General features: G+C 40.7%; 2 protein-coding genes across 4 annotated transcripts in view; both read right to left on the reverse strand.

The window, feature by feature from the left end:
* PLEKHG1 (pleckstrin homology and RhoGEF domain containing G1) overlaps positions 1-13,188 on the reverse strand; it is a 126,251-nt gene extending 113,063 nt beyond the window's left edge. Inside the window, exons 1-2 of one of the 2 annotated variants that reach the window (XM_039707525.1) lie at positions 12,925-13,188; positions 1,222-1,287 (exon numbers count right to left, since the gene is read on the reverse strand). The gene's annotated coding sequence lies outside the window, so the exon portion shown is untranslated. Of the gene's footprint in view, positions 1-1,221; positions 1,288-12,622; positions 12,870-12,924 lie in introns of those variants that run through there. The other variant, XM_039707526.1, reaches the window with a different exon arrangement.
* Positions 13,189-75,902: 62,714 nt separating this feature from the next.
* IYD (iodotyrosine deiodinase) lies at positions 75,903-121,565 on the reverse strand. Of its 2 annotated transcripts, XM_039707404.1 has the most exons (6): positions 121,481-121,565; positions 88,188-88,340; positions 81,733-81,927; positions 79,494-79,653; positions 78,126-78,282; positions 75,903-76,467 (listed from the first exon to the last, which is right to left on the reverse strand). In XM_039707404.1, exons 2-6 carry the CDS (start codon positions 88,300-88,302, stop codon positions 76,285-76,287), a joined length of 810 nt encoding a protein of 269 aa, XP_039563338.1. In that variant the 5' UTR covers positions 88,303-88,340; positions 121,481-121,565; the 3' UTR covers positions 75,903-76,284. The 2 variants fall into 2 exon arrangements, with proteins under 2 accessions (XP_039563338.1, XP_039563337.1); XM_039707403.1 differs by lacking the exon at positions 121,481-121,565 and having other exon boundaries at positions 88,188-88,415.
* Positions 121,566-121,896: the final 331 nt, after the last annotated feature.

A 121,896-nucleotide genomic window follows, 5' to 3' on the forward strand; every position in this document is an offset into this window, starting at 1 on the left:
CTACACAGTCCTGCAAGGGTCTCTCTATTACAGTTATGCAATCTCAAAGCATTGAAATCAAAATAAAGTTGCTATTCTTCTAAAATTTCATAAATGTTTGAGCACAATTGGACCATAAATACATACGACAAAATTATATTACAAGCCCCACTATCAGTAAGGTAAAAGAATAAATATTATTTATTAGTGGTCTGATATAGCATATTAGTATTCCCTCTGAAGATCACAGAAGCCAGAGGGACAATTAACATAATGCACCTTTCTTTTTTTTTAAATTATAAACTTATCTATGCTACACTGGCTTCAACAAGGGACTGCAAGGAGTGAAGTAGATTACCCATAATGCATCAAGTTTTTCCAAATAGCAGTGTCTGAGTTGTTAGCCACTGAACATCTGCTTTTTTCAGAGAGAAGAAAAGATTCCTTTAGGTTAGCACCAGGAATCTTTCTTGTTGGAGAGGAGGAGAAAAGGATCTTGCCTAAAGCTCTCTTGTTTAATATTTTCTGTAGAGTCTCCTTCCAGCCCTATTGTGAAGCTTTCTGGAATGCCAATTTGTTTCAGATAATCAAAGGAGTGAAATCAGTTATTACAATCAGGTTACATTTCCACGGCATGTAAACCTGCTTTTCCTACGTTCCCAAGTTCCTTAGATGCTCCAAGACTGCCAGGTAGTGAGATTATATAAACAAAATTAAATCACATAAAAATCAGCTAAAATGACATAGACTAACATAGGAAATTTCAGGAGAACAAAGTTGTCCTGGATCTCCCCATCCCCACAGGGAGACCATTGTTTCTCCATGAAAGTGGCACTTTCACTTCCAAGGAGAGAGAATCAAGCAACCGAACAAAATTTCAGCTACAGATCTTTAGCAAAACCTCAGTTTCAGAAACAAACGCTAAAACTGAACAGTCAACCTCCCCCAACTGCTTAGGCGCCCCCCCCAAAAACTGAATTTAATTAGCACAAAACCCCACTAGTGTGCACATGAGGAACGCCCTCTCTCCTGGCTAACTCACGCGCCAGGCCCGCTCAGCACAGTGACCTACTGTGGGCTTGGATACTGAGCAGCCTCATGGTTAACCTGAGGCACATTCACCATACACCAGCGGCAATCCTCTCAGTCAGAGGCACACCAAACATCACCTCACATTTAAAATAAAGTTTAAATTTAGAAGTTAAAATAAGAGTAAAAAAATTTACCTGGTAGAGTACTCACCAAATATCGCTGTTAGGTTGGGCAAAATGGAGTCACTTTTCCTCTCCTACGTTGAGTCTTGGCATTCTGCAGGAAGGAGGGTGGAAATCATGGAATTAGAGAAAGGATAAAAGGGAGCTCAGCTGCACAGCTCAGCAGGGGTCTAGGCACACCTCGGTTTAGTCCCCCTAAGTCACGCTCACCATACGTACACCTCCCATTCTGTCCTAAAGAGCAGCTGAATAAAACATAGCACGGGCTGAATCCAGTTCAGACAAGCTAAGGAATCAGATTTTGAATAGGAATTAGACACTAATGTGATTCTGAAAATCCCATTAAGAGCCTTTACCACCTCTGCCTACCTACATATCTTTAAAAATCTGGATCAGACAGCTTGCCTATGGTTGTGCCGTATGCCTGTGCTGAAGCAAGGAAGTACTGCTGGGTTCCCAAGCTGTAAAGCCCAAGGGCTTCAGGCCACACTCCTTCTGGAAATTGTTAGAGCTGATTTTCAACTTAATTATCTTTAATGGTTGGAAACCTCTATCCAAATGAGCCCTCACTTCCCTGGTAAGCAACATCAGTGGCCTATAAAGTACATCAGAGACATGGGCCACTGTGATCTGCCTGGTACCTCCATCAAATCTAGGTATTTGCACAAGGTCAACAAAGCATGATAAATATCTGAACAAAAATAGTGTTTCTCCTACCAAACCCAGCTATTTAAGTAAAATTGCAGTGCAACTTTTTCTCACAAAATTTATTAGCCTGCTTTGAAGCCTAAAAATGGAGGATTTTTGATTTAACAAGGGAAAGAACTCATTCCCTCTTTAAACTTGTAACCCCTCCCAGCCTCAGCAGAATATCAACTGGAACTGAACAAGGATACCTTTTTTATTCTTTTCATTTCTCTAAGATATTGCTTTACGTTTCCCTTTTCTAGAGTATCCAACATTAATTCATCTCTCCTGTGCTATTTTTGTGCCATGGACTGAGCCAAAGGTGACAGTGAAGAATCTACAGAAACTGAACATCAAATGTTTCTGTTCTGAACTTTCAAGAAACTATTTAATATCTTTCTTCTTTTTTTATATCATCATAAGGCCTGTTTATATACTTGAAGTGGAAACAGTGCACATTCAGCTGCAATTGATTTCCTGTATGGCAAAATACCTCAGGCATTCAGCTGGCTGGGAACACTATGGAGGCCTCTTACCATCATCGGTTTTTTGAGACTGGGAAACTCTGCCCAACGCTTGTTCTTCTGCCAGAATAAATGAGAGACCCTGCTAAGAGTCCAAGTTAATTTGGTCTAGCTGAACCAAATCATAAACAGGCAAAATTTTCTATTTCAAAAACCCATTTCAAAAATACTGGTCTATTTTTGATTTCAAGAGTAATGCCACCAATTCAATCTTGCTAATGGGGCATAATGTTCATCTACAGATGAACAGATTTTTAAATACAAAAAACTAACACATCTGAAATTTTCTTTTAATAAAATATCAATATATTGGCTGTCTTCATGCTATCTTTATAGCAATAAATTAACACTATAGGCAATTTCACAGACTAAAATAATATATTTTTTTTCTTTTGATATCCCTGAGTGACAACCACAGCAATAATTTTATTTACTTCACTTAGTTTTTCTTTTTAATAACTGAAGACACAGAGTAGTCTCCACTAACATTTCTAGGAATCTGAAGAAGGAAATACATGAGTAGTCTCACCAAGTTCCTGTGATTAGACTGTAACAGCTGTAACATTCAAATGCCCAACCACCTGACTGTACTTCAGATTGTAAATTAAGCAAAACAGAAATGCAAAGTGACCTATAATTACCATCCTGCTTTCCACTTATCATGGAAGTTTCCCTAGCCTCAAATCCTCCAGCGTCAAAGGACTCAAATTCAACTGCTTGAGAACCCAGTTTCTTTAAGAACCCTAGAAAAAAACAGACTGATAATACAACCATTTAAATATACACACATTTGTGTGTGTATATCTATATTATATACATTATATATAAATAAATGAAAATCAGGAATCTAGATAACTTTGAAGAAGCCTAAACTTTTTACTGGAGCTCTCTTGTTGGACAGTAATTTCATCAACAACAGTTTCTTAATTCTAGGGTAAAATTATTTGCCAAAAGCTGAGGTATTCTCTAACACCCGGCAGATACAATGGCATTTCAAAACCTTTCAACTGATGATCTGAGACAGGGTCTTACAGTCACATCCAACTTGACTGAAGTACAAGCTCTTGGATGCTACAGAATGTTCTACCAGCCTTCTTTACCTTTTCCAAGAAGGTTTTCTACAGATTTTACTATCCTCATAATATTGAACAGGACAATCTGTAAAGAAAATTAATTTTTCATCCTGTGAATTTTTTTTAATCAATTCAGTGGTTTATTTCTTAACCATCAGTGTAAGAAAATTGAACACTTTTGTACTAGAAAAACTATCATGAAGATGCTGCACGTTTCGTTAAAGAAAGTGATTAACAAAGATACCGTCATTTGCCCTGTAATTTCTATTTCATCTTTGAAAAGTTTGTATGATTTAAAATAGTCTTAGTTAGTCTAGAAATATATCACAGTTATTAACAAAAATCTTTACTTCTTAATCACTTTTAGAAAATACACAGGGTTAAAGCATCGAGCAAATAGCAGCTTAAGAAGCAAAAGCACCAAAGAAACCTGCATTCAGATATTTAAACTGATTTGAACCATAATGTCTGGATGTCTTGTGAAAAACACTTTAGAACTTGGAGTTCACACTCCAATATAATAACGTTAAATTAAAAGCCCTGAAGTTTGAAAACTATCTCTCAAAATGCAGTAAAATTAAGGTGTTCATTTTTGAGGCATACTCTAGCATACCTGGGAGGCAAGCAAAACAATTTTCAGTAAGATGATGGGTGCTTTACTTTATCCCTTAGGAGTCACTGAGGTTATCTTTACCTCAGTTTTCCTAAAAAGTGTAAATGACACATAACCCTTATGTTCTACATACCCTCTCAGTGTGGTGAAAGCTAACATTATCACTTTAGTCCAGTTAACAGGTTCCCTGAAATCATGAGGTCTGAGCTTTGAAATCTCTGCTTTTAAAGAATTTCCTTATCCTGTTTCAGCAAGGTTAGAAGACCACAGCAAGCCAGAGCCACCCAACTACATGCAATTGTGTTCCACAAACTTAGAGGTGGGAATTTGCTTCCATTTCAAGTAGGACATCAAGACATTCATTCCATTCACTTATATTCCTGCTCCCACCTAGTCCCCAACCCCACCTCACATCCATACAACTCCATCCTTACAACTTGGATTATATTGTGTATTGCACATAATAAAATGGTGTCAACACATACTGTAGCATTTTAAAGCAAGTACTCTTGACAAACAATTCCACATACTGACCCTCTAAGAAAAGCTCAGAATAAAATTCTTTGTAGATGTTCACATGTGCTAGACAGCAAACCATTGTGCAAGTTTAATCACCAGAGAGGAGGACTAAAGTAAAAATTTATTTGACATTACTTTTACTGAGCTATGTGCCAGTTCCTAAAGCCTAACTTTTCTGGCTGAGGAATGCAGTTTGCTGTTACAGGAAGGCCACATACTGTAGCACCTTCTCACTGCACGACACAACTGATTAACAGACGGAAAATGCGCCACATCCCAAGCAAACAGATTTATTCCACATGCAATCAGCTGAGAGCTTTTCCAGACACATTAAGCTAATTTCATGGACTAAGTTCATGCAGTGTTCCTGGAGTTTCTTTCACTCTATCCATTCACAACAGTGGTTGTGAGTTGCATGACAAGGCCAACAGTCTTTGCCAGAACTCCTCCAGACCATCCCTGCTGTGACCTCAAACTGTCCCCAGAAAGAAGTCAGCACTGGGCAAGTATGGGCACAGACCAGTAACTGTGATCCAGATACCAGAACTAATCACCCCCGATATGACTCAATATTTATAATTAACAAATAAAAGGAACCAACCCAGTACATTTTCCTGAAATCATCAGAAGATGGGCATCACTGATCCTCTATTAAATACTGAAAGAACCCTTTGTGCAATACTGATGCTGATTTAAAGAGCAAAAGGGAAAAAAACCCCATAACATTTAGTGGGCAGACTCCTTATTGCTACAAGACAGCAGCAACGAAGAAGCATCCAGATGTTCTAGCATCCAGACCCCTGTGGAAGCTCCAGGAGCTGCATGATGCACACAGCCAGGGTGGGCAGGTGCCTCTGTCAGGTGTGTATGTCAGCACTGTCCCCTTGAGATGAAAGAGACTCACAAACAACAGATGTTCAGTGACAAAGGCTGATGACCAGCTTTTCTTCTGAAGAGACCAAATGAGATCATATGGTTTTGTTTTTTCAGAATTCTTCCCTGAAAAGCAGCCACAGCCCCTATCCTATCCAAACAGCATGCAGTGGTGTCTGGGAGACACCACTTTCTCCTCCATACCCTACCTCTGCATGTCACAGGTCCCAGTCACATCAATGCGTCACCAAAACAGGGCAGAATAAAAAAAAATCATCTATTCTCCTTGCTTTGACCTTGTAGAAGTCTGAGTCAGTACCTATTTTGTGCTTTGGATGAATAAACTGCTTTAAAGGGGCCTGCGGAGTGCAAGAGCCAAATTTGTGTTTGAGAACAAAGGTTGTTTATCAGCAGGATCCTTTGCTGCAAGGTTGCACAAAGAACTCTTCAGCGTGGTTCCTTTTGGATCTGCAGTGTGGATGGCAGCAGCAGCACAGCCTAGGTCTAAGATGAAGAACACAAGTGACTGTCAGCATGCACAGCCATGAGTGAGGAAGCACACCTGTGTTGGGAACAGGCCACACTGCCAAGGAGAGAGCTGCTGCAGGTGAAGTGGCAAAGTGCACACTGCAGTGACTGAGATCACCAGGATGAGTCAGCACGCAGGAGATCAGCTCTAAAGTTTGCCCAGCACAGCTTGTGCCTTAGCAAACCACTCTGTCCTTCACGTCAAGAGAAAAGTGGGGTTTTCTTAGTGCTCTGGTCTGCACTTCCCTCTGGCAGGCTCTAAGAAAATGGAAAACAATTCCTGAAGGGAAGGTCTGCAGAAAACCTGTCCTTTTCCCCAGAGAAATCTGCCTAGCACCGACTCTCCTAGCACAGGTATCTCCAACACCAATCTAGGAACCATGCCATCTAAAGCAATGGAGGAGGACAAGCATGTCATTGGAGATTAAATGGTCGTTAATGCCCCCAGAAATCACTTGCTTTCACTTAATAACAGATTGCAGTATTCTAGAGTGGCCTACCACGACATCTGCACTGTGCTTGATGCTTGGTACTGCAGGTAGAGTTTAAGAAAGTCAGCAGCTTTGCCCCAGAAATCTGGGAAAAACTCAGAAGATTAAATGAGTTCAAGCTCAGGAAGGGAAGATGCTGCAGGCAATCTCCTCATACCATAAGGCAGAAGAGCCTTCACAGTACAACCAACCTGATAAGGCAAGGATTCTCAGAGGCTGCATCCAGTGAGGAGTGGGCTAAGTGGTCCTGTCTGCCAGCAGGACACAGACACCAACCACTTCAAGGCAGGAGGAGCACAGAATGACCAAGACAAAGCAAATCAAAGATTTATGACTTCAGATTCATTCAACATGAGAGAGACTGACAATTACCAGAAAAGACTGACAGAAAGATGTTACAAACCTCATGCTGGTAGAGTATGAGGGAAGGCAAACTATCTCTCCAAATTCAATAATGATTTATTGCTAAATACATCTTTGCCTACCATTCAAATAGGCTGACTGCTGATTCTTCAGAGGAATTAGTGCTTCTACAAACAACTGAATGTGTTGTGACACAAGCAAATGAACTATGATGACATCACTCAAACACTGAGGTGTGACAGCTCTCTGAGCAACCTCACGAGGCATGTTATCAGAAGAGTGAGAAAGAACTGGAAACTAAACAGTGAGAAAGCTTCATAAGCACTTGAGTATGAAGCACGCTCATCTTGGCAGCACCAATACTGCTTGGAAGCCAAACCCAAGTTTCTGCTATTAACTTGGTTTCAGTTTAAAACAATAACTGGAAAGATCTGTGCATACTGAAGTGATAAAGATTACAGACGTGCACATAAGTAGTTCTTCACCTCACCCATTTTCAAAATTATTTACAAAGAAGGAACTATCATTTTCCCCCATATCAGACATCAAGGACACAAAGCACTACGTTACTTTATACTGAAGCACCACAGATCAGTGGCAGCAGCAGAAAGGCAGAGACAGAGCAGTTTCCTTTCTGAAACTGTTGGGATGGATCTGGACTCACCGGGGTAGGCAATGCAAATACAGAAAAAGAAACAAAGACAGAAAGAAAACCCCCAAACAACACATTGATTCCAGCATATAGAAATCACAATAAAGCTTCAGCAGACAGTGTATCTAATCTTAGGGGACATACACGAGGGTAAACATTTTCTAAATACTTTAACAAACCAGAGTTTACAGGAGGTTAGGGAGGAAAACTTGTCTGTGTTTACACATAACTTTGCATAACACAAGGGGAAGCATGGGAGAAAGTACAAGCACTAGACCCTATGCACTAAATCAGGAGCTACAGATTCTTTATGTGGGCTAATTAAAAGGCAGAAGCCGACCTTGAAGCCCACACCCATGCTGGAAGATGTCAGCCATGACCATGAAAAGGAACTAGCTGTTACGCTGCTCCTGATACTGCTCCTTATGACAACCCAAACAGCCATCTTCTTCCCAAGGTTTTATCTCCAATGGCTGTGAGCAAGCAAATGAGCAGGTGACTCAATCACTGTACCCATGACACACTTTTTATCTCTGCTCTGTACTTCCAGCGAAAGGAAGCACGCATCTTATCAGCAGAAAACAGTAGCTGAATGATACTAATGCTTGGAGTGTGATCCTGAAACAGCCAAATGGATATGAAGGTTCAAATATTTAAATCTTAGCATTCATTAAGTTAGGTTTTAAAACATCTGGGCAGGGCTCACAAGCCGGTTTCTGCAGAATATATGCTTACAGGAAGAGGCTTGGCACCACTTGCAGTCTGAAACTCTGAGCAGGCAAGCAAGACTTATAGGATTCAAAGTTAATTAGCACTGCTTCAGTCTAAAGTTTACATGGGAAACTGCTGCCAGCCTAATTTATACCTGTTCACTACACTTATAAAAAACACATGCAGCCTCCACTAGCATAATCATCATGGTCAAATAGAACATTAGGAAGCAGACCTAGTGGAGCTCATGTTGAGGAAGGAAGAAAAGAATCAAGTCAAATGCATGAAGTCACTCTTACAGATACATTTTCGAAGTGTCACCTTGCTTTGCATTTTCACAGCAATGCTCTGCATCGTGATTAGTGAAAACACAGGTAGTGACCACTTCCACATGCAGGTACTTCAGCAGGCACCCCAGTCAAGAGATGACAATGGGTTTAATAGTTTGTAACATGGCTTTGACAACTGCTTCTTTCAGGCCTCCTTGATAAGTATAAGTAGTTTTTCCCCTCTATTTCCTTATTTCCTGCCCCAGTCCTCCCTGACTAGGCCCCTTTCTTTTCCTGTATTTGTAATCAAGTTCATGGTTAAACCTATTTTGGGCCAAGTTCATATAAACTCAACTTTTGGTGAATCAGGCTAGAGTAACCTATTTGATACAACCACCATAACAAAAAAAAAAAAAAACAACCAAACCAAACAACTTTCTATTCCTAAAGTGATTTGGGTAACTTTAAGCACTAAGAGATAGTATAGTGCTACTTTTACTTATTATTCAATCTGTTCACATTCATCTTTTGTATTCTTAGCCACATATATAAAACTCCTGTACTCAAGAGCTGTAAATGTTGCCACTGCACTAAGATTGACTTTACTCTTCATTCCCTCTACTCCTGTTCCCAGGCCAGTTTTGTGGTTCAGCCACTCACTGTGGTGTGTGAGGCTTTTCTAAAGTGGAGGGGAAATCTAGGCTCCACATCCTTTGCATTCTAAATTTACAAGAATAACCCTTCCTTCCACTTTTTTTCCTCACTGACAGTCCTACTAACTACAGCTTTCTGTGTGCAGTGACAGTAATGACAGTGACAGTAATGCAGGTTCTGAGAATTAACCATTCAGCAACAGTTCTGCAAGCCTTTTGGTCACTCCAGACTTTGCTGAGGGCTGCAAAAATTATTTTCCCCCACCTCCCCCTCTTAACTCTACAGAAGCTGAACGTCATTTGGACTAAGTAGTGGTAAGACATTCTCATTGTCTCCACCAGAAAAAACTCCAGCTTATTATAAGAGGATCACCATCTCTCCAAATGTCTTCAGTACACATTACATTATTAACTTACATTTTTTCATATTTTATTATTCTGTCTTCTATTGTATATTCTAGCTAAATATCTGTTTACTATATTTGGCAATTAAGAAATTTATGGCAAGGTAACTTAAAGCCATAATTAATTTAACATGTTTCTTTAACACAGCAACCTTCCTTCTCAACACGACTGAATGCAAAAGAGAACACACATCAGATTAATTCCTTTGTTCTAATTTATAACTGCCACAGCTTTATACATGTCTAATCTGAGAAACACTTCTAAATGAAGCCTGCAAATGGCTCCCTTCATCAGCTTGGATATTCCCATTATTTCCTGACCCAGTACATATGACCCTGTGGAGTTGGGGTACATGACAGGGCCATGCTGCCACCCAGAAATGTGGTTCCTCTTCGTCAAAACCCCATGCTCCCAAGACCAAGAGCTGCAGCTCTGGCTTGGCCAGTAGAAACTTAGTGGTGCCCAGCAATTGTTGGAATGGCAACCAAGCATGAAGAAAATGAATAAAAAATAAAAACCAACAGCTGAATGAGTCTTTGGCATACTTTAACAACTTTGCTAAGTATTTGTTAAAATATTGCTGTTTTGGAATTCTTATAAAAAAATAAGAGATAAAATAAAAAAGTTCCATCCATTCTGTAGTATCCTTCCCTAAGAACTGCTTTGGTTTAGGATTGGTCTTTTTTAGTGACAGTTTTAGAGATGACACCTCTGTCCATAAACCTTTTTTCAATAGCAGTATCTCAGGCTAATCTGTGGATCTACTCTTCAAAATTAGTAACAGCAGATTTTGTAACTGTTTTCTTGATTTCCCCATTTTTGGGTTGATCTCAAAAGTACTCACCAGAGCCTAAAAGTTGTATGGGTGATGCTACCACAAAGGAAGATAAAATAGCAGAACCCAATGTCAAATTACAGTTCTGTTAGTGTTCTATGGTTAGAGAAACAGACCAGCTTTGCACTGCTGAGTTTGCATTCAAGGACAATAAAGAACTACTTCAAGTAAATACTTTTGTCAGTTGCTACAGCCCTATCTGGTTAGCAGGGCTTTAAAAAGCCTTTCCTGAACAGGAGCCAAGAAATCACAAGCATATGAAAGGCAGAGGACAACAGGTATACAACAACCCAATCCAAATAAATGCACATAAGGAGGCTTTCAAACATGCACACTGCTCCAAATGACCTCACAAAAATACTATCACTGGTGCCACATCAAAGACTGTGTCAGTGAAAGGTTCAAACAAACCAACCTACACAAATAACATTAGCAAAAAGTACCCAAACTCACTACGTGCCACTTATTAGAAAAGTAAGCAGGTATTTTCACTTCCCTTCTAGGTAACAACAAAGGTTTAAAATAAAATAGCAAAACAAAACTACAAAGAAACCCAAAACACGACCCCATAAAAAAACCTACCTAGACAAAAACACCCCACTTCCACACAGGAAGGTACCAAGTGCTCAGTTAGTTAGCTCCAAACCCTTTCTACCTTTTTCCATGGCCTCACAATCAAACACTTTAGTCTCAAAGTATTCCTCTAGACAGTTAATTTGTAGTCTCACATCCTGCCCAAGGAAGAAGAACACATTAGCAGATGTCCTGAAATTATGAAAGCTGCCAATAAACTAGGTTCACTACTGGAAGATTTCCACTTAAGAATCAAGTCAATGCTGTCTTTGCAAGATGTTATCAAGTAAGACTATAAATTACAAACTGATTTGGCTACACACCTATTTTTTCCCTCTTTTCCTGGAAAATCAAAAGTAAAACAGCAAGAAAAATGACACCTTAACACCTAGTGTTAGAATCATAGCATGTCTGCAGAGATGCACTAAGTTGCGTGGCCACAGGTCCACATTGTTTGCTTAGGGCTCTCCAGATCTGTGAGAAACAGCCAGCATTCCCGTAAATGAACACATCTAAAACTGAACCTTTTATCAGAGTGTTTTGAACTATTTCTAGTTTGCCAACTGAGAACACAGACCAGAAGTAGAGTCCAAGTTTAATAGCCAAGCATCTGCATGGACCCGAGAACAATACCAATATTCATTAAGAGGCCAGTCTCAAACTGCCTTCTCATATTTTCGAGACAAGTACTCTATTAATACATTTCCTAACCTTAGCATAACTCTTATGTTTTCATCCCAAAGCACACACACACTGGTGAAGAGTTCCCAAAATTATGACAACTACGCGCCCTACACGTACCAGGGGGGAAAACCCCCTAAAAATAAATCTCAAGGAAGCTATATATTGTGCCTTGCCAACCACAGTGAATTGTACAGCCAGGAGTTGCTACAGCCAGATTTAGCTTCACACAAGCTAACAGGATTCCTTTATAAATTTAGCTAGAGGCACGGGCAACAAACGCTTGTGGAAATTCGAACCGCAACTCTCCAGCAGCAAAGGCTGCTCCCTCCAAGAATGAAACAGTAGCAAAAGATGACTATTAGTAGGCTCTTATTACACAGCTTTCAAAACACCTATAAGTCATCAGGTTCTCTAGGCAGAGTTATACGCTGAAGTACCAGCGAACATTAAAAGAAAAAAGCAAGGCCACAGCTCTTTCTGTGCCTGCCCATTAATAATCAAAGGGGGAAAAAAGCCAACTAAAGAGAGACCGTATTGGAAACAGCTGAACGTTTGTCTAAGTTTATTTCAGGTCCTTTTCCCTCATACTTGGAGCAGCGTGGCTTGTGAAGAAAGAAGGAAAGGCGTGCCTCAGGTCTCTCAGTGCTAACTGAAGGATGAGATCTGAAGGGCTTCTCCAGCAAGAGGGACTGGGACACACGACCCGCAAAGCAAGGAAAAGATGAGCGCAGGAAATGGGGAAATGCATACAGGGTGCTATAGGACAGCTCTGCCCCACTGCCGCGCCACAGAATCAAAGCTCCTGCTACTTAACAATAGATCAATCATATCTTTAAACCTCTTTAGGCCATACTTATCATAATCCCGCTAACTTTAAAACATTTTTAAAAACAGAGGATGGGTTTTGGTGGTTTGTTAAAGCATCCCCATAAAACCTGAAGCCCTACAGAATTTTATAATATTTTAAAAGAAGTACCTTCTCCCTCGCCGAAGAAACTGGAGGCAGCCCCCAGGCTCGGGCTGAGCCGGTGCAGCTCGGCCAGGCTACCCCGGGCTCCGGCGGGGCACAAAGCGGCGCGGCAGCGGGAGCCCGGCGCACGGTGCCCGCGGCGGGCAGCGCACAAAGGCTGCGCTCCCGGATCGCCCGCTCCGCGGCCTCGGGGGCTGCGGGACACCGGGTACCTCCCCGCCCGCCCCGCTCCGCCCCGAGCCGCTCCGGGAGCCGCCGCCGCCCCCTCCCCGGCGCGCCCACCGAACAAAGCCGCCGGCAGCGCTCACCGGCAGCCTCTCGCCGTCTTCTGCCCTGGCCCAGCGCTCCTCCTCCCACTGGAAGTGCAGGCGCAGGGGTGCGGGCCGGAGCGCGGAGCTCACCCCGCTCCGCAGCCCATTCAGCGGCGCCGGGCGGGTGTTCCCCTCGCAGCGCCCGTGGCCGCGCCCCGGCTCCCTCCGTGCGCTGCAGCTCCGGGCAGCGGCTTAATCTCCAAACTTCCTCCTCCTCCTCCCGGCCGGGCAGAGGAGTCTGTGCAACCCCTCCTCCATGCAGCTCCCGCAGCCCAGCCGCTGGCTCAGCCCCTCCCCGGGGAGGCCTGGCCCGGCTCTGGGCCGGGGCTTGCTCTGCTCTCCCTCCCCTCCCTGCTCCGCCGCCCCCAGCCCCCGAGGCTGGGAAAGGGGGGAAGAGAGATTAACCACTCGGATTTGTCTCTGGAACGGAGCCAAAGAGAGCAGTCGGATTACAGCCCCGGGAAGAAGAAGGGAGGAAAAGAGAACGGGGGACTAAAAAAAAAAAAAAATTAAAATGAGGAAAAAAAAAATATCCGCTACTGTTTTCACGGAGGGGAAAAGCGCTGCCCTCCCCCGTGTGTCAGGTCACAGCCTCTCCGCACGGTTGCGAGCTCCATCCCCGCCTCGCCGAGCTGCCCAGAGGCTCCTCTCCGCCACCACAGGTCTGAAATTCAATTCACAGGTCTGAGAGGGCTTAATGAGTAAATGAGTTGCCAAATTGTCAAAATGCTAAGGGGGCAAGTCCACCACTAAATATAGACCCGTAAAAAGCAAATTCCAAGATGTTGTAGATAGAGACTACACCTGCCTCGTGGCAGGCTGCTGGGTCATCTTCTTTGGAAAGGTGTGTTAAAATTTACACAACATTAAAAAGACACACATAAAAGAGAAAAAAATGGCTTAAATAAAGCCTGAATTCTTCATACATGTTCAGTGCTGTTTATTCCTTTGAGCCCTAACAAAATCCTTGGTTTCCTGTAAAACCTCATTCCATATTTTACATTTAGTAAAGCTGTATTGCTTTTGTTCTATAAGTTTCTCCCTCTTCTCATGCTAATACACAGCATGTGGAATGCTGTGGAAAATTGAGAGGTTAGAACAGCTCATACTTTTCAGATGTCACAAGGAGTAATTACAGCAGTAATTCAGAAAAGCAGGAAGTTTCAGTGTTTGCCCTCATCTTACCTGTTCTCATTGGAATCCTAAAAAAAACAAACCAAAAAAAAAACAAAACAAACCCCAAAACACCTTGGTCAGGGTCTGTTTCTCTGTCATTGATTCAGAAGCCCAGAGCTCTTTCCCAACATACACACTGAATATTCTTCAGACCGGTGCTGAATTTTAAAAGATTACCCCATTTATTGATTAATTTTGGCCACATTTCTAAACAAAAGTTTGTGTCTAATAAGTGAGACTGTATTACCTTTTCAAGAAAAAAAATACCTAAAATGTTTTAGTTACAGCTGTTCTTGCACATAACATTTATTGACATTGCAGAATTACAGCACAGTTATCATGGAATCGCAGAGTATTCTGAGTTGGAAGGGACCCTCAAGGATCATCAAGTCCAAGTCCTGGTCCTGCAGAGTACAGCCCCAGGAATCCCACCCTGTGCCTAAAAGGGTTCTCCAAATGCTCCTTGAACTCTGTCAGGCTGCTGCTGTAACCACTTCCCTGGGGAGCCTGTTCCAGAGCCCAGCCACCCTCTGGCTGAAGAACCTTATCACCATGGGGGAAATCTCACTCCACTCCTATTTCCTTGGGAGCCATCACTGTCCTGCCAGGCAAGAAAGGCAGATCACAGAAGGCTGGACTCCACATTTAATACTCTGGAACAGCATTCTACAAAGTTGCTTGACAGGGGGGCAAGTGGGAAAAGAGCAATTTCAGATGAGATTTAGTAGCTTCATTAAAATCAGCCTACTGGTTGTGATCTCCTGCACTACATACCTGCTCCATGTCTGAATTCAGCATCCAGCTGAGCATACATCCTTGCCTCAGCACACTACACTCTGACCTTGTGCTGGGAACAAAAAGTTAGCAGTCATTTGCAAGTCAATAGAAAAAAAAAGAAAAAAAAAAGAAAAAAAGCAAGAAAAAAAGCAGTAAAACTTCTCTGATGAAACTGCTGGGAGAGAAGCATTTGTAACTCTTTCCCATTTGGGGAATCAGGGAATGTTTTTCCTTTATGAATAGATCTTTGAAAGATGGTAATAAAACAAACTACTGCTTGATGCATTTAACTTGGTCCAAATTAAAACAAATGAAAATGCACACACATCCCCAAATGGGAAATACAGCAAAAGCCCCAAACCACAGACTATTCCAAGTTCCTTTAAGAAACTGTACAGTCTCTCCAAATATGTTTTAAAGGCCTTACATGATCTGTTCCATATGGAGTTTGTTTTTCCTCAGTGCTGTGACTAACAGGAAAAATCTTCAAGAGGAGAAGTCTCTTCCTCTCTCTTCATCCTTCTACCTCCGTTTCCCCAAAGGACTGATCATGAGTCTGTCTGGTTTCTGTTTGCTTGTGCTAAAAATAACGTTACAGTGGACTGACAAAACACCCTGAGTTTTAAGGCAACTGACTGATAATGTAGGATTATTGTTGCACAAGAAGTGAGGAAAGTTTAAAGGCCGAGCTTTACAACAGTGTAACACAAAATAGTGTATCTGAAGAATCACCCGTTTTTGGAGGAATTAGATACGTGGACAAATTGTGGGAACTCCTGTCTTTGAAGGTAATTCACGTGACTGTTGGTAAAAGAGCACAAGTGACAAGGAAGCTGCAGGCAGGTGAACCTTTCTCCTGGGTTTTGCTGTGCACCAGAAGATCAGTGGCAGACGGGGGAGCACCAGTTGTTGTCAGTCACCCTCAGCAGCACTCCTGTGCACAGGCAAGAAGCAAGCCCTTGTTCCCCCCAGCTCCACCTTTTCTGACACACATCTTTTTCTGCTCACTCTCACAGCATCTCTCATACTCTCACACTGCAGGATCCCTGCCTTCCCCCTTAAATAAGGTGGGATCCAGCTCCATCTGCCAGCTCTTCACCTCTATTTTTCCTGCTGTGCTGGCAGTCAGAAATTTGCACCGCTAATGAGTTGGTGTCTTTCACAATGGTGGCCAGGACTTCCCTTCACCTACTACTTGAAAGTGATTTGCTTACTATGTTGGGCATCTATAGCCTAAAATTATTTTCCTTCCAGGTCTGCTTACATCAACTGGTCTATCAATAAGTTTGTACATATGTTCTCAAATGTCACAGCATATCTTTACACCACCAGCTCTGAACTGCACCAGTCATTGTGTCAATGTTTTCCTCATTCTGGCTGTGACTCAGCAAAACTATAACCAGTGCCTTTAAATGTACAGAAATCACTGTCACTTCAGTTTTGCTGACTGGTGATGAATTTCAGCATTCACTTGAGGAGAAGCACAAGTTTATCTCTTCTGAGTTAGAATCTGGGGGGAAAAAAAGCTTGTCTGTACAATAACAGAAAAGTGCTACTTGTAAAGACACTCCCCACACACACTTAAAAGAAAAAGACACATCCCAGAATTGATTGCTTGGTGAGGGGGAGGTTCTGTAGAAGAAAACTGCTGCATCCATGCCATGCACAAGGGTGTAAAGCAGGGAAAACAGATATAATGTTAACCTGGGCACTCCCCAGTCAGCAATAAAAATAGAAATAGAAATAGAAATAGAAATAAAAATAAAAATAAAAATAAAAATAAAAATAAAAATAAAAATAAAAATAAAAAATGCAATGTTCTCCTTGTCTTGTGTCCAAATTAATTATTCCACCCACAATACAATTTAATTGGCAGGCACAGGTACACTCATTTGCTTTGCAAAGCAATATTATTAAGTGTAGGGGGGTTTTTAGAGCTGTGCTCCTGTTTCACAGAACACACTTGTGTACACTAATGCCAAGGAGTACACAACCATTCCAGTAATTATATGTTCCAGTAAAATAATTAATATCAAATAAAATGCTATCATACCTACTTTTTGCCTGTATCCTGCAGGTATTCAATTACCTCCAAGCTGATGAGATTCCTGTGTGAAGAAAAAAAAAAAAGGAAGCATATTTAAGTCTTTACAGCAACAGCTGCTAAAACATTTAATAACAAAGTTGAAAATATCTTACTCCCAATCTTACTGTAAAGTTTAAGTGGAAGTACTTTAAATACAAGATGACTTTGCATGCCACTTGCCTTGGGAAACAAACAGTGTGCATAAAGAATGGGAGAAAGAGGATAAAGTTTAGTGGTTACAAGTATGAAGACTGTCAACATCAGAAAAGAGCAAAATATTGTACAGAAGAAAAGGGCTGAATTTAGTCTTTCTAGGGAGAGGGTTTGACTCCTTTGTCTGGGAATATTTCCATGCAGAAGTAAACATCTTTGAGATTATTTGCTTTTCCACATAGCAGTGCTGCTTGGATCTTCCACAAATGCAACTGTATTTCATAAAAAATGCAGTTTTCATGAAATAGGTAAATTCAAAAGCTAGTTTTTAGTGCAATTATGTTGTGAGTTCAGGTCTCAAATTCCTTACAAGTCTTGGGTCTTAAGCACAACCTCCACCATGATGCTTTTTTCATTGTGTTAAATAATAGTTGTCTACATTTCCCATCTGTTCTCCAGAAATTTTTTCCTCTGTATTATTCCTGAAAACATTTGCATCTACACTCTTGCAAATGAAAACCATGTTTCAGTCTCACGAGGGCTCATCCTCTTCCCAACTGAATGTTCTTTGGAGCATTTTAGGTTATAAGGCTGGAATTGAGCTGTTAATTTCAAACTTTGGCCTTCAGCCATCTTGCTCTAGAAGAAAGTGCCCACTAGTTCCATGCTCCTCATAACAAAGCCACCAGTTAAGGATGACCCATTGCAACCCCTCCAGGATAGAAGATGCTTACCCCATTTTCTCTGGACAGAACAGTCAAAAGCTCAAAATAAAGCTGGAGCAGGATCCCAGCCACTTCCTCTTCTCTGTTTAGCTGCTTGCACAGCAAACAGCCTTAGTGGGCACACAGGAGGTGCTTGTTTTTCAAAATACAGCTGCCTCTTTTTGGCTTAAATTAATTATTCACACGAAGAGTATTAAAATGTCACAAGGAGGCCTCCATCTTGTGTGTTTTATTTAGGGGCTGCAAGACCATGCTCTTTAAAAGGGTTTTTTCTTGCTGCATGCTTTTTGGTGAGTCTACGTGTACAAAAAAGCAGGATCAAGTCCAAGGTCTTCAGAGCACAACAAGGAGTATATTAGACTTGTTTTAAGCAACAGCTAATACAGGTGCTCAGATGGCAGATGAACTCATCTGATTACAGGACTCCAAGGAAACTCCTTCAAATATAAGAAACCGCTGGTTTCTTCTGACTCATCTAGGTTATTAAAAGAAACTTTTACTACTTACATGGAAATCTTGTGGTTCCCTACTTTCTGCTGTAACATTTAAAGCACAATGCTCCACAATAATTAGACTAATTGTTTTAAACTACCCTCTGAGTAATAAGTAATAACCTACTTTTTTTTTTCTCAGACAATAAACTAAATTCAGCCCCTAACTTCTTCAAGATCACCATCCAGTCCCTGGGGTATTTTCCTCAAGCACAACTAGCCCTGGATTCTTCCTTGCATTTAGTCTGGTTTGCTGCTCATCAGAGAATCAGATGGGCAAACCCCAGAGCAAGAAGAGTGCAAGGGCAGTTCTCTGGGCATGCATCAGAGAGGATGCCAAGGGGCAAACTTCCAAGAAGGAGCTAAGAGGACTGTAATCTCCTTTGCTGTATCGCTGTCTAATGCAACTCATAGTCCAAACCACCTATCAGATAACTGTTGGGCCACTGTTCAGCCATCCCAATCCTCATCAAAGCTGCGTCCCGTGCTGTCCTAACCTACTACCACAGCAAAAGATTTTCCTCTCTCTGAGTAAATTTACTATGAGTGGCAAAAGCCAACAGGACCATGGGCAGTGGGCATAATTCATCACAACCCTCAGGAAGTTTGAGTAACACTCAATAATTCACTCTCAGCCACTGCAGACTCGTCGAGGGAAGGTGATATTTCAGATCCTATCAAAACGGAACAAAGATGGAACAAACTCACTGTAGTTTCTTTCTGCACCTATCTACATGAGTGCAGACAGGACAGTGGAAGAGGAAGTTTAAAGCTTTATCAGGACTTGTAACAATGAAGGCTGTTAACTTCCAAATGGGAACTTGCATTGAGCTCTGTCAGTGCGTGTCCAGAAGAAGGATGCAAGCCCTAAAATGGAGATCTGTCATTGACAAAAAGACAGAGAACCTCTTACAGTTTTTACAAATGCTGCTACCTACAGTAGGGATAGATGCTTTCCATTTTTAATGGTTGTATATAGCAGTATAAAAATACAAAATACTTTAAACATAAGCAAGAAGAAAGATGGTACCTTTGATGGAGGAGATTAAGCAATACAAAATACTTTAAACATAAGCAAGAAAAAAGATGGTACCTCAACCTTTGACAAAGGAGATTGAGAGCAGAAGAGACACCTAAGTGAACTAATGAAATAAGGAATAAAACCAGAAGAAAATGAAAAAGTAAAAAAGGAAACCTAAAAATCCTAAGGTGTTATGGTCAGAGTTGTTAGTTCCTGTCACTTAATGTAGAAGTCTAGTACAGGAGAACAACCCCAAATTAGAATCAGAAACAATATAATTTAGAAAAGACAATGTGTCGCAGCATTTTGTAAATACTTGTTTATATTACATGACATGGCCTATGCTTACTGGTTATTCTATCTCTGTTCACAAAGCAATTCTCTCACAAAGCAATTCTCATATAAAAAGTATGAAATTTGAATGTTAATGTAACCAAAACAGTTCCAAATTATTCTGACACATGACTGAATGTCAATTATCACTTTTTTGAAAAAAATCCATCAGTCAAGCAGCCAGCACACTGTAATATTATTACAGATGCAAGAGTTACCAAGTAAAGTCACATCAAAATTGGAGTATTTGGATCAGAGAATCCCAGAATTTTCAGAGCATCTCAGAGACAATAGTGCCCAGCTTTCACTGAATACTGTTACTAGATTACTCTGGTATCTCAAGATATGACAGATAAAATCACTTCCATAGTATCTTTCTCACAGCCATTGACAAAGCAGCTGATGTAAGAAAGAGACGAAAGTCTGTTCTGTTTCCTCAAGCTTTCAACTTTGTGGTACATCTGTCCCAGGACAGTGTCCCACTACATCACTTTGAACAAAAAAGCCAACAAACACTTAAGTCTGTTAACTGCCTGTAAATCTGAGCAGCTGTGTTGTGAGTCATTTCAGGACTGGCTAATAATTGAATAAACAACTGTAATTGTGCTCCATGAAACTCCCATGTTTCCTTTCAGTCTTGCCTTCTCTCATGAAAGCTGTACAAGTTAGGGTGCAACCACAAAAACTCAGTCAGCTATGACAATATTTACCTCATACCTCTAGTCTATCAACCATCATGAAACACATCCTGCTTCTGAGAATGTAACAGTAATCATTTCCAAATATTCCAAATCCTGTGGGGAGAAGTTTTCTTACAGAATGATAGTTTTGAGGACCCTCAGATAAAACTGCCATTTATTATTTATACTGCAATAATGCTCACAAAGCACAGTGACCAAAGAACCGAATCCACTGTTTGTAAAAAAGAAGGAAAGGGTCCCTATAACAGGGAATTTACACTCTAAGTCATGGTGAGAGTGTTCTGAACCTTTGAGTAAATGTAGCTTCAATTTCAGCTGAAAGACAGGTCTCTTTTTCTAGATTAGTGGTCTTTAACATGTGGTCTACTACTAGGACACCTGGAAAGATAACTGAGAAAAGAAAGTTTTCTTCAGTGGACTTAGATTCACTTTGCAGGGGTCCACAAATTTGAGACACATTGAAAATACCAATCTTCCTAAAGATTTGTAAACTATACCACGGAATTGCATTCTTGCTCAATTATTTGATGGGATCATAACCACACTACTGGCTAAACAAGAGAAGTAGTCACTCTGGGAAGTTCACTGAGACAGTGAAAGGCAGCAATATTCCTGAGCCCCAGACTTCTTTACCTTCCAGCCAAGTTTCCAGACTCATCCATGCATGCTGAACATTTAGCAGCAGCATCTGGGAGAGAGCTAAGAGAGTGGAGCCTAGGAGCCATAGGAACTCACCTTAGGTTTTCAAAGTGTTGGAAAGCGTAAAAACAAGTTCTAAAGTCTGTAAAAATCTATAAATTTTACTAGTATATAAAGTAATTCTTATTAAACCTCATGAGGTTTATGCAAAAACTCTGTAATAAGAAGATTCCCTACTGGCGAGCAGATCGCTTCACTGCTGTGACTAATTCAGCCTATGACAGCTTTGCCAAGGCTATAAACAAAGTTTCAGGCTGTTTTATTGACAAGGATACTGCTGGAAAAACCTCTGACACCCTCCAGCTGCATTTCTTTTCACCTACAAGACATTGCTATAGCTTGCACAGTATCAGGGCATAAAAAAAAAAGCAAGAAGCACTTGTGTCTGAAGCCTGAATTTGCTTTGATGGCAACTATCTGTTTTGCCATTCCTAGAGGAATTCCTTTAATAAGAGCCTATGTTAATAAGGTTAAGAGATATCCTGGTAGAGCAAGAAGTTCAGAAATGCAGAGTAATCTGGGGCAGAACTGAGTAGCAAAAATAAAGAAGCAAAAAGCTAAAAATGCTCTCAAGCCTAAATATTTGGTTTCGACCTGCAGAGTGAAGATCTGTTTTAATCACAACGTTATTATGGCCAACAATCGTACAATTCTTTTTCTGAATCTTATGGACTGGTATGACATAAAACTGTTTCACTGGAAAACAATACCTATGGACACAATGTTTTTTGCTTTTGTGTATAAAAACAAGAGAGACACAAAGAATCTTTCTTTGTCTACTAGGCAGCTGATATGCATGGTATACAAAGAAAAACTTTTTTCAGCATGTTTCCCAGAATGAGGTCCCTTTTGACAGTAGTTACAAGCAAAGAAACATCTTTATTTAAATACATGTTAGAGGCAGAATATTTTTTTGTTCTACCTTAATCACTTGAACTATGTGAAGTAGTCCTTTTTACTGCCTTCTTTCTTTTAATTGAAAAAAACCCCACAGTTTTGTGCTACCTTTCTTTAGGTCCAAGACCAAGAGTTTTTACTGGCTGAGTGCATGGTATGGGTCTATTATGTGCTTCCAAAAAAAAAAAGCCAAATGCTTATTTATTAAAATCAGTTGTTCCTTTCTGGGGCAAAAGATTTAGCAAGTGGGGAAAAAAGATAATTTTCTCACAATATCAAATATCTTGATCAATCTCTTTCACCCTACAACCTACCCTTTTGCCACTTTTCTCATTTTGGAAGTTCTTTGTGGGGATCTTGGACTAATCATATCTATCCTATCACTGCATTCATTGATGCTCAAAGCCATTTTTTTTCATAGAAGGAGAACACAATTTCATAACCATGAAAATGGAATAAATATCCCTAGAAAGAAAGAGACCTCTGATTTTATCTTATATTGCTCATCTTGTTTCTTTTGCATATTAACAAACATATAATGCCATATATTGTAATGATAAAATGCTGAGTTAAGAAAATACTGTGCTGCAAGCAGGTTTTCTGTGTAGAATACAATGCATGAAGACAATTAAGTGTTATAACAGGAGGGTAGTGATGGAAGAGGAATTTCATAAGAAAAAGGAGGAAAAACAGCATCATTTCTGACCTGTCCCCTCTCCCTTTAGGGAAAGCTGGGAAGGCTGGCCTCTCCACCTGGGAAGATACTCCAAAACAGAAAAAGTAGTGGAAAAAAATTATTCTTGGAAGGGCAGTCAGAGAGCTAACACATACACACATCCTTCCTTTTCAATGGACTTTTCTGAAAATTGCCTCAGATGTCTGCTGAGCTCTCATGAAAACATTTTTCCCTTTTATTAAAAAAAAAGCAATCAAAACCTTCCTCTTCATATTTTGGAGCCAGCAACTCTCCTCATTGGCAGCAGTTTCCAAATGTTATTGAACAAACCTAAAAAAGGTTTACACTGAAGGCAAAGCACCTGCCTTGGCTGGGACCTTGGAGACAACAGCTTAGGCAGCACTATTCTACCTAAAGCCCATCAGAAATTAATATACAGTCACTCATCACATCAATCTCTGCCCAAAGACAGTTCTCAGCAACTTCAGGTTAAAGGAAAATATATACTTATTGTAGATGTCCCGCTTGGGTTTGCTGTAGTAGACTAGTGCTGAGCTGTAGACGTACTTAGAATGAGGAAAATCAGAGGAAAATTTGTATTCTTCCATTTGAAGAACGGTATGGACAAGGCTGTTAAAACAAGTAGTAAAAGGGAATTAAAATTAGCACTGGTTATTTCTCTCAAGAAGTTCCCTTCCAAAATTCCAGTGAAAATTGGCTTTGACCTGGCAGATTTATGAGGCTTTGAAACTTTCAGTTGGAGCCCAAGCAATAGTTTGTTTTGTGTTTAGAATAATAATGCTCCTTAACTGAGGCAAAGACTGGCGGTGACACCACTATTTATGGCTTGTTGTCCCTCTCAGTTTCTACACAGGGAATGCAGCTGGACTGGTTATTGCCTTTACAATTACCACATGCTTTTTGTATTGGCAACCCTCATGTATTGAAAAACTACAAAACTGCTCCTCCAGAACAGAGAGTTAATTAAAAAGAAGAGGTTTAGGAAAGTGATGTTTTCAGTTGTTGTTGCTTGTCCTCTTCTTTAAGCTATTTTTGTGTGTTTGTTTCAAGTTTCCAAGTTTTTCCCCCAAAGCATGAATACTAGAAGCTGACATCTTCATACATTTTAAGGTTCTGTCATCTGAAGCCAGATGGAAAGCACCAAATATCATAGTATTAGCAATAAATTTGACAGTCACCAGCACAAAAACTTGAAAGAGCTGTTTTGTCTTCGTAAATTGCATTCTTGATGAAAGATAAAAATACCTTAATGTCCGCATTTTTGACAGGCGGACATATAAATCTAATTTAAAATTTAGTGTTCTTGCCTTTCTTCTAGAGTTTGTATAACTCTAAGCTGAAGTTTTCTTAATGTGCTGGAAGTACTTCTTTATGTACAACCTTCTAAAAATTGGCTCGGTAATGTAGTTTGCCTTTTCTAAGTGGAGGTATTGAATAAAAAGGGATTTTTTTTTTCTCTCCCTATTGAAAAGGCAAATAGCATTGTTTTTACTCTTGTACAAGAATTCGAGAGCTGCAGAATCAATAGGCTGTTTCATATCCCATCATCAGCAGATACTGGGCTGAAAGCCAGTTTCTTCACGATGGCTTTGTTTAGCATAGAGTTTTGTAATTCTAGTTAATTGATTGCTGGTTTGTTTGAGTTAGCACAATTGAAAATGGTAATGTAGACATCGAAGAAATATTTGGGGCAGAACAGTTCATTAATCAAAGTTAGAACATGGCCAAAAATTTGTAACAGACTAGGTTAGTTTGGGTATAACCTTTCTGACCTCTCTCCCATCTGACACTCAGGAACTCCATCCACACCTCCCTGGGGTCTGCTGCACTGAAGGAAGACAGCTCTCATAAGGGCCTGGGTGTGGTACATCAGTCTTTTGATTACAGGTGAAAGCAGACAGATTCCCTGCAGACAAAGCAAACCTTCCACCCAGTCCCCAGCCCCAGAGGGAGACAGGATGGGGCACTATGTTCAAAAGCAAAAGCAGTTGTACTCAAGCATCTTACCCCCATTAGGGCAAACAGCTGAAGCAACAAAGGTTACTGCAACTAAACCTTTCCTTTCACCTCTGCTTTATGTCTGAGTGTGAAAGAAGCTGTTTTCTTCCATTTTCATACATAATAACCACAACATAATCCTTTGTGGTTCCTCATGCAGGACCTGTGCAGAGTAAAACCATTATTCTGCAAAGTAACATAAAAATATGAACAGACACCTACAGTTACATTTATGCACCCAAATTCAGAAGGGTGTAGTTCATTCTGATATGAATTGTAAACTGAAGTACTAGATTTTTTAGCACTACCCTATAAAAGATGGCAGTTATGAAAAAGCATAATTGATCTAGACACTCACTATGGCATTTTGGACTAATATAATAAACTAAGTGATAAAATGGTACTATTCTTTAGGATGTGTGTCCCTTGCCCTCAAATAAAAGGACTTTCAATTCAGAATCCCAGGGTGTAGTTGCAGTCCCACTGGTGGACACTGTAACACAGATGGGATTTGGATGTGTTTGCTATTCCATTGTTTGACTTTATCCTGGCGTAGCATGGTTCACTATGTGACACAATGGTTTGAGTCTTCACTGCTGTTCAGTTTTCATCACCCATAGAACTGGTTTAATGACAGAAAATTGTAACTTAGAATTTCATGGTGTAATGAGGCTGGAATTTGAGTGCTGGTCTCAAACCTTAGCTATGTTTTCACACCAGAACTATGCTGTTCCCCACTGCTGAGATTGTTATAAGGCATGAAAATAATTAAAAAGTTGCATATGACTTCAGACACCAGATAAGAGTATACACACCACTCCTAGTGAGTGTACATCATACTTGACCCTCTGTTACTTTTTTCTCTGGAATGGCTGACAGCATTTTGCCATTGGTTCTCCCAGTGGTCTGGGAGAACTTACATTTCTATCTTTCCTCTTATACAGGACAGTGAAAAGCTTTACTGTGCTTATAATAACCTGAAATAGAGCTGGTCCCTGCTGCCTAAGCTGTGCCCTAAGCAGACTCAGAAGCAGTTTCCAAAGTGCAGACTGATTAATGACAGCTCAGCATGGCGATGCTGAGAGACTCAGACTCATGAGTGATGGATGTGAAAAGACTGATTAACAGGGGGTGGTCAGGTCTGAGAAAACAAAACCCATCACTGAAATTGCTGAAAGCTGCTGACAATTGTTTTTGCACACAGAGGCTATTTCTAAACATGAGAAAACTTACTGCTACTAACTGTTCTTCTGTGTTTCCCCTTCCTATTGTCACAATCCCAGTCTTCCTGCCACGGTTAAAAAGGAAATCTGGAAGTAGGAAACAAGTCAAGAGGCAGCCCCACCTTTATATAAGGAGATGTCTATGTTCCATGGAAGCATCATTCTTACAATAAAAAGAGTGATTCTAATTTTAATAATTTTTATTAATTAATTGAACTTTACTAGCCAACCATTATATTGGTCAGTGTATTATAGTTTATATATTTGACCTCCTTCTCCTAGGAGATTAACACCCCAAAACTAGATGACATATATCACCCCGAGAGTTCATCTGACATGTGAGGGGTGAGAGAGTGCAGATAGATAGAGGGGAGGTGAAATAAGCCATGATGTTCTAAAGCCAAAAGTTTTAGACTGTTTATCCATTATTCTGTTGTTCATTTCTGTCATACACATTTCTCTCCTTGGAAAGAATATATGTACCAAAGTCAAAGAGACAAAGTCAATGCTGTAATAGAAGAAGATTGGCTAAATGAAGTTAATACTTCTTCCCTAGAAGTCTCAGTCCCAAAACACTTGATGCATTCCTCTTTCTTTCTTTTTCATAGTCGAACGTTAGAAGGGGTGCCCAGATTGGTACAGCTTTCTTAATAAATCAGAAACTCCAGAATGAGGAAAACCTGAAGGAACAACAGCTCCATTTCAGACACTATCACTCAATACTTTTACTGTATAATGACAAAAATGTGTGCAATATACATTGCCCTAAAGAAAAGACCATGCAGAAAGCCAAGACAGCACTATTTTTTCCCACAGTGGAAAGTAAACTTTACTCTCAGATTCACAGTTCATGTACCTTCAAGAAAGGTTCAGTCCCATTTTCAGTGACTGAGGGGCCTTCAAATGTCTTGGTCCTGGAATATGCCAGGAATTTCCCCTGTATTCACAGAAGCCACAATGAGCCGTTATCCCAGATATTGTGAGAAGAGCTTGTTCAGTAAATGTGACATAGAAAAAAATCACCTTGCGTGGGAGCCAGCACAGCATATCACTTGAAACAATGGTCAGTGGCCCAGCCAAGTGCATGCAGCATGGATGGGAAATCCCAGCCCTGAGACACCGACCTTCCTGACCGTCCCTCACCCACGAGAGCAAATCTTCTATTCCACTGTGCTTGGCAGTGCCTTGCCCTTTGTCATTAAATTACTTCAAGGAAAGCGGATAGTACGAACATATGTCAAGCCTGTTTAAGAAAGACCCTCTCCTAATTACAAGATACTACAGGGAGAGACCCACATGCTATATATTATGGAAATCATGATCATTGCTTTACAGCTTCAGTTAATAGCAGCGTTTCTGTTACATAGTGGGAGAAGAGTTTTTTATGTTGAGAAGAACTCGACAGTGTTTGTCTGAAACATTTACCAAAATGATTTTTGTTCAGTGAAATCCATGAAATTTTGTGTACAAGCCAGGTTGAGTATAAGAATCTATTCTAAGGGAAAACATGCAGGTCCTTCATAGCAAGTAAGTCATTAAACAGCTAGTGTTCAAAACACCATATAACAAGATGGGTGGAGTTTTCCTAGTGGAGGCTCTGAAATTGTTTCCTCCTAACAAAAGTTCAGAATCCATTTGTCAGCACATATAATTTCCTGTGTTCCTTGCTGCATTTCAAAAGCCAAAATATGCATCCTATTGTAATGAAACTCCTAGTTTACCAAGCTAAACAAACAACAAAACAGATCTGCATGGTGTCAGAACTCCAGGCAGCTCTTTGTATTTGTTGGAAGATCTTACTGGGTTAGGAAACAGTAATTATTTCTAGGCAAATTCAAACATTTTCAACAGAGATTGTGATGAAAAAAAAGTAAGACCTTTTCCCCTGTAGTTGAAAAGTTTAAATCCTCAGTAGTAACCTTAAACCTGACCATTAGTTCAACTTTGTCCCATGTTATGCAGCTATGCAAAACAAAGTCTGTTGATAAAATGAAAACAGTTTCCTAGAATGCCAAAACAGAGTGCTCCCTCCCCATGGAAGACAGTCATCGCTCCAACAGTGAAGTATGTTTACTAATCTGTGTCATTGTTAACAAAGATATATAGGGGACACAGCATTTGAATTAAAGCCTCTGGTAAATGAAGTAAGTGATCATACTGCATGAATTCAGAAAGAAATTGGGTCAGCCTAGAGTTGTAGAACCTCCTAGGCCTCCAATACACAACTGGAGACAATTTAATATTTATTAAGCTGTGGCTTCATGAACAACTGAGCAAACCTGGTGCCCTGTGGTGGCCGACAAAGAGGAAGTGTGACCCTTGCCTGTCTCTCTTCTCCCCTGCCCTGCTCCTACACTACACATGTGATGTATGGACTCTTCTGGATGCTGCCCTAACCTAGTAGAAGACTGTCCAGCTCTTCTGCTGAGTAATTTATCCTGCTGAGCCAGTCACTTACACTGCTCTCAGCCTGGAAATGAATCAATAGGAATGGACAGGATGGCACGTGCATGGGCAAGAACAAGACTCTTGTATCTTGGAATCTGTGAGTCAGTAGGTTGGGCAGCTGTGCAAGGAACCACTGCTCAGTAAGTAACAATATGACAACAGCCAAAGAGTAAGGACTCACCTCCTCTGCTAAAAAGACACTGCCTGCTGACTTCAGCTAACTAATTCTTACTAATTTCATGAAATTACAAAGTGCATAAAGATATTCTGCAGGAAAGTTTAGGAAATCCCTGTGTTATTAGGTATGCAGCAGGGAATCTGACTAGCAGACATCCAAGAGAGAAGGAGGATTGCATTGTGTTTGACTGCAAATATGTAGCAAAAATTGTCTTCTGCAAATACATTACAGCTGAGCAAACCAGATAAAATCAAAAGTGAAAAATTACCATGTCTATAATACAGGTCATCAGCAACATCAGAACTCAATCCAGGTCCTTTGAGGTGGTCCTGGATCACTGTCATGTAGATCTCTCTTGTTTTCTCAATGCCTTGAACCGAGTAAGGGCCCCACTACCTTATACTGTAGAGTCTTTAACTGTTATTGGTCAAGAGTCAACTCCATCAAGCTGCATAAAAAACCCATTCAAATTAGCTTAAAATGCATACTAGACATTGGGCTTAAGAAAGAGTTTTGTTTCAATGACAATTTTGATTCCAACTATATAGTGTTTTCTCATAAATATCAATTGCTAGTAGTACCTGTGGGATTTGCCATTTAACGGTTTCATTACAGATTTGTGAAAGGACTGAATGGACAACAGTTGTCTTCTTCTGAGTTAAAACTGTGGACAATATTCATGCTTCAACAGAGTGAGACTAGAAGGCAATTAACTTCTCAGCTCTGTCTAAATAGCACACACAGTAGTTAGTATCAACTTGGGTGCACTACTTGGATGTTTATTGACCTGTGTATCTACTGTGCTAGAGCAGACTGTATTCTACTGAAGCCTTTTGAACTCTTGCTTGTGTCTGTGGCTTGCAGACCACACAAATTTCCCAGAATAAGGAGAACCTCCAACACATTTCAATTTAGAAACATGTGTGGCCCACATGAGAAATGTATCCCAAAGGAATGGGAAATTATAGTTTGCATATGTGTGGATAAGAGTCAACTGGTGTTGAAGGTAATTAAATTTTGTCACTAATTATTTTCAACCAACAGTGTGCATTAATTAATCCACATAGTGCTCCTGTGAAAGAAATGCAGAAAGCTCTGAGACTGAGGGTTTGTTGATGGATGAAAATTGATATATAACAGGATTGGGAGACATTTTTAAATGGATAGCTGCTTCAGATTGCTTCTATGAGTGAACATTCCTATTCTGGAGCAAGTTCTGTCTTGCTTAGTCCAAGTGCAAAGCAGCTTGAACTCATTTAGAAAGAGAAATGAAAAAAATCACCCTTCTATTCAAGATAAAACCAACCAAACTCCCAAACCAGTTACTCATTAAATCTATAGACAAACCACAAATCCTATTATTTTATGTCCTGGACTACTTCCATAGTTGCACATTTTTCACATCTGGCAAGTGTGTTGGTATAACTCTGATGATGCTCCCTCTGAAGGGATACAGTAGAACTTGGAGTAATCTGGAGGGGGACAAGGGTGGCTGCAAGTATGGCTCAACACCTGCTCAAGCAAAGCAGGCCATCTTTCTTCAGCTCAGGATGGCGTGTGTGTGTGGGGAGAGGAGGTTTATAAAACCATAATTGGGACAGAGAAGATGAATAAGGAACAATTGTTCATTATTCCTTGCCATATAAAAACAAAATAATTTATCCAATGACATGTTTAAAAACAGTTTAAAACCAAAGGGAACAATTTTCCACACAACAAGATATTGAGCTGTATGACTCATTTCTAAATTAAGTTTGGATGTGAAAAATATTAGCAGGTTGAAAATGGCATTAGGCAAGTCAATTGGAGAAAGGTCCATCGAGGATAACTAAACAATGGCTCTAATGTGATATCAAGAGGAGGAAATGCCTGCAGCACTGATCACTAGAAGAAAGGAAAGAGGAACCCATCATTGTTGTGTTTCTTAAGCTCTTTCCCCTGAGCAGTTGGTGCTGGCTGTTGTCCGAGACAGGCTAATGGGATGCTCAACCAGCATGGGATTGCTTAAACTGGTGTTTTTATGAGTTTCCAGTCACATCTGAGCTTAAATGGGTTTCAACACTACATTTAAAAGAAGTAAAGGTAACATTACACAGAGAGTGCAGGGCAGCAGAGCTGGGTTTGGATCTTGTTTTGAATCCAACCCTTTTGTGTTTTCTCCTTTTTGGTAGCGATTACAATTACTCAGTCTTTGTCTTTCTTATCTAAGGAGCTCTGCAACTGTATAGGAGGGGTGGCAAGTAATATCACTATGAAATAAGAAGTAACTATAAATAAGTCAATTCCTTCCATGCCCTATATTTATAAGATTTTAAAAAAAAATCTCTTGATATAATAACCCAGATGAGTGAAAGATTTCTTTATGAGGATCTTGACATTTTGGTCACATCAGATTAATTGAATGCTATGGTCATCGTTCCAGAGGCTGTAGATTGAGAATGAATTTGCCTTGTAACTATCTGGCTCTAAAACTTGATTGAAAGACACAATGAAGTCTTTATGGCCTTTCTGGACTATGGCAATTTTCCAGCTACCAACAACTATTGACAAGAAACTCCTCTTGCTTTTCTGTTTATTTCCACGTTTCACTGTCCTTGTTTTACATGGTAATGCAATTTAAGGATTAAAACTCTCTCCAACCTATTTTTCCATCCCAGTGCTATTAGTGCAGATTTTAAAAAGAGGTTTTCAGTTAAGAATAGACAAATTCCTTTTTGCCTAATTTTGACCTCACAAAGAAAACCAAAAAACAAACAGAAAACCAAAACTAAACCCGGATGAGATGAAAAGTTCAGTTTGACCTTTTTATGGTATTAATGAGAGAAAAGCCAATGAAAAATAGATTGCAGTGAAAAATAGAAAAGAATTCAGAAGAGAGAACATGTAATGAGGACATGAACCCTAAGATCTCCCACACATGCTGAGCCAGTTTCTGTGGAATGGTGGACAGTCTCTACTCTAGCACGCAGAGTTCAACCTACCAGGAAACCCTACAACCAACCAATTTAAAAAGAAAAAAACTAACAAAAAACTCCAATCAATATGGCCGGGGGAAATCAAATTTAAAATTGCAGGAAAATGTAATTCATGGTAATTATGAATTAGGGTGATGAGTGAAGTGGAATTATGAATTAGAGTGATAAGGAGTGAAGTGGACTACACATTTTGCCAAACCCCAAGATTTTTTAAAAATCTAGCTTTATATAAAGTAACCACCTGGTGGATGGTTTCTATATCTATTCTGACATCCAGAACAAAATTAGAAAAACAACAATATGAAATTGTAGAGGGATTAAAAATATACTTACCAAATGGACTTCTCAATTAAGAAAGAATGTAAGAACAAAAATATAGTGCACAGAATTATAAGCTCTCAGGTAACATTTTAATTACATTCTATAAGTGCTATGTCATTTAGAATTAATGTTATACATATTATAGGTCTTCCAGCATTCAAATTTTTTAGAAATAAAAAGGCCAGATGCCATTGAAGCAGTCTCCATAAAGCATCTCTATTGAAATTCAAAGGCATTCAACAAAGGGACAGTATTGATGAGTGATTTCTAGTATAGTCTGCCAATCACCTGGGGAGTTTTCATCAACAGAAATGATCTTAGAATTGTACTGTAGTATATCTTGTTTAAGAAAGCAAATTTTTTTGTTCACTAATAATAGACAAGGAAAAAAAAGACTCTACAAAAATACAGTGAGGACATAAATTTCATGAATTACATACCTAAGTGGCATGCATTTGTTGGAAATGTGCCAAAAAAAGAAGATGCAAATAAAGCTGAGGAATTCTATGTTGCACTGAAATAGTAATCTTGTGATGCTATTCATGAGTTCACATACTATATAAGCAACTTGTAAATGTCTTCTAAAAATAAGAAATAAGTTTTTTGAAAAAATTCTGGGTATAGTAGAGCCAAAAGAATACTTTGCCCATGACCACCTCACCCCAAAAGTGCTCAAGGCTTGTTAAAAATACCAAGAGAATTACAGCAACAGAAGTAGAAGAGAAGCAAGGGTTCTTGTTTTTTTCCAGAAAGCCAGGCATGCATAATCATATTTCCCACTCCCAAGTATTTGTGGGGGCTATAGAAACATTTCAGTCCAAGATGAACATAAGCTAAAAGTCTCCAAGATAATCATAAACCCACAAGCTTTATTAAGCTAGAGGTATGATAAGGAATACTTTCTTGCCCATGGTAGAAACGTGGAAAAAAAACTGTTCTAGATTCCCATTCCAGCTCTCCCATTTAATGCTTACATGGTTGCAGAGTAACCAGGGAATATCATAGGACAATATTACTGCATGTAACTTCTTTCTCCCTGCTGACTTGAGGATGCTGCGTACGCACTGGAAACCTCAGTTTGGTTCCTTCCTCTGCTTGAGACAACTTGAATATGTATTTCTAAATTTCAAGGGAGGGCTCACACCACAGATGTACATAGCACAGTTATCTGAATTTTTGGACTATACTCCACACAAAGTAGTAGGTACATGTGCAACATGGAACCTGACAGTCCTGCTTCCCAGGGGGGCAGGCAAAAGCTAAGGTACCCACTTGCTCAGCACTGATGGGGCAATTCCAGTAGGCAGCACCCAGGAATCTGCCACAACCTGAGAAGGACTCTCATCTCTGAAACATGAGGAGGGGATGGCATCTCTGAGGAGAATCGCTTCAGTTGGAGAGGAAACATAAACTCACATCCCAGGACAGTGTTCCAACGGATGAGCTGTAAGATAAACAGGAAATCCTTCTGATAGACTTTTCAAAGTCACACTTTCTATCCCTGCCCTATTTTCCTCGTCTCTCTTCTACCACTTCCAAAACTAAAATGTTCCAAGACATGAATTCATTCTATGTTGAACACAGCAACTTCAGTTCATCATTCCCTTGAAGTCTGTACCATACAGTGCAATCTGAGATGGCTCTGCTGGGTTTTTTTGTGTCTTCTCACCACAATGAACACATTTACATACAAAGCTATATGAATAACAGTGGTCTGAAAGATGCACTATTTCAACTAGAGATGTCAAAATCTTTTTTTTCCACATTGTCTCTTCTGCCAATGACAAAATACAGAGAAAGCAGAAAGAAATAGCATTAGTTTGCCTCTCTGACTGCTTTACATATTCCTTCATATCTCAGTGGGATTTCTGGAAATAATGCAAAGCCTCTCCAGTGCTTGACATGCAGTTCCTCCAAATATGACAGAAAAGCTCTATAGGCAATAAGCAGGAAAATCTGCATAAAAATGGAAACTAATTTCTCTCTCCGTACAGAGAATATTCTGTGTCTGGCAAGCAGTATGAGCCTGAATTTGCACACATTTCTTTGCAAACAGTAATACAGGCACTGTCACATCCATTCTGCTGCTACTATGATAAAAGCAAACAGGATTTAGTGCAACTGTTACATATTGTTCGGTGAACGGGTTGTTTCAGGCCATAACAAAAGACATCTACCTTTTGCAAATGTTTCTAAGGATAAACATGTGCAAATTTTTATAAGAAAAAGCCTTTTTTTTCCCAACATATTTTTCCATTTGCTCATCAGCTTCTTGATTTTTTCCTGTGGAATAGCAAAACAAAGCCATGCTATGTTCTCAGCAGGGCTATTTTCATAGTAGAACAAGTTTCAGAGTTGTGACTTGGTACTCTTCCATCATTAAAAACATAAAAATAAAAAACTTATTCCTTGTCCTTCCTTCAAGGAAGGAACTGGAAGACACAATTTCCAGTGGTATTCCTGGTATCTCTGTAAGCAAAAAACAACAATAGCAAAAGTTTAGCATACATAATAGAGGAAGGAAGAGACAATGAAAGCAATGTTTGTGTTTATTTTCTCCAGTGTATGCACTCAACTATCACTGACTTCAATGCAAATGCCATTTTCCATAACATCTAAAGAATGAGACTGATGCTGTAGGAGTCATACCCTGAAGTAGGAAGCACAGTATAAAATTAGCCAGGCAAACAATCAGCAGTCTGCTCTGAAGCTACCACTGTGTGGGGTGGCAATGTACAGACTCCTTTTGCCAGATGTGCTTTACTAGGAGTTTTCCCATATACTCTTCTGTTCTCATTTTGCTTTTAAACAAATAGAATCCAAACAGAAAAGCAATAGGTCCCCTAGCTACAGTAAACACAACTGGACAAAACAGAGTAAAAGTTAATTTCTTATGATATTACATTCAAAGAAGATAAAAAGCTCATGCTGGGACTTGGTGTGGCCTTTTGGAACACAACTTGCTTTCCCAGCTTACTTGTCTGACCTCTGTACTGAATGACAAAAACCATCAATACAATGTGCAGAAATGATGTCACCCCTTTGGTATGAAGGGTGAGGGATGGCTCATTTGGGATATTTGTTTTAATGATATCACAGTCACACATCGTGTGATTTCAATCAAATAGATGCTTTTGAGCTTAAAAAAACCCTATTGATCTATCTATCAAAATATTTTTTTGGTTTTGGTACTCCAGTATGCTCACTAGCACTGTTACCATTTAAATGACTTCATAGCTGATGCAGTAAACATATTCAAAAATATAAACAGCTCAGTTTAATTTAAAAATTGAAACAAATAAAACGATCTGTCTCAAACAGCAACAAAGAATTAAAAATCACTTCCCAGTAACTGCAATGGAAAGTCACAAGTGGAATCTGCAAATTCTCTGACAGATCATCATCTGAACCAGATCTGTCAATAAAACTCATTTGTTTCACAAAAACTGCACCTCCAAAAAATAATTGCCCAGTTTATACCTGTGACCATAATAATGAAAAAAGGTGATGTAAACATGATTAGCTCAGTTGGTGGGAGCATGGTGCTAGTGACACCAAGGTTTTCAGTTCAATCCCCATATAGACCATTCACGTAAGGGTTGGACTCTATCTATGATCATTGTGGGCCCCTTCCAATTCAGAATATTCCGTGATTCTAGGATGTGTCTGTGATGCTCTAAAAATCCTTTTTGGCATAGTCTGTAGCTTGCATGTGCTGAATTGAACAGCATCAATGCAAATTTCACTTTCCATAGGCTTTACTTTACATCAATTTTACAAGTTCATGGTATTGCTGTAGGATCTCAGTATTATGTATAATTAATAAGAGCTAGACATGACAATAAATCTGAATTAATATAATATCTTGAAATATAATAGTCCAAATGATAGCATTTAATTTAACTTTTTTTCATTTTTTCAAGTTTTCATTATACTTACCTGGTTTATCACCGCTATTTTCAAATTCACAAAGAACTAAAATTCTCATGAAAGGTGTTGCTAGAAATATATCAAAGATATCAGTAGCCCCCAGTTTTTCCCCAGCTTCTTGGCTTTACTCTCAATACCAGCCATCAATGTTTCAAATGAAGACCATAAATTAGTTCAGGTTTATCCTTGTTCTGAAAAGCAGTAAAGAAAAAGATCAACACAGATCACTAGTACTTGTTGAGTCAGCACACAAAGAAATAAGAACTTAGGCTATTCCCCCATAACATGAGGTCAAAACACTTTTCTTTTGCATGCAGTTTCTTCAAGAGGGAAACTACAGGGATATCTGCCGTGGATGATACCTGGCATAGTTTTACAACAAAAGGACTGTTCTAGGAGTGTATTTATTCAGTATTTGCCCTACATATATACTCAGCTGGTATAAGTATGTGAGTTTATACATCCATTTTGCTTCCTCTTAGTGTGCTCACTTAGCTCTATGGACTTAGATGATATAAGTTTCTGAATATAAGTTTCTGATACTTATCTGTATCATATATACTTCTGCTGTATTTACTGTGCCCCGTTACCATTGCAGTGATGCCTGCAGTATCCTGCCAAGTATTTGTCTGCATCTAAAAGGTGTACTGAGAAATATTTTTCATAATACCTGCATTTAACTGTAACTGTCATTTAGTTCCAAAAACTGCACCCTGATAAGGGCAGTTCTTAATTTAAACCAACTGCTCTCTACATGTGTGAAAAAGACTGTCACTATGGTAGCAAAACACCTAGGATAAACTCCTAGGCCATTGAAAAAGCTGGTTTTGCCAATAACTTCAGGAGACCAGCAGTCTTCTGCTTAACAGAATAGCAAATAATCAAGCTTTTGTTGAGTGTTCTGGCCTACCTCTGCTCTCTGGCGGATGTTTTCCTTGGTAAATTTGCCACCTGTATCAGAAAAAAACAACTTATTCTTACCAAAATAAAAGACAAGACCCTATATCTTTACAACACATGTTTCCTTTAATAGAAGATAATGTGTTTACAGTCTCTGTGCTTCCTCATCTTGCTTGGACTTCATCACCTTGGCTTATCTCCCATGCAACTTGTGTTTGCACGTTTGGTAGTTTACACTGGAAACAGTGTAGTAAAAAATAGTCTTCTAAAAAATAGTCTTCATCACACAGGCAGAATTTAATATGTGTTCTGTATTGATGTCTTTTCCTGCACCCAGAAACAAGGACACATAAACCTAAGTATTTTGGCACTCCCATTGGTATAAAACTACAGCATCCCACTTTTGAAAAACAGTTCAGTCACTTTTCTGAATGAGTTCCACACAAAAGAGAGAGCATGTTTCTGATGTAAAACCCAGATGCACAAGCCATCCCTCACTGATGAGAATGCAACACTGGCCAAAGTCTAGTCCTTAGGGAGCAGAACAATGCTGGGTAAAACATGGACAAGTAATACAGGATTACAGTAACAGTATTAATGGCAGAACACTACTTGCTTCTTATGCCAGACAGACACAGAAAACACTTGTAGAGGCTTAGGAGATCCCCAAACATTCAGCCTAAAATCTGAGCAGCTATTAACGGTTTGGACTTATTTCTGCTGTTGGTAAGCACATTGTTTCTAAGTCTGAAATCATTAGAGGAGTGTTTTTAGCAAAGCAGATGCAAAGAAGCAGGACCTTTTCCTATTGCATACCTGCTCTCTGCATCAAGAGCTCCTGTGCCCTCTCTAGGTGACTATTCCAGAAAGATAGACAATAAAGCTAGGTTGCTGTTTCTCACACATCATCAAAACCTCAACCCTGCCTCATGGGTGTCAGAGATAAAACTCCCATTATGCCATGAAGGAATCAAATTTCTCAAGATCACCAAGTTGCTCCTAGGAAAATCCACTACAGGTGGAAGTAGTCAGGCTGTTGTTGAGGAGGTGAGTTAAGGCAGTCATGACATATGGTTAGGTGACCCAATTGACCATTTGAAGGTTATTAGCTACCCAGGTGTCCCCCAGCGGGCATAATGTCCTGGAAAACATGCTCTTCAAGATATGAAGGACCCCTACAGCTTTGGCTCTCTCCTCTCAGGCTCAATAGAGGATTGACAGTTTAAAGGCAATGTTCACAGCAATATTATTAATAAAACAGATGATCAAGGTTAATAAGCACACACAGCTATCTCACCTCATTTGCAAGTGAGTAATGGTTATTTCTACCTTTTGTCATTTTATAAGCAAATGGCACTCTCATTACAGCTATGCCCTGAATTACTACTACTTCCATCACTACCAGGACAACAGCACTGGTTTCACAAAGCTCCTGACTTACACTGCCTCCTGTACAGGAGCAGGCATTTCCCATACCTGTTGCAGAACAAAACCTGAGTTACAGGTTCTCATTACATCTAAAAGTCAGATCCCAGACATTGGTTTACATGGAATAGCAGTAAATCCTACAGAAAGCTACAGGTCTAAATGTTTTCTTTCAAAGAGAGTAAAAGGAGAGAAGGAAGAACAAAATTTTATTTTGATTACACTCTGCTGTTGTGGCTGGGTGGAAGTGCAAATGTTATAGTTGTCCTAACCAAGTTATTCTTACTATTTTTCGTGGGTAGTGATTTTTTTTGATAAAATGTTTATAATTTTATCTCATTTCTGTGAGTTTTACACTAATGGCTGTTCCTCAACACAGCATAGAACCTGAGTGAATCCATCCCACAGATCCACTAACGGTAACTTTTAACTGATGCAAGCATTTGGGATTTGCAATTGCAGAGAATGCACAGAAAGCAGAAAGTACCCAGGTAAGTGTGAGATACCAAGATATCCAGGGAGTACAACACAAATTTTCAGAGCCAAATACTGCAAATTGCAGACTCATTGAGAATCAGAACAAAAAGAATGGCACTGAGATAGAATGACAAGGGAGAGATTCCCATACCAGTCCTTTATGAAGAAAACTGAAATTGTGTATTGCCCTGATGGGAATTTTATTTTAAAATGGCTGTAAATAAGATGCAATTAGCACAGAGATAATAAGATACAAAATACCCCCTTTTATGCTACTACTTTGGAAAAACTCCAGCAACTTCACAATTAAAAAAAAAAAAACAACAAAAAAAAAACCCAGAAAAAAACCCAACCAAACAAACCAAACCATGAAAGTGTATGCTAATCTTCATTTGCAGTTTTGTGAGTTTATGTATTTTGCCTGGAATACTAATCTCTATTTTATTTATTGGTATCAGAGTGATTTCAAAAATTCTTCCTCAGACATGTCTCATCACGTCATAAGTATTCTTCATCGTGAAGGCTTCTAACAGCCTCTAGTTACAATGCATAAAGTTTTCTAATAAATTATAAAGCAAAAGGACAATTTAGTCTCCATAACAAATTAATCTTTGGCTTCTTAGCAAAACTTAGTTCCAGAAAATAATGTGTCCCTTAGTGTCGGGAGAGATAGACTACCACAATCAGTTCACCTCACTCTTTCCCTGGAAATAACCAACATAACCAAATGCTTTCCAGTTCTGACCAAACTGGACAAGCCATAAAGGGCATATGGAGAGCCTGAAGTAGCCTCTTTGAACTCTCTTCTCCAATGGGAGAGCAGACCAATGACTTAGCATCTCAAAATTGAGATAAAGGAAAGGTTGTCATGAACATGCCTCAGCTTGATTTGGAGCAGGACCTCATGCATTTTCTACAGACCTTTGGATAACATTTCCTGAGATCAGTGGAAATAGTCCCTTAATTTCATGGCTACTGATGTGCATACTAGGAGGGGAGAAACAATGTTATTATATAAACAGGGGCAACCAACATAAGCATTTGGACTTACTGCAGTAGGTAATCAAGTTGACAGCTGTTGAATTGTGGGTATATGAGCCCCAGGAGTAAGTATTCTTAAGAAAAACCTAGTTTTGTGAATACTAGTCTAATCTGGATCAACCCCTCCTAAGACTAAATATTGGGGTTTTGTTTGTTTAAACTTAGGTGTCTGCAGTATCTACAAATGTATTCTACTGTATGCAGACAAGGTCAGTGAGATGTTTCAGGTATCAAGGGGGAAGCTCTCACATTTCTGGAATGGCAGAGGAAAGATTTATAAAGTTTTTACTGGCCTGAAGGAAAGAAAGAAAGTAAAAACATCTGCCAGAGTCATGAGTGGATTGTTGGCTAAAATCATTCAGCGGAGGAGTCTGAAATAGATCATCTCTGTCTTAAGAAGTAGGTGTTAGTGGAGTCATCAAAAATAATTACTAGAGAGGAGTCCAGGACATACCTACAGGGAATAAAACTAATCTGAAAATGTAAATTAAATTCACAAAGTATGGATAGAAAAGCCAGGGGTTCTTACACTCCTGGACTCACACAATGTACCAACCTTTCTAAGGTCTTATGAAACAATAACAGAAATATTTTTATTTGAATCTGGAATAGTACTTATGAACATGTCACTAAAAGAGGGAAAGTTGCAGACCATAGAAGTTGCTACAAATATGACTATGATCACACTACCCAGCTCTTCACTGTTATAAAACATCCATCCAAAAATACAAGCATGGATTTCATACAATCACAAAAGGTCCTGAGTTGGAAGGGACCCTCAAGGCTCAGAGAAGCCCAACTCCTGGCCCTGTACAGGACAGCCTGAAGAGTCACACCATGTACCTGAAAGTTTCGTCCAAACACTTTTTGAACTCTGGAAGGCCTGGTGCTGTGGTGACCTCCCTGGGGAGCCTGTTCCAGTGTCTGACCACCCTTTGGGGAAAGATGTTTTTGTAATAACCCATCTAACCCCCCCCAAACAGCTTCATGCCATTCCCTCACGTCCTGTCACTGGTTACCAGAGAGGAGAGATTGGTCTCCACTTTTCCTCATGAGGAAGCTGTAGACCACCATAAGATCTATCAAGTCTCCCCCCTCCAGGCTGAACAAGTGACCTCAGTTGCTCAAACTTTGGCATTGCCTGCAATGTTTCTAATGTGCTCTAGAAACTCACTGGCGCACAGAGAAGTAAACATAAGTGGGTGGAAAAAAGGTTCAAACAGCTGAGCAGCAGTGACAGTAGTACAAATTTAAACAACTCTCTCCCTTTTTAGGTTTTGAAGAAGATCAAAAGGAGGCTCTGCCGTTCCTGAGGTGCTCTGTCATGAGTGTGTTTGTGCTTGCCACCTGGCAGTATTGTATAAACAGCATACAGTACACCACAAGTGATGCGGCCATTTCCCACAGCAGCCCTTTCTCTCTCCTCGTAAACAAACCCAAGGCTGTGCATATCCTTTACAGCCGCCCCGGCCTCTCCTCAGGAGCTCACATGAAAGCTTTGACTGTGTTTTGCATTAGTTTGCTTCCAGTGCCAAACAGCCTGCGGACCAGCCCCTGCTCTGGGCGGGCAGACAGCTGGGCTGCGTGGGGCCCACGGGACTCACCCAGGGCCGGCAGCGCAGCAGCTCGGAGCCCTCTGGCTCTGCAATGGATGGATGGCCAGACCTCCGTGTCCAGGGTTATCTGCAGGATTCGCTCCATGCACCTGCCCTGGAGCAGCCGGAGCTCAGCGGAACGGCAGCGCTTGCAGCCAGAGCCGCTTTTTTCACTCTGGATGTTAACGCCCGGCCTTCCCCCTGCACTGACAAGTTCCTGTGGTTAAACTGGTCAGGCACCATACATGATTTCTTCAGGGCTACTGAAAATTTATTAATCCCATTTTGGCGCTGGTCAAAGTCTTACAAAATGTTGTACAGAAATTGTTTTAGTTCCTTTCTTTCTGAGGGCCTGCTCTTCTCCACTGCCCCTCCACTGTTCTGGCTGCAGGTGCCTGGCCCCAAAATAGTATGAACTGGGTTTGTGCAACAAGAGTGTGGAAGGAGTTCAAAACTATGTTTCTCAGTCTGGGCCTCCAGAGGAGGGCAACTATAAATAGATACAAAGCCAAGGATAATTGGCATGTAAAATGAATAATGCCGCAAGCTCACCCTAGGAATTTTAGCGAAATAAAACTTTTGTGGCAATTCCACCAACTTGTACTCTGGTTTTCCTCGTCTGATTTTTTCCAGATGTCCCACTTTCCCTTTCTTCTTTGAACAGTAGTACCTTTCCCTGGAGTCCCAATACCATATTGTATAAATCACATGTATTCCAGCCTCTAATAACTTGCATAGATTAAGCAAAGAAATGACCACATGAAAGATGGATAATCCTAACAAGCCTGATGCTTGTTTGGGAAAATTAGGCATGTTATTAAGTAAAAAAAGCTTCTAATCTCCTGTTCCATATGGGAACTGCTTTTGGCCTTGGACATGTCATTGTGAAGAGGTGCTTTGAGCCCAGGTAGTTTGGCAGGAAACTAGAGTTGTAAAAGCACACCTTTTTAACCTCATTCTCAGGTAGTAATTTGAAAAAACCTGAACTTATGGGGCAGAGTAACTGCTAACCTCCAGCCCATCCAGACTTTCTCCAGGAAAACAGCCTGAAGAAGAAATATGTGGAACAACAGAATTTTCTGTTGAGAGGAAACTGGAAAGAAAACAGTTAATATGATCTCTGTTTCTAACTCATACCACATTTTGTTTTCTGACTCTTAACAGACACCCACCTCAGAGTTGGATCCACTGGAAATTTCCATGGATTTCATAAAAACAGGATTTGAAACTCTGCTGTGGCAAAAGTATGATATAAAAAAATTTACAAATTTGTTTCTAAGAGCCATCAGATTAATTTCCCTTTTGGCTTATGCTAAATCCTGGGGGTGGAAGAGGAAAAAAAATAACGCCCATAACTGAGCTCTTCAGAGTAGGACTTGAAATCATGTCCTGACAACTCACAGCAACCACACAGGACCAGCTCTCATTGCCCCATAGGAAAAGGAATGAGAAGAGGAGAATGCTCCAGAAGTCAGAAAGCAACCTGAATTATCAAGAAAAGTTTTTTTTGGGTAGGGGCAGGGAAAACAGGGTAAGAAACAAACTGGTCTGTCAGGTCAAGAGAAATTATCTGTATCTGAAGTATGGAAAACCACTGCCTTCTGTCACTAGAATTTTTTTTTTTTCCAAAAGTAAAACCCAAGGATATGAAAAAGGAAAAGAGTTAAACCACAAAGGATAAACTGCTCTGGCAGACAGAAGACCTCAAAGAGAAGTCTCTCCATCAGATTGCTAACAGATACAACCCATGGAGAATGAAGTGCAAGTAGACAGAAGCTGAAAGCAGACTAGATTGTGTAGTGTGTTTCAGAGAGACAGATATCATCTCCAAGGTGGTGATGAAAAAAAAGCTAGTTTAAATTCAGAGAATGGAAAGTAGCCCTTAGATGTCAGGGAAGAAAAGGTCAATTAATTTAGTTTGTCTAAATCTACACCAGTTACAGCTATGAAGTGACAGACCCTCTTCACACTGATGTCACACTCCAGGTCTCAGCCTCCTATCCCTCCTTCCTGGAGATTATCTCCAAACACAAAATGATTACAAAAATAATCTATGTCTGATCAGAGCATCCAGTATAAATGCACAAATCCTTCTGTGTTCATAAACCAGCAAGGTGACATGAAAAGCTTTTCTAATTATGCAGGTCTAATATGTGGAAAAACCACAGATGTTGTTAACTCTTTACATAAAACTGAGAAACCAAACACCCTGTGTCTGACCTGGGTTTCTTCCTGGAAGGGATGGCGGAACAGTTCCTCTGCAAGCTAAAAGTGAAACCCTATGGTTGAACTCAAGAACTGAATTTCTTTGCAGATGCAAGATTCCAGGAGGACTTTCAGTAAATAGTGAGTAAAGGATGCTCTGAGCTCTTGTCCCTGACAAATCAGGGCAGAAAAGTCTGTGAAATGAAGGCGAGGCACAGAGGAGCTCTTCTGCATTACAAAAGGCAACTTCAGAAGGTTAGGTCAATAAACCTGAAGTACATCAATAAGCCAGTATACATTTTAACAGCCCCTACCCAAACAAGACTATTTCATTTGGATATTTTGCTATCAGAAGGTCAACAGTTTAATTGTATCACCTAAACAGCAACCCAATTAAAGTTACCTCAGCAATGCATAGATACAGTTCAAATAACTCTCCCAAACAACATAAATAGTCTTAAAATGGCACTCTTTATAATCACAAAGGAGATCCTTGGGTGACCATCAGAGAGATGAAAGGTGAATGGCACAGCCCTTTACCCACACAGTCTGCTTTTATTGCCTTTCAAAACACAATTGTATTGCTTTTAATGCTTTGGCGGGTTCTCCCTTTTTTTTTTTGCAGCAAGATCAGGCTACAGGAAGAAAAGCACTGTTAACACTGCAGTGTCTTAAGGACTATTTTTACGGTTCCTGATTTATTTCTGACCTCCTGATTTTTTTTTTCTGTTTGACCTTTTACATGAAGACAAGGAAAAGGGTATATTTCATCTGCCAGTTGAGAGCATTTTCTTTTCTTCACTAGCAGAATTATAGGGTTTTAAATGAATGTCAGCTATTCTGCCTGCAGGCTTTTACTTCACAGCAACTGTATACCTGGCCTTTTCTTTCTTCACTAGTAATAGCCTTTGTTGAGTAAGGCAATGTTTACTGAGCAAAACCTGCACAGCCTCTAAGAACTGAGCTGAATGACGATGTTTTCAAATCAGTTTCCCTTGGGAGTCAAAATTGGTGACATGTAGCCAGGTGTTTTCTTAGTGCTATTGGCTTGTTTACCAAACCTGCACATTTCCCGTCAGGGTTCCTCTGAACCACAATGAATGTCACACAAGCCCCTTCCTAATTTTGGGTTGCCTCCTGACCAGAAATTGCTGCTTTAAGCTGTGTCACTTCACCAATTCACTCTACAGCTGAAAGTGTATGGTCCAAGCCAAGGTTAATGCAGATAGCTGTGTGCTCAAACCCACGTACTGAGCTAGAGAAAGACAGAAAAGGTTTGAGAACATCACCATTGCATTACCACCAGGGCTATGTTAGCAACCTTGCATGTAGCAAAGCTGAGAACACCCCCTCCTCCTCCTTTCCCTTGCTGTCACAGTTCCCTGAACTGTCAGCCTTCAACAGTGTCCTCTCCCCAGTTGTTCTGGTTTTTATACTTGCATCCAGAGCTTTGGGAACAACTGTAGGAGAGTCATGGGTAAGACACTAAACAGATGTTGGTGTTGCACAGAAGCAAACAAGTTCAGATCTCAGCCAGACAAGGCTGCTGCCTCTAAGACTTGGGGCTGAACAGACCATGGTGCAGCCTTCACCTTCCTATGGCACTCCCAATCTAATGAGACACTTGAACTCTCGGTGTCAGCTATCACTGCTGCATCTGTGGCCCCCTTCCTGGCAGCTGTGTTTGTCTCTGCTGCCTATGCAGGTAAAAAGGTAGAACTTTATTCTACTATTCTGTTACAATGAGGGACCAACAACAGCACTGGCGTGAGACAGGGAGGCTCTTTCTTGTGGTCAGAAGTTGTTCCCAGGACACCACATTCCAGGCTCTTGGCACTAAGGGGCCTTGAAGCCATTCAGAGAAGCTGTTAAGAGAAAGGAGACCAAGGTACTGGGGAAGGTGCTGGATGCAGGTTTGCTGAATTTCATCCTTAGGACTCCATGTCCTTGTTAGGACACAGGATACACCAGCATGGGCAAGGGGGTTTCTGCAAGTCTTGAACAGAAAGTATGAAGGGCTTCCCTGGCTTCTTTCTCCTAAGCTTATAGCATGGACACAGATATTCAGTAACTTATCTTAGGGATTTACTCTCTGCAGTTTGCACTTGTCCTGCTGACCAGCCTGAAGGCAGATGTGGCCAGCAACTGACTCCATCACATGATCCAAGGCTTACCTGCCATTTTTCTTGCTTGCAGCACAACAGAGTATCCAAGAAAGTTAGTCTGTGCAACTTCATCCTCTCCTTGTGCCCAACAAATGACTTGTAGCCCATTAACTATCAGAGAAAGGATCTTACTTCATCCTAGTTACAGAAATTAAAATAACTGGAAAGCCTCCTCCCTCTGCAAGAACCTTCACCCAAGTTTCTTCCAGGCTGGTGCCTGCAGTGTGCAAACCATTAGGGTGTCCTGCCAAAATTATAAATTTCCAGTCAGTCTTTACAAAAAGCAGCATTAGTTTCCTAATCACACAACTGGGAAAACAGGATATGAAGTCCCAGTTAAATTAACTTAGCAGGTATCCACAGACTAATAAAAATTTCCTTATAACAAATTTGAACGTCTCTGTTTTCCCCTCTGTTTTCAAAATACAAACAGTGTTCTCTTTACTCCAAACAAGCCACTGAACTCTCAAAAAGGCAATTCTTCCTTAAAGGTATTCTTTATCATATGGAATTTAAACATCTGAGTTTTATTTTGTTACAGAGATTGTATTAAAAACACCTTCTACTACATTTCTGTCTTTAGAGCAAAAGATAAATTGTTGGTTCAGCCCAGCTGCTACTGAAGTGCCTTTTGCTGCCTCATCCACACAGAAAGACCAGATCCTTTTGACAGTAGTTAAAGCAGTACAAGATAACACCATCTTCTCCAAGTATAGAAGCAGTAGTACTGGTACAAACGAGCCCTCTAACACTATGGTTAAGAGCAAGAAAAAATTCATGGTGGATCAAAAATGGCATCTAGCGCAATGTACAGTGCTTGACACTGGCCAACAGTGGATATCAGGGAGGAATAAATTAGCATGGAAAGCTCAAACTGACATTCTGCAAGATTTCATACTTTGTTTCCAGGCATTTGGGTATGACAGACACCTTAAGCCATTGTAGGTATATTTGTGCCAGTTAAATCTCAAGCCATCTTTCATCTATGAACCTTCAAAGCCAGTTTCTGAAGCTCTAAGAACTTCTGGACCCCAAGACATGCCGTGCCCAAGGATTGCATAACTTCAACATGCAGTAGCCTGTGAAGCAGCCTGTTATCTCTTGTTTGTTTTGAACCTGACACCTGATGGTTTCATGGCACACTTACCTGCTTTGGCAATGGAAGCAACATGATAAACTCTTTCATAATGACTTTTTCCTTCCTACTCTGAATTTTATTGACATCTAATTTAAGCCTCCTCCCACATCCATCTTTCCCGCTGCAAAACCACACCCTGCTGCTTCTGGTAAAGAAGCCTCATACAGAAGGGAAGAGACTTCTCAACTAGAAGAGTAAGAATATCAAAAGTACAATAAGTCACCTGAAAAGTCACATTTTTCAGGTTGCAAGTAGTAGTGAATTTGTGCCAGCTACTTTGCATTAACTGCTTATTTACATGCCACTACTCTGTAGTAAACACAATGTACATTATCCTTCAGGGAGAGTGAATCATCACTGAAACAGAGATAAAATTTATCAGGTAGTAAGAATGCATACCCAGGCAGCTACCAAGGAGCAGCTGACACCCACACTGTATTTATGTCTCACTTCAGCCGTCAATACTCAGGCCCAGTCCAACTGCAGGGGCCTTGCATGGAGATGCTGTGGTATTGCCTGGTTAAACAGCCCACTGTTAACATCCCAACCACCAAAAATACTCCTCTGCCTCTGCTCCTTGAGCTGTAACACCAACCTCAGACTAGCAGGCAGCCTTTTCCTCCCCTCTGCTCACACTCACACCCCCAACTCACTGCTCTCCTCTGCCAGAGCCTGGTGTCCACACCCTCCCCCCAAAACAGACCATACCCAAAGACCCCCTGCCAGTTGCTATAAACTCCATAGGAATGCCAGGGCCTAAGAAAAAATCTTTATGGACACTGATATTTATAGTTGGTTTGTGATCATATCAACTGTCCTTAACCACTGGTTTATGGGGAGAGACACAAAGAAAATTTCCATAGTTAGGATGGCAGGCTAACATGCTGACAGTGCTCTGGTCAGAAGGAGGAAGGGAATATGGTGAAGGCTGCTTGAGGAGAGGAGAAGCCAGATTTCTAAAATAACCAACATTCCATATGTATCACACAGGCTGTTTAGCCAACAACCACAGCTATATACTGACACCTTCACTGAGACAAGATAAAACCTTTTGTCCTGCAATAGTGGAGTAAAGAGTTGCAAAGCAAGTGCATCAAAACCAAAATTCACTGTTCTTCAAACTGCATATCTTTCTATTGAAATATAGATTTTTATAGAAAGAAATTAATTACCCATAGGGGTTAATTAATTTATAGAAATTTGCTGGATCACTTCTACCATATCCTTTTCAGTTGGTCATGGGCACATCTGTCTAAAATCTGTGCTACATATTTTCTGTTTTCTACACAATTGACCATTCACATTTCCTTTCTACCTTCTCTCCTTCACATGATGCTGAAGCAAACCAATTTTAGAGTAATTTACAACATTACAGAAAAAAGAGCATTACTGAATGAAGGTCAAGGTAAACTAGTGCCATGGAATTCATAGTAGGAGATAAACCCACATGATCTTTAAGTATAATTCCTGCCCATTTCTTCAGAGTAAAGCACACACACACACCTGCCTCTCATCTTCTGTCCTGATGAACAGAAACTTCTGTGTGCTTTCATCAGTTACAGCCTTCAGAAAGCACCTTAAATAAAGTGGACTTTACATGTCATCTCAAAAAGCAGGATTCCTAATGTCACTCTTTTGTTTTTTGAGGTTATAAGGGTTGCAACCAAGAAACTCCTTCCTTCACACCTGCCTTTCTGAAGGCATGATTTACTGCAACTATTAAAAAGTTAAGCTAGATTATCCAGTGGTGTTTAACCATGTTGTCATGAGTCATTAGGTCATGTGGTAAATCAGGCCAAGCACTTCTTGTGGGAGCACACCTGTGTGCTAATTTTAACATGGGTTCTCTGCAGTTCCCACTCTCCTATGAGACTTTTCCCATTAATGCTTCGTTAGCACAGCTTATCCACTGGATGCTCAGTCCAGATCACTGCTGTGTAGCCATAGAAAAATGATGTGCAGAAGGCAATGCAGAATCTTAAATATGATTCTCAGTGCACACCAGCAGCTAGTTGAAGTTCTCCTACCTTTCTAACTCTTAGCATTGATACAGGATATCACCTGCTAAGCAACTTGTGTCATGTAGTTGTCACAGAAGTACAGCAAGTAAGGGACTTGACAGATAGTACAGATCAGGGCCACGCACAGAGAGGATCAATTTTATCTGGGTTGTCCAAATTGATTAAAAAGTCTTCTGACTTTTTAACTCATTCTTGACCCCAAGGGGTCTGGATAAATTATGTCAATCCAATGTTCATCCTCATCTCATTTTAGTATCAACTCAATCATACTTACATTACAGTACTTGAAATACTTGTGTTATTGTTCAAATCCTCTATAATCTATACCAGCTTGAAGAACATTTCAGTTTTTTCTAGGAAATTCAATGCCAGTCTGTTCTATATTTGTTTCATGCAATTCTATCCGCGCTTTGGAAATGCTGACATCACTGCAAATTAGTTGATCAGAGATACTGGAATAAGCAGAGGCACTGAAGGAACTGAATGAGGAATATCCTGCATTTGCCTTTGAGGCCACAAAAACAGCAGCGGGAAGGAAGAATGTCATGTGAAAGCACGTCTCCCCTAGACAGCATCTCCCCAGATGACAAAAGAAATTTAAAATAAATGTTTATGGCACAGGAAACAACAGGAAAACAGGAACTCTCCTGCATAGTGTCAGGGAAACAAATGCATGTTTCAGAAGAAGGCTCTAATTACAGCTTTTTAGCTATTTGAAGTCTCCTTAAGCTTGCAGTGTCTCAAAAGAAGAGGAGAGATTGTTCAGTCCAAAAGATACACTACATTTAGGCTGTTTTCCTTTCTGTGCCTTCTCTGCCTTTTCTTTATAGTCTGACAACAGCTGCCCAGGATGTCTACAAATAAAATAGTGTTTCCTGGCACTCTTATGCAAGTTAGGTCTTTTGAATGGCTTTCAGATGCATAGCTGAGATGTGCATTAAGTGCCAACAACCACAGCTGTACCCCAAACTTTTGCTGCTTCTTTAATGTTATCTTCTTACAGAAGTTTTCACTCCCACCATGGGCGTGACTACAACCATATACATACCTAATGTATGCAACTCCATTTGCTGTATATTACTTTATCAAAGTCTCCCTAGTTTGCTATTTTTTTAATACTGTCTTTGTCAGTATAATATCTGAACAAACTATTTACTTTAATGGCCCCCAAAAGATAATCAGATCACGTTTTTTTATGGCATTTTGGCACTTAGAAAGCATCCTGGGCATAACTCCCATCAAAATTAATTCAAAGTAGGTACCTATGTCTAGACAGCTTAAATACCAGTGTATTACTTCCTATAAATCAAGCTTTCCTAAAGGCCTACAGACAGAAAATGTTTCTGAGAGATCTTTCCCCTTGCCTGTTCACTTCGGCTTTAAGCATTGGTTTCCACCAATAGGTTCATCATTACAACATGCAGCAACTGTTGCAAGTTGTGACAGCTTCTGGTGAGACAATCTTCTAATTGTGACCAATGTTACTGGCTCCAAATTACTGAAAAAACAAAAAATTTTTAATACTAAAAAGTTGGATGATATTTTTAGGACTAGTTGAAACTGTTTGAGTTACAGCAGGGGGAAAAAAAAAGAAAAAATAAATTTTTAGTCATATTATGCTTCCACAGTCAAGGCTTAGATTTTTTTTCTTTTAAAAGGTTTTCATACGGTCTCTCCAAAAAGAAGACCAAAAGGATGGAGACTATTAGCAACAAATGAACAAAAACGCAAAGAAAGTGACAGAAACCATTTTGAACTACTGCTGTTAAAGTTTAGCCACTGAACCACCTCATGCAGACAAAAATGTGCTGAAGCCTGGTAGGAGACAATGCTCCTTCTCCTGCAAGCACACTGGGTGTCACCTTCATACCTTTGCCATCACGAGTCCATGACAGCTTATGTTTTCCTCTTGTAAATCCCCTGGGATGTCAAACAGGATGCAAGAGTCTTGCTCTGTGCAGTCAGGGACATCCCGAGTGTGTACACCTGGAGTGTATAGTGCTCTGAAAGTCAGACTGCTTCTGTCAGCACATATTCAAAATGAACAGATGAATTTGTGTGTGTCAGTATTTTATCCATCAAGGCAGGAAGCAGGAAATTCTGCCTCAGAACTAGATCTGTCAATATTTCCTGAAATCGTTGGCTATAATGAAGTCTTGTACATGTTCTGGTTTTTCAGAGGCTGCTGGTAATTTGTCCCTTTGAACTAGAAAGAAGGCAAGAATTATATTGTTACACTCTAAATAGATTTTATTTTCTGTTTCTTCTTTGAAAGTTTTATTACAGAACCTCTCTCCTCTTTTTATCATCTGACTGATAGGAAATCAAAGGATTCTCAAATGCAAAACATCTGATTGTAGAAATGAAGCAATTAGCTGGCATCAATACCAAGAACTTATCATTACTGACAAAAGCATAGCTGCAACCTAGGATCTTTAAAAAAAAACAACATTAAAGAAACAAAAGTGCAGCAGCCAGAGCTAAGATCCATTCCAGCTTAATGGGAGAAAACAATGGCAAGCTAACTGATACTAGCTTTACTTATTACAATGGCTTAACCCATTTGCTCTTTGCCCTTGGAGTATTTTATTGCATATGATAAACACATAACAAGTAAACACTTCAAAAGCGTTAATAAAAAAATCAGGCAAAGCAACTGCCATGTCTACTGTTTGAGCATTAAAGCTATTAAGCTTAATGTTCCTGTATTCACTTAATGGCACTGCATAACCAAAAGGCTACCCTGTCTTGCACATAAAATACATAAAAATAGCAACTTCATTACTCAGCTTTAGAAGATACTAAATATATTTCAACAAATAAACTATTAGAAGACATAAAGATGGATTCTGAGAAATACTGTTAGTGACACACTCAATAGAACAGTTTAAAATTACATCAGGGAGGTTATCAGAATTAAGGCTGTTTTAAAGACTCCTGTGGCAGGAATCAGTGAGGTGGCTCTGAGCCTCATTTCTCCTCTCTGTATAAGGCTGCCAAACTCCTGTTTCAGAGTCAATGATACAAAACCAAAGTTAAATCTTACCATGCTGACTCTGAATAAGTCTTATGGGATCTTTGACACAGGAATTAGGCTACAAAGCTCTCACACAAAAGCCAATAAGTCAAAATTCTGTTTTGCTTGGAAGTGTTTTTCAGTTCCCAGGAATTTATAAGGGTTTGTACACAACAGTAACAAAACAGCAGTAAGAGCTCTGCAACTAAATCACTTTCCTTAGCAAACCAGGAAGAAATAACAGAATGGCCTTGGTCTTTGATGTTTGACTAAAAACACCAAGAGTGATCCCTGTTGCCATATAAAGTGGCCTTGGTATAATCAAGGCCCAAGCATATCTGTTTGCTTCGCCCACATTATGCAAGATCTCCACGTGACAGGCAAAAATGTGCCAGTCTGCTCAGCTGAATTCATTACTGGGAATAAATGGCAATAGACTCAAGGGGGAATTTTTGAAACATACAGGGAAAGGGTAGGAAAAAAGGAGGAGAAAATTTAATTCTTTACCTTGATACAGCATCACTTACTTTTTTCTCTTCTAAGAGAGTAACATCTCTGTTTTCCTAATGGAATAACTTAAAGCTTTCTCCTGCCCCAAAATAGGTGGTTATGAATTGCTGTTCTATCACCCTAGAATATATAATAATATAACACATACATGTAATTACACATAATAACACAGAGTAGAAAATATCACCCATACAATGAAGTTTTAAGTCCTGTCTCATTATGACTTAATGCAAATTACTTAAATTAGACCATTTCCCCAGGCACCATGGAAATCCCATCCTCTCCCCTGCCTAATAATTCCCTCTCAACTCATCCTTGGTCTGTCTCTTCAAACTTGGCAGAAGTTGGCTGTCTCTTTTCCTTCAGATCAGCTTTCACCCTAGGCTCTCCTGCCCTTGGGAAGAGGAAGGGCTGGGAAGGTGACAGACAAAACTGGGCCAGACCCCTCCCTTTGCCCCTGGTATCTGTAGGAGTGGCAACTGCTGTAGGAGAGGAAAAGGAAGAGAAAAGTGCTGAGGAAAGGGAGAGATAAGGAGAAGCTGCAATGGATCACAATGCATAAACATGCAGGTGTGTAAACTACTAAGACAAAATGCTCAAAGGCAAGAGGATTAATAGGAGGCATCGAGGTAAAATTGGGCCAAGTGGAATGACGTCTCTACACAAAGAGACCTAACTGAACAGCTCTGTATAAAAATAACAACTTGCCTTGCCAGCCACATTCTGCCTTTGGCCCCCAGCTGTTTCCACTTCCTTAACATATGTTGAATCAAATAATTTCCCATACAGCTTTTTCAAAAAAACACAAGGCCGGAAGAAGGTGAAAAAGACCAGGCAAGAAGAACAGTAGAAGATAAAACTAAAGTGTTTAATCAGTGCATTTCTCTGGGGTTTTCTGCAGGTCTCACTTAACAACTTCATTACCAGAGCTACGCCCAAGATCAACAGCCACAGTTAGCAGTTTTATGGAAGCCAAATGGATGTCCAAGGCAAGAGATTTCAGAATGGGATCTGTTCTTTCCCTGACTGACTACTAATGATCACAACAAAAAAATAATACCTACAACACATCTGTCATTCACATTCTAGAGGAGGCGCCTGAAATCAGCCCCGTGCACAGTCCAGATGCAGACAGGAAAAGCAGTTTTTTCCAGTTTTCTCCTTTTAGTAATTCTAATAATAATAAAACAGTCAAAAGCTCATAGTATATTTACTGGTTCTCTATCACTCTTCCATCAGCATAGCTCAAGGATAATTAATGCATGATTCCCTGGCAGCAGTCATTCTGTTTATTCATGAACCCAAGTTAATAACCCAAACCAGTAATTCCAAACTGCTAATTCTCACCCACTTGTATCACATAAACAGGAACAAAGCAGATTTATTCACACAACAGCGAGAGAAGGAAAGAACTGAGACTGAAATGAGAGCCTTGTTCATATTCAAACACTGAATATGGTGCTGAATGTGGTGCAGCTGTGCACAGCTGGTGTGCCTCTCTGCCCTCTCCATATTGATGCAGCTAGCTGCAAGAACATACTGTACCTGTAACTGAACCTCCCTATCTTCATAAAGTTGTTCACAGGCTAATCTATTCAGATGTAACTGTTTCAGTCTCAGTCATGCTTTCACAAGATACTTAAAAGCCAGTGAGAGAGCTCCAGGCAGCGACTGACCACAGAAACAAATTTCCCCTGGTTCCTTTTCCTTGTGAGCACAACTTTGATGGAGCAACAGGTAGCACAAAAGATGAGACAAAAACTGCAATTAAAAAGTAATCCTGGGATTAGCAGGTTTAATGAGTCAAAATCCCTGGAGATTGTATGAAGTAGAAACCCGGACTAGTATCATGCACCTCTAGTCTACAGAGAAGTGTGTGTTGAGTTTGAAGCTTCAGCATTTATTGTAAGTGCTTTGTTACCTAGTATCTCCTGCACCCGAAGTGATTCAGTTAATGAGGCAGAAGAGCCTTATATTGTAAAACTTTTTCTCAGCATGTTTCCAATCAGCATGCAGCAACTACAATGCAGAATAGGGAAGAATTCTTTTTCTGTTGCAAAATCTGTTAAATCTTTGTTGCTCCCACATCTGCTGAGCAAGAGGGGTAAACACCCTCATTTGAAATCTCAGTTGATAGCTCTTCACTATAAATATGCAGCATCTGGGTAAGTAAAATCCATCAACAGAAGTACAAAGAATACAATCACATTTCTTTTCCCATTTCAGAAATCCATATAATGTAATTCTTTGCCCTTTTTTGTTTTTAACATTTCTTTTCTGTCAATTAGGGTGACTGCTGCATGTGAAGAGCCCTGCCTCCCCACCTTGGCATGCTGCTTAAGGTCAGATTCTCTGGAATCAGAGAAAACACCAAGAAAATGCACAGATACAGGACTTTTTCCTTCCTCTTTCCATTTACTGACCATTCCGTTGTCAGTGACTTCAGCACTGCAGCCTAAGTGAAGACATGGGTAAAGGAAGTTTTCAGTGGCCTTATCCTTCTATTTCCTGATATCATTGCGAGCTAACTTGACTTCCAGTGTCTTTCATGGCTGCTCTGATCCATTCTCATGCACCATCATCCAGAACATGATACATTCCAGCTATGACCCTCTTGGCACTGTGGCTCTGCAGGCAGAGCAGAGATTCATTAAGGAGAAGATATCCCCTTGGGCTTTTTCAGTACCTCTTGTTCCTTCTCAAGGGTGGTAAAAGAGTCTGGATAATGAGCCCCAAAGAACTAATTCACAGTAGCTTGCTATGGGAAGCAGAGTGATTAAAAAGGACTGAAAAGCTTACACAGCAGCTGCCAGCCTAGCAAATAGAAGTGTTCTCCATACTGAAAAATGTGGAGCACAGGTTTTAGAGCTCCTTGACAACACAGCCCTCTATGGAATAGAATTAAATAGGAAAAATACAAATACAAGCTAGTTTGCTGCTGTAGTTAAGACACTTCCTGCACCAGATGCAAAGGAGGAAAAAAATCCCAAAAAACAAATGTATGCTATAAAAGAGTGAACTATATTATATCAGCTGCTAGACATCCCATATACATCCCCATTCAGCCCAGATAAGTCCAGTCTTCATCTTTCCTCTGAGGACCACAGCCTATTGTGTTGCATTTTCTTCCATTCTGAATCTGGTCAGAAAAATCTTTCCAAGAAGTGGTGTTAAGGAATACCATATTCCCTACTTTATTTGACTCTGAATGATTAAGGCTCTTACCAGTTGCATTTCTGATGTGGTTTATTCTTAATCGGTCTGGCATTGCTTTGATTTTACTTCCACAACTGCTTGATCTTGCACTGACTTGTCCTCCTGTGGCATTGGTGTTAAAGCTCCAGCCTTCAATCCCTTTTTAATTTATATGCTGTTAACACATTCTTAAAACATTTCCAGCTAAGGAAAGGCGATCTCTCTAAATCACCTCAGCCTACACTGAGGAAATTCTCTTAAGGTCTGTCATGAATCTCAAGGGCTACAGTTTAGAGCCATTTTTAAACTGTCTTGTTTCTACTGTGTAAGTCAGAGAGAGAAAGCAGGATGAGTTTACAGAGGCAGGAAAACATGTGTTATTGCTTACTTCCTCCAGCTTGGTCACGCTGGAACAGATTTGTGTCAAGTTCAGTGTGTTATAGGAGCAGCCCAAGGCTGTAAAACAATTTTCTTATTTCAGGGCACATGAGGCTGCATGTCAGCCACAGAGAACACAAGGGTGCCAGTAGCTGATAAACTTGAAACCTCCTCTCTCTGACAAGGACTGACATCATCTCTGCATTCAGATGCAACTTCACATTTGCATTCCAGCAAGGACAGTACTGCTGGGTGGGCACACCCCTTCTATTTGTACAACCCTCCTTCATTCACTCCCAATTTATTTTTCTCAGGCAGATGCCACTCACCCATTTTTCTCTTTATACCATGCACAATTTTCTCTTCTCTTCATCCATCTCTACCATTATCTTCTGTCTTTGTTTCATCCAACTGCTGACACGAACTCCAATTTCTCTTAGAGACTTCAGTACACTCTCCGAGGAGCTGAATAGATGGTAACAGAACTGTACTAATTCCCAAACAGACATTCATATTTCTACAGTGCCTTCTAGCTGTGCATCATGAAATGCTCTGAAAAGACAAGCTAAATAAATCAGCAACACTGCTTTCTTTCTAAAGACAGGAGTGCTAACCTCCTTCCTAACTAGGTGAAACTGTGCACAGAATGACAAACTGACATCTCCAAGATGCATCATGCAATCTCCAGGCCAGGCTTTCTATGCAACCCACATTGTTTACATTTACCAGCCTTGCTGTGGTCTTGTGCTCTGTTCAGAACTCTCACTTTGCTTCATTCCTCTGGGATTCTGTATTTTATTTTGTTACTAAAAATTCATATAGTTTTAAAGCTATTGACAACTAATGTCTATGCAATTATCAGCCCAGAAGGGTTGCGGTGTTTCAGAAATAAACATAGGGTTCTAGAGAGGTATCTGAAAACATGAAGTTTGTGAGAAAACTTCACTTGGAAAAAAAAACTTGCAGGTAAAAGCTAAAAGAACTCACTAAGACTATAAACCCCCCAACACTGTAGCCACTACAGTGGCTCTTCCAAAGGGAGGAGACAGGTGGAAGCTGTTGGGTTACACAGTGTCCTTGCTGTGCTCTTGCTGTGCTCTTGCTGGGAAGACAGGTGACCTCAGCGTTTCATAGCAGTGACGTGCTAGTGCCCCAAGGGGAAGGAAATTATTAATTCCTCATTTCTCAGCTGATTTATGACTACCTTGGCTGTGACGTAAGTAAGGAAGCTTGTCAAACAGAAGAGGGAGAAAAAGATAAGGGGGTGGGGTGACTAAAGGGGTAAACATGTAAAGAAGAAAGTAGTATTACAAATCCAAGCTGCTATCCAGAGAGCACTTGTTTTCTGCACATTCATGATCACTAAAGACTTTTATTTTCCCATTATACTAATCAAAGCTCCCATTACACCACCAGATTGCTCTTATATCCCCAGAATCTCTTCTGTAGTAATGATCCTAGTTTCTCAGTAACCCATATTCCATGCTCTAGCCCTGATCCTCACAACACTTCTATTCCCCTGCCACACTTTACCTCTTTGACTGGGCAAGAGGCAGCATGAGTCACAGCTGATTTAGAACATTGAGCGCTGACAGCAACACTTGCACATCATAGAAGTCAGATAAGGACTGAACTCAAACTTTTCTTTTGTCTTCTTCCTCACAATGAATTTTCATGATTTTTCTTAGGGACTGATCATCTTAGAAGTTTCCACTTCTGCTGAATTTGTTTGAAATTTAGAATTTATTGGTAAAATTGCAGAGTTTGATGGGTCATACCTAAGCCTCATATTCACTCAAGTTTTCCCATTTCTGGATCTCTTTTGGATCCTACATTGATCCCAGGTAAGTGATTCTTTACCTGTTTATTTCTATAACATAAACATGAAACAGCCAAACAGAAAACAAGAGACAGCAAAAAAAGAAGGTAAAGGGAAAATAACCAGCTCATATATGAGTCTTTAGCAGTTTTGTCAGCCTATTAATTATGGTTTAGTCTCCTTTCCTGGCACTTAGGAATGCTACTGATGTCAACATACAGCATGCAGATTTGGTCAGAGATGGTCAGAGGTAGACACCTCCTAAACAAGAAAACTAAAGCCAATCCTGCAATGAACCTTAAAAGCTGTTAAGTCACCAGTGGTTTTTTGTTCCACAGATTTGAAAAATGATTCAGCCTTGTAGCTAATAACATTTCATAAAGCTGAAAATCTCTAGTCTTGTTGACTTCCAAACATGGAAAAACTCTCAATAATAGGGGAGTCACTGTGAGATTTTATCACTTTTTAATTATTATGGGGACAATAAAAATTGCTGTCACTTGCTTTCTTATTGACTGTCCTAAGCCCAGCAACATAGCCACTGTCAAGGAGAATTTCTAGACTGCTCCTTCAAATAAATCCAAGGCCAGTTACATTGTAACATGGTTTTCATTTTCATTGAGAAGTTTGAAATATTACTTCTCAGATGGTGGAACCATCTTTTCACATAACAAATAATGTTCTGAAAAAAATTACATCTTACCTAAAAATAGTAAGGAAAAGTAATTTCACCTCTAATTCCCTTTTGATCTATCCTGTTGTCTCACTCATTCATGTCATGAAATGCACTGTCCTGAAAGTAGCTATCAGGCCAACAGTATTAAACCCGAGGTTTAATACTTCAAAAGCAAATGCTTTTTGTATACAAAGGATATTTTTTCCTGAAATATGCTAGCATGTGCCATGTATTTTGTTTGTGGGAATATGTAGAAGGTAAAGCACGTGCATCAGTAAATATTGGCTGACATTGCTGGTAGGCAGACACAAAATGGATGCTTCTGTAGAACTGATAACGTAGTTAAAAAAAAAAAAAAAAAGAAAAGAAAAAAATTATGCATTTTTTTTCAATTTTCAGCCTTGTGTTAATAATGTGTCTGGGAAGATATCAAATTGAGGAAGCTGAGCTGTTTTGTCACACTGATCTTGAGGTCTGTGACAGGTTACTAAAGGAAGGTTATTACATGTCAGTGTAAAGGAAATTACTTTTTTAAGAGCTATTTTTATGCTTCGTTCTGTGCACGTGTAAAATGATAATTTGTGATCAGCCTGCTTTGTTTGCTCAGTGCTGCCAAAGAACATCCCATGTAATAAGCTTGGCAAAATCCTCAATTAAATCAGGTCAAAGGAGGTCAGGGCCCAGCAACCTTTCCACAAAGGCATGCCAGAATCTTTTTCCCTACTGACTAGAGATAAATCACGTACTGCTTCTCAAGGAGGCAAGAAGCTCCCACTTTCCATATGCTCAAAGCTGGACATTACCTCTGTGCACAACAGGAACTTCCATCTTTCAGGAGCAGAGTATGCCTGGAAGTCACAGTAATCCCCCTGAAGGCACAGCAGCTCCCATCTTTTATTCCTGCCCAAACCCTGGTGGATGCCATTCAGAAGGAACTTGAGATTTTTGATTTTGGAGTAAAGAATTACTTGGAGGGACAATTCCTCTGGCAAAAAAATACATAGCTTCCACATCTAGCCTGTGGGGTGAGTTCTTTATTTGGCATGTTCTTTAATTTTGATTTCATGACTCTGTGCACCATGGTGAAATCCCATTCAGGTTCATGTGCTTGAGCTTATTTCTAGAAGCTTGAAAGCCTGAGCACAGAGAGAAAGATGTGGAAGCTGGCTCATGAATGGAGTCAAAACAGAGCTTGAACAGAGCTTCTTATGCAAAACTTGGGAATCACTCCCCAGTCTTCCAACTGGTTTATCCCTAGCCTGTAACATCACATAACCATTACTAGTAAAATCCATTTTACCATGCACTGAGCAGAACAGTGATGTGGGAGAAATCCACATTATATAGAATCCTGTGGACTTTGTGACATGAGGTCTATTTTAGCCTTAGCATCTTTTTCAGATGATGCAGCCTCACATGGAAATCCCTCAAATGTCACCACAGGAAACAAAACCCTGCTAAACCTTGGTTTAAAAAACAAGCAGAACAAGTTATTAACAAGTTTGTTAAAGTGGAATATAATAGTAAGATCTAAAGAAAAACCTCTAGATATGGTCTAAACATGATAGAAAACAATATGAGAAGACAGAAACCTAACACTGTTTAAAGCTTGCACAAAAGCTGAATTAAAATCGCATTCAATTTGGTGGCACTGCATAACTCTTGTCCCTTCTCTCCATTAAAAGCTGGACTTCAATCTACTCTGAAAAAGGCAATGTAGGAAAGATGCAGTCACTAGTCAGCAGGCAGACTTTCCTGCCTTGTGCTGGTTATTCAGCAGGGAAGTATACACATGAATCACCAGATCCAAATCGGGTGCACTAAGAATGAATGATGCATTGGAAAAGATAGTGGAAGAGGTAAAAGGACAGCAGATGGGGCTGAAAGAAAAACCTGCACAGAGAAGCAAACAAGCAGAATCATGATTTGCATAGGCTGAAAGAGAATTTGGCCTCTATGGTCCCATGCCAGGAAGGCAAGACTGAGTGGCAGCAATCCCACCTGAAGTGAGACAAATCCATTTCTCTGTAGAGTTCTAAGCAAGAGTAAAAGCAGGGATTCTGGCCAGCTCCCCTGCATCCTCAGCAGCATATCCCCTGTTGACTCAAAGCCCGTGTTCAGAGGCCTCCTTCTGCACATTCCAGGTATGCTCAGATTCACAGAACTCTGCTATCATGTCCCCACACTCAAGTTTAAACCTACAGTGAAGAAGGGTATAACCCCTTAAGGCAAAACTGACAAAGATTAAATTTTAATTAACTGACAAAGCTAAAGAAGATGCTTTCAGGGAAGAAAACTACCTTTCAGTGAACATCTAGGTACAGAGCAAAGCAGTGAACTTCAAGTTCCCTCAAGCAGCTTCTGTCTCAGAAGACAAAACTCTAACTCATTCATCTGCCTGGCACTGTGAAACCAGGTAAACTGATACAGGTATATTGAACATGACAATATTAAAATATTTTTCCAGAGTGATATTACAGTATTTTTCCAGAGTAATGATGGAAAAGGAAGTCAGAGATATTATTCAGATGGTGAAGAAAGCGGTGTAGTACCACTACTTATTAAAATTACACAAAGCAAGAAAAAGAGAATTCTTGCTTGCATTATGTGTAGTACTCAATGCTTTGAAACTGAATGTACCAGCTAAAATATCCATTGCTGGTTAAATTTACAGACTGGAACCACAGAAGAAATTGTACTGTGAATTATTTAAACTACACTATATTGTGCTAGAACAATACACCTTCATTTTCAAGTAAATGTTATCTCCTGACTATACCAACCTTAACCAAAATGTTCTTCCTTTCACTATATTGGAAAAGAAAATTTTATCTCTACCACTGCATGCCAGAAAAGATACAGCTCAGATAGCAAAGGTGATGTCTGGCACCCCAAAATTCTCTGATGTTTGCTGAGATCGAAAGGCTGCTTAAAACAAAGAACCATTTGAACTGCATCCATGGCACACTTCAGAAGCAACAAAACCTCAAAAGATCAAAACCTGACAGCCTTTCTTAGAATGGGACAGTGCAGTTGCTATGGAGGACAAATTTCCAATAATATTATGGGCAATGTGACAGATCCTGGTTATCTCCTAGCTCCTGATCCCCGTCAGCATGGCCTGATGCTGATAGCAGCCATGCCACAATGCACTGAAGCCACAATCACTGGGGCAAGTGAGACAGATTCTTTAAAAAGCATTTTTCTTAAAACTACCACTCAGAATTTCAGAAATGACATCTAATGGTCCCAGCTAATGAAAATGCCTCTAAGTTGCTGCAGTGATTGGATTCAGTAACACAACTGGACAAACACCACAAGGACTATTTCCACCAACACACAGGGCAAATTTGAAGAAGAATGTACTTTCCTGTTTCTACTTTGCTGAAAGTCCAGTCAAATGCTGCCAGACTGATTGCTTGTCAAAGCTTGTCTTGAAGCTACACACGTTATTTGCTGATATCACATTTAAAGTGTACATTAGAAAGCTTATATATACCACCAAACAGGGCTACAACAGCATGGCTTACCTGGTCACTGCTACTGAACTAGAGTTAAGCATTATAGTCACAAAATATTGCTTTAATTCCAAAGGAAGTGTTTACCCTCAAAGAGGACTTCGATTTTTAAAAAAATATATTCCTCTATCAATGCGATTCATGAAAATTAAACTGGTTTGCCAGAGCAGCCTCGTATTCATTGTAGGGTTTATTAAGATGTATTTATACTGTCCTGGTCAGACAGTCAGGATAAATTTTAAATACACAAAAAAATGAAAAAAAAGTTTTATGGAGAGTATACCAAAAAGCTGTGAGGCATTGAAAGAGCACTTAGACTGGTCACAACATAATCCTATGACACATTCCTGCAAGTAACACACCATTACCTGGTTTCATTACAGGGTGTTCTTATGCTTATCAAAAATAAAAATGACAGAGACATGGTTTAAAGGGACTAAAGTTTTAAATGTAATTGTATCCCATGGGATTTGAATTTATTCAACAGCACCATGTGGATAACCATTCTACCTGAAGCAGGCTTTTGGCTCAATGGTAACCAGTGGCCTTATAAATTACATAACACAGAAAGTCTTCTCATCACTTTGTCAGAAACCTAATATGTCTACCCCTCTCCAAGAGGGCCAAATATAAATATAATCCCAGGAAATCCCATTGTTTACAAAAGATGCTGTCATCCCAACTTGCACTTTACAGCTCCCTCCAGGTGTGGCTGGACATTTCCAAATGAAGTCATTGGAAGCCCAGGCATGTGTGCAGTGTTGCGAAGTGCTTTTCTGATCACAAACACCCTAAAATAAAAACAATACCTTGTCTTTGTACTCTCATTTCATAGCAAGCAGGCAGCTATTTGCCTGCCCTGCTGGAATGCCCTTGTCTTGCACCCAACAGAGCATAAAGCACGCAAGGTTGAGAGCTGTGGCGGCTATGTTACACAGACTTGCCAAGTTCTGTGCCCTGAGCATGAGCTTCCCATAATGTGCTGCTTCATGCTGCCAAGGAGGGGTTCAGGTGGCCACACTGCTGGTTTCAGCTCTGAGACCCTCTGTGCCAAAGCAGTGCATCTTTAAACCAGGGGTTACCACTATCTTGTGCCAGTGGGTGGAGGCTGTAGCTCAGCAGCCCATCCCAGAGTACTAGCCTAGATCTGTGATAAAGCCTGGGATTTAGGGACTTGGTTTGCATGAAGACCTGGGAGGGAACTCCTACTGAAACTGCAAATCTTTCCCACACAGCGTCCCAGCTCCTGCCCACACACGGCGTTGATCTCTTGAAGCCTACGACCTGGCGGGATTTGCCTTTCTCTATCTCTTCAGGCCTCCAGAAGTTTTCCTCCCCCACTTTTGGCACTGAGCCCAAAATGCAGCTGTTCCACAGTAAGGCAACAGCTCCTCTTTCCCTGCTCCTCCCTTAGCTCAGACTGCTATCAGACGTCAGTGTGTGGATCCCTTCCCAGGAGGAAGAGCCAGAGTAATTAAGTTCTAGTTCTGCTTGCAGGGATCCCAGCTCCAGAGGGAGACGGTTCAGCTGTGCAGACACCGGGAGCCTACATGGCTGAAGACATGTACTCCACCAGTGTGTGCTGAGTGATAATTAGAGTCCCCTTCTGCACTTGATGTATCCAAGCCAGACTACATGGTCTAAGTCTGGCTCAGACTGATAATTCCCATATTTCTGAAAGCAACTAGCCTCTCCCCTTTCATCTCTCATCTTCTTCCTGTTTCTTCCATCTTTAAAAGCCAAAGCTTTCCCTTGAGCATACAAAACCCCAAGGACATCTGTGACGGATTTGAAGATGCCTGAAATTGTATATCTAATCTTTTAAATGTTTGTTTGATTACTGGAAGGCAGTTTACTGTATAAAAACAGGGAGATTCTCTAAATTGAGAAACAAGCTGCCTACATTATGCAGGGAAAAATATAGTTCAGTTTCATACAACTCAGCCATTTACCTAACATTTCTGGAGAGGGTTGTCACACTTAGGATCACTGGGCCCTTCAGTGGTTATGGAGGGGGTCTCATCCCTCCTTTCACGTTATAAAGTATGGTGAGGGAATACTCAAGGACAAGGCTTAAAATGTTTTCTTATGGTACAAGAGCTTCCCAAAGTCAGATTAACCTGCTACGTAAAAAGAAGTTAGAACTGTAGTGGAGGGATCATCTGACTAGGTTTAGAGGCACATTTCCTGAAGTATTCAGAAAGACTATTAAGAGATTAGACAGCCTTCAGTCCCACCCTCTTTCCACTCAAAGCTGGGAGTCCCAGTAGATTCCAGTTTTTGGTTGATAGGCTTCTAAAGTGAACAGGTCTGCACATGGATTATCTGCTTGTATATTTCTTTGATTCCTCTCCCCCAAAGTTTAGTTATTAGGAAATACATGGTGCTGTTTATGTACAAGCCTCTTCTTCTAGACTCCAACACCCTCAGGCAGAGGATCCGTAGGGCCATACAATACTAGAGAATGGTATCAGGACTAAAGACTCACAGAAGTCTTCTGTGATGGACTGCCACCTAAAGTTGTTCTTCTTTAGAAAGTTGACCTAAACAATTGAATAGGAAGGTAGAAGAGAAGACAGACTCAGATGGGGTTATACCCTAATTCCCAGTCTCGGAATGCATGTCACATATTCACACTCTTGGTCCAGATTAAAAAAAAAAAAGCCAGCTTCTGTTGTCATAACACCTGGCTGAACCTCCAACTGTCCTCCCAAATACCTTCTCTCTCTGGGGCAAACACACTCTCCCAGCCTGTTTTTCCTTCTGTCTGGGAGATAAGCCATGCAGCAGAACTAGGAAATTAGTAAAACCTAGCTGGCAAAGGGCAGCATTGAATAACACCCCACCCTTCCCAGTGCACCCATGCCATCCCACTGTGACCTGGCCCAGCACGGATGAATGCCCAGCAGCTGTGCAGCACCTTCTTTGCTGCAACATGACAGCACTGCTCCTCACAGCTTGGGTGTCTGGGAGAAGCAGGGGGAACTAGAACAATGCTGAGCAAGTCATGGGCCCAGAGAGATTAGAAAAATGAGAAAATATCCTCCCACTCTGTCCTCAGGCTCTTCTGGGTACTTAGGCACATCAGCAACACTGTGTGCAGGAAAAGAGTGGTAAGAGCAGGCTGGAACCATTTTGCCCCAGGATGATAAACAACTCTCAGAGGCTATCCAGGGGATTAACAGAAAGAAATCAGCATAAGAGAAGTTAATAGGGTAAAAGCAGTGACAGCAAATAACAATTCTATCACTAACTGCTACCACTTCAGCTCTCCCAAGTGCAGCTTTTCCCTCATCAACATTCCCCCGGCACCATGCACGCGCTTTTTATTTCACATCAGGATGCAGGTGTGATGGAAAGGAAAGTGCTGCAGGAGAATCCTGCTCTGCTCCTTACAATGGTTAGCCTCTTTGACAAGCCCTCCCCTTAGGCTCACCCCCACTAAAAATAATCAAACCTTCAGACTTGCATAGGAGTTTATCTTTAAAGACTGTGGGATCAGTGCTTTATTTCCTCCTTCAGCCACACACTTCTCTTCCTTCACGTGGGAGAACTTGTTACTTCTGCCTTACACCACCACAGGCTTTGATAGATGCCCAATACCCAGCACATGCAAGCTCAGCAAGAGCCATGCATTAATCTGGGTGAGGTGGTGGTCAGCCCTGCAGCCCTCAGCATCGCTCTGATTCCTGCTCCTTCATTTTAACCACATCAGGCATAACCACACTACCCAAGGCAGGCTTGCTCCTCAGCTCCAGGTGCAGCCAGTAAGGGGATGTACACAGGGAGTCTGCCAAGGCCATGTACAGCTAATAATTTCCTATTGCTGTAATTCATGAAAACACCAAAGAATAGTTGGTGAAATTGCTGTGGAATTGTATCTGTCAAGTAATGCAGTTCTGCAAAATAGTGACCACTCTCTCTCACATATGCCATGAATTCATAAGACACTCTCATTGTTTAGTTCTCAGAGATCCCTCTGCTTTGATTTTTCCCTTTAGCAACCCTTTCAAGGCAAAAAGTAAAGGTATTTTGTCAAAGTCAGTTTCTTCATCAAATGCTTTGTATTGCCTTTAGTGAAAAAGTGCAAAGCAGTGTACATTAGGTTACACAGCAAGGAAGCACAAAATAATCACATTAATTGGAGAAATTTCACTCCTATCTATTTAACCATTATACAAACAACATAGTAAGGAGGGTTTCATTAAACTTGTATGAATCTACCTTTAAAAAATCCAACACTATGTATTTCATCTACTGCCTTGCCTTTGTAAGAAATTGTCTTCTTCTTTGTGAGTACAGCAGCACAGAATACAGATGGAAACCCCTGCCTGGGAATACTTTCTATTTTCAAGTAGACACTTGGAATCCTCCTCAGAAGTAACTGAAATGCTGAAAAAGCAGCATCTGAGACAAATTTTAAGTTCAAGCATAAAATCTTTTCTTCCTCAAGTACACAAAGCTCATTGCGGCAGCCTGTCCAGTGTTAAAATATTTCTGCAGTGTTTATCTATCCTTTCTTGGTCTTCTACTTTTCTGGTACCCTTTTAGCAACCACAACTATTACAGGAAGAATACATTTGTGATTAATGATCAAGTACAGATAAGGTTTAAACACAGATAAGCTGAATATGAAATCTGGAAAACTGATGTGCGCAGCAAGTTTGAGATTATCAGACCAAGATTATCATGGGCTGCTCTAGTAATTTTCCCCCTTCATTTCCTTTGTAGATTATCAGCACAAATCCCACCATTCATGCACTGACAGAAAAAATATGGAAAGTGATTTATCCAGTGTCACATGGAGTTCCAGCCTTGTGTCTTAATCACCTGACTGAATCTTCCATGAGGAGAATGTTCCTTCACTTGATGCTGGCATCTGACTGATTCACTCCTTGGGCACCAAAGTAACTCCTCCACACCTGCAGGCAAGTCCAAGCCTACCTTCCCCTAGTACATAATTTTTGTTGTAACATAACAGACATACCTTCAAACCTGTGTTCCACTCCCAGACCTTTTTGCCCTTCTAAGCTCCCATTAGGCTTCTAAGGTCATCATACATTCTTGTGTTACATAATTCCCTCATGACTTAACCATATCTCAAGGGAAAGAAAGAAGGAACTATCTCCTTTTTCTCTCAGTCAAACAGCAAAAACTAAAAAAGTCTACACTTTTTGCTCAGAGGAGAGCCATGCCTTGTGTTTCTCATGAGCCTTTGAGCAGACCGGAGTTGGATCTGCTTCTGGAGAGACGAGTGTCTGCGTGTCATGCCTTAGCTGCTGGCCAGCCAGGATTGCAGAGGTCTGGAGAAGAGTACAAAGACCAACAGGGGAGGAAGGGAAACACATGGGGAATTAAATCAATGAGAGGAAATGGCTGAAAATTAGTGACCATATGCTTATTTGAAGACACCTGTGAACTTGACAGTCTGCTGTATGACTAGTGGGAAGCTTTGCATCTGTATCACTGTAAAGCATATGGCAATATGTGGTTAGGTGACTAGATAAAACTGGGTCCCTTCTACAGCAAAGGAAAGTCCCACCTATACAAGCCTGTCAGAGCTTGGATGAAGTGAGTTTCACCCTTTGCATTACAGTCAATTCTTAAGCTATTGCAGTGCCCGACAAATTGAGTCTTTGTGTGCGGTCCTTTTTTGATCACAGATAAAACTCTAGATTTTATCTCTCAGATGCATATTCCTAGATCTGTGATTTGTGTAACAATCACAGAGTAAGAGGATTTAAGGAGTCAATTTATTTCCGGGCAAAGGTCCTCCCTCTCTTCCTAAACGGTATTTTCGTGCCATCTAGTGGTACAAAGCAGTGGTAGCAAAAGTAATGGAGCACTTCATGTGTTTTCTTGCCAATTAGGAGCAGCTAGGGATAAAAAAAAAGAGATTGTATCTACAAAAGGTTAGGGAGATACTCCTTCCATATGAATAGACTTTCTCTGAGAAGCTAAACAATAGAATTATGCATCCAGCCCTTAGAGAGGAGAGCAGGGGTGCCACGTTAGTTATGCAGTTCATAAACAAACGGGGAAAAAAAGAGAGAAAGATTAAGACATCATTTACTTTTTTCTTACAAAAGGCATTTTAATTCTGGACAGAGATACTGGCCTGCAGGCAACAGTGTCTCCTATTACATCAGTTGACTCTGCATAATCCATGCAGAAAATAATATTTCCCCATTTAGCTGCTCACAGAAGGACTCTGCTCTCCTGGATCTAAGGGACAGGGAGGAAACCCATTCCTCCCACAATACAGGTTTGCTGCATGATCGTGCAGGTGAAAATACAGTCTTCAGTCAAGAGGGTGTCTCACGCTCTGAGGGAACACCCCACAGACAGGAGACATTTATGCAGAGGTTCCATCACCATCCATAGCTACTCTCCATGCAGATTTTCAGAAATCAGTCACCTTTATCTGCTCTGAACCACCATTGAAATGCAAAAACCACAAAGTGGGAACACAAAGACAGCTGATATCAGCACAGAGTTAAAGGCAAGTGAATTCTGAGGCAATTTTTGATTCAGACCTGGTTGCAATCTTCTGTATTCAGTTTCTGCAGGAGAAAGTGTAGTCTCCTACAAAAAAGTGTGAATTAGTTAGCAGTCAGGCTGCATTGCTCTGTATTCTGGGTCCACCCAAATTTATAACATTGCAGTCTCATATGGAGTGAGCACTGTGCTGGCTAATTACAACATCAATTACAAACTGTTTTCAGCTGCTAAATCAAATGATCCACAGAATATCAATTATGAGCTAAAGAAATTCTCTACTAATCGCAAATAATTACATACTTGAACTTTGTAATTTGTTCATCAACAATTTACTAAATTAGATGGGAAGGTAATATTCACAGAGAGTGTTTATTCACTTTGATTTGCAGGAAAGGAGGTGCCTGCCAGATTTCTCCTGGCAGTTAAAACAGACAGCAGTTGACAGGAGTTTGCTCTAACCTTTGTTTATTACCTCATTTATACTTGTGTTTTGTCATCTAATTATAAACAGATAGTACAAAGAATCCAGCTAAAAGGAAGACAAACTTTGGAGTCAGAACCACTTTTTGCTACACACGGGATGGAGTTCAGGTACTATACCCACACAGATAAAAAAATCACAGTAAAAATAAGTGCAGAAAGATGGATATCTTGCTATTGACCTGTGCTTGCTATTTTCCTGACCCTTCTGCCAGCTCAACACACTTTACATATTACTCATACTTGTTCTACTAAAGAATAGGAACACCATGCTTAAAGCCCAAAAAGTACCTATAGCAAAAATATACTGAGGTCACATGTGAAATGAAGGACAGAAAAGAAATTGAGGTCAAAACCATAAGAAAATAGATAAACAAGAAGCAGATATTATTTTGCTGCTGTTCATTCATCATGAATCCACTCAAATTGTGAGGTATACCTGATACCAGGTATCAGGGAGAAGCAATAGTTAGAGGTTACCCTCCATAAAACATTCCTATCTTCTGCTAAGAATGAAGAGACTTTTAAAAAGTCCTTCTGACCTTAGTGCTTTTTTCTAAGATTTATTCTTGAGAGAGTGGCAAAACTGCAGCCAGTCAGGAAGCACCAATCTGTATGATGTGAGGCAAGAACAGTTCTGCTGTGCCACAGTCCTTATCAATGTTTTATATTTATACATACACCTCTTATACACAGACATTCACATGTACTTGCACAACCACAGTTGTGGTCACAACAAGAAATCTCCCTGCCAGGTACCATCCATCGACCACCTCTGATTTATGATGCCATTGTAGCAAAGAGAGACATTTGAGGCACGTTGTATTTAAGGTTTGTGCATCATGTTTATCTCTCAGATCTCACTGAGCCACTGAAATGAGCCACCATGCCCTGTTCAGTGCATAACATATCCTTACTGAAACACAATCTGGAATCCTACACAGAGATGATCAGTTGTTGCCTTGACATCCTGGCTAGTAGACAGTTTGGAAATACATTTTCTCATTTCAAGGGCAATCTGAAATACAGTTCAGCATTAAACAGATCCTAAATCTCTTTCAAGTGATTATACTTGCATATGCTGCTTTGGTCTCCAAAGTAGTGAAAGAAAATAATCACAATTATTTTCATGCTTCTTGAAAGTTAATCAAAATGAGTCCGTATTTTCAGTGGCTTTTGATTTCCAAATAGTTAATTTATTTATAAATATTTCAAGTATTCATTTTTAAGTTTTTCTTCCCTTTTCAGGACCAGCTACTACTAAAGTTAATTGATAATTCACCCCAGTTAAAAGTTGAGGATGCTCTTACTTCACATCATTTTGCAAAACTGTAAAATATGTGATCATTTAACATTTAAATTTATAAATCTAATGTCCATCACTTTGTTTATTGAGTATGCCACCTTTTTGCTTTGACCAATATTTATATTTCACTGAATTTAAAATTATTCTTCTTCTAGCATGTGCCTCATCTCCATTTTCCAGCAAAAAGGGAATAGAGACCAATACTGAAGAATGAGCGGCTGTATTGTATTAAGTCTAAAAAGTACCCTGAGAAATAGAAGGTGCTGTACTAAAGAGGAATGCCATCCTTCTTGACAGCAACTAAGTCATTGCTCATTAGTAGCTTTTCACACATAATTCCAAGAGTGACACAGATTTTTCAAGGGTCACTTAGTCTCCTGAAATTTAGTCAGATCTAAATTTAATGCATACCAGCTCACAAGCAGGAACAAACTGAATGGCCAGTGTAGCAAAGCTCTTTTTCTCCTCAGCTCTTTGACTCCTTTGTGTGGACACTTAGCATTGCCTAGTAGTTGTGGCTTGTCTTGCTCTGTTTCTTTTTTCTTCATTCATAAACCACAAAGAACAAGTTTACTGGTACACTAGAACAGAAATCAAACTGAGATCTTCAGACTTAAAAAGGGTTGACTTATATCTCATATTTATTTGCCCCAGGAAGGCAAAGCCAGCAGGTTGTTGTTAACCCTTCCACTTGGTAATGTTACTTGCACAGAGAGATCTTTCACAGCAAACTACTAGAGAACATTTTTCTCTTTACCCAAGAGTGGTACCTTGGCATTAGTCCCACAGAGAATTGGCTGTGACAGCCTTCTGCAAGCTGAATGAATAATTATTACCCTATGAGTGAGCTAAAGAAATAGTTTGAAGATGTTAAAAGCCTTCTGACATTTGGACCATTTGCACTACAAAAACAATGTCACAAAAGCTTCATTAAAATCCAGTGCATAATCTACAGACCCATGTCCCTACTGCACACACAACTGAAAAATGAAAGGCAGCCTGTTAAAGCAGTTCTTCTCTTTGAAGCATATCTGTGCCTGTTGTGGGTCTCCACAGCTGTGCTTTTGTCTATCTGACTCCCAATATTCACACTTTGAACCTGGTATTTGCAGGACGTGCTCCTCAGGATAACTTCACCAATGCTGTCACATTGTAGGGCAAAACTAGTGGACTCTGGTCTTGCCTTTTCAAGCTGAGTCACTTGTGGTCTCAGCTACAAGATCCTACTCTCAAGTAATAGACAAGAACTTACCCTCAGGCACAGGGCAGCTCCTCATAAAAAATCCCGAGAGATCTCTTAAAAATCCTTCAAACACCTCATCTCTCAAATGTGTGTCTCAAAAAACTTGGCAACTGATGCCTTGAGGCCATGCTTGTTATCCATCTTGCTGATCAGCACTGTTTTCCCATGTCTTACACTGTGTTACCTGGTTCTTGGAATGCTTTCGTTGTTTCTATCAGAAATAGTTAAACTCAGTTCCCATCTTGTAGCTAAGTTAATACTCATACACAACCTGGAACAGGATATTTAACTGATATTTGCTGCTGCACTGATTCAAGTTTCAATGACTCTTCCATCTTAAATTTGAATGGAACTGTTGCCCAGCTCTCATGTAATTAAGTGTTTTCATTATTTACGCTCCACAAGCACAGGAGAGTTCTGTCTATATACGCAAAGGCTTGGCTCTCGTAGATGCTTGATATAGGTAATGTTAGCCAAAAAAAAAATTAAATTCCTTGAGAGTTCTAAGTCATGAGTACAATGGCTGTTCTGCTTTGACTAAGCTCAGGTGGGTGGAAATCTTCAAAAACTACAATAGCCCAACCTCTTCCTAATGATCTCCATGGAGGTCTCATCAGTGACACAACATCATGCCAAGGCTGAGCCCTTCCAGAAACAAAAACTTCTTAGGACTTGCATGTGCTGGCAGAATTAGCATTTGCATTTTTATTTCTTTCAAGTCTTTTGCTGGGAGCAGTTTATTAGTGCTGTGGATTCATGTTTTGTCAGTACCTGGCATTCAAGTACAGCTGATCCTGCCTTGGAGTGCAAGCTGGACTATTTCTCAAGACTGGTTTTTCATGGGCCCATTACATCTGTATAGCAATTAAAGAAATCAATCAGGTGCTGACTACACATCTACTTGCTTAAGTGTCTTTGAAGTGCTGCAGCTTAATCAGAGCAAAACCACAACCCGAGGTAGGGGCTTGTGTGCTTTTGTTCATCTGGGGTTCACAGCACCAAGCTGATACTTCCTCACACCCAGAAGTTGTTTTATTGTACTAGTGTGAATTTGTATGGTAAGAAATGCTCAAACACACAGCTAATAAATTATACCCTGTTACATCCCTGTGGACCAATTCAGACCCAGTAACTGTGCCTGGGAACAATTATTTCTGTCAAATTCAAGATAACAGCACCTTGTTTTGAACTACTTGTACTGACAACCTGCTATTTCCATCAAGCAGAGAGCACTCAGATGGTTACTACAGCCCAGCTAATTTAGGGGAATCTTGAACTTGATCACATAGCTATGGAAGAGATAGGCACATAGACCAGTGGAACAGAGTCCTCAGTTCAAAAAATTCCTAGTAGCATCATTTGGGTTCGGGCTCACCTGTTTTGAAAGGAAGACAGTGGAGTGGGTAAGGTGGCGCTGCTCCAGGAGCAATGCTTCCCTGCCTCATGGCATGGCTGGACTGCTGATGAACCCCAGCTGCAATATCTTCCAGCTGCCTGTTCAAGGGCAGACTGAAACCAACACCAGTTCAGTCAGCCTTGCAGTGAGAGGAGATGGGCAGTTGGCCGTGGTTCCAACAAATGTGATATTTATTCCTTTAATTATCATCTGGATTGTCATGCAACCCACCGCCTTGCACGTGATTTCAAGAGCAAAATGCAACTCACCGTGTTGCACCCGATTTCAGGCAAATTTCAGACAGTGAGAGCCCTTGAATGCACACAGATTTGTCCATGCAGTTCAAGGAAGAAAGTTCCCAGAAATGGAGAGAGCCAGTTGCTGTCTGCAGTTACCTGATGGAAAGATACAGGGAAGGAGATGGGTGGTACCAGGCCATGGACACTAGTGAAAACATGGGAAAGTCCATTTAGATAGCAGAAAAAACATTTTTTACCTTGAAATTGAGCAAATGCCAACCAGCTATCCCCAGTTAAATGTAACACCATTTAAATACTAACCTTTGCTTTATTCAACAGTGTATTGCATGGAAAGGCAAAATTTATTATTATTTGTGTTTTAAATAAAGACAGTGGCAATTCCAAGTAGACTTGTCACAACAGGAGTACTAACATGATTTACAAAGGACTCTACAGTATCATCAGCAGTAGTAATACTACTGAAGTATTTCCATTTAGAGAAGCATTTTTAAGGGAGGGAAAATGAAAAAAAAAAAAGGGAAGAAAAAAGAAGCTTATTTTACTTACATTTCATGATTCCAGAAATGCTTTTTGGATAGAATCTTTCCCATCTAGTAGGTGTGAGGGCTTGAGGTTTTAAACTGCTATGTGTGTCTTAGTGTCCAGAATGAACTCATAGAGAAAAAAAACAACCATTAAGCTTCTTTGGTGTGAAGAGGTATATTGGTATACACCAATGCTTGTTATTGTGACAACTTCTAATGTATTTTTAAGCTGCTTTACTTCTTTGTTTTTAGTTATGAAATCACACTAGAAATAGCCTTATATATGCAAGCTCCTGCTGTTTGAAATTGAATTCATTTAGTAAAGTTTCTCTGACTGTCATCTATTTTGCAGACTGAGACCGGTCAGAAGTAATTTATTTCTGTAGATGAGAGTTTATTTCTGTAGGAAAGATTGCAACATGACAGGGAATCAGTCCTCCCTCTGTTGATGTGAACTCTGAATTAAAACATAGTAGTACCAGCAGGTAGAAACTGCTTGTGAAGGGACACGATGGCACAGAGCAACATCTACACAGAAGGAAAACAAGAAACAGTGACTTTAATATGTATTCCTGACCACCTGCAGGTGATCAGCCTTGGCTTCTTGGCTTGGTTCAGCTCATCCATATCTTCCCCTTACTGGTTTTTAGACTTAGACCTTGACAGTGTGTAGATATGTAGATCCAGGACCCAGAACTTCCTTCTTCCATGTTTTGGTGGTTGGTTTTGGTTTTTTTTTGGGGGAGGGGGGTGTTTTGTTTGTTTGTTGTTGTTTTTTCCTTTTTAGATTTTGTTTGAGTGTAGTTACAAGAGCTGATTTCAGACTAAGCCCGCACAAGAAACTTCCTGCCACAGCTGTACCACTGAGAACATGAAACAGGCTAGTACACCAGATGAAGACATTGCCATGTCTGCTAAATACCAGCAAAATGGTCTGTCAAAAAAGAAAACAGTTTTTCCCACTTGGTGACAGAGGCATTGATCCAGCCAAAATCTGTACCTCTGCAAAACTTTATTCCTTCCACTTGCTCAGCTGATGAGCAATGGTAAATGGGATTTGACTTGTAGAATCATAGAATGGTTTGAATTGGAAGGAACCTCAAAGATCCTGTACTTTCAGTCTCCCTGCTGAGCCTTCCACTAGACCAGGTTAGACTTCAGATAAGGAGTGAGTTAACCAGAACACAGAATATCCTGAGTTAGAGGGACCCCCAAGCATCATTGAGTCCAGCTTCTGGCCCTGCACAGCACCATCCCCCAAGAGTCACACCAAGTGTCCAAGAGCATCATCCAAATGCTTCTTGAACTCTCAGGCTTGGTGCTGCAATGACTTCCCTGGGAGCCTGTTCCAGTGCCCAGCCACCCTCTGGGTGAAGAACCCCTTTCTAATACCAACCTAAACCTCTCTGACACAACTTTAGGCCATTCCCTCAGGTCCTTCCTTCACCATCTTCGTTGCTCCTCCTTTGGACGCTCTCTAACCACTTTATGTCTTATCCTGTGATACCCAAAACTGCCTCCAGCACTCGAGGTGAGGACACCCCAGCTCTGAGCAGAGCAGGAAAATCCCCTCCCTTGCCTGGTGGCCATGCTGTGCCTGATGCCCCCAGGACAGGCTTGGCTCTCCTGGCTGCCAGGACACTGCTGACTCCTGTTCACCTTGCCATGACCAGGACCCCCAGGTCCCTTTCTGCAGTGCTGCTCTCCAGCCTCTCATCCCTCGAGGACGGCTGAAGCCAATTTGGCCGAATGTGCCCGACGCTGGCTGCAGCGGAGATCAGGGCGGGGAAGTGTTTTCCAGGAAGGAAACGTCTCTCTCCGTGTTTCCCCTCTGACGCGCGGCCCCACGAGGGGGCTCTGCCCGCCCGGGCATGGGAGCGCCCGCCCTTCCAGCGCGCCGCTCCCAAATCCCTGACTGCGGCTGGCGTGGAGGCACCTCGCACGTGCCAGGGTCTCTAAAGGAGTCCCGGTTTTAAGGTGTTAAACTGGTATAGTTGTAGGTATGAACAGGATAACCAGAATAGTTGTTCCCTCTGCGCTTCTTCCAGAGGCAGCAGCAAAGTACCGGGGCATGAATGATAGCTACCACATGATCTAACTGTGTCCGGGATATGTACACATAAATGGTAACAAGCAAATTATTTGCATGCCTTGTTTCTACTAAATTTCCCCCGACCTGAGACACTCATAGCTGCAGTAATTTAAGAAAGCCTAGTACAGAGAAAGTTTTTGAGATCAATTAAGTAGAGAAATCCTACCATACAGGAGAAAAATACCATCTTTTTACACACAGCTGAACACAGCAAAGGGGAAGGGGCATTTAAACAGCACACACTGGCCAAGATAGGACAGCTCAGTTTGACCTCTTTGTATCTTTTAATATAATCTTCATTAAAATTCTTAAAATAAGTGTGTAATGGCAATCACAGAAGTATAAAGAAAACATATATTCCAGTTCAAGAAGAGATTCGTCCCCAAAATGCATGAGAAAAACCAAGCAATGAAATCATTTAAATGCCATTGTACATATTCCCTGGAACAATGCCCTGGCCAGATAGGTAACAGCAGCTGTCCAAGGCACAGTGCTTGACTGCTCACTGCTGTTAGTAGATTAATAGCATTAAAAGAAATAGAGGTGTAAACAGCCAGAGCAACAGCGACATAGGGGGATGATACACAGAAACAGCAGTGACAATTTCAGCTGTCAGCAGGGTCACTCTCCTGCTCCTGGCACTGGGCTCACATGACCACCATGATGTCTTCCAGTGGCTTCCGTGTCAGCGCAGGCACGGTGGCATCTTTCTTGGGATAGCCGACGGGGAGCAGCAGCAGGAGCTTCTCGTTTGCCGGCCGCTGGAGCAGCGCCCGGAGCTGGGGGCCGCAGTTCAGGGGTGTGGAGGTCACTGTGTACAGACCTGCGTTCTGCAGCAGGACAGACAGAAACAGTGAGACAGAGGTCTGTGCCCTTTATGTGTAGCATTTGTTCCCACCACACCTGCACACACCCTTCTGTCAACTAGTCCAGAAATGCTGCTTCCCTAGACCTGCTGCAGCCTTTAGAACACCTGATTTACTATCAGCCTCAGTGGCACCATAAGGGATGTCTACTCTGCTTACAGAGAAGTGGAGCATTTTCCCACCACAGCAGCAGCACAGCCTGCCTGCCATGCCAGTGTGATGGGGAATCCATGGCCACAGGGAAGATGAGAGGCAGTTGAGGGCATATGATTGCAATGTCATCCCATGATGCTGGTGGTTGGACTAGATGATCTTGAAACATCCATTCTAAACCAAACTATTCCGTGGTTCTACGATCTGGCTCATACAGAGAACTATTTCAGTTCTTGGCTCCATACAGCTGGCAGGAAGGTGCCTTACAGCCTCGTGAACACTTGAGCTCCTCCTCAAGAGCTGTACCTCACAGGGAGAGGGGACGCAGGCTCTGCCTCAGAAGTTGTCACAGGAGTCTGTTGGCATCTCTCACGGTGGCCATTGTTATGGATTACATCAGAATCCCAAAATAAGTCTATGTATCACTCTTCCTCTCATTCAAAATCTCACAAAAACCCTAAAAAAGCTGGGCAAACAACAAAGAGCTGACATCATCCAAGGTGTGATCACACAGCTGAGTCACTTCCTGAGAGCTGAACATGTGGATTTCAGTCTCTCTGTCCATGCAATGCCAGTATTTTGGGAGGCTTTGAGATACAAGTCAGCCAGGGAGAGGTGCCCAGGAAATGCACCTGTCATGTTAAGTAATCTCTACCATCTTCTCAAGAGGAGAAGAGCTAATAGTGATGGTGCTGAATGGTGCCTGAGGAGCAGCAATGCATGAAAGAAAGTGTCATTCAAAACAGAATGGAGGAGAAATGGCAGTGCCTGGTAGGAAACTGGCCTAACATGAGAGGAGGCACCTTGCTGTTATCTTGCTGACAGGCCAGATTAACTATCAGAATAGCTGCTCTATTTAACACTTGTGTGAGTACGTCAGGTACAAGAAGCAGAACTGAGCACTGAGAAACCGCTGAGAAAATCTAACTGGCTGGTGTCGAACATGCTGAGCTTTAGAGATCAGTGCACTTTCAGAAATGCCTCAGAAAGACTCATTGAAATAGTACAGCATGTTCTGTGGAATATGTCCCTGATTTTTTTTTCAGCATTGTATACTAAAAGTGTTTTGGCCTCAAGCTGTTTTATAGGGATTACTGAAAAGAAGGGGCCAGTGTGGCACCACACAGTCGTGCTTGGGTAGTCTGAAGAGCCTGTCAGCCCTGTTAGCATAAGGCAGAAACCACAGGGGCTGAAGCCTGTGCCGAGAAAAGAGTGACAACTCTGGAAGCTACATTATATTTTTCTTCCTGTTAACCAGTACTGAGGATAAGAATCACCTTCTCAAATGTAGACCTGTGTAGAATAACATTAAAACTCAAAACTAAGACATATTTCTAGGAATTGGAATAATCCAGGAGACTGAAAACGTTAACTCTAAACTGGGTTCCACCCTCTTTTGAGCAGAACAGTCTTGGAAGGTAATCCAAATTAATATATGGACTCACAATATGTTGGTTCTGTCAACATACCTGCAGTGCAGCAAGCAGGATACCGCAGGCAATGGAAACACTGATTTCATTGTAGTAGTGGGTCTTCTTTTTGCCATTTGGAAGCCTCCCATATACCTGCTTGAAAATGAGGATCAGATATGGAGCAGTGTCCAAGTACTCTTTGATCCAATTTGTTCTGCAAAAGAATGTTTAAGACATTTATTTTGCAACCTTTTCACTTCCCTGTAAGTTAAATTTACTGTCTGCAAAGGAACACTAAAGGTACATGACAATTATAGCAGGAGACTAAACCTTAGAACATTTACTGCAGAGGATTAAGTATTATCAGCTTAAATAGAAACATTTCATAAAGGAAAATAGCTTGAATAGAGGTCTCAATTTTAACAGATTTGACTGAGGAGTTGATGTGCTCACTCTGAGGAGTGGAATTGCATACAAATAAGAGAGAGTTCTTGACCTTTTATCTATGAACTTGTCTCATGAGTATTTTTCTTTGTGATTATTTAATTCCTGGAATTTTGCAGATTTGCCTGTTACCAGCAGTGCCAACTTTTTTGTCATTGCAGGGAAGACTGCTGTCAGAAAAGTTCAAAACTTTTTTGTCTAAGTCTAAACCTAAATATATTCCAATGGTAAAAATTGTTGTTCTGTTCCCAGGTATTTCATCCCTGTTACAATTCATTTGGTTCCCATTTTCTTAAATGACAATCATGATATAGGATTTAGACAAGAAATTAGTGCTTTATACTGTTGTTGCTCAAAACATAAGAACCTCTGGCATTTAGTTGTTTGCATAGCACATACATTTGCATAGCACCTAAGCACCTGAAAAATAGTAACATAATCAAACAAGTAGGGCAAGTCAACCCTACAAAGCTTTGTGCACATGCTCCATTTGACAAGCCAGGACTCAGTAGACATCTTCCCATTGTGTGAAGTTAAGCAAGTCAGTCAGACTTGGGAGGGTATTTGGAACAATTAAATATTGCATAATTCAGCACTTGGATAGGGATAGGCCTTGGGGCTTCCTCAATTGGTAGCAAAGCTTCCAGTGACTTTGGGAGCTTGGCTGTTTGGCAAACAACAGAAAAAATCTGGGACAAGAGTTTCAGCTGGAGAAGTTACGTAGAAAAAAATAATGATGGAGCCAAGTGCTTGGAAAACTTTCAAAATAGAGAGCATGTAATCCCTTTTACTGGAAGCAATTTTATGAACCAGCCACCAAGGCACAGTTCTGCATGTATTTAGAAGTTTTTGTTTCCAAACATAGATTTTAGAAAAACATTAAAAGTGAGAGGGAGGAAGAAATTTAGAAAATTATAGAAGTCTTTCCTACACTGAAACAACAGCTATCCTCACACCCCTTAGGTAATTGACTTTTCATACCTCAGTCTTTTCAGGTCATTAACCCATCTGTCTCCCATCCTTTTTTTATAGTTGATTTCCTCTTCTTCTTCTACAATTTCACGAATCTTATGTTTTAAATACGGATCTTGCACTACCACAAAGGTCCAGGGCTCAGTGTGTGCTCCACTAGGTGAAGTACCTTCATACAAAAACAGGGGAAAATAAAAACCCAGGAAGGAGGGTGGGCAGTGAGAGGTATCAGCTCTTCCTTGTGAGCTTTTAGGCTGACGAGCTGAGCAATGGGAAAGCAAATGGATGAGACAGGAAGAAAAGGACTAAGTTCTGGCAGACAATCCTTTTCATTTCTTTCTCAAAGAATGTGAAATCCCATTGAAGAACAGAGGTGAGTCCTTTCATACTGCTATCTTACAGGAAGCCAGTGTTAAGGATTTGTAAAAAATTCCTTTTTTTGGTGGCAGTAATATGGTACCTTATAGATGAATGCAGTAATGCTATTACAAAGTGTTGTACCAAAAGCAGAGCTCTGTCTGAATACACAGCCAACTCTGACACGTGGTTTTAGCTGAAGGGTGAAAACAATGGCTTTCAGGAAAACAAGGCTGAATGACCACAGGCAGGAACCTGTTACTGACTGACAAAGATAAATAAGAAGCTGTACAGCACAGACATCTGCCATAGAACATACAGGTTTGAGTATGTTGTCCCAAAGACAGCTGGTATCCATAGGTGTGGACATATATATGTTACATATTTTATATATATATATTTTTTAATATATATTATATATATATTAAATCTGTACTTGCTCACCCAAGTTGTATTTGCAACACCACTGGAGAAATATTTTAACTGCCTAGAGGTTAAAAGCCAGAAGCTGAAGAATTTATATCTGCACAGGTTCACAGATACATAGATTAAGAAGACTGTTTAGATCTCTCTGGTCCCTCATACACATTTAAAAATATTTTAAGATCTTGAATGTATACAGTACTAAGGACTGGTTTTAGTTCAAGAAACATTGAATAAGCAGCTTGCACTCTGTTGATATAGGAAGGTGTTTTTATATTGTGAACCTTGCCTCTCCTCAGGTTTGGGTAAAAACTGATGGCATTCATGCTTCCTTTTGTTTTCTTCTTCTCTACACAGCCCAAAGCTTTCAGGGTTACTAAGTACTTCATCTGCACGCCAGGCTTGTTTGCTTTGCTGTATTTGCCAAAACATGCTCAGTGTTTTAATGATGCCTAGTTAATTAGAGAGAGATGGAGACTCTTTACAGTGCAGTAACAAAGCTGCTTACAGTTCTTAAAGGGAAAATAACGCACCTCAAATGTGGAGATTCTTTACATTATTAACCCTGCTAAAGGCTGCTGAACTTTTCTCTAAGGCAGCTTGGGAATATTTTCTATAGTAGCAGCAGCTGTCTCATAGAATAAGAGAAATCATGAGGGTCAAAACCACTCCTGGCTGAACTCAGTGTTAGTAAGGCAGAGATGAGATTAGGCCATGACAATAATGATTTGAAACACATAAATTCTCAACAACAACAACAAAAAAGATAATTAGTTTCTGACATTCAGTCAAATAACCTCTATCAGGGTCCTCAGCATAACACTCCAATCATATGCAACAGGGATCTGGCACTACTCTTGGAAGGACTGCAAAAGGTTTTTTGTTCTAGACTGAAATTCTTTCCCTTTATTAAGCACCAATCATTTATGTCAATATATGTTCAATATGTATGAAATAGTTTGCATGGCTGAGACAATTTAATCTCTTTGTTTGTGGGGGGACCCCAAAATGCAAAACCCACAAATGATAAATATCATAATGCATTAAATTTTAGAGCATGTGAAGTACATATGGCTTGACATTTTCGAGAAAACACTTCAGTATTTCTATTTGAAAGATGTCTTAATAAACCACCCATAAATTTAATTTTAAATAACATCTTTTAAAAGTTGAAAATTAAGTTATTTGTTTCGTGCTGTTGAAATGCTCTTCTTCCCTGCTGGGTGAACTGCAAATACAGAGAAATTTGGAGTACTCCAAAACAGACTCTGACAAACAGTTGTTCAAGCTGAGTAATTTCCAATCAATCAATGGGTGCTCATTCATTCAGCTAACGGTGAATCTAGGAAAACCATAAGCAAAATTCCAGTTCCCTTGGCTTTTCCACACCATTTTTTCACAGTTACACAGTTGAACAGCAATGCTGACCCTTTTTTTCCCCCCAGACCTTGAACCACTCAGTACCTACCTGCTGTTCTGATGACATTATCAATAACCTCCCTGGGGACTGGCTCATCACTGAGAAACCTGACAGATCGCCTCTTGTTTAGAAGCTCATAGAATGTCTGTGACCTCTTAATCATTTCAGCCTCAGAGTAGCGCTCCCCAGTGAAGGGGACGTGGGCAACATTTTCTTCAAGTCCTTGCCACACTTCCTCACCCTCTACAAGAAAACACAAGTGGTTAGGGATTTTTTTTTTTTCTGGAGAATGCTGTTGATATCCTTGGCATTCACACTGTAAGGCACCTTGTCCTGCACTGGCATACACTGCACTTGTACACCACTGGTAAGGCAAAGTCTGAGGCTCCAGTTGACACAACTAATTGATCCCCAGCTCCAGCTACTGAATAAACACCTTGTTTAAATACCAAGAGGCAGGAGGGTCCTGGCCTGCTCTAGCAAGTGTGATCCACAGAGAAGTCATTGCCTTCTCCACTTCAGCCTGCAAGCCTGCTTGCAAAAATGGGTTACAAGATGAAACAGCATTCAAAAAGTGGACAAGATTCCAGCCCAATTTTCTCAGCAAGTAAATGTGAACATCTGTGTTCCTTCTTGAGCTGTTTAATAAGGAAAAAAATCAATTAAATTATTGAAGTTAAGGAGAGAGCTTAACTAGCAATATGTGTAAAATCTCCTCTGAAGAGCTGAATGTCAACTTCTCCCATATTCATGTTTCATAGCAGAAACTTTGCAAGCTTTGGTTCTGTAGAAATGTGACTTTGTGGTTAAGCTCTTTGGTTTCCCAATAGTTTCAGCATAAGAGGAAATGGATGTTAGGCATCTATATTTAGGATAGCAACACAGCAAATGTAGGATATTGTGTTTCTTGGCTTTAATTTAAAAACTCAAAATGATTCTCCATTTCACTGAAATCTGTCTGTTTATATCACAAAATGAATCTTTTGTTGTCTCTGAGGCCTCTTTCTCCCCCATATTCCTAGAATCAGCATAGATAGCATTTTTTGCAGCTATGATCTGGAAGTTAAAGCCACTTAAATGCTACATTTTGACTAGTCAATAGTATTGAGCAATCTGCTACAGAGAGCTGAGTCAGGAAAACATATTCCAGTTCTTTTTCTGTTGCTATTAGGCTATTATTCCCAAATCATAGCAATCTTCAGCACAAATTCAAACAGCAATTACTTCTGTGTTTTAGTAGTATGCAGTTGCCTTAGAGACCAGGCTATTTTTTTGTTCATTTTAAAAGCAGCGAAATATTCACATGAGGCTCAGCCTGTGCAAAGGGGCAAAATAAATCCAGTTTCATAAATTGAATCTAAACTGAATGGTTCTGCTCCCCAAACCATTCATTTTGTGTACAAAGAATTCACCCTGAGAATTTGTTTTGTTCAGCATTTCATTCCTGTGTTAAGCACTCTTGGTCATAGTCTGCAAGGACCTTGCAGACCTGGTGCCAGGTTAATGGAAACCAGTGAGCCCTGGTAAAAATTATTTTAGTGATCATCTTGTGCATGCTCAAAAAGTAAAAGGGTGCCTCTTGATAATGTTCCCTTTGTGATTTACACTTGGTAAAAGAGTGAGTGCTTGCTTGTTTTGTGTTGTGGGGGGGGTTTCCAGTATAAGTAGAAGAGAAGTGAAGTTGCTGTTTGGTCAAGATAGTTCAACTTAATAATAAGGGGAAAAAAGAAATGTACTTTCAAAGATTTTGAACATGGGACAAAGGTGAGATGGCTAATGAGAATGGAAAACCTCAATACACTCAACATGGGAATACTGGCTGAAGCAGAAAAACCTAGAAGTGCAGGAACTGACACACAAAACCAAAACTCTCCTGGCAAATTAATTTTTTTAAAATAAATTAATCTATTATATATTCTCTTTTACCATGTGTCTACCATTCTTTCTTAGCAGTTAACATTATCCATATGCTAACTTTAAATCATTATCAGCACCATCTGTTTAGTGCATGCTCTCTATATCTCTAATTGCTGTGTTTAGACACACTCCTGTTTGTACAGTCACGTCGTACAATACCACAAGTGTCTTGTTTATATCTCTTTGTATTGCACCACTTGATGGACAACAGACATCCTGCTAGCAAGTCTATTACCTTGTCAGCCACATTCTAAAGATTGCCATCAATTCCATCAATTGCCATTTACCGTAGTCATCAAGTTTCCTGCTTTTTAAGTAAATCTGGAATGGTTTTGGCTCAGACATCCCAAATGGAATCTCATTTTAAAAGTACATTTTTCTATCTCTATCAGAAATTCCTCTCTGGATACATTTTAGGATGATAATTATGTTCTTCCTAGCAGTCCATATGGGAGGTTATAATCAGCCTGCAAACCATGTAATAAATTTTACCTCAGTTTGAAGCATGAGTTCTTAATTAAAAACTCATACTGAAAACAGTAAGTTGTCATTTCACTTCTGTTGGCCACTTACTTTATCTACACGGACACTTCTCTGTGTTGCTGGCTTCCAGTTGTATGTCATTAAGATATTTCACTTTTAGTTTCCTTGGTTTTATGCAAAGACCACTAGATAATATTACCAATTGATCCTGAGACTGATCCTTGAGAAACCCCAGTCAAGACTACTGCATTTGCTTTCCAAACAAGTTTCTTCTCTAGAGAATTGCTTCCTGAGCATATCATTCCTCTCTAATTCTCTTTTCCAGTGTAAAGACATGATACATAGACCAGTCAAGACTACTGCATTTGCTTTCCAAACAAGTTTCTTCTCTAGAGAATTTCTTCCTGAGCATACAATTCCTCTCAAACTCTCTTTTCCAGTAAAGACATGATACATAGGAAAAAAAATTCAATGTATGTAAAAAAAGTTTTCACATATTTAGTCTTAAATGCTGGGTACACACTGACCCTGTGGGTTCTTTATCTGATTAATGGCAGACTGCTGCAAAATGGACCACCACAGGAATCCTGATAGTGAATCCAGCCCTGAAGTGAGTGTGACTAATAGGGAACTAAAAGAGATGAATTACCCTACTAGTGGGTCATAAATAGTGGTTAGCAGGCTGATCCTGGAAACTTCAAGAGTGGGCCAGGGGTCTTAAGCAAAAGAAGTAGCAGGTTGGACAGGCACAGACCCTGGAAAAAATAACCCAGCATCAAAATATTGTGAAAATTACCTCAACTGGAATATAGTTGCAGAAGGTTTCTTACAATCTTAAGATAAATAGAGTAGCTGTTACATAAAGAGAAAACCTAGTATAAGGAAAGCTGAGAGCTAATCTGATTGCAATCCATAAACCACAGGAGAGTATATGCCAGGGCTGGAAGACAATCCTTTGAAATCAAGAGGATGGAACAGATTGAATATGTAAACAGTAGTATTAAACAAGTTTGGGCAGGCAGAAAGACAGAAGAGGGTTTTTAACCTACACTAAGAAATTCTGGACCAGCCTTTCAGCAAGGTTAAAGAAAAGGGGTCACAAGATTCCAGTTTCCATGTTCATTCAGCTGATGACAAAGGCTGGATGTATTTGCAGCAGCAGGAAGATACACACAGTAATGCATTGTGTCCATCTAAGTCCTGTATTCCTAAATTGTACAAAACATGAACTCTCATTGAAAAGGAGCTTTAAATTGCTACTGCTTCATCCATATCAGTAGTAATATTATTAAGATATGGGGAGTCTGAAACTGGAGAGAGGAGAAATGCTTTAAAGTGGGACAGGTCTATTACAAGGAGAATCACAAGCAACTAGCAGTGCATTTTCAGGAGAAATGGAACATTTGGGACTTTGTGTGTTGTTTTGTAGTCCTTAAGCAGAGTGTATCATCAGTGTCCTTGCCAATCCACAGCACAGCAATCTCTCATTCTGGATCTTATAAATGAAGGAAAAAAGTTACAGGACAGATGGGCATGCAAACAAATCTGAAGTACTGCCAGTTAAAGCATTAAACAAATGGACTGAGTGCTTTGCACTTAAAAGAACTGGGTTTCTGGCTGCTACGAGAAACATCCATCTCTTCAGCTGTGGAAAGCACAACACAGACAAGCTCAGGAGCACTTGTCCCTCACCACTCTACCCTTCACTGCCAGTAAGTGACCCTACTGAGCCTGCCCAAGCAGTTCAGCTGCTTACACTGGATGCTCTGCTGCTCAAAGGCATGTCCTTCTCATGGGAAACATCCCCGAGGGCTCCACTGCAGGAAAGGCTCATGGGGCTACAAGTGAGCTCAGTGCTTTTGTGCTTTTCCAGCTGAGTGCTTCACTCTCTCAGCAAATAGACCTTGCTTTGGTCAGGGACATGAATCAAAAGACTTGGTCTTCAGCTGCCCCTTCCTGTTCAGGGGGCTGCTGAAAATTCAGCTTGTTCACACGGGGCAGCCCTAGATTCTAGCTTTAGACAAGGCCTTAAGAATATCACCTTCATGTTACCTAACTCAGATTCTCTTCAGAGGAACATAATCTTTAAACACAAGCCAGCCAAAGACATTTAAATAGAACTGAGCTTGTCTGATAAAGTAAGATACATTAATAAAATAACAGAATTTACACAGCAGGTAAAGTACTCTTTACTATTAAAAAAATCTCTTTTTACATCCGTGTTTCCATTTCAGCATCTAGTGCAGTCAGTGAAAACTTTAACACTGACAGCAAGGTTAACGTGTTTTGATCTTTAATTAACACTTTAACAAGGTAGCAGATCCTTATTAACACATCATCTCCTCCTTCCAACTCTTCTCACTCAAGCTGGGCTTTCCTCAGCTGAAGACAAATTTCCCTATGAATGATGAAATTATTTCAATATTTCTAGAGATAAAAGACTCGACTATTTTACAAAGAAATTGGTTTGAATCACGCACCACTAAGGGAAAGATCATGATTTGTTACTAAAATAAAAAATAGCAAGAAAATTTAATATTGAATGACATAGTATATTGAGAAAGATTTTATTTAAAAGTAAATAAAACTTAGTAAGTGAATAAAACTTACCAACATTACCAACACGTTTACCTGTCAAAAATTTCTTGAAAGCAATTTTTTTGCAACAAAAACTAGTACAGTTTTGAATTTAGTATCTGAATAACAGGGAGAGCAACTAACAAATTAAATAATAAAATTTTATATATAGAGCTGTGGCAGTGAGGCTCCTTGATAAAAGCTAATAGGTTTGTTTATGCAGAGGGTCTAAATTTTTTAACTGATAGAAACAGCTATAGTCCAAGATTCATAGGTTATCATTTGAACTACCCACAGGAATTCTAATTTGAAGCAATTTAACTGAAGTAGTAAGCCATTAGTGACAAAGAAATTATTGAATTATTCTATACAGGACCTATTTTGCATTGAACAAAGGAGGATACAACAGGTGAACTGATTTCTAAAGAATTTTTATGTATTTGGAATACAGTCAACAAGGTTTAAATCTTTCTTGGTATCAACTCTTTTTAGAAACTGATAAACAACAATAGCTCAAAGTACACTGAACACTGAGAAAAGAGCTATAATAGTTCTTAGAAATAGGTCTATATGCAGAAGAACACTGTAAGTTTTAATATTCCTTGAAGCAGACTGAGGGGAGTGTTATTATGGGGAAAAATTACCCCAGACAGACCCCTCAAAAAGTCTTTGAAACAAGCTTGAGGGGGAAAAGGGGAGATAAAAAAGGAGCTGCATTAACCACAACTTTAAGAGATTGATAGGAACAGAACTTGGTAGATTTTTATTTCATAAAGAAATAAAATGAATTTATGGAGGATAATTAGGAAGGAAGAAAAAGGCAGGGTACATTTTTAGCTTGGACTTTTGTCTAAGCTGTGAATCAGAAAAAGCCAATGAAAATAAAGGGCATTTTTTATGGGTTCAAATATGCAGCTGAGTGACCAGATTATCACCACCAACAGTTTTTGTTCTTAAATATTTGATCAACACAGCTTCTAACAAAGCTCTCATTGACATTCTCAGAAACCACAAATGGAGGACCTTTGTAAAAACAGTAATAAACCAATTTCCAACTTTTTAGCCGTGCTGAGACCAAGCATGTAGCCTTGAGTGATAAAGTGGTTTGATTTGCAGGTAGAAACACTCTGCTCAGGTCTTCCCTTTGCTCACACTAATGAGGCCTGAGAAGAGACTGTGGGGAATTCAGCAGGATCTCTTCTCTTTCCTTACACTGTCCATAGAGTCCCTCATAGGTCTGAAATCTGCTGTACACAGGAACAGACAGGAGTCTCTGAGAATATATTTTATATATATTTTTGGGGGGGTCTGAAGGGAATAGAAATTGACACCAGGAGTGACATGACATGAGGACTGCCTCCTTCCTGGGAGATGACAAGTTCAGGGCAGAGCAGCAGCATTGCACTGACCATTGCTGTCATGTGGAGAAGTCCAGAACACTGCACCTCCTTTATTCATATCAGCAGATAAAATTCAAACAACAAAAGTATTTGGGATTAAGATCCAAAAAAAGTAAGATTTCTTACCTTCTTCTTCTAAGGGATGGTCAGTGCCATCTTTTAAATCTTCATCCACCCATGGGCGAGATGGATGCTTGCTTTTAGTGTCATGTTTTTCCTTCTCTCCATTCGTCTTCTTCATTATTACCCCAATCAAAACACATATAATGGCTATAAATACTGGTGTGAGGGAAGAAAAGAGTGCCATGACTACGGAGATGTGGAGCCTTTCTTCCACATTCAGTAGTTTCTCACAAAAAGGAGAGGCTGAACAGGGAAGAGCAGCAAAATAGTCAGCAAAAAGGGGTGGACTCAAGGTTCAGTCCTCTACCCTATCTTGCTTCTACTTTTCAGACACCGCCCCCACAATCTCATCTGTGATGGACTCCTGCTGTTAATAAATAGCTTCTGCAGTTAAAAAAACCCTCCAGACCCAGGTTTACTTTCTGAGAAGAAGCATCTTACAAACAGCAAGCAGAGGCAATGACCATACATATACACGCTGTCAAGTGCAAAATAAATTTTAAAACCCCAAGGCCTTCTCAAACTCCAGACTAAGGCAAAAGACTTCTCCCCCCTTATTTTTATTGTTATGGTCATCCCAGTAATCTTCCTTATAACAGTGATTATGAGAAGAGCCAAGTGGAAATATTACTTTTAAAAACTAACGGCACATCCTCAATGTTTAATTCATAAAATTAACATTTTACATGTATCCCAGGAATTCAGAACATTACCAATCACAAATCAGTTTGCAGCACCACCCTCAGCTATGTCAACGGGTCAACAGAAAAGATAAATAAAGGGGCAGCATTGCCTCTCTATAAAGTGTGAGTGAGACAATTCACAGAGCCCTGTATTCATCCTGGCTGTTCTGGGGGAACTGACAGGGAGAATTCAAGGAATCAAAGTAAAAAATATGTGAGGGCTGCAGTGAATTTAAAAGGCATGTTTCAGCATGTTATCAAAGATTAAGAACCGATAGGATCCTGGTATAATCCAATAATGGTCAATGTCTAAATGCTTAAACCATTTTTAGTTCAGCCAGCTGCTTGGGAACTGAACCAACACAGCAACACTGATTTGCTGTCTTTGTCTGGGGCTGTTGGGACACTCTGGATAATGAAATGTCAGATGGCAGTGGGTGCTGAGGGTTGTGCTGGAGAGCAGGGTGCAGGAGTGCTCTCTGCATGCAGCCACCAGTGTCCATCAGCTGTTCTTAGCACCTGCTAAGCACCATCTTGGCCAAGCCTTATCTCATGCCATACAGGGCCATTTCTGATGTCTCAGCACCCATGGCAAGATAATCACATTTTGAATAAGCACCCCCAAGATAAGTGGGAGCAGTTGTGAGTGTAGCCATACCAGCAGATGGTGAGTCCCAGCTGTGTCGGGTCATTGCAGTCCCCTTTCCTCAACATGGAAACCAGGACACAAAGGGGAGAGAGAATTTGAGGTATGCACAGATCCCATCCTGACAGGCTGTCAGCCATACCCTACCACTCATCCCTCTCACCTCACCAGTTTTGCAGCACTGGGCACACCCTCACTGGTCACATTTGACACTGTCACTCCAAGGGCTCCCTACCTTCCAAGGCTCCAGCAGATACTGCCAGCTGCCTTGAGGATTGGTCTGTGTGTTGGGAAGCATAGATTAATGACCAGGTTGCTGCACAAAAAGAGGAATGTGTGACCACACTGGCTGGCCACACACAATGGTAGTCTGGCTGACAGTCCAGACCTGTAACCTCTTATTAATTCAAGCTCCTCATGTTAAAAGGGCAAGGTCAATGTGCACAGCTGTGCACATATTGTCCAGATGTGCTTAGAGGCAAAAAGGAACTGCCTCAAAGCATGTACCCAGGTTGGGCTTTCTCAGCTGCCCAGCTCAGATACAGAATAAATACTTTTCTGCTGTTGCACTGCATCCTACCCCAACACAAGCCCCCAGTTCCTGTAGCTACCAGTCCCTACAGGCAGTGTTTGGGATCTGTGCAAGAAGGGTGGCCCCAGCACCAGCCAAGGAACTGCACAAATCCTTCAGAGATGCAATAAAGAGGACATGAGAAAGTTGTATTTAGGTTCCTAATTTAATCTAATTCAGTAAAGTTGGCAATAAACTTCCATCTACCTCTAAGAGGACAATTTTCTTGAAAATCCAACCCATGAATCTTGTCTTCCCTACTCTCCAGTCAATTTGTGACCTGGGACATGTGCTTGGATCATTGATTTGGGCTGCCTGTATAAAAAGCCCCAAAACCAGTATTCTCTATAGGAATGGAAACAATTATCATGAGGGGAAAAAAGAAAATATGTAGATTTATCCTCTCTCACCTTGATTCAGAGTAGATATTTAAACTCATTTGTCCCACCTGCTGGCTGTCCAGTTGTGGGGAGAGGTACTTTACCTAATCCCAATTAGAAACATTAAATTAATTCATGAGAATAGAGAAAGAACCTGCAATTTCATCAGACACATTTTCAACAGACTACTCTGTGGCAAGGGAGGAAAACAGAATGTGGTCTGGATGGCACTGACTGTTTCTCCCACAGGGAATGTATTAACCTTGATGATACACATAAATTAGGATCTGGATGCTCTGCAGCTGAGAATTCACCCTATGAAGAGACAGGTCTGTGCTGAGAGAGAAGCAATACAGAAGAGTGAATTATGTTGTTTAAAATAACTACCTCTATTTGCAATGCTGGAAACTTTGTAATAGCTCACTGTTCCAGAATAACTTTGACTTCCTTAGAGGTGATATTAATTTTTCTTTTGTAGAACAGAGAAAGAAAAAAAGTTAAATAAAAGTCACTTTGATATTACCTTGAGCAAAATGTATTTGGTGTTACATATTGAAAATTGTTAGGTTGCATTTCAAGCCCACAGAAACCCCAGCCTACCTTGTTTAATTAAAACCAGAATTAGTTTAAATAACTCTATATTGTAGACACTTAAAACAGAAACATAGTGATGTCTTGAGGAATTGTGGGAAAGGGTCAGTAGAATCAGTTAATTTTTGTACAGTAGCTTTCAATCAGTTTTTCTGGTAATTTTTTTTCAATCCAAGCTTTATAGAATATAAAATAAATATTATGGAAAATTCAATACAATTTATTACAATTATTTCTTCTGCTCTACAGTAAACCCTAAAAAGTAGCAGCTGTATTTTTGAGGTTTTTTTCAGTCTCAAAAATGTCAGGAGAAACTTTACAAATAATCCTACTCCTAGAAATTAATGGAGCTTTTCTGTCAAACATGGAAAGAAGTTAGAAAATGTTGATAGAAATGCAACAATTGTGAACAGCAAAGTACTCGACTATTACCGCATGAAAAACATGTAAGCACTCCTAAAAAGTAGACCTAAAAAGACCATCATACTAAAAGCTTCTGGTCCCAAAATACTTTAATATTTCCCATTAAATTCTGTGGATAGCTGTTGTTCTTCTGAAGGAAAAAGAAAAAAGTACTCTAGTATCAAATATAGCCCTTTATTTTTTTTCCCTCAAATTAAAAAGTTGTGATGAGCAAATGCCAGTAGTGGATGGACCCATGGCGGGACAGTCACACAAGGATCACCCAGGGGCATGAGACTGTCACGTGGTGGGCACATGCACCATTGTAGGCTGCAAGGACACTTGAAGGCCACAAATGACACCTGCTCATCACACATTTTTACTTTGAGAAGTCTCTATTGGAGAACTCCTAGGGCTTCTTATTCAGTTCTACAGAATATTACTAAGATCTAGACATTCAAAAAGGGATCCAACACATCTATTAGAATTGTTTAACTATCAAAGGCAAAGTATGGTAGTTAAAACACCTAATTTAGGAAATCTCTGAGGCTTAGGAAGGCATATGGAAGGAAGGACCATTTCATGCAGTCCTTAGCCTTCTTGTTTTTCCTAATCATCTACCTTTGGCCACAGGCTATAGCACTAGCACATGTCCTCACATGGCTAGGATTTGGTATGAGTTGTTGTGGTGTAGGAATGGAATGACATAATTTAGTGCTCCCACTAAAATGAAAACCACCACCAACTCCCCTCCTCTCCCTGCCTTCAGTGAGACAGACAAGGGCAGGTATCCTTGGTTAAGAAAAATTTACTGGAAACAGCAACGAGATAGAAAACTATGTTTCCTTCTTGCTTGTTGGTGGGATCACAGTTGGCATTTTGCTGGTTTTTGACCATGTCCATGAGAATGTGACAACGTTCTTCTTGCCATTTTACTCCAAAAACCTGAATTTCCTGGGCAGGTCCTTTAACCTTACTTTGTTTTAAGGCAGAACTGGCCTTCAGGAGGATCAGGGTTATCTTCTCCCCTTTCTCAAAAGCTTCCTCTGCCATGTTGCTCCATACAATGGTATCATCAAAGAACTGCAGGTGTTCTGGCGCCTCGCTGTTTTCCAGGGCAGCCTGGCTCAGTCCATGGCAGATGGTAGGACTGTGCTTCCATCCCCGGGGGAGTCAATTCCAGGTGTCCTGCACATCCCTCCAGGTGAAAGCAAACTGAGGCCTGCATTCTGCTGCCAGAGGAGTGGAGAAAAACACACTGGCAACGTCAACAAGCCACATCATCCTCCTTGGAAGGGAGAATCCCTTATTTCTGCCTCCCCCGAAGAAGGGCATGGTATAAACAACCTAGACACACCCACACAGCTCCGGGCTCTGCCACCTTGTGGCTACAGCTAAAAATTAACCTGTCTTTGGCTGAAACTAGGACAGAAGTCTTACTGTAGCAAAAAGCAGAACTGGCCTTCAGGCCAGTTCTCTTTAACATGTGTTAAAGAGAACAGTAGCAGAAATAGAAGAATGCTCACAGTGAACATACAGAAGTGCAGAGTAAGATGAAGGAGGTACTTGCAATAAATACAGTACGAGTCTGTGAGAGAAAACATGGTTTGGGGTGCTGGCTATAATTCCCATTGCAAGTATCCTTTGCTGACAGTTATCAGTTGCATACCTACAAGGACCACAAAGCCCCTGTTTGGACCCTCAAGTGATATACCAATATGGGGTGATGAAAAGGTCCACAAAAGCATCTGTGTTTATAGCTAGAAGCAAGAAAAAATTCACCACTGAGTATCATCTAGATATGCAATAAAATACTGCATTTTCTTCAGAAGTGAGTTTCACACTGAAGCTTATGTTTACAAAAAAAAAATTCCAAAGCTATTTCAATGCCATCCTTGGTCAGCTCCCAAGTCAGTATATGCCTACTGTGGACAAGGCAGAACCAGGCATGGACTACTTCATCCAATTTCCCAATCAACACATTGAGGCAATGTCTGGGATCAGCTGAAACTTATCTATTAGGTATCAGCATTACTAAAAATATCATTAGCTTAATAAGCATCTCCATCTCTGTGACATATCTAGCAATCCCCTCCTGCCTCTGCCAGTGACTAGCACAGAGTGCTTCTGAGCAAGGTGACCCTCACTTTTCTGCTGCCTCTTGCCTCTTCTTGCACTCACATATACAACCGCCCCTTGCCCTGAGACAGCTGTATGATCTCTTTATGACCTCTGGAGATATCACATATCTTGCCCTGGAGCATTAGATTTGATTATCTTTTTCATTAACTTAGCTCAGATTGCCACAAATGTTATTAGTGCTTATGAACTACCCTTTTGAAATCTAACAGTACAGTGGGTAATAGAATTACAGCCCATAGCAACGAAAGCACAGGACAACAGAGCACCATGCAACAGAGCAATTCTTTCCATTTGTCCTCAGTGTAGCGCCCTTCACTTGCAAACTCCCTGTGTTTATGTATCACAGGCAGAAGAAATAACCTAACTATAGATGTGATCCACTAGCATCTTTCTAAATAGAATAATCCATTTATTGGGATTGGTCTTATCTGATACACCATTAGTTGTTCTCAACAGGACAAACAAGTGCTCCTAAAAATATTTCTGATTTCAGAAAATAAATTTAACCCAGAGACTAATTTGCCCCTAGATTCATAGCAGAACAAGAAATTTGCTGTTGCTGTAACAATGTTGCCACCATGAAGCTGTAGGAGTGAGTTTCCACATGGCAGGAATCTGGTGGACATTAGTAGTGCTACTTACTGAAGTAAAGCTGCGTGGCTGAGTTTTCAGAAACTCACTAAAACTCTAAACAAAGATCCCGAAAACATCACTGAACTTACGTGGAAACTACCAAAGGTTTGCAGCTAACACAGACCTTGGAAGATATATGCCCCAAACTGGGGCAAAATAAAGAAAAAATATTGTTTTTCCACAATCACTTTTAGGCACAGACTCATAATACGCTGTGTTCAAATCTGGTTTTATTCTGTGAGTTATCTTTGATATCAGCTGATGGGGAAAAGTAAAGTCAATTTCTGAGTAGCCCCATGGGAGCACAAAGCCTAACAGAGGTTGTTAAAACCTCTTCAGAATAGGTGTTTTGGGGTGCAGGAGGGAGGGGTAGCAATGGTCTCTCTCACAGGCTGAGAATAGCCTCTTTCAGATACAATATCACAGGAAACATTCCCTGCATATTGGCCCAAAGAGGGGAAGGCAGAGGCAGAATGCAGAGACAGAAATCCAGAAGGCAGATTCTGTACGACCACAGTGCCCAAGGTGTGGGGCTGAAGCACATGTACAGGTAGACCTAAACCAGCTCCATTATCAGAGCCAACACAGTTACCATCATGCCAAAGGCTTACCCAAGACCTGGGCAAAGAATCTGACAGCTCCTCTTGCTGGATCCCCTGCAGCTCCCCAGCCTTCATTCACCCCCAGGGTCACAGAGCCCATACCTGCTCTGCCTGGGCTTCTGACTGCAGCACAGGCATCACCCCAGATCTCTCTTCCCTGTCAGCTCACAGTGCAGGAGAATGAGTGTTTATAGCAAATTTATAGTCATGCCCCACATGATTGGGCTTTTCAGATCATGATGTCGAGTGAGGTAACATCAGTAGTGAAATGATAACTGGATGTCCTTTGTAGCTGATGTAAGAAACATTGCTAATTGTCTTTGTGATGCTGAGAAGAAATACAGGGAGGAAAAAATAGAATAAAAATATAAAGTAAAAGAGGACAAAAATTATGTTCCCTGTTTTTTAGAGCTGGATTTTTATTTCCAGTTGCTAATATATCCTTCTTTTTGTATGTTCACAGAGAGGAAAACTGTCTTTTGTTCCATACTGCTATGACAGGACAGCTGAGTGGCAGCATGGAGCATTTTAAATCAGCATTTCAAAGCTTCAGCTGTTCCAGGAATAGCTATTCCTATTACTTCACTTCTTATTTGCACCAAATCAAAACATGGCTTAGCTTATTTGAAGAGTTCCTTAGCTGATTACATCTAAGCCTCTAAAACTTTATCTAGGAAAACAGTTTCTAGCTATGAACACGAAGGAAGCCTTGAATTCCTATGTAATCATAAATAGCAATGTTCAAAGGGTTCGGGTTTTTTGTGGGTTGCTCGTTTCAAATTTTTTTTTTCTTCTTCTTTACATGCTTTGAATGAATTTCATCTCCTAGCCCCCTGAAGAAATCTATCACAAGTCTGAAGCCCTGTCCTTACTGCCAAGGACAGTGCTGCCTTACTCCTCTCATCATTAAGCTGGGTCTGCATGATCATTAAGGGTCTGTCCATCATTAGCTCCACCCTCTCCAGCTGCTCTCCTTCAGAGGAGTCACACCTTGCTGTCCACAGGGTTGGCTTGGATGGTGGAGCTGCCACACAGGCTCCTCATCCAGCCTAACAGAGAGCATCTGCTTAAGGGGACTTTGCAGCCCCCTGGAATTACCTCCAAGTGAAAGCCTTCCTCCCTTCCACAGTACAATCTGTGGCCAAGGATCAGCTGTCACTGGGACTCTGGTTCACCTGCACCAAGGATGATGCTGTTCTGTATTTCCCCTTCCCTTGCTCCAGCACTTGTTGCTTGTGAAGGGAAGCTGGGAAGTAATGTGCAATGCACAAAGTCCAGAGCAGCACATGTGCTGACCCAGCTCTCAGGTAAACCACAGAGACATCAGACACCGTGGGAGACATTTTTAGAGTGTCTGACAATGTCAAATATTTTGGTACCCAGAGAGGGTGGGATAGCTGGGTGGTCAGGTCAGTGTGTGCCACAGCAGTCCTGAGGGTGGAAAGTTAACCAAGGAACCCAGAATTGCCAATCTTGTTCTTTTCTTGAATGATCTTCTCAAAGAGAAATCCCGAGCACATGGAGAATTTAAACAATATTTCCTGACAAAGATATTTCCACCCTTTCTCCCAAGGCCAGAAATGAAAACATTTTTCCCACACAAATCGCTGACCTAAGAGTTCAGGAGATGAAGATCTCTTGCCCAACTCTACTGTAACTTTTACCCGATGTGTAAATATTTGTTTATTAACCTGTCACCTCAGATAATTGGCAAATCAGTTCTCTTGGATTGCAATCCGCCACCTGACAGTTTGCCAAGGGTTGATTAATATTCACCATCTTCCCTCCTATAGAAAGGAGCTGCAGCTTTACATGGCTGGTCCAGAAAAAAAACCCAAAAAACCAACCAAACAAAAAAAAACAAAAAAAACCCCAAAAAAACAAAAAAAAAAAAAAACAACACAAAAAACCAAACAAAACAAAAAAAAAACCCAACCAAAAAACCCCACCAGCCTTTGTCACAATGACAGTTCAAAATCCCTGCACTGTTCAAACAATTCACTTTACTCAGCTAGCACTTCTTTACAGAAAATTGCTCTCTGAAATTGAAACTGGATATTATTGGACTGTTTGAAAAATACACCTGTGTATTAACAATGATTAAACCTCTCAAAGTTTGCTATTCTACCAGCCACTGAATTTGACGTGTGGTTTCTTCCAGTGGGCTTAGATCTGATTTATGCATACAGAGCTTGGAAATGGACTTATCTGAAATTTTCCTCTGGATCTTTGGGATCTAAAGTCATTGAAAAGATCAGAATAACTACATAGGCAAAACCCACTGTGAAACTCTTCACATCACAGATATATTATGACTGTAGTCATTGAAGTGAGGAAGAAGAAACTCAGATTCCACAGAAGTTACTTTACTTAAAAACTTATGAATGGGTATTTCTAGAAAATACAATGCACACCATAAATGAGTGAACTCAGAGATCCAGGCATTCTGCCAGCATCCTCACCCTCACCTTGCCTTGTCATCAACACAGTGACAGAACAGACTTCTGCCCTGCCTGATGCTCCCAGATTATCTTGCAGCACCAACACAGTCCCTGTTCCCTGCACAAGGAATTCTGCCTGGGACAGCTCTGCACGCGTGGCTGGTGCTCTTTGAAAGGTTGCCAAAGTGCTGCCCCAATACCAAGTGTCTTCCCACCAGCGATCAATCATATCTTACCTTGCAATCAGTGCCCTGCAGTCCATTACAGTTAATCAATGCTGGAGCATCTTCTGTGTCCAAAGAGATAAATAAGCTAATTTTTCAGTATTGACTGCAACTGTTTGCTTTTCAGTGTGATTTCACTCCAAAATAAAAAAATAATTAGGACTTATATTCTGCTTTCCCTGTGCTACAGATTGGTCCTGCCCCTGCTAACTGTGAGGTGGTCTGTCATCCTGTGCTTTGCCAGCAGGTACACACATACACCAAGGATCCTACTTTAGAGCTTTGTCAGTGGCTTTTTGCAGCACGAGAAGCCAATTGCTCATTTTAGTCAGGTTCGTCTCAGTAAATGAAAAAGCAGCAAAGCTTTATCTATGAAACCAGGCGGGGCCCTGTCCAAGCCCTGATGTTAATTGAGGTGACCTCTGAGAAGCCTTACCTCCCACCCAGAATCAGCTGCCTTTGAGGTTGTGCTGATAGCAAAAATAGACGTGGTATGTAACCAGCACTTGGTTATTTCCCCTTCCTCAGCCAGTGCCTTATTATTATACAAGGCTCTGAGGGCTGTGGCTGTACAACTAACAATCTGTGAAAGCATATTTCCCCAGCGGTTCCTTCCGAGCAGCATGAAAGTGTCAGATGAGGACAGAAGCTGGCATTATGCTACTGGCATGACTGAATCACAACAGGAGCTCTGTTGTTAACCATTTAACTGTCCAGCACTGTCCTGTCTGGTTTCTGCCCAGCATTATTCCTATTAGAGAAGGTTCAGGGAGCTGAACCTCTTGCAAAACTGTGTGATGAGCCTCTGAACAGACACCAGAATGACAGATCCAAGCAACTGTTCAGCTGTTCCAGCATCCTGGCAATGGTGACAAAAAATGCCTCAGATGATGCTAAATCCTTCAAAACCAGATCTTATCATGGCAATGGTTAAGGCAGATCACTGAAAATAAGTCAGCCTTCTCTTCAGAAGGCAAAGGCTTGAATTACCATGACCCTCTGCTTGATGGGCTTCTTGCGCTAGTATGTGGCTTAAGAAAAGGCTTCTTTTCTGCACTTTTCATCACCCTTGCATCAAACTCTCCTGAGGACACTCTGAAAACATGCTGACACGAGCTGACAAGCTCAGCCATAGCCCAGAGGGAGGCAGTAAGTTCAGGCCCCACAGAGACAAGTCTCTGTTTCCCACTGTTGCCTTCTGGGAGCTGCTTGGCAGCAAACAGCTCTGCTCATTTACCATCAGCCTGCTCACCTGCTCAATCCACCCATGCTGTCCTGCTTCATCTTCCTCTCACTTCCCCACCTCTTCCATCACCTTTTATTTCCCAACGTCCAACTTCATAATGCTCTTCCCTTTTCAGCTTCCATCACAGGTCCAAACACCCTTTAACAGCACAAATATTGCCTTTCCTTACAGTTAGGACATAAGAGTCAATGAAACCCTAACTCAAGTTGTCTGGGTGCTAGCAGAGGAGCTCACCTTCAGCAATCACCTCCCGTACTATGATTTCCCTCCAGGATGCATTGGAGGCTCCCCAGAGCAGAACCATCTGTCCTGAGCAAAAGAAAGAAGGCAGCACCAATGACATGCTTTTTGTGCCATCACTTCTTCTTAAAACCATGCCCTAACTTGACAGGGCAAATTAAAGGTGACATCTGGGGTGAGATGAAACAAATTTAGGAAAAATTGTCTTTTTGCTGTTAATTTGGGGACCTATATTGGTTTCAGAAGGGATTATTCTGTGATTATACTAAGTCTGCCAATAAATCTGAAAAGAAATTAGTCAAGCTCTCCTTTTTCCATGTCGCTGTTTACAATTAAAGTTGGTCTCTTTATTTCCTTAATGTTGTTGCTTATTGCACTGCAGTACTTCCAGCCTCAGCAAGATTAAAGGTAGTAAGAGTCTTAACCTTACATTTCATTGCTCTTGTCAGTTCAAGTTAGCTACACAATGTCATTATGCTTTTATATATAACATAGAAAAAACAAGTTGTACTTCTAGTATTCCTTTTAACTAAATCCATTCCTTTTCTAGGCAGGGGATAGCAAAAATTAATGTCTCTTCTCATAGTATTTTATGATCTTGAACATCAAATATTCCCTGGTTGCTGAATCAATTAGGATTCATTGGCTCCTATTAACGGTTAACAGGGTACTGTGTTCTTCAAGCAGACATTAATAATAAGGCTTTGACTCTGTGAAGCCACACTAGATAGCCAGGAAGTCATTTAAGTTACATGCAAGACTTGGTTTGCTGGAATCAAGAAACAGGAATACATTTATTTTCTTCAACACATTGATGCCAGCCAATGTTTCCCACAGTGCAATTTTAAAATATGATGTCCTAGCTTCATCATTTTTACATAATCCCTTTTATTATTTAGTTATGTTTCAGGCAGACAGACAATTTTTCTGATCACTATCAGACATAAGACATGAGGAAATTCAGGGTCTGTAAATTTTCAAAGAATATTTTTAGGAAATACTTTTCTCTAATATTAGTGCAACATTCCTATTGGCAATTTAAATTGATACTCTAAGTGATAATAGGAACACCATTTCAAATTATATATACATCTGCACATACAGTTATACAGTCTGTAATGAAAAGGCTCTGCACAATTTTGCTTGTATACCTTAAAAACAAAAACTAACTTTGTACTGAAGCCCATAAAACCATCCTTGAAACGTGATGCTAATAAAGGAAATTTTATGTTGTTCTACTCATAACATTTAAGAAGCAAATTAATTTGTCTCGCTTGTGAGAACAGCATCACCAGCTCCAGTGGTTGTTAGCAGTGTAAAGCAAATAAGGTTGGGATCCCTGGACACACTGTGCTTCTCAGAAATAATTGCCCTCTTGAAAGAGTTAAGAGCTTCTGCCCTTTCTAAATGTGGCACAGTAAAAACATTGCTCTCACTAACAAGTGTGGTTCAGTAATTGAAAAGTAATTTTAAATTCTAATTCCAAGTAATTTGATTTGCAGGAAATGGCAGTTAATTACTCATGCAAATGCCTCTGTTAGGTGTGGCTGGACTAATGCACAATGCATGGAGCAGGGAGAGCACACAGTTCAATGTGCCTCAGCCTGAGATATCTTTCATAATACCAAGTAGAACAATATTTTTTTTTCTTGCAAAACACTACCTGCTGAAAGTAATTTCCACACAGTAATTTAAATTAGAGGTGTAGTGCAACATAAGGAATAACTCCAGCCAGTTTTAACTATTCTCTGCAGACACACGGCCAATGTGCCCCTCTGTGACAGTCCCTTTCTGTCATTCTGTTTCACAAGGCCTGGCCCTTTCTGCCACCCCAGCTTCATCTCCAGACCATGAAGAACTTCCAGCACATCTGAAGGTATGGGTTTACAACCCTAAGCAGGCCCTAAAGCTCACACACAAAGGGTCAAATCAGACAAAAAATGTCCTGTTTGCAAAGTCCTGCCTAAGGCAATGTTTTGACAAGGGGAACCAGCATCTTTTCCATGAGGAGAGGTTGATCCTACTGTGCTCAGCCAGGGCTTTCCCACTCCCTCTTCACAAGATTGTAGTGTGCTAGCCCTCACTCTGTCACACAAGGTTAGCAACGCTCCACTGTACTGTAAGTACACTCACCCACGTATTTTTTGCTTTACTACAGCACAGATTCCAGCAGTAAATAAGGTTCCTGCTGTCTGCAGTCTACTTAGCTAGCCCTAACTCTGAGAGCTGGGAAAATACCACTACACCCACAGCACATGCAGGGAGAGAGGCAGAGATTAAGCAGTGGCACAGCAGGGACTGAACACCCCCCTGCCATGTGAGCACCCAGCCTAGCTACCTATGTATGCTTTGACACTTTTTCTTTCTCTGAGCACACAGTTTTTCTCTTGAGAACAGTGTGATGTGTCCTGGGGACTGGCCAAGGATGGGGCCAGGACACCAGCAGGGAGCTGAGCTCCTGGACACCATCTCTTCAGCTCTAGGATGCATTGGAACATTCAGTCACAGCTGCGGGCCAAAGTGGCACCTAATTCCTAAAAATCATCAGAAGCAACATAGGAAAAGCAACCTGACCTTTGAACCAAGATAATTAGGAGGAAATGTAACAGTGAAAATAATTAGTGGTCAACTAGAGAAGCACAAGCTACTTGGGATGACCAGAGTATGAAAAGTTAGCAGGGCTTTTATAATGAGATCTTTCTTGCTCTCCCTGGAGAACTGCAAAGTGATCCACAAATCTGAAGATAAGAGTAATTTGGTTGACATTGACTGCCTTGATTTTCAAAAACATCTTCTAAAGCATTAGAAGAAACCAAGCATCCATGGAAGGTCTTTGCCTGGTTAGGAAACAGAGTAGCAACACTTTCTCAATGAAGAGTAAGCAACAGTTCAAGAGGGGTCTGTGCTGTTCAGTGTACTTATGGAAATTTTAGAAAAGGGTGAAGTGAGAAAACTTATCAAGAATACCAAGTTATTCAGGATATTAAGGACTAGCATCATCTGTGAAAAATTGCAGAGGAATCTCATACATCTGAGCAAGAAAATCCCTCAAAAGCTTTATAGCAGAACTGACAAATGTTCAGAGGAAGGCAGAAGAGAAGATCAAAGATAGAGAAAGCTGCTGCACAAGGAACAAATGAGTGAGGTAGGACACATCAGTCTGTGAAAGAGGTGACTTCTGGGTATACAAAAAAAAAGTCTGCAAAAAGACTGATTGTCTGCTTCTCTAGCAGTGCCAGCAACAGGGGGTCATCAGTTGAAGCTTGAAGGAGCCAAAATAACAGCAAAAAGGGCAGCAGGAGCTCCTTGACAAAGGGCACTACAGATGGTACAAGTTTTTGTGGCTTCAAGGGAAGGCTGGACATATTCTCACAGAGGGCAACTGCCTGGGAGCACATCTAGCCATGAAGTCTCCGAGTTCAAAATGTGAAGGCTGAGAGAACAGCAAGTACCACACATACCTGTCTTGCTCAGACTCTTCCATAGGTCCTCACCTATGGATACTGCCAGAAATAGCACTCTGGGCTGGGCAAACCTGGGTCAGGGTCTGCATCACCAATATATATTCTAAAATAACTAAATTCTCTCTCTTATAAGGAAATTTCAACATCTTTCTTTACGGATTGACTTACTTCGGGGGTTCTGTATCAAATCTACCATTTTCCTTGCCTCCTTCCCCAAATATTTTTTTAAATTCTGTCTGAATTGCATATTTTTTTTTAAAATTTCATACCAGAGGCATGCTTGGCTACATCTCCCAGGCTCATAAATAAGAGTACCAACACAAAAGAGTGCAAACATAATTACAACTTCTAGGCTACTCTCCTGATGATTTCAGGGCTCACATAAAGTTTTACTGCTACTGTTAAAGTTCCATTTAAGTGAAGAAAGTCTTGCAACCAGAATATCCTGGCATTGCAAAATGCAGTCTCAAGTAGGCAAAAATGCTTGAGACAGAGCTGTGTGACACATATGAGGACAAGGAAGACATCCATGAGATGATTTGTGAAATAGATTTCACAAATTCTCTTTGTATAAAGCTTGAAGGAAAAAAAAAAATTGTTTAAATGGGACATTATTTTACACATGAAGTACTTTGAGATCTGGGGGCAAAAACTATCAGATTCTAGTAGGAGTCCAGTCATGATATAGTGCTGAGCAAAGCCTGTGTGTGCTTAATAGTTTTTTTCAACACCAGATTGCTGCCTGGATTCTTGAGCAAATCAGTATGCCAGGCAGGGGAGAAAGCATACTGCAGCAAGAAAACAGGGGAAGGAAAATAATGCTGTCACTTTCTATTTGCACATTTCTGATGCAAAAGGAGAGGTATCATAGAGGTCATCCCTTAAAGCAGTGCTCACCTGATATTTTTGGTTCCCTTCTCACAATCCTCACAAGGAAGATAAACAGAGCATCACCAGACAGAGCAGGAGCAGCTGTAACTGGAAGACATCTTGTTCCTGCTCAGCAGCAGCATCCTACCTTTTTGCCCTGAAAAAAGCCAAACAAACCTGTGCAAAAACACTCCAAAACCCCCAAACAAACAAAACAAAAAACAAACACCCACAAAAAAGAGATCTTAAAAAAAAAATCCTGGTGTAGTTACAGGTTCTGATTGTGGCATAGGGAGATCACAGTGGCCAGCTGACCAGTGGCCACCACAGCACAGCAGTGTCCGAGGAGAATCACTGAGCTGCAGTGCCCAGCCCTCCTGGGTGCCTCCTGCATAGTCCCAGCAGGGCCTTCCCCCTCCTGCCTGCTCTGCTCTAACAGCCCACTTTCTCCCTGATGCCTTACTTTATTAGCAGGATCGGGGAAGGGGCTGAGGAGGGCTGCAGTAATGTTTTGTTTACTTTATTAGCAGGATCGGGGAAGGGGCTGCAGTAATGTTTTGAATTCTTGAGTGAAAATTGTTGATATAAATGCACAGAGATTCATTCCTTCTCTCCCTTCCTTCACACAGCACCGACAAGTTGTTCCGTTCCCAACAAGATTAACGAAGCTGGTTTCCTGGTGAATGATGCTCTGCACCCCATGCACCCTCCTGATCTCAGCACATCATCTCCAGCCTGTGGTCCCCCACCACAGTGGCCCCCTGGAGCCACCCCAAACCCCTCTGGCTCTCTGCACATCCCCCACCTTGTCCTGCTCCCTGCTGGCTGCCAAACTGAGGCAGCACCTCCTGCAAGGTGTTTGAGCCCCATGTAGAAGTTCCTCCTGCAGAGCCTCTTTGTTCCTCCATTCTAACCACCCTGACAGAACTTGGAACAGCTCCAAGTCTTTTGAAACCCCATGCTTCCATCAGATCTGCTCAAGTGACTGCTGGGTTCAAAAAATACACCTGGGGGAGGAGGGATAGGCAGCTTAGAAAGACAGAGTAGCTGCCCAAGCTACATTTCCTTCGGGAAGTTTGACTAATCTTTCCACTTTCTAGGTCTGGAATTTTCATTCAGCTATTCATCCAATATTTAGCACTCTGTGAATTTTTAAAGCCTATTATTCCACAAACTTGAACACTTTCTGCTTCCGTGATGTTTGACTATACTCTAACTGCTGAGTTCAAACAAGGTGAGGTTTTGGTGAGGAAGATGAAACACTGTAATTCTCCCTGTTTTTCCATTTATTTCCCTTTTTGAAACCCCAGTAAAAATAGAATTCCCTCAAGGAGGCTTCAAAAAGTACTTGAGATCCTTTGTTATGAATTGAAAGGATCCACAGGAAAAAAAAAAAAAAGAAAATAAGAAAGAAGACATTTTTCATTTAGAAAATGGCACTTATAGAAACATACATGCAAGGCTGTAAGCCATCAAGCCACATGCCCTGAGGGCCATGATTGCACTGCTTCTAACTTCAGCTGAAGCCACTTTACTGGGGTATTTGATTTACTCTAATGATTACTACTTAGCTCAAGTTCTATTAGTAGAAGTCCCAAGTAATTGGGGACACATTTATCTGGAGCCAATGGACTGTGTAATGTTTAACCAAGTATTAAGCCAGTAAGTTTAATTTCTTTTTGATTGATAGAGGAAGCAAAGATTCACAAAATAAGCATAGGCAGAATGCCTGTGTGGATTCACTTTTACTCTTAGAATTTTCTAAACTCATTTATTTCACTCTTACATTCATATTTTTTAAACCCATTTATATTATTTTCAGGACCTTTAGGGTCACCTCTAGGAGTAAGCCTGAAGTACAGGAGGTCAGATTAGACGCTCACATCAAACCCACAGACACTGAAGCCTGCATAACCCATGACATGATTCTTCCAGCACCCAGGCACTCATGGGAAGGATCTGCATGCATTTGCAACTCAGAGGTTAGGCTGGAATGCCTACACTTCAACATGAACTGGAGAGCACCTGCCACCTTCACTGGAATCCAAGGGCTGGTTTTGAAAAATCCAGAGTCCAGGTCAGTGTTTATGTCCCATAAAACCTCAGTTGTGACTAAGCAGACAACTGCCACTTAAACCTCAAAAGTTCTGCCTGTATTCTAAGGAAACTGGTTTGTAAATTAGGCTAGATCAAAGACAGAGGCAGGGACAGAGCCTTCAAGGTAGGGGGTAACAAGAGTCCAACCAGGCTGAGGTATAATTACATTATCTAATCACTGTAACAGTATGAGCAACCAGTAACCAAGAGGGGGAAAAAACCCAACAAAAATAGGACCTTTTTCCAGATTCACCACAAGTACTCAGAACATCACTGTGCTTTAAAGGTACAGCTTGCTTCAACCCAGTTCAATCCCTCTCTACTGCAATTGCTCCCTTCTTGTGCTGCAGGCATCTCCAGCGGAGCCGGGCCCGCGGCCATTCCTGCTGGCTGCAGGCAGGCAGCGGAGCCTGCAGCAGGAAGATAGGCAGCCCCACTCACTCGCTGTGGAAACAGAGAGCACAACCTGTGGTATCCCAGAAATCCAGAAAATTTACTGTGAAACAGAGAAGACTTGATGCATCATTTTCAGGGAGCGCTTGTCTGTGCTATCGCAGTAAATGCGAATGGGACAGGAACACCCCAAGAGCTAAAGGCAAAGATAAGAAAGGTGTTCAAAAGGCAGAATAACCCTATTTCTAGGCATTTAAGAGTTACCTTAAATTAATGACAGTCCTGCAGACCTCCTCAGCTGGGGGAAACAAAAAAAAACCAACCAAAAAAAAGTGAGAGAGAAAAAAGTCTTAACAAAGTAACCATTAATATGCTGGACATCACCTCTGGAAAAGGCAACTGTAAATGCAGGGTTTGTAATGAGCCAGTCTGGACTGAGACCCAAGAGAGCTTTACCCAAGCATACAGGCATATGTAGGGTGGGTTTGCTCCTGCCAAGAGATCTGTACAGGTCTCTCCCATAAGTTACAATTTACATGTTCCTGAGTAATCACACTCATATAGGGGTTTTCTTGGAATGAGCAAGGAATTGAAGTGACATTGATGCTGTGGAAATATCATACAGACACTGAGGGAACAGGTCATTTTATGTTTCTGTACAGCCAGAGGATGTGAAACATAATCTACAGGAGAGGTTCACATTGCACTAAAAGTTCTTGAGATATGAATAGCTGACAAGACGATAAACAAAATTAAGGTAAGATAACATAAGGTGGGCAAAGCTGGAGTAGTTGCCAACATCAGAGTCCAGCCAGGACACACAAAATGAAGGAAACACTGGACTGATTCAAAACATGTATTTCCTTCTGTGTCTGCAATAATTATGAGCACTGAGGCAAATCTCCAGAAGATGATTATTGTCAAGGCCTTTGAGGCTCAACCAGATACCAGCAGAACTCAACATCAATATTAGATTCAATGTTGAGAGGTACCAGCTGGACCGATGAGAAGGGAAGTGAGCAAAAAAATTTTTTTTTTCTTTTCTAATGATTTATTTTTCATCCTGGCTTCAGCTCTTCCTTGTTCCTTTACCAAGTGTGCATACATGGATGCATGTATATCAACCTTATTTTCCTCCAGCACTTCTCTTCAGCTTCTCCTCTGCTTACAGACAATTTTTGTTTCTATTTCTGCTTTCCAACTTCTTTGTTCCAGCTTTACTCCCTTCACTGATTATTCTTCCCTTACTCACTGTGCTTTTCTCTCATAGTCTAAAACTCTAATTTGCTCTGTTTTTAATTTCCCAACCTTTTCTGCCTTAATGTTTCCACCTCCCACACCCAGTGTCACACATATAGCACCACAGGAACAGCTTTTACCCTGATGGGCTCCCCTTTGATAAAAGCTTGCAAGGTTTGGACTGACTCTATTTACAAAGTGTCTTTCAGACGAGAGAGGGACTTTTTCCTTAAAAATCAGAAAAATTCCCTTGTTCCTTCATTCTCTTTAGCCTTATCATCCATCAAAGCAGTCAGCCCTTTATACGACGAGCTGCCATGAGGGGACTCTGTTGGCAGGGAACCTGCTCTGCCTGGGAAGCTGCCAAAGGCTGTAAAAGCACTGACAAACACCACCTTACTCAGAAAAGGAAGCCACAGCCAGTGTCTTAGAGATGGATTAGTATTATAAACAGGGAAAAAGGCACCGAGATTATCATCCATCAAAGCAGTCAGCCCTTTATACGACGAGCTGCCATGAGGGGACTCTGTTGGCAGGGAACCTGCTCTGCCTGGGAAGCTGCCAAAGGCTGTAAAAGCACTGACAAACACCATGAGAGAGAGAAAAGGAAGCCACAGCCAGTGTCTTAGAGATGGATTAGTATTATAAACAGGGAAAAAGGCACCGAGATGTTTCAGAGTTAGTTTCACTAGTGCAAAACCACTACATTTTAGAAAAAGAGTGATTTAGAGAATGATTGCTTTTCTCAGCAGTCCAGAGATAGCACTGCTCCTCTCCCCCACTTCTAGATTCAAATACAACCAGCAGCTGCTCTTCAAATCCTATGATGTTGACAGAGCACTATCTTGTCATCAAATTCTCCCCACTTGGAAAACCTCCTGTTAATGGTGTTTGCAAAAACAGATATAAAGAATCTCCAGATGTAATAAATAGAATATTTATTTTCCTCTAATTCCTTTTACACAAAATTCTACTTGAGTGTCCATCTGATGTGCCACATCAGATGAGATCTAGGGAGAAAGCGAGAAAAGCAAGTTAAAGAGGTGATGTTTGCATGCAAGTAGTACAAATCATTCAAAGCCTCTTAATTACATTTCCTTCTGGCCTGCAAATGTACATCTGTTCCCACAGCTACTTTTTCCATTCACGTTTCTCCTTTCTTTTCAGCAGTTTGCTCTGTCCATTCATAGTGTCTTGGCTTCACTACACTCTAAATGATTTGGCACTCCCTGCCCAGCACCTGGCAAACTGGGACCCCAGCACAGACAAAAGCCTGGTGTGCTCTAACTGCATAGATAACTGCTTAAACAGAGTGATATTTGTTCATGAAAAGGATGGATCTTAAAGCCAAAACCTGAAAGTAGAACAGTATTTAACCTCACACCCATTTTTCCCCTTCCTTTTATCAGTGTGAAGAAAGAGATTCAGTGAAGCACATTTTTAGGCTGCACTCTGGGAATTTTCTGTGCTCTTTACCCCAGCATCACAGAATCAGTGTGAAGTGCTCATCAGTCAAAATGGTCTGCTCATTATCACTAGCAGTATCGAGTCACTTTGCCCCAAAGGAAGGGATTACAGAGGAAGAGAAGCTGGAGACCCTTACTGCAAAGAAAACTCATAGTATATTTGGGATTTTCACTTCTCAGGAAGCTGGTTTGAACAAGCCCAGCATCTGCACAGGTACCCAAAGGGCTGTGAAAGTGATCTGTCTTTAAAGAGGAGAAACCTAAATGGTGATTTGAAAAACATGAGGGTTTGAGCCCACTTTTATCTTTACAAACAAACTCAAGAATCTTCCACACACATGCAAAAAAGACCAGGAGAAGGGTCCAGGATTTTGCCTCCTCCAAGGGTTCACAGAGGCAGTATCACCATGTCACTCGGGTGCAGAGCCCTGAAAGAGAGCCCTAACCAGAGGGGAGTGCCTCAGGTAAGGACTTCTGGATTTCCTCATGTCTAATTAACAGGATGTTCCTGCTAAATGCAAACATAATGATGGTCTGTCAGAACATCAACATTCATGTGTCCCATTCTTGAGGTGCTGAATATTTTCTCTTTCAGATCAGAAGGATAGAAGTCAGGAGTCAGTAAGTCACCTCTGTCAGATCTTCCTGTGCTCCTAGAGCCTTTGGGCAAAGGCAGCAATGTGAAGAGCTGCAGAAGCTGAGTACTGAGTAGATGTCCTCAGGGCACTTGAATCCCCAAGCTGAATTTCATTCAGCTAGTTGTGCTGGAATAGGCTTTCTGCCCTTTTATAAAATATGCTGAGCCTTTTTAAACATCTTCTAATGCAAGTTTCTGTACAAATAATTCATGCCACCCTCTAACAACCTTTCCTTTCTACAAAGACTAACATCCACATTGATTTGTATAATATTTAGACTATTTTTTTCTTTCAAAGTTAGTCTGTATTTAAAACAGATCATTGGGTTTCTACATATTTAATGAATATGACTCATAAAACCTATTTCTTCTGGGATTTTTTTGTCATTCTTGTGTGATTTTGAAGCTGTTATTTTTGGCTACCAAATAAGACTATTTTGGTGAGGAAAGAGACTCGATCTTATGGACCTCACAAATGTTATAAGAAAAGATAGTGCTCATTCAGGTATACATTAATAATTCATAATGCAGCCTCATTTTTTAGCACCATAAATTCAACCTATTAATTTGCAAATCCATTTTTGCATTATTCATTTTCTTCTAATTGCAGAAAATCTTAAATAACACAGGGAAACACTGCAGTGCTAGGAATTGTTAGAAACAAATAATATTTTTTTCTTTAGAAGTAAACCAAGAACAGAGGCACATTTTCAAATGTGTGATATTTGACTTTGGGGCTAAACACAGCTTGACCTTCTTAGCCGAATTTTTTTTTTGTGTGTGGAAATACAGCCAGTGCAATCCGTGTGTGTGTGTGTTATGGGTTTCTTAAACCCACAGGCCAAATTCCATGAAATTTCACAAAAGAGCAAAATGCCTTTATTGCAGTCTCAGTAATTTTCATCTATTTCAAGTTGTTTGAAAACAGATAATCACAATAAATAGCCACAAAGAAAAGTGAATTTTTCTTGCTCTGGCTTAATACACGTTTAAATTAGAAACTAGGGAAGCCCTATGGAAGGGAGGTAAAAACACCCCATTTACAAGAAAAGTTCATTCAGCTCTCCTTTTAATTTCAAAGGCTGGTGTCTAGATCACAAAGAACCATCTACATTGGCAAGCATCAACTTTGAAACTTACTCAAACACATCTGGTTTTGTGCTGTATTCTCTGGAACAAGGGCAGCTACTACATGTGAAGGTCATGCCTGTGGCAGAGACTTATCCCAGTGATCTTCATCCTCTGATTTTAGTTGAAATTAATTGTGTCTAAAGAGCACACAGATCAGCCAGGCAAGTTTGTATAACTCCCCTGATGTCCTGACTCACCAAACCTGTGTGTCTCAGGCCACTGCTGCTGAAGGGAAGCCCAGGCAAGCCAGAGGTTCCTGATAGGTCTCTCACTGGCCATCTATCTTAACACCAGATAGCATCAATTTATTGAGCCAATTATAAAAACAGAAACTAAACCAAAAAAAAAACCCCAAAAAATCAATTCTGTGCAGCTTTGCAACCAGTGCAGTGCTTGTGCTCTAAAACATTAGTGAAGTTATTTGTCTCTCACAGCACCACCTCAGAATTACTGAGTAGAGATCTTCTGCCCCCTGCAAGAACCCCTACAGGAAACCCACAAGCAGAGTGCCGGGAAGTTCTGAAGAACTCCAAGAACTGTTTACAAGAGAGTGGATAAATACTAGTTTGACTCTTGTAACAGCTCATGACTTATTTAGCATCTCAGAGGCTGCAAGATGTGTGTCCAGATTCAAACAGGGTTGTGACTGCATTCAGCTACTTTGGCAGCCAGCCAGTTACCAGGAAGGATTGATATATGTGTATTTACATGCCAGCTATGAAAACATGTGGAAGGCATCGAGGTAGGTATCAACTGCACTTCATATCTGACAGAAAAAATAACAATCATTTTATCAGACACTGAAAGATATGCCTCAGCCTTGTGACTTTGTCATCACTGATATAAATGGCAATTGCTATGAACCTGAACAGGACCTTGCTCTGTGCCAGTCGTGTAATTTTCTACACACTGCACAGTGGTGGGTCCAAATCAGTATAGCCCCTGCCTATGACATGAGAACAGATTTCCCATAAGACCAAAATAGTCATTATTTGTACAGATTTTGGATATCATGCTCATAATTAATATTTTGGATTTTCCATCAGTTGCTTAGTCAAGAATAATGTATAATGAGAGTGCCTGAAATGTAAATTATCCATATGGGTGTATATCCAATAAGAAGGGGTACACTACCTGGAATCTGGCCCTGTGGGTATCTGTTTTAAAGAAACACTTAAGTTGGGAGTACTCCAGGAGGTAATGAGGCTGTCACTGGCACTGTGGTGCTGCAATGGTACAAGGACAAAGCAAATAAGTTGCCTTTCATTTCCTTCAGGGAGGCTGGAGCCAAGAAGCAGCACTAAATGCTCACGGTCCTGGGCTAAACACCCCTTCCCTGCAGCCTGGTCTCTTCCAGTTAAAAATATCTCTGGTTTCCCTCCAAGTGAATATTAAGCTTATGGTTTGAGAAAGCATTTGGAAGAAGATAAATGCAATTTCAGAATTGGGATTTTGAGGGTTAGCCACCACTTTTTTTTTTTTAAGAGTATTGTTAATACTAATTCTCTCCCTCACTCTGCACAGCTCACACCAAAGGGCATTAAGCCTGAAGAGACACATCTGAGGACATTCCTAAAGCAGCTCTAAAACCCCAGTTTCACCTTCTACGAGGTAGTATGAGGGCCACAACCCTAGATATTTAAAAAAATAAATTACACAGAGCATACCATCCACTCTGTCCTGCTCCTCTTTTCCTCAAGAACATCAGCAGGAGTAATAAACTCTGAGACCAACCCTGGCACAAAAAAACTTGTCCACCAGAAATGACTTGTAGGGCATCCAGGACATTCCATGTGCACACACGTGCCAATAACTGGGTCACCACTACTTCTTCCTCCCCTTTTTCTTCTGCAGATGCTCTGCAGCATGAGGTAAAATCCTGCAACTAGATCAGCAGGATAACAGCATTACAAAACCCATCAATAGATCAAGTGCTCAGGGACACAGAGGTCTAAAACACATTGTGAGAGCCTTTTCTTAGCCAGCAGCTCCCCATTCATCTTATCTGCAGTTCAGTGAAGCAAAGTATTCAATCAGAATTAATTCTTACTATATAAAAAGTGAAACACTGTACAACATTTAAAAAACCTTCACAGAGCTTTATATCAATAACAGAGGCTGGCAATGGGAAGGTTCTCTACAGCAGATGTAATTCGGAAAAAAAAAAAAAAGACAAAAAACCCCATAAACATTTCTCATAGTTCTTTGGAAGCAGCCATTCAAATTATATCAATAACAGAGGCTGGCAATGGGAAGGTTCTCTACAGCAGATGTAATTAGGAAAAAAAAAAGACAAAAAACCTGTAAACATTTCTTATAGTTCTTTGGAAGCAGCCATTCAAACCAGCTACACCGGGCAGAGCTGGGGTTGTAAAAGTGCTCTTGGCTCAGGATACATTCCATTGCCACGCACACTGGAAAAACCCCACACAAGGGCATATTTTCTCTTCCTGATATAAAAAGGGGCAAATGAAATATTTTAGGGCTTGGGATGACTTTGTTTGGATGTGAAGGTTCCCTGGGCTGAACTCGAGTTGGAAGCATTCAGTGAAGGATTGGGCAAGGGGATGTGAGAGGCTTTAGGTGGAACCCCACAGAACAGCTGAGGAGTGCACCTCATCCTGCATCAGTGAACACTCCACAGCAGCAACGCTGCAGCCCCACATGCAAGACCCCTGAAAAAGCAGGCAGGGCAAGAACAGGGGTTTCCACCTGGAAACCCTGCCCTGCACCACTCATTGTTTCCCACACAGTCTGGGATGTGGGGTCTTGTCTTCACTCATTTCAATCTGGGTGACAGCATTATGCACAGCTTCCAACTTTTACTTCTGCAGTAGTTTGAGGGGGGAAAAGCACTCCATGCTGACTTAGCCAACTCACTGTGATGTTAGTGACAGAAGGAGGCAGGATAAGGGTGAGAGATTCAAGGACAATCCCTCAAAACGTAAATGCCAGCTTGGGAAAGGTCAGCTGGAAGAGATTTTTACAGAGCTGAAACAGGGCTGAGCAGGTAAAGCATACATACATACATTTTCTGCTTTTCAAAGCAGAAAATGTATGTATGTATGAACAGAAGAAGAACAGAATTCTAAATCAGATGTTTAGATATAGGTATTTAATAGGCATTAAAGGAAAAAAAGCTTTTCATACAAATTCCTCCACTGCACCCTTTTTTCTGCATGTGGGTATATGCACTTTGGTTTATTTTTTGGGGGGGAAGACCAACATGAGGATTTTTTAACTCTGTAATTACCATTTGCTGAATCTAGACCAGAAAACCACATCTAACTCATCCCAAGGGCAAGCTGAAGGTTGAACTGGAATACTTCAACATGCTCCCTTTTCCTGCTCAACTCTCTCAGCATTCACCAAACCTGTATTTTACCGTAAATCAATGCCTGAACAAGCTCGGCACCAAAGACAGAGGATGGACCTCACCTTACCTCGTGGCAGTGTGGCACAGGTATGCAGAGACAAGCTGCAGGGCTGCATCCATTCCTCTTCATCACATCACACAGGATGACCCAGCCACTGGCTACCTGGAAGCCACATTCTTGAACAGAGCTACCAGCAGCCCCAGACAGATCTCAGATCTTTGGTGCTGGGCTGTTCTGAAATTTTTCCTAGCCATTTCTTCTCTTTGTTTAATTTGTCCTTTATAGGAAAGACACCAGCAAGGAGGAAAATCTCATGCAGTAATGAAAAGTGGAAATTACATTCGAAATTTTTTTTCAGTCATCTATAACATCTACTTAAAAAAAACCCGGCATTTTCAGATTTCTGAGCAGTTGCCTGGTGCCATTCAGCAAGCAGTGTACACATAAAAGCACTTGTCACCACATTCAAAAGACTCATTGAGAATCTGCCTTTTGCCTCACCTCAGGTCAAATCAAGTCATTGGTTAAGATCTGAGCATTCTTTCTCTTTGAAACTTTGTCGAATTTTTTATCCTAAAAATGCCAGTCACAGCTAACTGATATATATGCATTTTATGAGTATTTTGAAATGAGGAAAAATACGATTTCATAGAGAAATCCCTCTATTATATGGCACAGAGTACATGGAAGAAAAAGTACCAGAACACTCTTTTATGATGCCAGATTATTGAAGGCATGAACAACACTGCCCTTACTTAGCATTTACAGGTGGTTCACACAATAGTCCTTACTAATATATCCATCCTTCAGGAACCTAGATATTCAGTGCAAAACATGAACATAATATAGAAGTGTTTTCTTCTTTTACTTGGGTAAATCACTGATTTTTTTCTCCTATTAGCAGTCCCCATGGTAACTAACATTAGCGAAGGAGGGAGAAATCCAGTCCCAGAGTAACGCGATATTTTCACATAAATGGGCAAACGAGATGAAGAGGAGACGGAGATGTTTCATTCAGCACTGTTTGGGAGAGACAGCATAGCTCACTGCCATTGAATAGAAGTTTGTCAGGAGAATTTAGCAGGGGAAAAGGCCTGGTCATGTAGCTGCATAGCCAGTCAAGAAGCTGGCACAAGGTCACTTCCTGAACACACTCGGTGGAACTTTGCCTGAAGGAGCCTTCAGTTTCATTCCCACTTCCCAGGGTGCAGCACCCTGTTACAGTCAGGTTTTGTGGCTCTTGGATATTGCCTTAGCCCTAGTCCTGAAATGCAACAGATGAAGTAATGCAAGTATCATTTAAAAGCAAGATATAATAATTGCTTTAGAATATAAGACACTTGTATAATACGTTTCTACTATGAGTCCTATTTATCGCAAAACCCACTGCTGGTGATGGCTCTCACTGCAGAGTCTAGTTATTCCTACCAGAAAGCTAATCTCCATCTCAGGTCCTTGAAGCAAGCAAGGAAAAAGACTGCAAAAGCAGACAGGTTTTGACTGGGTTACAAGTTAATGCAGGAGAAAGTGAATCCCAGGGCACAGGTCCATGAAAAGAGCCCCATGCTCACTTTTGAATGGATGTGTTTTTCAAGCATCAACAGAGAGCATGAGACATCTCCAGGATGCTTCATGCACATCTTGCTTCCTGACCATTTCAGCCTCATGTTAACAGACAGGGGTTCTGACACGAATTGGCTGATAAAAGGAAAACAAAAATCTAACAGCCAAGCCAAGTGAATAACAGAGAATCTCCAAGTGCCCTGTCAGAGAGCTGTGGCTCAATAGCTGTGGAGGTCATCCTATGATTCAGTCAATGGTTGTTTCATGTGTCAAAACAGAAAATGCTAATAGGGACCTATAAATGAGGCATCTGAGCAGGGTTTTGCTGCAGGCATTTCGCAGCCTTGCTGTACCAGCCTCAAGATCTGCAAGAAGATGGAGAAGGTTATCACACAGACATTTCCATCCCAAACAACTCACTGGTTTTTTAGAAGCAGCCAGCCACCATAATTAAGCTGACAGCCAATTGCTAACACTTAATTTATCTAATAACATTATTGTCTATCAAACATATTCTGTACTAAGTTCAACTAGAAGTCTGGAATACAGATGGTCTTGCAAAATCTGGAATAACTCACACTTACTGTGGAGGGAACTACAGCCTCATTTATTTAGCAGTCATTGACTCAATATATAGCTCACATTACTTCAGTGCAGATATTAAAGCCTAAAGCAGTGTTCTTGTAATAAAAAAGCACTGAACAGCACACTGAACATTTTCTAACATGGTTAGAAAATGCAGCACCACGTTTAATACAGAAAGAAGTGAGATACAGGAGCTTAAAGAGGAAAAGGTTTAACAGGTTTAAAAGGTTTTAAAGGTTTCCTTTAAAAAGGAAAAGATTCCTAACAAGGCGATAGAAAATCATATCTTGTGGACTAAGCTGGCAGAAGTTGCTGCAGAAGTTTGAGCACACCTCACCCATTCATGTGTCTGAATGTGATGAAATAGGTAGAGAATGTGTAACTTGTTCCTGTATTTGGCTGTGCCATCTCTTCTGAAGTGGAAGCCTTCAGTGCATCCCAAGGTCAACATGCAGAAAGCTCTGGATGTGTAGCAGTCCTGCAAAATCACTGTCTGTCCTTGTTTCGTGCATACACACACACAACACACCTTTCTCCCCATCCCTCTTGGATCCCAGCAGTGGCTTGAGGCTCTCCACTTTCACAGAATGGGCTGAGTCCCATATCCTGCACCAGCCCCTTGCTCTCCCTGTATTGAAATCCAAACACTTGCACCTGGTTCCCTTCTCACATAGGCAGAGGCAAGCCTTGCATGGGAGCAGGTCTGGTTAAATCACACAGAATGACATTGTCAGCAGGAGGGATTATTGCCTGGAATTGTAATGGGTCACGCAGAAGAGAGCATCACAAAGTGCCAGTCCAGTGGTTTTACGAATGCAATTCACAAAGTCCCTGACTTCTTGCTTTTTCTAAGGCATGCTGTAAAACACCGTTGTATATTTCAATGCACACACTGAAAGAAGAGGTCCATTTCTTTCCTACAGCACTGTCTGAACAGCATGAGATTCTTGAGGACAAAAAGAATTCATTCACAGAAGCACTGTAATGGGTGCTAATCAAAGGAAAACCCCAGAATGGAGACGCTTGTCTGAAATCATTGAATGAGCATCTTGTTGTAACACACTAATGACCTGGGGTATTTTCAAGCTGACAGAACTGTTTCTCAAGTCAATATAAATCATATCTAATAAAGAATGTTAGAGAGGGAAATGCTTTGACATGTCTGTTTTACAGTAAATTTAAAATAGCATCTACAGAAGAAGACCCTTCCATTGAGAAATAAGGTTGTGTAGAAGGAAATATTTTATGTTGAAATGCGGCTGTTCAAACTGAGGGGAGGTCTTGCATATTTTTAGAATGTAAGGAACTAAATTCCCTGTCACAAAGAGCTAAGCAACACAAATAATTTTCATTTCCCCAAGCTCAGACATTTTGATGCCAGCTGTGATCTTTATAAGAATCTCAACCTCAGAATTCACGTCAAATGCTACTTAGCTATCCCAAGTTGCTGTAATTTAATTTCTGCTGCCTCTGACTGTCATCCTCCCCCCCAGCCCTCCAAGACAGAAACAGTCAGAAGAGCTGATTCATGGAAAACAAGTGATCAAAATTCTCTCACTCTCCACAGGAGTTCACACCAATTTGGCTTCTGTATTGCCATCTTTCTGGTAATCAACATACTCCACCTTGGCCCCACCAGGAGCAACCTGGGTGCTTGCGCTCTCTGTACAAACTGGTTTTGGCACACTTTGGTGTGCAAGGACGCCAGTCCTTTCCTTTGGCAGCTGTTTAGCTTGCTTTTGGATAAGGAATATGATTGATTTGCATTTATTAAGGAAACGAAAGGTCACTACCCATCAAGGTCTATTATCTGTCTGTCACTCTTTGATTTACAGAGGAATCTTAATAGATAAGCACTGATTCCCCCCTGATTACTGAAATAATTGATCAAACCTAGCAATAAGTAAGGCACCAATGTTAAGACTTACTCCAAAAACAGCAGTGCCTGCTGAGCAGGTTCACCCCAATGAACATTGCCACTGCAATGTGAAGACCAAACAGAGGCACCCCCACATCTACAGCAGAGCCCCGTCTCTAGTCAAAGTCTGAATCTTATGTGGGCCTGCCTTCAGTGTAGCAACAAACAGACAGAACAGAGAATCAAAACTTTCCCCAGCCCCTTCATGAAAAGCTGCTCCACCAGGACAATGGTGGCCACTCTGACCAGCCACTCCAACCCCAAGAGCAGAGGCTGCCTGCAATGGCCCCAGAGGGATTTACTGGTGAATTTAACATGCAGGACAGAGAAAAGATTTTTCATGGCCTTCAACAGTTAAAAAAAAAATTTTCTGATTATTCTATGCCAGCTGGACAGAGAAAAGATTTTTCATGGCCTTCAACAGTTCAAATTTTTTTTCTGATTATTCTATGCCAGCTCTCTTCTTGTCTTCCTCTGAGCTGCTGCCCTTGTGCAGGATGCTGCAAAGAGCACAACCATCCTTCCTCCTGCAAACAAGGCAAATCTCATAGGGATATCCCATTCACTTCCAGAAGTGAGAAACCCTGACAGAAGGGAAAAGCAAATATTTGAAGACTGTCATCTTTTCATTTGCCTTTCTGCAAGCTTGTTTTATCTTCTATAGCCTACATCAGCACAGAGGGGCAGCTGCAGCCTGCAATTCCCAAGGCTGCAAAGGCTGCTGAGGTGACCAGCACCTCAGATCTTCTCATCCACACTCTGCAACACACATCACAACTCAAACAGACACATATCTGGGGTGGCTGAGGCACAGATATGGTTTTCTTTCTGCTGCAGGATACAGATTGCCTGTGCTTCCTGCTCATGGAAGCCCAATTCCTCTTTCAGCTTTTATTTGGAATCACCCCATCTGAGTTTTGAGACACCCTCCTATGGCTTTTTGAGTGTCTGCTTAAAACAGGTGGCTTCAACACAGGTTCCCTGTATCTTACAGAATAAAAGGTGGGGTTTTTTCAGAAGCAGAACTAAATGGCTAAACATTGTAGCAATTTTTCCACACAAGTCTTCCATCTTATGGTGACAGAAATAAATGCTTCACCGTACTATCTCACAACATGAAGCCTTGTGGAAATTTAATACTTCCCAACAGAAGACAGAAACATGTTGGCTCACTGCTCTGTCTTCTCCTAACAAGAGAGACAGAAAGAATGGGTGGGCACACGCTTGCCAGCAAAGGTTAAAAATTGCCTTGGGAGTAAAACAACACACACAGGAGACCAACCAGCAGCCTTTTATCTCTAAGTCCTTCTGCTCAGACAGACAGACATACAACAAACACCCAAGTTAGTCTCAGTTACCAACAATATAAAGCTCTCTCCAAATTCCCTAAGTAATTACATTACATCTTCCTTTTCTTAGCCCAGACAACTCCAAGGAAAGGCGTGTGCTTAAAGAGGGAACCGGAGTGTGCAAGCACAGGGAACAAGAAATGCCTTCCTAATAAACTTACTGGCTTTGGAGAACAGAATACAACAGGTGGAGGTAGAAGAGACAAAGAATAAAATATTTAAAGGATTTAATAAAAAATAAGCCAAAGGGTACTCAGAAAGCAAACACAGGAAGGTATTTCTAATTCCTTCAGTATTTGCTGAGATTTTCATTGAGCACTGAAGCAATAATGCTCTTCAGTGATTATTGTGTCAAGTATCAGGTTGTTACTGCAGACTAGGAATAAAAAGTGTCATGCAAACAATTTCAATGATTTTGAATTGGGTAAAACAGATGAGCAGAAAAGTATCAGCGGCACTATTCAAAGAACATATCACATCAAAGAACACAAAATAGAGCAGAGGGGAAGGGAATGCAGTTCAGAAAAGGTTTTTAATTTAAAAATTAAGAAGTCAGAACAACATCAGATGGGAAGAAAATGAAGTCTCAGAATAATTTTGTCTCACAGCAGAATCACCTTGTACCGCTATCTTTTCCAGGACAGATTTGGCTCACCTGCCTGAACCACTTGTAGTGACAAGGCATCACCAACACTGCCACTCTGGAATTTATTCTAGTGCTTTGTTTTTGGAAAGATTTTCCTGTGTCTTATTTGAATCATCAGACTGCTTCTATTTTTTGACTACCAACTTGTAGTACCTTGAACTTGTTCCTATTGAACTGTCTCACTGTATTTCCCAGAAATTCCTTCAAGTTATCAAAATGCTTTGGGATCCTAAAAGAAGGAAAAGCCCAATATATACGACCCAAATCCCCACTTGATCCATCCTACCATTTTGACTACAAACCTTTAACATCACCTGAGAAAATGGGTACATTTTGATTCTACACCTCAACAATTTAATTTTTACCATTTTATGTAGTTTACTTATAAGGACATGTGAATGAGTGTCAAATGCCAGCTCCTGCTGATTCTATCTTACCTACCAATGCATTGCTATTTTAAGGAAAAAAAAAAACTAACAACGAAACAAACCCCACACTGGTTTAACACTTTGTTCTTGACAAATTCATAATGGTAATCTTTATTTTGCTATCTGAAGGGTGCCTACAAAATATCACATAATTACTTGTTTCAGAATTTATCGGAGAACTGAAGTGACAGGTTTAAAATGACTCACCTGCTTCCCCCTTTTTAATTATCAGTATCACACTTGTAATTTTCTTCTTGTCCAGGACCCTGACTGTTCTGTCACCTCTTCTCATCCAGAGGATCAGAGACTGTATCATTTCATGATCACCATCATATTAATTGCTCTCTAGCATAACCTTTTCAACTCTTCCTTCTAGTAAGAAATGTGTTTAAGTACTTTTCTTCCCAGTTCCTTTTACCACCTAGTATCACAACTCTCCACCAGTAAACCAAAAATTGGACAAACCATCTGTGTCCTGTCATGTTTGTTTTCAGCAAATGCCTGGGTAATTAAACCCCCATTAACAACACATGCTGCTCTAAAGGATTCTGTAAGTTCATTTTTGCTGGGACATCTCTGCCAATTCTTAACAGCAAATAAATTACATTGGTGATTTGTCAGTCTGGGGAAACTAGATGCAAGTTCTCAGGGATCAGACAAAATTGGAGAAAGGAAGAATAAACATTTATCTGTATAACGAGCAGGTAGACTCCAAGAGGAGAAAGACTGCTGTGCCACAGCAGCAGCCCACAGTGGCTCTTCACTTTGCACAGTGCCCTGCATCATAGAATTCATTCTGTTTGCAAAGATTTGCGTGGGTTTAAATCATGTGACTGAGAGCACAAGAGACAGCCTGCTGGGTTAGAGCAGTGGCCCATCTACGTTGGCATTCTGAATGTGAAAGATCCAAGCTACAGTGTGCCAACTAGAACTTTGTCCATGTTCTTTGATGGACATACAGCTCAAGCAGAGCAGCAAGACAGGATCTCACTGCAGTGACAGAGATTTTTCCAACCAGCTTTGTTCATCCATACTTTTAGTGACCTTTTTTCCAACACTAACTGGCTAAGGGTGGAAATCAGACTCACTGTACATCCCTTGATCCTCTCCAGCCCCATGTCACAGGTAGGAATTACCAGGGAGACCAGTCTGCTGCCACAGCAGGTACAACGTGTCACACAGGTCAAAGAGCAGTAACTTTAATCAGACTCACTGTACATCCCTTGATCCTCTCCAGCCCCATGTCATAGGTAGGAATTACCAGGGAGACACACCAGTCTGCTGCCACAGCAGGTACAATGTGTCACACAGGTCAAAGAGCAGTAACTTCACCTTGGAGATCCTTCAGTAGTCCAGGCTAGATGCCATCTAGTCCTAGGAACTTCTCCATTTACCTGCTTAGTCAAACCTCATCTGGGTCCTGTGACCTTCCTGCTGTGAAAAAAAAAAAATCATTGGGTGTAGGAATCTCCCCAGCAGCAAAGACATGTGCAAATACAGTGAGGTTCTTGGATATGAAGCACTGAGAGCACCTTTGGCCAGCAAGGGGTTCCACCGATCCCACGTCTGGCTTCCCAGTTCTTATGCATTTGAAGAACTTGTCACTAACAGCTTAAGCATCATTGGCAAGGCTCTCTTCAAGTTTTATCTTTTCTCCTAATTGCCTATTTACTTGTCATAATTTATGGACTCTCTTCCTTTGGGCAATTTTCCCATTTTTTTTAATATCAACCCGCTCTTTGTGATAG

The sequence above is a fragment of the Passer montanus genome, unplaced genomic scaffold (assembly GCF_014805655.1).
Source record: "Passer montanus isolate IOZ18808 unplaced genomic scaffold, ASM1480565v1 scaffold2, whole genome shotgun sequence".
NCBI lineage: Eukaryota > Metazoa > Chordata > Aves > Passeriformes > Passeridae > Passer > Passer montanus.

What these genes read in the sequence shown, in the direction of transcription:
- IYD (XM_039707403.1), bottom strand. Translation starts at nt 88,368, where the DNA reads ATGGCACTCTTTTCTTCCCTCACACCAGTATTTATAGCCATTATATGT. An exon ending in CCATCCCTTAGAAGAAGAAG is followed by an intron (nt 81,928 to 88,187) that starts GTAAGAAATCTT and finishes GTTTTCTTGTAG; the next exon opens with AGGGTGAGGAAGTGTGGCAA. An exon ending in AATGACCTGAAAAGACTGAG is followed by an intron (nt 78,283 to 79,493) that starts GTATGAAAAGTC and finishes ATTCTTTTGCAG; the next exon opens with AACAAATTGGATCAAAGAGT.